This window comes from Ammospiza caudacuta, chromosome 10, assembly GCF_027887145.1.
Source record: "Ammospiza caudacuta isolate bAmmCau1 chromosome 10, bAmmCau1.pri, whole genome shotgun sequence".
Taxonomy (NCBI): domain Eukaryota; kingdom Metazoa; phylum Chordata; class Aves; order Passeriformes; family Passerellidae; genus Ammospiza; species Ammospiza caudacuta.
The window spans coordinates 19,940,708-20,084,886 of record NC_080602.1 but is presented as its reverse complement, the minus strand read 5'-3'; the positions used below and the strand labels follow the sequence as shown (position 1 = coordinate 20,084,886).

General features: G+C 41.3%; 1 protein-coding gene across 4 annotated transcripts; it reads left to right on the top strand.

Moving 5' to 3' along the window:
* The first annotated feature begins 45,530 nt into the window (after positions 1 to 45,530).
* Positions 45,531 to 140,610, top strand: ARNT2 (aryl hydrocarbon receptor nuclear translocator 2). Of its 4 annotated transcripts, none has more exons than XM_058811179.1 (20): positions 45,531 to 45,745; positions 70,140 to 70,251; positions 75,876 to 75,923; positions 78,914 to 78,958; positions 81,483 to 81,696; positions 83,522 to 83,735; positions 100,740 to 100,842; positions 102,789 to 102,854; positions 103,253 to 103,338; positions 110,375 to 110,451; positions 112,386 to 112,520; positions 113,344 to 113,418; positions 117,364 to 117,515; positions 123,280 to 123,352; positions 123,510 to 123,633; positions 127,130 to 127,229; positions 129,776 to 129,914; positions 132,359 to 132,524; positions 135,018 to 135,154; positions 137,464 to 140,610. In XM_058811179.1, exons 1-20 carry the CDS (start codon positions 45,715 to 45,717, stop codon positions 137,560 to 137,562), a joined length of 2,196 nt encoding a protein of 731 aa, XP_058667162.1. In that variant the 5' UTR covers positions 45,531 to 45,714; the 3' UTR covers positions 137,563 to 140,610. The 4 variants fall into 4 exon arrangements, with proteins under 4 accessions (XP_058667162.1, XP_058667164.1, XP_058667163.1 ...); XM_058811180.1 differs by lacking the exon at positions 45,531 to 45,745 and adding an exon at positions 64,044 to 64,215; XM_058811181.1 differs by lacking the exon at positions 78,914 to 78,958.
* Positions 140,611 to 144,179: the final 3,569 nt, after the last annotated feature.

The window sequence follows — 144,179 nt, the reverse complement described above, 5'->3', positions numbered from 1 at the left end:
GAGCATCCAGCCCATCATCCCTAAAAACTGTGCAGGGAGCATGACACGATGACACCAGCAGGGTTAAATACATTTTCCTACCTCATTTGGTGTACTTCTGTGTGAATATTTATCTTAAGACAGGAGCTAACAGGATTGCAGTGATGACTCAATACAGAACTAGATTTTTCTAAGGCAAATTTTTATATATGTGCAAATGCAAACCTGAAACAGTTTGGTTTTGATTTTTGGGTTTTTTTAACTAAGTATTCTTTGTTTCTCCTTGGACTGTTTTCCCTGCAAGGTCTTCTAGATGATTCTGGTGCTGAGCCTCATGGTAGGGAATGGCTCCAGATCTCCCACAGGCTCAATGTGCTGCAGCTGAGCCTGGAGCATCTGGAAGGGCAGGACACTGAGCTCAAAAGCAGCCCTTGCTTTTCAGCTGCTGGTGCTGTTCTATCAGGGCTGTGCTCAGAAGCTGCTCCTGTTCATGTGCCAGCAGCAGTCAGGGTTCTCAAGGCAGGGGTTTGATTGAGAAGGGGGGAGTGAAGTGGCAGAAGGAGATTTATAACTCCATCATGGTTCAGCATAAAAGGCAAACAAGAACAACTAGTTTTGCCCAGTTCTGCTCTGTTTCTGATTCACAGAAAAAAAGCCTCAGATCTTGTCCCACGTCACTGCAGATTAACACAAAGAGTTATCTGGATGCTGTGGCTGGGGGAAAATGGTTCCCTCTATACTAAAATGCACATTGTTTTTGGGTGAAGCCTCTGTGTAGGTACAGCCTGAGGTGTGTGAGATGTGATGCTCAGGGTTTGTGCAGAGCAGCTAACACAGTCACAGGGATCATCTATGGCAGGACAAGGCAAGGGACCATGTTTTGTTCTGTTTAGGGCAGGATTGTTCAAGCCACCTGTAACAGCAAAGCACAGACTTCAATTCTAGCTGAGTTTAGGAGTCAACACTTCCACAGGAAGGCAAATAAAATCTCATTACTTCTATTTTTTTGAATTACTGAAAGTAATGATTAGCTGAGAAGATGTTAAGCAAAGACACAAGGGAGCTCTTTTACCAGCAGAAACTTCCAACATTGCCCCCAGTCTGTAAGTCTGGGCTCTGTCTGCTCTGCAAAGTGAACTTTGCAAATGGAGACAGTGAAATGGAGATTTCCTCCAGCACCTCTGTCCATGTACTGACTGCCCCAGATGCACCCTCAGCTCTGAGGGGCAACAATGGGAATCAGCTGAGAGTGCTGTAAAATTCAGTTTCTGTGAATATGCCAAGCCTCAAGGAGGGAAGTCCTGCACAGGCTGGTGGGTGAGGTATTTGGGGCTGGGGATGCTCTGACACACAGCCTGGGGCATGTCCTGCCACCAAGGTCAGCAGCCCTGGAGTGACACAGGGGAAATAATGTGGCTGAGGGAACACTGCAACTGCAAACCCTTCAAAAGCACTGAGATATACAGCACTCAGCCAGGAAATAGCTCTTTGTGGGCATGGTAAAATAGGGCCTGCACATGGCTGGGTACCTCTCTTTGAATGACTTTCCCCTGGCACAGAAAAATGTCTGGCTTCTATTTACATGACTGAGAGCACCCTTGAACTAAATTAGTTTTGTAAATGTTGGACAGGCAGTGGGAGGGCTGATTTCTAGAGAAATTCTTTTAATAATAAAACGCCTCATAAAAACTGCATTGACTTCAGGCAGGCAGACCGTGGGCAGCTGGAAACTTCTGAGTGCTCCACTTTAACCCAGTGCTTTGGGGTTAAGCAAAGCACAAATGCCATCATGGTGGTGGAAAATGTCCCCCATGAGCAGGAAAATCAAGGGCAGCACATCTGGGGGGTTCAGGGCTGAGGACAGTGTGACAGTGAGTAAATTTGGCGCTGCCAAGACACCTCCATGCAGTCAGTGGGAGGTATGGGCTGGCAGCCTACACTTGGCATTGGTGACAAACACAAACTTTAGACTTCCTCCTCCTCCTCCTCCTCCTTTTTTATTCCATGCACTGACTCACTACTGACTTTGCAGTGAGAAGGATGGGGGTTTGTGCATTGCTGGGTTCATGAGGCTGAAGGCACCATCTCAGCATCTTCCAAAGCCTCCATAAAATCAGGTGTGAGAGCTAAACAGGCTCAGGAAACCCTGCTGAACTTTCTCTCTCAGGAAAGCCTCACTGCCAGAAAGATGGGAACACTGCATTCCCGAGCCAAATTGCCCTTGGAATCACTTCCCCCTCTCTGCCAGCTAATAAAACCCTAATTTTCTCAAAGGGAAGTTCAAGCAGAGTTTTGACTTTGAAAAATAAGTGCCAGCAATTATCTGCTCTTTGATATAGCCAGTTCTATTGATATGCAATATTTAATAGGAAGTGTTTAAATATTATAGTAGCAGCATAAAAAACCTGCACTTGACCACAAAGAACAGTGTCCAAATTATTCCTTTGGAATCTACTGAAGGTATAGGTTAAAGTAAGTCTTCCAGAAGTCTGACAGACTGTCTTGTCACAACTTAAAGCTTCTCCTATGAAGTGGTTTCCTGAATGCTGCCCTGGGGTGGGTTTTTGATTTTTTATTTATTTTTCTTGGTGACCTACTGCAGTGGACACCAATTAAAGCATTTGGCAGCTTTCTCATAAATATAACCTTGAAGCTGTGGAGCAATCTCCTGGTGAAATGTGGCCAGCCTATGCCTATCTGTCCATCAAATGACCCTGGTCAGGAAGGAAAGCAGATTTAAGAAATTGGGTGTATCCTCTCCACACCCCACCCTGGTAGGGCCCCATCAGTTTATACTGCAGGGACTCCTCTCCTCCCCCTTCTATTTATTTCAGGTCTTCTGACAAAGCTAATTATGGCAGCAAGTGACTTGCATCAATGACATTCAGGGAACACAAGCATTTGTGGGCTTGGGAGCTCTTGAGCTTTGCCCTGTCTGCAAATTTTTCTTCTTCCAGTGCAAGTGTAATGGTTTGCTATTTATATATGTTGAGGAAAACTCCTTTGCTATACATTCACCTTTTCTACTTTACCACCAGTCTTGGGTAATTAATAGCCTCAGAGACCTGCTCTGTCATAGGCAGGCACTCCAAAAACTATCTTCCCTTCTGTTATGGGTTTTTTTTTTTATTATTTTTTATTGCTTTTCTAACCCTAAACAGACAGCCTGGGAACTGGATCTGGGTTCTTTGCTACCTCATGAATCACCACCCAGGCAATGATTCCTCACTGGAACTTGGAGCAGCCTAATAAATCAGGAGCCAGCCCAGCTCCCACACACACCCTGGCCTTACATATGGCCTTGCTGCATTGCTCCTGGATATAAAAAGCCTCCAGGATCTGTCTCAGTCAGGAAGCAGCTGGGACTGGGCATGCAGATGAGAAGCAGACTTAATTCACTCAAGGAAAACGAGGCCAATAGAAAAGGAACATTATTTTCCTGTCTAAAATTGCATTTTAAGTGCATAATAAGTAGATGATGGTAACTATGTGCTAAAGGGCCCAACTGTTCTTAATTGATTAAAATAGCTTCTGAAGGCTGTTTTGTTGTGGATTTAGCTCAACGTGGTGTTATACCATTGCACCAGGAGGAGTTTGTGGTCAGCTTTGTGTCTCTTCTCTGGGTCAGAGGGTTCAGAGAGCATCACTGGGCACTGAGAGTCACTGCTCTGTCCCACTGACCTCAACAGAGGGGCAGCAGCAAAACCCTGCTGGCTCCCATGCAAGCTGGAAGAGTCTTTCCCAGGAGTTAATATAATGTTCAGCTTCTAGAAACAAGCAGAGATCTCTGTTTATTATGGTGGTCAGACATGCTGAGCTGGGGCATTGTGCCCTGGTGTTCTTCTCTTTATTTCTTTCCCTCTACCCCAATGGCAAATCTCTGATATCAAACTCTGTGGTGTTTCAGTTTGAATGTGTTGATAAAATTCTCACTCAATAACCCAGAGCAGGCCTGGGAGCAAGCACAGAAAACTGCAGGGAGGGGAGGAACAGAGGGTTTGGGATGGAAAAGTGCAAAAAATCATTTATTCCAGGCCAGCAGGGTGAGGGGACCATGGCTGGCTCTGTCCTGGTAAATATTGCACTGAGTTAAAAAACATGATGAGACAGGAACTGGTTTTCTCCTCAGTGGGACCCTCAGACCTGGGACTGCCCATGTTTCTGAGTTTTAGATTTCATATCTCAGAGATGAAGGGAAAAAGGGGAGTATTTTCCCTGTAAGATGAGGTAGGAAAAATCAAGAGTCCTTTTTCTTTGTGCAAGGAAGATACTAGGAAAAGTATTCTTCTGTAGGATCCTAGAATGAAAACATTATTTATTCAACCAAGGTTTTTGTTCTCCAGCCAGACAATGAGGAGTGCAAGTCTGAAGTGTCTTGAAGTTGGCTGCAGTACAGGTTGCTCAATATTAATTAAAAAAGAAATAACAACAGCATAATCATTATGGCCAGCCCAGTGTTTTATTCTACCTTCTTTAAATAGACTAAATAAATCACTGAGTTAATAAATGTTTTCCATGAAGTAGCATGGCACCTGCTCCAGTTCACTGGCAGGTGTGCAGGCAGCAGAGTCCTGGCAGAACGTGAGCACTCACATTTGAGAGGCAGCATCCCATCCCTGGGCATTGTCTTTAATTGCAGTGCCTTAAATCACACAGCCCAATCAGTCTTGCTCTAGGCTCTGTGTCTCATCTGTGTCTTATGTTAACCTGTTGTCCAAACAAATTTGATTTGCAAATATACAAGAGCTGGGTGATGCTTTAATTTTAGATCACTTATCTGAATGCAGTTTTCATGCAAGGGTTTAGGCACATGCCTGGCTTTAAATAGGTACTAAGGGCAGATTGAGAATAAAGCAGTGAGGACAAGATATATAATTGCATTTAGGTTACTAATTTCGTGTAGACTTGTTTAACACTTCAGATTCACAGATTGTTCTGAGCTGGAGGGTTATTGAGTTTGGCTCTTGAGTGAAGGGTCCACAACAGCCCTGGTGTTATCAGCACCCTGCTCAAACCAGCTGAGCTAAGATTTGAATGAGAAAAGGGGTTTTAGGAGGGATTCAAGAACCAATTTATTCCTCTGCCTTTGGCTTTTAACCGAAGTCCAGCCAATACTGTCAGATTTAAGGCATGTGCTTGGTTTGCTGGATGGCACCTGGAATTGCCTCTACATTGCAGTCTCTGTACTGGACATGGCATTTCTCCCAGTCTCCACCTTTATTATTGAATGTTGAGGCAGAAAATTGAAGCCTTGCTAATTAAAGTAGGAAGGAACCTTTCAACTTTAAAAATTAATGCATTTATTTGGAATTCTCCCTGGAATTCAGATGTTTCCCTCATATCTCAAGAAACAGTAACCATCTCTTTCCTCTAGGTTAATGTGTATGAATTAAATTTAATCCATCTGATAAGTGATATGAGGTTGAGCTGAAAAAAACCAAATCATAAATCTGTGCTGACCATGCACATTATTTTTAAAAAGGCCCAAAATAACTTGGTTAGTAAATGAATACAAAGCCTTTGACATCATGGGTGCTTCAGACTAACATCCACACAGCTGCTAAAATGAAGGTTTGTCATCCCAAGTATTAAACGGAAGGAAGGTCAGAAAAATTAATTAAACAAATATATAGGAAGCCTGACCCAGCAGTCATTAGAAACTGAAATCAATGGGTATTTGTCTTGCAGGACAAAACCATTACTGCTTACAGAAACATTAAAGAACCATGGACTAAGTAGATGGAAATCTATTTTGGAAGGCTTTTCTTCCTAGCACAGGACATTTTCAAGAGCATTTAATTGCACTTTTTCATTTTGGAGCTGAATGGTAAATCCTATACCACATTGACTGAGACCACAGCCTCATATAACCCCTGCAGCAGCATTTGCCCTAAACAACAGCAAATTTGTCAACGCCTGGCTTTATTAATGTGAAAGCAAGAGTTCCTGTAGCAAAAAGAGAGCTCCCTGTGACAAGTCTTTGTAACAAGTTTCATTTTAAGTTCCAAAGTGCAGTGATGTTAGCAAATGACAAAACCAGCCTTGGTTCCTGGGGTGTGCTGAAGTTCATGAGTGGCAGCTCTGTGACTGCCAGAACTCTGGGAAACATCCCCTGGGTACCTGGAATTCTGCATTCTTACCTGGGAGACATGCAGGAAATAACACATACTCATTTTTAGCCTTATTTTGTATCTTGGCGAGAGGTTTCTGCCAGTTCCAGTCATGTTGGGATCATGCCTGCAGTGTCTCTGAACCCTTTCCAGGCTGCTAGAAGGGCTGAGCATCTCACAGCATTGCTCACTGGACCACAGGCTGCTCTTAGAAATCCTCTGGAGGATTTCTCTCTTTGCATCTCACAGGACACAACACTGGTAACTGCAGTTAGATATTTCAAGTGCTAATCTTTTAAGAAGAAAAACTTTATTTAGCTTTCAGATTTATTTGCTTATGGCCTACACGTTGCCAGACTCTAATTGTAGATAAAGTTCACCAAATGCTGGATTTGGTGACAATAATATAATCAGGGAAGGTTTCACTGGAAGCTCTGAGCAGTGACTGGGAATAAAACTTCCCCCTGGTTGATGTGGTTCAGCTGTAGATAAATAAGCTCTGTGTGCTTTGGTATATTCCCTGCTTCAGTGGTTCACTTCCTCTTCTTTTGATTTATTTTTCTTTTTCCGGCATAAACTTAACATAAGACAGAGCTGTGCAAACTTGATAACCTTAAGGAATTATTTGGGACACAGTGATCTGGGCATAATTCTCTCCTCCTTTATCCCCATAAACAATGAAGGCCATAAATCACCTTCCATCTGCTTTGGCACTCAGGAAATGCTATGCAGAGCTCTCCATCATGCAAATCTAGGCTGGGACCCTGTGGCCAGTGAAGTCTTACTTCCAAATAGCAAGTAAAGAAAACCATAAGACTAAATCTTGATTCCTCAATTCCTCATTCCTTTCCTGTTTTGTTTTTTTTTTTTTTTCTTTTTGTTTATTTGGTTGTTTTTTTTTTTTTTTTTTTTTTTTGTTGCTTTTTTTTTTTTGGGGGGGGGCGAGGCAGGGCTTGGGGGTTTTTTTTTGGGTTTTTTTTTTTAATTTGTTTGTTTGTTTGTTTTAGTTTTTTGGTGGTTTTTTGGATGGGGTTTTTTTTGGTTTGTTGGAGTGTTTTTGTGTATAGAAAAGAAACAATCAAACCAAATTACACAAATCACACATGCACATGCTACAGCACCTATCTATTGGGCTGCCTTTACCTTAAGAACATCCTTTTCCCAATTTGACAACCTCTGAATTTGGTGAATTTTATGAAACTTTATTTTATGAAATTTTATTTTATAAACTATAGGAGAATCAAACTGTGTATAATGCCAGCTTTCTTTTGAGGGGGGATGGTTTTTAAGAGGAAAGCTTCTTTTAAGGATTTGACTCCAGATACCTAAAGTGATTCTCCACTCTGTCTGAAAATGCGCACTCAGAAACTTCAACTACAAACTCCAATATTCAGTTGTTAAGGCGGCAAATTATGTGAGCAGGGTGTTTTACTGCTGTGATTTGAACACCTTGGAAATGCTGAGGCATATTAAAATATTTTGAAGGCATTTAATGAATAATAAATGTATTTATTATTGCTGTGCCACTCAAGCAGGGAAAACAAGATCAGCTTGCATGAAAATATGTCGGCAACTGCTCTGCAGCACACAGAAATTGATTATACACAAATCTTTCCTGTGGCTGGGGTAGAAGTGTTTTCTTGAATGCCTTTTACACATCATTCCTTCCTTTTTGCAAAGGAGAATTGTGGTTTTCCCTCTTTGCATGCACTTGCACTTCCTCGCCTTTTTTAGCTCCAGCAACTGGAAACTATTTCTTCCTTCTGCTTTTTTGTAACCTGGTGAAAAAGTGCCTTTATTCCTTCACAAATTCCTTTTCTAAACAGCAGCCAGCGAGGACTTTACGGGGCAGTGATTTTCACAGCACCCTTTCAGCGTCCCCAGAGCTGTACTGCTGCACCAGCAGATGCAGAGCATTTTTGAGAAGGATTGAAAGAAAATTACTTCAGATTTCCTGCTCTGTATTCATACCAGTGTTTTAAGCACAGTTTCTCAGAAAGTTATGGAGATCTAAAAAAATATCTAAAAGAAAGAGGTATATAGAATAATCTTTTCTCTTTTGATATGATTATTATTCATTCAAACACATTCTTGCCTGCTAAATGTATTTTTACAAGAGCTTTAGTAGTTATTTAACACCCTGCATGTTAATTTGTTTATGGGCCAAATAAGCAACATGTTAATGCAAGTTTGTATTAGCAAGAGCTGTGTGGGAAAAAAAAAGAAAGTGCTAATACAATGAGAAGAAACTGTAAGAACAGAAATCAGAAAATTTTGCTGATCAAATCTGCTTAGAAATAGAATTCATCCTTTCAAACAAAGAGGGAAGAAACTTTTAAAGATAACCTTACAAAGAGATCAAATGGGGAAAAAAATGCAGTAGTTAGCCCATGTTATGTGGTAAAAGTAAAATATTGTAGAAACTTGATTGTTCTTCTCCCTTTTACTCTGACTTAAATTGCAGTTACAGCATTTACTGATTTTAATTAATGATAACACAAATACGGGAAAGAATATAGTAAGTACTGGACCAGATCCCACTTTCCTCACCTCACATGTTTGATCTTCTAATTTTATTGCTTATTTTAAAATTCCCTTTGATTTCAAGGGGAGGAATATTCTTGACAGCAGCAGTGACATGGCACAGCAGCAGGACTGGCACAGCCATCTGAACCTTTTTGGAGCTGCTTCTGCTTTCTCCTCCCTCTTAGCATTTTGCAAAAATCCATTCTTTTAGAGAGTAATGCTTTCATAATGGAGGAAAAGCAGAGGTTTAAAATAGATTGTTGTTTGCTGCTATGAAGTAAGATGGGAGATTAAATAATAGATCATGTACAAGAAAGGTTGAAAATTAGTCTAATCACTCAAAAATTCTGAAGGAACAGCTATTCTTATTTTCCCCTGCTGGTTACTACTCTGTTTTATGGTTTAAACTGCTTTAAGAAATGCTGACTTTCTCTATGTCACAGAACTTCAAAATATTTCAGGGAAGTGCCATTGGACAGTTGTGTAATAAAATTACTGTCTTCTTGCAATCATACATTCTGCTGCTGTCCAGAGATCATCTCCTCTCAGGACACCCACAGAATTTAATAGAGCTGGGGGAGAAATTTTTCTTTCCCTGATCAAACTTATCACATTTCCCAGACAGTCAAGGGGTGAGACACTTTGTTGGATCATGTGGTGAAGAGGGGGAAAAGCAAGGAAATGTCCCAACCAAAGAGGTTTGTTTGATAGTTTGATGCTGGCTTGGTGCTTTAGAATTACTCCTTCCACAAGCCCCTTGCTCCCTGCAGAACTGAGCATCTTGGTGGTGCTGCTGTGGCTCTGGGTGAGGCAGTCCTGGTTTTCTTGCAGAAAACAGGTTTGCAGTACTGTATCTGCTGTGCTGGTTATGGAGCATGATCCTTTCTCAGAGAAACAGTGATGGCAACGCTCCTTGAGATGTTCCAGAGCTCCTTGTGCCTTTGAGATGTTCCAGAGCTCCTCTCTCTTTGAGATGTTCCAGAGCTCCTCTGCCTTTGAGATGTTCCAGAGCTCCTTGTGCCTTTGAGAGGTTCCAGAGCTCCTTGTGCCTTTGAGAGGTTCCAGAGCTCCTCTGCCTCCTCTCCCCCATCCCTGAGCAGGGTGACCTGGAATCCCCTCCTGGGTGGGTTTTTGGAAGGGTTTGGTAACACCACACACCTTGCACTTGGAGAAGAGGCTTTAGGCTGGTGCTGAGCCACTTTGAGGAGCTCTGTGTGCCCCCAGACAAGGTCACAGGGCCATCTCTTGCCCCTTGGCTCCCCTGGATGTGTTCAGACTCTCAGTGAGAGACATTCAGCTCCTGTGCTAGCTACTGATTAAAATACATTATTATCTCCTTAGAACAGACCTAACCATAGTGCAAACCATTCTGCTTGTCATGACCTTTGATGTAACTTGAAAATTTAGAAGAAAGATGCTGTTGCAGGAAACTGTTTGTTTTTGTTTGTTTTTTTTTTTAAGAGTTAATAAAAACTAGGTGAGGCAGCACAGATTCCTGATGTTCACTGTTTTTCTCTCCTTGTGGGGTGACTTGTTCCATTGCCTCCTGTTATGTTTACTAATGTGTAGCTTAAATTCTCAGTTAAGCCACCTCTCAATTTAGCCAAAGATTTTAATGGAGGAACATAATTGTCAGGAGAAAAGAAAGCTAAAGACAACGGTTCTGATCCCTAAGCAAATAAGGAAGCAAGATTTTCTTTACACAGAATATCCCATTCTTACCAAATCCAACAGAAAAAAATTCTGCTAGACAGTGTTATTTCCAGTGTTATTTCCTTCTGTGCTATTAATTTTAAAAATGCTGCAAGGCATGAATGTTTTGCAGATACTTGCTTTAAGATACAAATAGTTGTCCAAATGCAAATAGGAAAACAAAATGTTTTTTTTTTTTTCCTGGGAGGTGGAAAATCACTTGGAAAATTCTTCTGCACTGTGTCCAAAATATCAGCAAAGCATTTGTGCACTTCAGTGTCCCAAGGCAATGTTCTGAGAATGGTGCCAACCATCATTGATTTCCATTTCGGATAGATTCCTTTAAACAAGTGTTTTGGTTTGAACAACCAAAAGCAGGCATAAATTATTTATTTTCTCAACGTTCTCATGCTCATTCTGTGATAACTATCAACATAAGAAGCTTTATCTTTGGTGGGAGGGGGTAGTAGGGAATGCAGAAAATCACAGGTTAGTACAAACAGGGTGGGGTGTTTATTCTGCCTGTTGTGTTTTCTGACAGTGTCTAGCACTCCCCTGCCCACCCAGGCTGTCACTTCAGCATCCCTTCAGCCCCACACCTGGGAAGGGTGGGCTTCAGGACCATGACAAATTCAGCTGGCTCAGAGTTAGACCTGGGATTACCCCTTTGTGACATTAAAATGTCAATAATGTATGCACCAACCTTGCCAAATCTCTCTCTGTCCTCTGCTTAGAAAGCGTTGACTCCACAAAACCTCCTCTTAGGTGCCAAATTCATTTATTTCAATTCCTGTGCTGGAGTCAGCTTCCAAACAGGCTCCAGAGCCCTTTGCTACAGCTCCTGCTTCCAGCTGGCCAAGCTTTGGAGTGCACTGGAAAGGCTCATATGTTCCTGGAGATGAAAAGTTTCTCTTTACTCCATTCACCTGAAGAAATGGCTTTCAAAGCTGTGCTGGAGCTATTTCCAGCAAGGTTCATGTTGATGTGTTTCTGTTATTACTGTGGCAGAGCACATAACATGGCCATAACTGCAGATGGGGTAGGGAACTTTTTATTAAAGTATTATTTCCAATGTGGTAGAGATATCATTATGTTTCCAAGGCAGCAAGAAACTAAGGTCATGCATCTTTAGAAGTTACTTCTTGTCAGCCAAGACAGAGTAATACACTGCCTATGAGCTCTAGACCATCTCAGAAAACCAAATAAATTTAAATCACTAAATCAGAGTTCATAAAAAACCTCAGCCTAGCTTGGTTGCTCCTGTGGTTCCCTTACACAGCCCCTTTCAGTGTTAAACTATAACTCCTGTGAATTTAAACTGAGAAGAATTCAATGTGGCCCTCTGCTGCCAAACTGCCCAGTGAAGTCACTGGAGCACATAGAATTGGTTTGGAGGGCAGCAGGTTTGCAAACACATTTAAACTTTGAATATATGGGGCCAAGTTGCTATGACAGCAATGGTAACTGCAGGGTGAAGTGTGAGACTGATCCCTTGTGTTTGCAGTGAGTAGGCTGAGCAGTTTCACCTACCACACATGCAGCATGTCCAGGCATTTGAAACCCAGGCAAGCATCACAGAAGAATTTGTTCCACAATCAGTAGAAGGACACTTAAATGCTAAACACCAGGGGGAAAAAGCCTAGCAGTCATCTGAGGTGTTTTCTTATGGATGGTGAGTGATGAAATACCACCTGAAAGCATAACATGACTTTTATGCCATGACCCCAGGTGCAGGGAACCAGAAATCTGTTCTGAAGAGTCAGGCAGCACATTTAGCTCCATCTCTGCTGTGTTTAATCTGTGCCCAGGGGCAGGGATAGGGAGCAGAGCTTGTAAGGTGCCATTCCTTCAGCTCTACAGGCTCAGGGAAGGAAACTCAAAGTGCTAAAAACAAAAGAGAGGCATAGAAAAGCTCTGGGCTTCTTTTGTTTCATGAATAACTTAGTATGGTGTCTTCATAATGTAGACAAATGGTACAAAAACCTTGTGTTTGTGGGCTCCAGTGGCTCCCAAGTCCTTCTTTTGTGGTGGAAACCCCAAAATGAGCCCTCAGGTTTGCATCTGTGTGTACTTGTACACAATTATAAATTAAATATCCTCTCTGTATTTTCCTCCTACTCAACCACTTCCTCATTCAGACAGGGATGGTTTCTGTGCAGACAGTGCTTCCTAACAGCCCAATAGTGTCCTTTAAAGTCAATCTCAGTGTCACAGGGTAGTTTTGGAGACAAATACTCATGTCAGCAACCCTGACAGGTTGCTGTACAAGTCTGAGCTTGAAATGAAGCAGCACATGAACATAGCCCTTCCCTGGCTGCTTGCTGAAACACTCAGCTGCTTCGTCAAGAGAGACAGGTGGATCCAGCTGGGACCTGCTGCTTTTGCTCTCACATTAAACAGAAAATGCCTTAGCACTAAATATTGCTCAAGGAAACTTACTGTGGAATATATGCTGCCTGCATTTCATTTCCATATCTCGATTTACTTGGTGTTTTTTTGGGTTTTGCTTCTTCCAGAGAATCTGCTTCATTTGTATGCACTTATTGCTCACCAAAATCTTGGTTTTACAAGGATTATGTGAAGGAAACGCTTTAAATATAAAAAAAGGAGACACATTCCCTTGCTGGTTTTCTCCACATTTTGAGATCTAAGTGTGTCCAAAAGGCTTTTAAAATCAAATCCCAAGCTATGGAGCATTATACAAAACACCCTCCCCAGGTGCAGTATTTCTTCATAAGAAAAGTTCTCCATCTACCTAATTCTCTCTGTAACCAAATTTTATTTGTGCCTGTATTATCCTTTCATTCCTTTTCTAAAATATTATTTCCTTTGCTCTGCACATAATTTAAATCAAGACAATATTAGAAAACAAGAGGAAGGAACAAAATCTCACTGTCTTTAACAGGCCAGCTATAAATGTTTAATGCATGTGGGACTTGGGCAAATAAAGGCCCTGAGGGGAGCTGGGTGTTTGCCCAGGAGGGGCTGCTCACCATGGCCAGGGTTTGCAAGGTCATGAGCTCCTGAACTTCTTCTTTTCTGCATCATAAACATCACCAAAAGAACTCCCAATGTACTTCCCATAGAATTCTTTTGGGTTCTGCTGCAGAGTCAGTGGGAGTCTCCTCACTGCCTTCCATGGATGTGGGATCCACACCCAAAGCAGAAGGCAGCTGGGGAAAACCTCCTTCACAGATGCAATTCTGAGTTTGTTTTGGTTTGTTGTTTTTTTTTTTTTTTTTTTTCCTTGCTATTACCAACCTGTTCCCATTCTCCAGGCAATTCTTAAAAGAGCTCATTACTGAGATGTGGCAGAAGGAAAATGATAAGAAGGGAAAGCAGGTGTTTCCAAATCTGCTTCTTCCCACAAAATACCCACAGTGAGCATGGAGATGAGAGCTGTCAGTGCAGCAATGGTGTGACAGGGTCTGAATGGGAGAGAATACAATGCAAGCCAACTTCAGTGTGCTGAGCAAATATAGCACATGAAAAGAGTAAGGAGAGATATTTCTGAATACTTCTGCAGCTGAACAAGAATTGGATCAGCTTTACTTGGGTATTTTCTTTCTGACTGCCTTTTGCTTGCAACTTGCAAAACTGCGGTGATGATACAGTGAACTCAGAGGCAGAATATAATCCAGAAAACATCATTTTCTGGTGGTTTGCTGATGCAGATGGTAGAAAATCTCTCAATTTCTTTTCCTGGGAAACATTTCTGCTGGCTGTAAGACACAAAGATGGTCATGTAATGTTGTAAAAAGTGAAAACAAACCAGAAGCAAGTAATGTTTTGTAAAGTTGTGGTTCTCAATATAGGGATTATCTAAATTTTAACCTTGTGTGATTTTCATATGAGGAGATGCTTTTGAAGCTCTGCTGAGGTTACTGTGCAAGGATATAAAAGTCTTTATTCTAAAATGCTCTCATATCCTTAAAGATGAAAGCTTTGAAGTATAAATCCTTAAGAACACCCCAAAATGAAAGACAAAATGAATGCAATGTTTATTTTTTCAGAGTTCAGTCTTTGTGGTTTGGTTACTTTGAGTTTCTTGATTTTGAGCAATTATGACTTATCATTATTTGGACTTCTAACAATGGGAGACATTTTCCTGACAAGATCTTACTGACAAAAATTGGCTCTCTCTGTGTTGGTAGCTGAGGTTTCCTCTTCTTTTCATTCCTACTATTTTTCATTATATCTGATGTGGCTTTTGGCTCATGGCTCTCACCAAGCTTTTTCAAAATCACTTCCCTGGAGGTGTTCTAGGAGAGGCTGGTGGATCTCTGAGCATCCTGGTCTAGTGAAGATTCCTTGCCCATGGCAGGGAGCTGGAATGGGATGAGCTTTAAGGCCCCTTCCAACCCAAACCCCTCTGCGATTCTAGAATTGATCTCCTCCCAGATGAATTATGCTCAGACTGAGGGCTGAATTCTAAACTAAACTGGTGAAAACCAAAACAATTCTGCAGCACATGGTGTGATATGGTTATTTGGTAAGAAGTCATAGATATATTGGTCAGGCTGACAGAGAGAATGGGAGCTTGAGTGTGAATGTGGAAACAAAATTGGACAGGTGACATCAGCGGCCTTGGACTGGTTTATAAGAAAAAATAAATGTGTGAAGCAGCAAATTCAGCAGTAATCATGAAATCAATCAGATGGGGCAGGGAGAGAAATGGAGGCTTTTCCACCAGATAGTTTAGATTTGCTTGGGCATGTGATTCTTCACAGCCATCAGCACTGATTGAAAGTCTAAAGCAAAGCCTTGAAGCAAAACCTGTGATTTATGATAAAAAGAAATAAATCATTCCCTGTTTCTAGCAGAAGAAATGTGAGCATCTGTGTTTTCAGCCACCTTCTGTCTCATTTCCTCATCTTTCCCTCTGAACAAAGTCCTGACTGACCCTGGGGGATACAATGCTCCTCCTGTCTAGGAATCTCTCTGCCTGATACTGTGAATTCTGAGTATCATGAATAGGATCCCCAGAGGCTTGGTCTCCCCAGGGCTGGATGAAATAGATTTGAAACACAAATGCTAAAATAATGCTGAGAAGAGGTATGTGTCTCTGCAGCCATCATTCAAACAAACCCTTGTTTAGTTCACCCTGTTTCCTTTGCATTTCTGTCCAAGAGGAAAGAAAAGATCATTAAAGGTGCCATGAACTCATGAAGGTTCAGAGCACGTGGCATTTGGAGTTTCTTCCAGATGTTTCAGTGAAAATCAGCTGCTGATTTGCAGTTTGTTGCTCGTGGCTAAGTTTGTTAGAATATAGACTTCCACAGCCTCCTTTTAAAGTTCAATGTCCTGAATTATCCTCCAAAAAGCCAGATGCCAGAATTCTTGCCTAAAGCTTTAAGGAATAGATGCAGAAGGTGACAGAATTGTGGGCCAGCTCTTCTGCACTTTCTGAAGGTCACCCTGCCTTGCCAGGTGCACTTTGAAGATACTTTGCCAAACATAGCGTGTGATCCTTCTAATTCTGCATGGGTTTTGTGTGCGTATCTACACCTTTTGGATAGCACTTGGGAGTGGCAGGAACATCACTTTTGCTCCTGTTTTAAATGACAGCTCAGGCTGCAGGCTTTAGGAAGTACTCAATCTTAGTCCTTTAATCCTCCTTGAATGCTACTGCACTGCTGCTTTACTCACAGTAGGTTCTGGGGTTTGTGTGGGTGTGGAAAGTGAGGAGAGTCACTGTGGCAAATGAAGTATCCTAAATTGTAGTTATTACAGAGTATTAAGTAATTGCCCTTGGGAAGAAGTGATAGTAGAAAATAATAGCATATTCATTTTGTTGTTGAAAATGGACTGTCTAAGCATATATCTGAAAATCCCAGTTAAATTCAATCTTGATGCTCGCAGCAGATAAGTATAATGAAGATTCTAAGAGATTTTCTTTCATACATATGAATAAAATAATTACTATGCAGCATATCTAAGTAGTTGACGCCATCAGAAAGCCTACCCTTGAAAAACAAAAAAAGCAAGAAAATGTCCTTTCTTTTGTAACCACAAAGAAACTATTGACTATGTATGTGGCACATTTTGGATGTCACTAGCTGTAAGATGTATTTCTTTACAAACATGACAGTTCTACTAAGCATGGTACAAAAAATTCCCCACTTTTGTACAAACAGAGCTAACTTATCTCTTTTAGAACTGAATGTCGTGTCTGTTAACGTGACACCGTCTGCGCCATTGCTTCCTGGTGCAACAATGACACACACTTCCACTGGCCTCTGGAATTATGCAGCATGTTTATCCACCCACTGTATATTCTTTTATCCAGTTTTGTACTGGAATTTTTGCCTCTGGTACTTAAATGGCAGTGGTATTTCTCACTCTCTTGTAAATCTGTCCGTGCCTCTACACGTCAAAAGCTGCTAGAGATACAGTGATGCAAATTAAAGTAGTTCTGGTGACTACAAATGTTGAGCAGCTACTCTTCATTAATTAAATTGACCTGCAGCTCATTACTGGCAATATAGGACAAAATTAATAAACTTCCCTTTGCGTGTTTGTGTCTCAGGTTGCAATGCAATAAAGTGAACTTGACTTCTGAGGCAAGGCTCCTGCCAGGGTTACTTACAGACAAGGTGAGGTGAAAACATAATGTTTACTAATATGCTTATTCTAGGCTGAGAAATTAGATTTTATACCCAATGTTCTCCATTTTACATTTGACATGAACAATAATATTTGGCAAATAATTCTGAGGTTCCAGTTCAGGAAACACATTTTGATTAAAGACTCAGAATTGCGTGAAAGCATAAAACCAAACATAATCTTCCTTTTTGTCTTGTAATTCTCATTATGAATCCAGTGACTTTCCAACATCCAACTCTTTCTTTGCATTTATTTCCCTCCTCTGCTTTGTACCTCAGAGGAAATAATTCGAAAACAATAGCTTGTTAAATTACTGGAGTTAGTTTACCTGAAAATATCTGATGATAATATCATCAAAACTGCGTGTTCTCAGCACGTTTTAGTTACAGGTAAAATCCCTGCTCTTTCCTCATGACAGATATACCAACACCAGCTTTGTAATGCTCAGTCAGAGATATCTTATAATAAATTCTCATATCTTCCAAGTTTGCTGCTGGCTTTGCTGGAAATCTAGATGGAGAAAATGGGCAGATGAGGCAGACACGGATTGTGAACCAGTGACTGGAAAAATTGCACTGATTCTTAGGTTCAGGTCCTTAAATGAGAGTAACTACAGCACCTATCAAAGGCTCATAAAAAGAAGGGGAGAAGTAGGGGTTGGAGAGAAAAGGAGGGGGGAGCAGATTAGATTCAGATGTGATCCACCCTCCTTGTAGATTTGTTCATCTTCAAGTTGTACAGCTAATGAAGAATAATTAGGACTTATTAATTTTGCATTATCTTAGCAATTGCAACTCAATAACAGCATATGTCATAAAGCTTCTCTGAGATGAAAAGGAGAAAATTCTTTTGACTGCAGTGTCAGAGGAAATATCTCTTTTCAGCACCTGAGCATTAATCTCACAGAAAAAACTCCAAGACATGCATGTTGCACGGGAGTGAAAAGGTGCCAGAACTTCCAGGGTATTTTTTGGTCTGATCAGCTGTGCCTGGGACTAAACATTACACCCATCTTCAGCAGCATCTCTGCAAAATCTCTTTTAGAAGAAGCTGAACTTTATTTGTCTAATTTTTGAGAATTATCCCTTCAAATTCCTGATGCTACAAATTTTGTTTAAAACTAAAATGACATATATCAGAGGAATATTTCTTTCTTCATTATTTTACAAGAACTAAATAAACCCCAACTTACAAACAAATATTGAGTGGGAAAACCAAGGAATGGTTTCATCAGTGCTCCTCTACAGGAGAGCAGTGACTATTTTTTACTGACATTTGACTGAGCAGTAAAAAGAGAATCCCTGAGTTTTGGCAGTTGCTCTCTTACAAAAATTTCGCAAACATTGCCTTAAAGAGTTAAACGTGCCTGAAGCCCAAAATGGCAGAGAGGCTGAAGGCAGGCAGTTATCCTAAAGCCAGAGCTCATAAGTCACTGAGGAAGCTGTACCAAGAAACCAGAGGAATGCAGCTTGGTATTAGTTTCTAAGTAACAGAAGAAAAACTGTATGGTTAAATTTCCTTTAAATGCTGCACAAATCTTTCCAAAGGCCTGCAATTAATGCCCAAATGCTGAATTTTGCAAACACTTTCAAACTATGTAAAAATCCTTCATCATATAAAGCAAACTTTAACTCATGCTTTCCCTCTCCCACTCAGTACAAACAGAAAGCTGCTGCTGCAGAGTACAGTAACAGAACATCAGAATCTGAAGAAAGCCACAGCTCTGCTAGGATAAAGTACTGCTTACAAACATTTATCTACCAAAAGAGCAATTCCAGAGCACAGTGCAGAATTTACCACAAACTAGGAATTAGCCATACCTGCTGAAGTGAAATAAAAGTATTACCCACCATCAGGGCACTCACTCACATAGTTTCAATCTACAATTCATCATCACCCAATGGCACAGCCCCTGTAAACCCAGCACCAGACTACCTAGTACTAGTACAGAGAATAGTTTGCACCCGTGCTGCGTGATGAAGGAGAACACAAATGCCTGCTGACATGAAGTTATTGAGCACAAGCAGAGGAATCCCCCCCAAAGCCAGCAGCCCTAGTTCAGCACAGGACATAGAGCAAGCACAGGACATAGAGCAAGCACTGCCCTGCAACACCCACACAGGCACACAAAGCAAACAAACCCCACAGCCCCCGGCACTGCAAACCCACTCCATCCCTCCACTTGGCTTAGAAACAACCACAGAAATCCGCCCCTGCCCCTGCTCCGGGCTGGATGGAGGCTGTGTCTCTCGCAGCAGAAGCTGCAAAGCCCGGGCAGCGCTGCCTGCTGCAATAGCCCAGCACTTACTGCATTGCTTTTCAGCGGAGCTGCTCCTGCCGGGCACACATGGCTCGCTCAGCCCCAGCCGGGGCTCTCTGCTCAGCACAATTCAGCTCCGAAGTCTCTGCATGTGCGGGGAATCGCCCGCGCTCGGCGCTGGGGGTTTCTGGCTGCAGTGCCTGCTCACCCTACCCATTGCCTCTGGGGTATGCTAAGTAAGCAATCCCCTGGGTCTTCATCGGGGAAGGATGAAGAGTCACAGCTTTGGAGAGCAGATAAAGTGTTCTGCCGAGAGCCTCGGTGCTTCCATGGCATTTTAAAGGCAAAGGGGCTGGGGATGCTTCATCTTGCTTTACGGTTCTGGAGCGTGCAAGTTGTCATTCTGCAACTTACAGTGGAATTCTCAGCCAAACACTAATTTATATGTTTCAGGAGAGAGCTCGAGTTAACAATAGAAATTCAAGCCAATGAATTTTTAAATGTTGAGGAATGCACTCTGTCAATTGAAGTAAATCTTCTGGTTTTCAGAAGTACAAGTGAAGGGGAGGGGTTTCCCAGCTCTGATATGCACTGTACCAGCCCTGCTGGATACAGTCAAAAAGTAAAGCCTAAAACTTCATGGATTAACATCTCAGATTTAACAGGCTCCAGGCATTGCTCTAGTCTTGAAGGAGGGATTGTCACCCTTGTCCTTTGCAGTGTCACTTATGGGGGCTCCTGCATGCAGATGGGGCAGAATTAATGAGCAGTAATAATAAAAAGGCAGAATGACCAAGAGCCACAGTGCCACTAATTCCTCTTTAGGGACCCTAATTTTTTCTGTGCTGTACGGACATGTTTGACTCAGTGCCTTTGGGAAGCCGTGGGGGAATTGCAATGGCTCTCCCCATAAGCAGCTGGAGTGAGTGGGTTTGTGACGCTGAGCCCCTGCCTGCTCCAACCTGACCTTCAAAGGGGCTCTCAGGAGAAAAGCCCCATTTTGGGGCTGTGCTTACCTGTTACCCAGGCCTCCTGCAAATGCTAATTGTGCCTAACCATGTGTGGCAAATCCAGGAAAACAAATGCATTGCAGTCCTGCGGGCAAAAATGGGGATGTTTTTTCCACATAGTCACCCCCAACAGATAACACAGCAATCATTAATAAACATTTCCCAAGACCAGGTGCTCTGTAAGGTGTTGATTCACAGATTTTCTCTGCCACTGATGGGGGCATTAAGATATCAGGAGAAGAGCAGCAGCTCTTTGTTGGTGAGGGAAGGTTTTGACCCCCTTAGCAAAGGCTTTGAGCATCCCCAGGGGCTGATTATCCTTTCAGATAGCACTGGGAAATCCCAGCAACCAAAACAGTGTGGCTAATAAATTTTTCAGGATTATTAATTGGATTCTTTAGAAAAAGGGCAGTCAAGGACAGGCATCTAGAAAGAGCCCATTTCCCCTTTGAAAAGTGTTTTACTAGCTGGACTTGAGTTTCTTCTTATAGGAATTCCTATATAAATGCAGCTTTCTATGGTACCTGTCAGCATCATTGGTCCTGTACCTATTGTTTTCTGTGCTATAATTTCTGTCTGTGAAAATGCCAAAAATACTCAGTCTTCCTGGCTGACAGATGTTGCTGGGAAGGTGCTGCTTTGCACTTTCACAAAAATAACACCTAGGAGGAGAGGGGAAACCAGCACATAACAGTGTCAGCACCAGTGGATTCCTATGAAATGAGAACATAATTCTATAGTAGCAAAACTGACTTTTTTTTCTCACTCTTGTTCTCACAACTGTGTTCAGCACCTCAAGGTAACAAATTTGTTGAGTCATAGAAAGGAAAACCCAGCAAAGCTGCCTTGAATGTTAAGTTTGTTTTGTATAGTAATTATGCATTATGTGAGCATCTTTACTTTTAAAATGCAGACAAGGCACAGTTCCTGTCCCTGGGAATATCCAGTCAAGTCAGACAAAATGATGCAGATGTAACAGCCAGGATTGCCAGGTGACAGCCTTGTAAACAAAGCAGGAAAACCTGGATGGATCTGGGAGCTGCAGTATTGGTAGCAGAAACAATTAACCCACACTGAAAGTTCTCAGCTTTTATAGGACCCTGCAGAAAGGTGCTCCAATTTCCCTCTTTATTCCTGCCTCGCCCTTTTGGAGTATATTGATCCTTCCAGTAAGTTCATTTACTTTCCTTGGTTGGGGATAAGCTGTGATAGATTTCTTTAAAGTATGAGTTGGACAAAAATAATCAAGTCAGCCCTGTAATTAGGTGTGGACCTTCTCAACATTCCAGGAAACACCAGCCCTGGCCGTGGGCAGATAAGCAGTTATTCTAATAAGCATAATAATCTCATGTTCTGGAGCTGTGGTGGGGGAAGGAATATAGATTCCAGTGGATCATTTCCCTTTGGTTTTCTGCCTCAGTTCAGTAATGCAGGAACTCTGCTAGGCTAACACATCACTTCACTTTCTGTTGGTAACAGTATTTTAAACCCTGATAACAAAGAACCAGGCAGATGATTTACTGGGTAGAGGCACAAAGCATGACAGCACGGACTCAAAGCCTCCAGAAGAAATTGAAAACCTAAAAACACCATTGTGCCCTCACACAGAAACCCCTCAAAACAAAAAAGAAACACAAAACTATCTTTGCAGTCCACTTTTTTCAATAAAAAAAGCAAATATGCTGTAAAATAACTCTCCCATTTAAGGATAGACCAATAAATAGCCTGGAAGTGTGGGGCTGTCAGGTTGTTGTTGTGTAGGGAGGTACCAGTGACTAAGAAGCAGTGTTGCACAAGATGATTTAACTGAGGAGCTTCTGCAAGCCAGCTGGAGAGTATATTGTATTTGCAAGCTGCAATAAAGGAGAATTGAATTTTAACCTTGCTGCTAGAGAAATATAAAGGTTTATAATTGATTCTGGACATGTAATATTGAAGAGAGCCATATAGTGCAGAGTGCTTGTCCGTGAGAAAAATATGTTCAGGTACAAATTTATGTTGGTTGTAAATCTATTTATTTATTTATTTGTCATAAACATAGAAATATTTGCATAGTACCAGTATAGCTGTGTCAAGAACAGGCTCTGTACACTTAAAAAATTTGGGAGCAGTCTGGATTAGTGTTACAGGATAATCGTGGGTGCATGGAATAGCCCAAGGAATATCCTGGGATAACTTGTGGTAGTTGCTGTACAGCAGGGTGAAGAGCATGGCCTGCAGACAGGGAAGCTGAGCTGTAGACCAAAGTCTGCAGGAATATCACCCTGCCACTCTTCTTGCTGCTGGGCAAGAGAAAAATAGGGAAAAGACACTGAGCAAAGGCTGGTCAAGTCACTTGAGCCTTCAGAGGACTCAGAGAGCAAAACTTCAGGTTACAAAAAACCAAGGGTGTTCTGTGCCTCCTTCCAAAGTTAGGCAAAACATCATCCTTTTTTCTCAGATATTTAAATGAACTGTAACTCACATTTGAGTTATTCTCTTGCTTCATCATCTTTCAGCTGGCTCCATGGTCAGCTGCTCATTGCAACCTATAGAAATAAAGGACTAGACTAAGGATTTCTTACTGCACATCTCATGACAGTAATCAGAGGGAAGTCTGCTTGATATTGTGTCCTAGAAGAAAAATAGTAACAAAAAATAGACATTTGCACATTAGGGGTTAGGAAAATATTAATTTCTTTTATGTGTGAAACCAGATTTGCATCCACACTGAATTAACTTGTCACAGTTAAATTGTGTTTAATGTGTGAGAAGGACACCATTTCCTACCTTTAGTGCTGATGATCTGTATTTTATTATTGCAGAATAATTTAACCTAAGATGAATGACAAACAACTTAATTTTCAACATAGGCATAGAGCTACAAACAAATAATTTAGGAATCTACTTATTTCAGATGAATTGTCCTGAATATGTCTACATAGTCAGACCCTGAAAAAGTGAATGCAGGTGATTTATGTTTGCCTCCTCTAGCAGGACGTTCCCAAGTCTTTCTTAAAATTATTTCATTGTATTCCATTTGAGATATTACAGTTCTTAAAGATGAGGAGAAAAAGGAACTGAGTGTTTAGCCAGCAAAGCATCTCATTTGAATTAGAGACATGCTTTCTAATTTAATGGGACACTTAACTGTGGGCATCAATATCTTAATTAGCTTATATTTTTCTCTTAAATTAGCAGATTCCATACTCTTCTATAATCTGTTTCAGCTTTTCTTCTTTAGTTTCTCTGGGTGCTTGTACTCCTACTGTACAAATAAAAGGTATTATTTAATTCAGAACTTTTCATCCCTAATGTTTTTCAGTTAAACCCATGAATTCAACTTTACTCTCCTTACACTTTCTATACAATTGTTCTCTCTGAGGCCAAAAATTAGGAGAAATCTTCCTGGCAGACAAATCCAGGTATGTCTCCTATAAAACTGAAAGTGGGATCATGGAATCTGAACCTGATCTAATGGAATATTTAAGGTCTATTTACATAAATTTTAGTCTCTGGGCCCAAAATTGCAATAGATCCCTCACAGTTGATGAGAGGGAAAAAACCCTTCGGTTTGGTGAAGATATGTGCTCTGAGAGGATGTGCTCTGGAGCCATGGGAAGCTGTGGTTTTGTATTTCAGGACGAGAGGGAAAAGAGCAGAATGTTACTGAGCACAGCAGATGACGTGAGCAGAGAGTTATGCAGACTGCCCATGAGATCAGAGAATGTCCTTTCTCCAAACACATTCTGCATTTGCAATTCTTGGGGAGCTGCCTCTGGAGGCTCATGTGCTCATTCTGGAGGTGGTTTTGACTGGAAAAGAGACAGTGACAGGCTGAAGGGGGGCATGTGGTGCAGGCTGGATTTTGCCACCATGGGGAGGAGAACTTGAGGCACTTGAGGCAAGAGATTGGAGCTACCGAGAGCCCTGAAGAGCAGCTGAGGAGAGGGCAGGGGGTGTGGAAGAGGATAGTTCAGCCCTTGGATATGCTGAAATAAAAAGCAAAGTCAGACCTGGAGTGTGTGAACAAACCCCAGCTAGCCCAGACTATGGCAGGACAGAGGCTGGAAATTCACAACTCTGATTCAGGTCATGGGATGGAGCCAGGACAGACCACTGGCCTCTTCCTGCTCTTCTGTGATAGTTATTCACTGCACAGCAGGGAGAGAAAATGAAGATTCTTTCCCATTTCAACAGTATTAATTCTACCTATCAAGCTTCCTTTGGTGTTGAATATTCTGAGGAATAAAATTATTTTATGTAGCCAGTTCCCAAGAGCCTCCAAGAGAATAAAAATTGAATGGGATCATGGGGAAAATATTTTTTTTCTCTTTCTCCTGTGTCATTAGGGAAATGTATGATCTGATGAGCTCCTTATCTGTGCATCTTCATTCTTATTCTCCTCAGAGCTGAAGTCAAACATTCAAAAGCCTGGGTCAAAAGAATTGCAATAGCAGAGAAAGCAATCTGGCTGAAAATGAAGGACTTAGGACTTAGCAAAATGGGGTTTTTATGCAGCCAGCCTCTAAAAAGAGAAAGGCAAGTGCAGTGCCTGTGCTGCCCCATTAATGTTCAGCTGACTTCATTTAGTCAGGATCTGGGATGAGAGAGGAGTTCAGGTCTGAGGGTCCATAATGCTCTCTGAAGCTGATGGTTGATGGCTGATGGTTGTCTTGTGCCAGTAATGCTTTGGAGAATCTACTAAGAAATATTTCTATATGTGTATATTATATAAACACACCTATAATTACAATATTATAATTTTTATATATATGATATGTGAGTTACATAAATGGCCAGCGTTGATCCAGGGCAGGACTGCTCCTGTTTTTACAGTCTGTGTGATGGGGCTGGGAGCTCTGAGCAGAGAGTTAATGAGCCCTCCTGAAAGCAGAGAGCTCCTGCTGCTTTGCAAAAAAATGTGCTCAGTCTCTCAGTGGAACAGCCCAAATGAGTGTGGTTCCTGCTCTGGGAGGTTGGTGGCCTGGACTTGATGTTACAGTGATGGGAAAGACTCATCTGTCATCTCAGATGGTGTCTGTGGGCAGACACTGGCTATTAGAGTTTGTTTCAACACAAGAATTTTAGCTTATTAGCTAATGTCTGAATGCATAAAGTAGTTAATGGTTGGGTGTGAATCTGTTTTTAATGCTTTGTATTAAGCAACAACTTAAAACTTGTGAATTAAGATGCCTAGGGAGCAAAACTAAATCAAAAAATAATTACAGCAAGTTAGACCTTCTTAGGAGATGGGAAGAATCTCAAACCAAAACTAGGTTATTAAAGGATGGATCATAGGACTGAGGGTAATGGGCTCATACATTATGTGTCTTCCTTCAAGAGTTTGCCATTGTCCATGGCACATATCCCTTGGAACAGCATGCAGGTAAAAAATGCATCATATCTGGAATGTGTAAGTCATAGATGAGGAATAACAGCTATGAACAACCTCATTCAGCTGGGCATAATTTTCAGATTATGTTGTTGTTACTCAGCATCACAAGACATTTATGACCAGGAGAATCAAAATGAAAATATGGACTTGGAACACAAAACAGTTCATCATGACAAATGCAAGCTGTTTGGTTTTTGGATTTTTTTTCTGGACAGCAAATTCCTGCCATGGATGCTTTGGGGTTTCTGTGCAGGAAGCAGGCATCTCGATGCAGTTCAGAGAACTGCAGGGAAAATATCTTCAAACAGAAACCTTCCAGTATATCCTTTGTCAAAGAGAATACCTAAAAACCTAGGATCCAAATGAAGAAACCTTAAAACTGACTGGTTGTTCTGGAATGCCCTTCAGTGGATGGGATACTCCTCTGGAAGTGGAATGAGTCCAGGAACTGGCCCTGAGTTAGTGGGCTTTGGGTGGGACATGTCTCTGCTTTGCTGTCACAGTCCTGTTTCTTCTGCAAAGCATTTTTTTGTCCTCTAAAAGGCTGCACTTAATGCTCCCAGCTTTTTTTCATTAGACAAAATAGTTTTCCAGGCTCATCCTCTGCGATTTCCAAGGGGTGCAGTAAAACAGAATGCCAAGCCCAATTTAGATAAGAACTATTATCTCTGAGGTTTTCTAGCTGATGTGCTTGGTAAGATACTTAAATTGCACCTGTGGGCTTATTATCCAGCCACACCACAAACCCCACTGTGGGCCTGAGATGAAGCTGCATGAATAGGATTTATATTTCACTCCTGTACCCATTATGTGTTAGTCAGTGCTTGATTTGGCACAAATAATCAGCTCTGATTAGAGCTGCAGAAGGAAGAGCAAAGTTACATCTGTATCTTGATTTACCTACTCCCTGTATCTCCTTATAAAACATCACAGCCCTAAAAATTACCAGGCAGTGCAGGGGAAAGCTGCATGAAGGTAATGAGGAGTTTTCTGAGAAATGCAGCTCACTCATTACAACTTCGTTCATTGCACTGTCATAGCAAAAGTTGCAGGAAAAGTTTCAGTTATTAGTTCAAATAAACTCAGCTCAGCTTGGGAACAAAATAAATCAACCTCAGGCCTCAGGCATATGACAAACAACAATTCCAGTTGAGACCTCCATTTCTTTCTGACGAGACTGTCAAACATTATTAAAAAATCATGAACACAATTTTTTTCTGTAAACAAAGAACACTTCCTTATAATATCTGCCAGCTGATCTTCTATGCCAGCATATATCAGCAATGAAAATTAAACGCCTTCCCTTGAAAAATGAAACAGAAAATAAAATTACTGAATGTAGGGTTTTTTACTTACTTAGAAAGTCCTGGTTATATTGCCTGTATATTTATTTTGTTGCAACCATCTTTTTTAATCAAAATAAATCTCCATCTCTCTTTTTTGCTTTAGCAAAAAGCTCTACTCCAGTAAAACTGAGTCAAATTATAACAGTTCATTACAGCAAACAAAAAACTCAGTTCCCCAGAGAAAAATAACATTAAGGATGACGAGTTGTTTGCTGTTTTATGACCAAGTGTCTGTGAATGGCTCAGTACTGAACAAATTTCTTTTAATTTTTGCTTACATTGGAATTATCTGTCCTTTACTAAAATAGCTTTTAGATCTCTGCCTCAAGTTGAAAGACCAGAAAGCAAACCTAGATCTCAGCCTTGTTATTGTAACACAATTTTTTTAGGCTTTTGAACTTTTAGTTTTTTAGTGATCTGCTACTTTTTTCCACATTTGGAAATATAAGTGATGTTTGTTACCTATTTAATGTTGCTAAATATTTCAGTATAATGAAAAGACAAAGTCCAGAAAATCTGAGTCCTATCTCAGTTAGTGTGAGCCTGTCTGACCATAGTAGACATTCCAATGTGATTGATGGAAATCTTCATGGGAATCCCTCCACAGACTTTCCCATTCACTATTCAGCTAAAAAGGGAATCAGAGCTTGTTCTGACCTTTCTGGAGGAGCCTTTCCCATTGATAATAACAACTTTTCTTTCTGCTACAATGAGTAGCATCCACACTGATGGATTTTTTTCATCATCTGCCAGGGAAAAGAGAATTAATTTCTGTCAATGAGTCCTATTGTCTAGGACAATCTGAAGACATAGCACTGATTTAAAGGCATCCCAAAACCCGTTTCCACATCCTATCCCAAATGTTTTCCAAGAGAAAGCCTTCAAAGGCTGGAAGAGGACTTTCCCCTGCCACAGCATCCGTGCACAGAAATGGTCCTGAAGCTCTGTAAGTGCTGCAGTTCTCATCCATCTCTTTTGTACCATGACAGCCCAGTTCATCAAACACCTGAGGCTTCCAGCTGTATCAGAGCCAGGGGTCACTGCTGCACCTCCTGGGGGCCAGAGGATGAGCAAGCCCTGGCAGCTGTGTGGGAGCCAAACTCCATCCCTTCTCCAACAGGAGAGTCAGGCTCCATCCCTCCAAAGGCTGCTGTGCTCACACATCCACACCTCACACTCACCCACTCGCTCCCCAGTGGATTAACACTGCCATTCCTCTTGGAAACAACGTGTTCTCCAGGAGTTCATGACTGGGATGAGTGGCTGGTTACAAATACTAGCACGCTGAGTGCTTTTCCTGCATTGCAAAGGAACATTTCCTAGCCCTGAAATGGGATGCTGCATTTTGTCTCGCAGTGGGATGCTTTGTCTGGGTGGATTTTGTAGTGGCTCCAAAAGTTTCTTACAAAGTGCCAAAAACTCCTGCTGTTGCAATTCCACCTCAGTGCTAAATTTGGAGAAAAGTGTTACCCTTGCACCAAGAATGAAGAGAGCCCCAGGCATTAGTGGAAGCAGGCTCCAGATGGATCCAGGCTGCTCAAGGAAGGTTTTCTCCCAGTGTCACCCTGTTAGCAGTGGCTGGGGACACAGACAGAGCCAGGGTTTCCAAAAAACAAAAAAAAATTTAATTCAGTGTTGTGTGGACCTGGACAGGTGGAATCAAAGACAGTTGGTGCAGCCTTATCTCCTCTTTCATTCACTCTGCAGCTTTCTGTAGCATCATGTCAGAGGTGTTCACCATACAGGCTGGCTGATAAATACAATATTCACACTGATAGAAGCTAAACTTTTTCCAGAAAATTGGAAATAGATTTGTAAATTAATTTTCTTCTTCCAGCAATTTATGCTCATTTCCTTAGGTTTTAGGTCTTAATTGTAACTAGCAGCAATGGGGAATTAGGCAAACAAATAAGATGCAGTGTTTTCTGTTTTCGGTGCATTGCTCTATCCACAAACAGTTATTTTAGGAAGTCTTGAAAAATAGTTTCCATTTTCTCTCAGGAGTTCCCATCAGTTTTTAAAAGGAATACAAACAGATTAAGAAACCTCAGGCTATATTGCAAAAAACAGTCTTTGTATAAAATGGTTTATAAAAAGAAGTGGTATGAAAATATGAGTTAGAGGGGAGGAGAAAAAAAAGATAAGGAAACAGATGTGTTGAAAAACTAGAAAATATTAAACAAAGGGACAATTTTAGCAAGTGAATGTACAAAGCATGAAAGATGTGGTTGCTAGGAATTTTTGGAAGGGAGATACTTGTTCATACAATACCTCAGGTGGCAACTCACCTACTCCCTCACCCTATTCATGTGAATAGCTGAGAAAACCTACAAAGGAGAGCAAATTCAGCAGTCAGAGACTGCAGCACAGAAACATTTTCCACTGCTGACCTAACCTGGGAATTGTTAGGATAACGTTCTAGATAGCTAATCCTAACTCCTGTGGTTTGGAGAACCAGGGGAATTAAGTGTACTGCTTTCATGAGGAGTTTATGTGCTTCAGTCTGTGCATGTGAAGATTATTTATGGAGTTAAGTCCAATAAAGCTGTTTAGTCTGGGAGAAGATGGAAACCTATTGGCAACGAAACAGTGATCAAGACATGATACCTGGGGTAAACAACTTCAAGGGAGTTAAAATAACAATAATTCAGCAATCAGTTGGGAAAATGCTGTTTTCCAGGCCCCAGGCCCCAGTTACACAGCTGGCTTGCCAAGTCTGAGAGCCTGGAGATCAAAAAGAATATGAATCTCAAAAGGATTTTGTTGGAACAAGGAAGGGAGGAGTGAGCATCTGCCTGGGGATGAGAGGAAGAGTCTGGAAAAGGAAGGGAATGCAGCTGAACCCAAAGATGCAGATAACTGAATAGACAGGGAAAATGTGGGCTGAAACCTCACTCCTGCAGAGAGCTTATCTCAGCTGCAGGTGGAAGTAAGTCCTAGCACACCTGGGCACACAGTGACCAGAAATACCTGATTACCATGGGGATTTGCACTGATAACCTGGGGTTTGATGGAGTTTGGTTTTTAGTGGAAGAGGGAAAAGTAAAACTGGAGCTGAAATTCCATTGTAGTTTGGAATTCACTCTTTTGTGCTAATATTTCACTGAGCACGCAAGACTGTTCTTTCCACATGGTGGGGAAATTTCTTGTCTACTGAAAAGGATCTATAGAGTGCTCATATCTTTGTTCATCAAGGAATGCTCATCAACCACCATGTGTTAGCTGAGGTGCAGTAATAACTGGTGTTTCTATCTATTATTGGACAAACAAATATCTTCAAGATATGCTTAAATTAAGTAAGTAAAATAATACATTTCATTGAAACTGTCTAGGAAGTGAATGCCTTTGAGCTGAACTTCTCTGGATAACACATTTTGTTTGAACATGATTGTGACACTCTTTGTTTTCTCCTTCCTTTTCCTCTTTTCCCTTCTTTCCTTCCTCTAACAATGCTCCTGTGCCATACAGGGCAAGACAGGGCACACTCAGCCCTTTGGTAAATTGTGATCATCCACGTGCTGCACTTCTCTGAAGTCAGTGTCACATCTCCAAATTCATCTCCTGGCAATTATATTTAGAAGCAATAAGGTTTTCTACTGAAAACAAAAGCTTGTCGAGACAACAGCATGTAAGTACAAGCACTGTCTGTGTGGGATGAGAGTTTATGTTTGGAATGACTCTTTTATCTTTGAAGCCTTGAAAACCTTAATAAATATTTTGGAAGCTGTTTCCCTGACTGGGGTTTGTTTGGGATGTTTTTTGAAATCCCATCGTGCCTGCCTCCCACCTCATCCCACAGAATTTGTGTTGTCTGTCTGCTCTGGATTGTCAGCCAAGCTCCAGGCTCCATGGATTGTCATTATCTTCATGTTTCAATGAGCTGCCCACCACATGCTACAAAAATATTTGCTATAAAACAATAATAACAGCTCATCCAAGTGGTATTCACTTAAGTATTGAGTTATTGCTTTTGAATTTGGAATTTCTTGTTCAGATCTTCAGGAATTTTCTGAGAGGAAATTCCTCTGCAGTAAACAGCCATAGCCCACAGCAGAATGGGAGCTACCAGATAGTGACTTCCATGTTATGCTGCTAAACTGTCTCAAATGATCAGCATTTTCTATTGAATAGTTGATAAATATTGGAATAAAATTTGTAGTTTTATGGGTGCTTCAAATTCTGCCAGTGGATTCAAATTCTCCACTATGCCAGTGGCTATTCTTGCCAACAGCCCAGTTCGCTGTGCAGCTGCCCACTGGCCCTTATGGTGTAGCTGAGCCAATTCCCCTCTCTTCTGTGGAATTCATGTTGTGTTAGAGCCAACACCTGCCCCAGTTTGTGCCACTATGGGCTCCATGTCCATGGATTTATGTCAGCATGGAATATTGAGCAGGGCAGGAGCTTGGGTTTTCCCATCTCTGTAGTGAGCTAGCTTAGTTTTTCCACTGGAGGTAAAACGATGCAGTGGTGCAGCAGGGGATTAGGAAGTCTATCAGAAATCCTGTGCCACTGAGCTTTCAATGCACTATCCTTGCTCATCTGCCTCCTCAGAATTAACATCCACCTGAGCAAGTCTCTGCACCCTGGCTAAGGGCCAAGCGTGTTCTCAGCCCAAGGCAGGGAAAGGAAGGCTCAGAGGCTGTTCTCAATAAACTGCCATCACAGTGGAGGCACTGACAGCCTCCTGAAACCCATGGGAAGGCCAGGCTTAAATCATCACAGATTTACTGCTTTGACTCCTTACTCAACAGGATCTTGGCTGGAAGAAACATGGGCTTGGAAAAAGTGAGCCTTGAGGTGTGACTGAAAAAAGGAGATGGTACTAATGGTTGTGGTTCTGCAAAGGACCCAGAGACAGCTTTCTCTGACAGTGCCCAGTGTGTGCAGGGAGTGGTTTGGGCTGTGAACTCACCTGTGGCTTTGGTACCTTAATTCTCAAATGTCCTGAAGCAGCCTGGAGGCTCAGGGACCCACGAGGACAGACCTTTGTGCAGGGAATGCAAACAGGGGAATGTCCTCTGCAGCACCTGTGGGTGCCAGCCCAAGGGTGTGGGAGCTGGGAGCAGCACATCTGGTTTCAGGGCAACTCATTGGGTTCTATCCACAGTGATTTTCAGGATTTCTGCTGCAATTTTGCTTTGGCTCCAGCTCTTGACCCTTCCCTATGAATTCTCTTGCTTTTTTCCAACTCTGATTCTCCATAACAGGACCAAGCATTGTGTTTCATTTTCAAATGCAATGAATTGCTCAAACTCACCACCTTCTTCCTTCGTAAAAAAGGAATTACAAATAAATAATGAAACATTCTTAATCAACAAAAAATGCTCAGCATCTCTGACTGATGACATTAGGAATCTTCCCATTGACACTGGTATCATTTATAGCTGGATAAAGGACAGAAAATTATGCATTATGGTTAAATATATATTTTTTTTCATCTGTGCTTTGTTGAAAAGTGACATAGAATATGTGAGACATAAATAAAGGTTAAATAATTATCTGTATAGATAAAATAATGGTAATTTGCCTAAATAGGTAGGATGAGTTATCAGAAACTTCAAAACAGCTTGCTGAAGATATTTAAGACTCTCATTCCACTCAAAAAATTAATTTTAGATTTTGGCAAAAGGAACAATATTTTGTCCAGGAGATAGCCAGGACAGTCCACCTTTATGTTTTCTTCCCTCACTAAACACAGAACCTTGATAGGTATGAAACAAAAATTTCATTTTGATCTCTAATTTTACTGCAGGACAGAAGGAAGGCTGTCCTATGTAAGGATCTCCCGTGAAATTCTGAAATATCTTTTCACACAGTAATCTAATAATACAGTCACTGAATATCAAGGTAAAACTCTATTTGCTCTGTCTCCTGACAGTCATTCTCAAAGAAGGTACTCACAGAAAGCAATTGCTTTCATCCACTTACACTATTTTGACAATCTGGCTCCTTGTTCTATCCCCAAATTGTTCTAACATGATCCACAGGATGGAAACACAATGTCTCTGTATCTGTCCCTGCCTTTTCCTCTCCCAGCACATATTTCAGTAATCTTGTGTGATAAGTAAATAAAACCAACAATGTATATTATTAGTTCTTGCTGTTCTGTGTCCACTAGCCAACATTACTTCATAACCCACTGAGTTTATTAGGAGATTTTTAGGAGGAATTTCTGGAAATGCTGGTCGGATGTAATTCCACTGGACTGAAAAAAATTTTTTTTTGTCTTTTTGCAGTTGTGTGTCAAAGCCAAATTCACATCTGAGTAGACATTTTTTCTTTCTTCTTCCAGATAAGACAGTGATAAAACAATACCACTGTCCGTGCATTCCTCATATTTAGGGATCACTGGTTCAGCAAGCTCTTACTCACAGGCTGATATTTGTCTCCAAGAAGCATATGAGAGGTGACATAACCCATGCCAGAATTTACTTTTGTGGATCCAAAACTCTTTCATTGCAAATATGAATTAGTGATCAGTGACAAATCTTGGCACTGGGACTGTATTTACCTTTGCATCTTAGGTCTTTTATTTGCCTTGTGTCCATCCTTGGTACCAAGGGTACAAAAATTGATGTAATGTTATCTTTGTGTAATTTGGTTTTCTCAGAACTCCTGGAGCTCCAAAGGAGCTGATCCTGCCTCACTTGTTCACACCAGTGAGGGGCTTGGAGTCTGTCCAGTGCTCCCGTGAACTCCAATTCCATCCTGCTGCTGCCCACAGGTGAGTGTCAGCTTTGGGAGAGCCCCACCCCAGCCTGGCACAGTCCAGCTTGGCATTTCATCCTTACAGTTTATTTTAATGAAAGCATTTCATGGCATGGGATCCTGCAGGCACTCGTGCTAACCTGCTTTACAACTGGTCTTTGAAATCTTCTTAGTTAGCCCTTTAAAATGACCAATCTAGGCAATTTTCTGGGACCTGATTCTTTGCTTAAGCATTTACACCTTGTGTTCAGAGTAAGCCCCATTCCAGTGCTCATGGACTAACACACAGCCTAGCCTGCACAATGAAAGCAGTATCTGGCCATTCATTTACATCTGTATGCACTTGTATAATGTAAATAACCTCCCATGACCCTTGTGGGAATGCTAGAGTTTATGTAATTACCAACAAAAATTATCTTGCCCATAAAGCGAGTGAACTGTGTATAAATCCTTGATGTCAGGGATAGCATTCTGAAATGTAAGTTATATATAGAAGGAATATAACATGCAGAAGAAATTACTCTTGCCAGAAAAAAAGATTGATTCACTGAGTTCTATTTAGCTTTTAATTTATAACAAACTAGCCTAATCTCAGTTTCTTTAGCTTCTGTTAAAATATTAAATAACATTATTATATCAAATACATCCCCTGTGACATTAAAGGAAATGGAAAGCTTAGGCACACATTAATTGCATTCCAAAATGTGGCATAAACCTTAATAAACCTAATTTAAAGAACCTGAGAACAATGACATTTATGCTTTAATTAGAGCAAAGGAAAGCTGTGCTGCACACTTTTACATAAACAATTTTCCTTGTGGCACTCGACCTTCCTGGCAAGGTGCACATTTCCCTGCAGTGTGCCACGTGTCAGACTTCTTCCAGAGGCAAACCTTGCCTCCTGGAGATGGACACTGCCACAGCAAACACAGCAAGAACAAGCACAATGAGAGCCAAGCAGGCAGCATAGGCAACCTTGAAGCAAGGGTTTTTCAAAGCCAGACTGGACTATCCCTGGAAAATGAATTCATTTCTCTTTAAGGAGAACCCATTAAAATGGCCAGATATGCACCAAACCCAACAAAAACAGTTTAAGATGATAAATGTTTTTTTAATGATCCCTATCACTCTGGTATTCTTATCACAGCACATACGTTTAAAATGGAAAACATCCAAATCTGCAAAAAAAAACCCATTTGACATGAGATTTAAAAAAAATCCAAAATCAGATAGATTAATAGATCTAATTTACTTTAGAGGTATTCACAAACTGTTACAAAACCCAGATTGGTCATAGGACTCTAAGTTGTTACCATATGCATCTCACAGGCTCTGTGTTATGTTCCTTATGCTGGCAAACTGACTAATGAGTTCAAGGCTGTTCCCAGACAAGAACATGACAATTTGTGTGCTGTGCATTACAGCACTTTGTGCTCTGCAGCAGAATGAAACATAAATTTTGTGGAAGAATTTAGATGTTCTTCCACAATCTGCTCTGGTAAAAAGGAAATTGTGCAGTAGCTTAATATATATTTAAAACTGAGAATCTCACTGAATGCAGATGAATGATGTAATACATATACTGCACTTGTATTTACTTTCTTTTTACTTTTTTAATCTTTTACTGCCATTGCCACAGTCTCAGCATCTCATTACTGTTCAGGTCTTCATATTGTTAATTTCTGTGGATCCTTTGTCTTTTGTCTCAGGAATGTCTGCTGTTTCTCTGCAATTAGAGTTTGGAGGCGCTTGGGACCACTGGACAAGCAGAGCAGCCAGGTAAACTTGTTGAAAATAACAGCAATTTAATTGTTTACTCTGAAACCTAATGGCACTAATTAAAAATGTCAATACTGTCAACAACTCAATAATGCTATCAATTCCAAATACAGGCATTTGGAAAGACAGCCAAATTATTATTTTCAAAAAGCTGATCATAAAATAAAATTGCAGTTCCTTAGGACTCCAGTTCCAGGACTTTCCTTGGTATCAATTTAAAACCCCTAACTTTTAGGTGGGGAGCTGGTTTGGCAATAATGCATTCAAGTCCAGAAATCTTCATAGACTTCATTTAACAGGGTGGATGCTGACTTTTGAAATTAATGATTTTGATAGGACTGAAGTAAAATTTGTGAGTCAAAAATGCTTCCATCTTTTTGCAAAAACCTTTTTTTTGGGGGGGCAGGAAAAAAAAAAAAAAAGGCAGAGTGTTCCAAAGGAATACTGTGATGAAACTGCAGATTCTGGAAAAAGCTGCTGCATTGAAGGAATGTCATCAACCTCTATCTTGGGGCTCATTCAGGTAATTTAATGAATACAAAAGCTAGCACTTGTAATCAAGAAGGACTAGTGATACATTTTTAAAGGGAAATTAATTTTGGAAAACACTAGAACTCTATCACTGTAGGACTTCTGTGGCATCACGCCAAGTACTTGATATTAGCTGTTAATTGGCACTCAAATTCTCATTCTTTATGTGGGCATGCAAGCCTGAAAAGTGATGAACCCAGGGAAGCTCTTTGCAGGACTGGATGCTAAAGGAGTCCCTTAAATCCATTCCTATAAATGGTCACACCTGGCTAGCAAGAGGCACATGTGTAACATCCAAATCCTGGTAGAACAGAAGCTCAGAGTTCATTAATCTTAGGCTGTACCAGCCCCAAGCATTAGCAGAAAGCCCAGGTGGGTAGGGAACATGTTCCTGCACTCCTGGGGATGAAAATGATGATGCTGATGAGCTTGGCAATGGATGTCAGGTGATTTGGGAGCAAAGCTCCAACCCCATGTGATCCCGTGGTGAGGGAAAGACAGGAATTTTCTGAGTATTATTGCTGCTGCCTGGCAGTGAAGACAGGAATAAATGAGCAGTTACTAATGAGTTCTCCTCTATTTAAATCCTGTGACATGACCCACAGCATCACACTTAATAATTTAAAAACACTGAATCATGCCTTTAAATTGTGGATACCAATTTCATTTGACTGTGGCAGAGTTTTGTTTCTGAAGATATAATACAGAAAAACAGAAAATTTAAAGTTAATCTATAAATAAAAATGTGGGGTACATATAGTGTGAGTGCCAGAACAATCATTGGTATTTAAAGAAATTTTTTTTTTCAGTGTTACCTCTGTGGTGTTGTAGCACAACTCAGCAGAGCTGGCTTTGCATTTGCAACAAGTGATGCTTACATGATTAGTAACACAACTTGACCTTGAATTCCATCACCCACAGACTGGAAATCACACAGCTTATTTCTATTTTGCTATTGCTTTGGGCAGGAGAAAATAGAAGGATTTGCCTTCTTTGAGAATACCTTAACAGCAGGGCTAATCTGATTCCATATGGTAGTAATAGAAGTTCATTCCTTTTTTTTTAATATTTGAAAAAATGTCTGAGAACAGCACTTGATATTAGTCATGGTAGTATGAAAACATTGTGTCAATATTTTTTCCATGGGAAGTACTGTAAGAAAAGATGCATTTTGCAGATTCTGGTCTTCAGGACACATTCCTGCTATTCAGTCACTTCTGCTCAGGGGTAAGGCAGTGAGAGGTACAAGAAATATCTCTAACACATACTGAAGAATGTGTTCATTGGGAATGAGACACAGAGTATTCAGTCCTATTTTTAATGGCTGTCTTTCATCTCAGGAGGAGATTCTCAAAGATCTGATTTGCCCAGACCTTTTGAAGAACATAAATTCAGTAAGGTGTTGGAGGATCAATGGGGGGAAAGAATTTACCCAATCCACATTTTGGCCTTGGAAAATGCCTAAACCAACTTTCTCATTCCCAGACCTTGACCATTCCAGAGGTGACTGTAGCCATGTGCCTCCGTACATTCAGCAGCTTTCAGGCAGTCAGATAATGAGTGGGAAGTCTCACTGTTCTCTGTGGAAATAATCTGTTTCAGGCAACATGAGGAACAGAAGGAAACATTAGACTGATGCTGAGCATGATTAAAGGTGAATTTAGACTAGGACCAGCACCATTCCAGCTGGAAGCACTGGGGAATTATATTGTTGTGATCCCATATCATTGCTTATGCCCCGAATAACCACATTTCACAGCTCCCCCTGCACCTGCCCAGGGCTCTGCTCTGTCTCCATCATACACAGTCACTGCCATGGACTCTGCCCATGTAATTGGAACAAGGGGGGAAACCTGTGGCAGACAGACAGACAGACAACATCCTCCCTCCTGGGGGCTGGGAATTTGCATAATCTCTGTGCTCCTCTGCAGCTCCAATGCACCAAGGGCATTTCTGGAAAATCCTGTTCTCTGATTTTGCCTCCCGCCACTGTTCAATATTCTAATTGATAGATGGGAACTTTGAGATGAAGCACAACGTGCTTAGAATGGGAACTCCCTGGCAAAACCTGGAAACCTCACATTACAAAAGGGTAGCTCAGGCTCTGAGGAATCAGGCCCCAGCCCACCATTCTTCTGGTCTTTTTGGCTTTGTATTTCTGCTTCACACCAATGAAAAAACAGTGTCCTGCTTACCCCTTTAAAGCTATGTCCTTTCCAATTTAGCTGTGAACCCTGCAGTGAAATCCATGTGCACTCAGGGAAAAATGTTGCTCTGGAGCAGCAGTAAGTGGCTCTTCCAGAAGTGTGAATTGTCCCACGAGCCAAACAGGACAAGCCCAACATAATACCCCAACCCTCATCACATTCCATTTTGAAATATGGAGACAACTGTGAAAGAGCTTACCACTTTTTATTCTTGTTCTCTTAGACCAGGATAAGTAGGAAAAGAAGATGCTGATTTTCCAGCTTCCAAACACCCAAAATTCATTTGACTAATATTGTCTGGGAGCCTTATCCTCAAAATAAGGCTTATTGCATTGTGCCTGTGAACACTGACACTGTGAATTCAGATGAGATGAGCACAGTAAAAATGCATTTCAACCTCTGGATACCCAGGATATTTATTGACAATTTTTTCACTCTTTTGTCCAATTCAAAGCATACACCTCAGGCATTGCTGTTCCACAGTCTTTTCTTTATAAGCATTCATCTCAGTTGCCTTGCAGTGCTATTTGCACTGTAGTATTACTTCCTACCCCAAAAGATGCAGCTACCAAACAGGAATCTGTGTGCCAACTCTATCACTCCACTGTTTAAAATCCTGACACTCAGCCTCCTGTTTGAGGGGAATCAATACATGATCTGGCCTGGATGGATAGAAATTAATCGATGTGACATTTCTCAATAAATTCAGAGCACTGGGCTAATGCTCAGAGTGCATTTATTTTGCAAATGAAACCCCCTACTGCATGAATTCTTGTAGTTGCAGTTTGCTGGAAGTTCCAAGAGTACAGCAGAGGGAAGTATAGCTCAGAATTTGCCTTGTCTCTGCCTTCTTTCCTCAATTGTTGCAGAGTTAGTGGACATTGCCAGAAACAAAATGCTCAACCAGCTGTATCTTTGGTCTGATTAGTTTTTATATCTTGGCAACTGGTTTTAACATAAGCATATACTGACACAATGTTATTTATATATGTTAGCAGATATGGTAGAAGAATTTTATTATATTTAAGGTGATCTGGAAGAATAGACAGGAAAGAAAAATTATCTATGGCTGTATATCCAGTTGTTCCTTCTTGTTAATGCAACTGCAAGAACCATAAAGCATATGGTAAGGGATGCTCCATCACTTTTAAAGAACCCTTCAGCTAATGCAGAAATTAATTATGCTGCATTCCATAATTCAGGGATTAGATTTTTGAACATAATTAAGTGTGTACTGCCTGGTCTTTGAGATACAGGTACATGTGCTCAGTTTTTCTGTTTCAGAAATAAAATCAAGTAGCAAGCTCCCAAAAATATTTTGTGCAAGCTCTTTAAATAAAAGGGTCTGCTGAAAATTTGCATAATATCTTACTTGTGAAATGTAAAAACCATCATAAATCGTAATTCAATTTATAAGACAATTAAATGCATGTGTTTCTGTTCTCTTTTATGGTTCTTGGAAATCATTATCTTGTGTAGCTGGAGAAAAAGGGGCTAAAGAAAACCAAGAAGAATTAGAATAGAATTAGCATTAGGACAGGGGGAAAATACCAGACAGTCACTTCCTTCACATATTTGTTTTTTCTAGCTGCCCTGAGCTCAACTGAAATAGCACAGCATGCTCCACATTCCTCAGAATTTCTTATTTTCCTTAGGACAGAGGTTGCTTTCTATGTCTCATGGGACTCAGATGGTTTTGCTGCAATTAGCTGTGAGAGATTTTCTGCCATTGTAGTCTCTTTGCAGCTTATGATACTCATTAAATCTCTCTGATGACAAAAAGAAAACCCTGTAAAGATGATAGAATGTTATTTCTAAAACTTACTGAAACACTCTTCATAAATTCTCATTTCAAACAAGGCAAAGGTGTCCCATAATTTAGCAGCAGTATTTTTCTAATGTACCATGTTCTTAAAGTATGTTTTTCAAACAGCTTTGTCATAAATGTAAATATGTCCTGTTATTCTACCAGTGGTTTTATTGTATGTCAGAACATATCAATCTTTTTTTGGTTACAAATAGGTCGAGTCTAGAACTACTAAAAAACTAGAAATCACAAACCAAGAGATGAAAAAATGAGAAACTTTTTTCAAGACGTGTAGTGTGGATGTTGCATTACTTGAATCTTTAAACTTTACAACATTTGCAGACTTTGCAATAGAGCAGATAGGGCAGCAGGAATCTGGGAAAAAGGCAATTTGGTCCCACACTGAGCAGTGAGAGAAAAAGGCCCTTTTCCCTGCAAAAGCCCAGCTCTGGTTTTATTGCTTGCTTTTACTAAACTGACTGATCTTTCACTCCAGCTGGTACTATAGCACTAGTGAGTAAGTGATGTCACACAAAATTGTTGAAGAAAAAGCCTTCACCTTATTGGAGCTACTAGTGATGTGCATGTTTTTGTTTCTGCAGAATTTCATTTCTTATTTCTGAAGGTCAAAAGAGATAAAGATGTTCAAGACTCTCTACTGATGTCGAACTCCATTTCTGTGTCCCCAACAGGTCTCCATGCTTTAAATCATTATATCCTGATTAAAGTATACCAGCAACACATCCCTTCAGAAGGAAAAGCTTTTAGTTCTCCATGAGATATATGGCATTTGGGGAAAAAAAGGCTTGACTTGCTTAGTTCTGATTTTGTTGCTGATTCAGTGCTGTTCCTGGGATATATCTTTTTGCTCATGTCTTGGGTTTAGGTAAGTAGACCAGTATTCTCTAAACCATTTTGGTTTTTTACCCATTTGCTTTACAGAATGGTTTCAGGGATATAATTAGGTAAGCAGCGTGAAAAGTGTATTCCCAGATGCTTTTTGGTCAGTTCTGCCTGAGGTAACCACCAACAGCCTCTCTCAGCTTAATGATGCCTACTGTTAGCAGTGCTGCTGCCAGAGAGTGAGGTTAATGTCAGGAAATAAAATAAAATCTGCTTAGTAAACACTGCAAAGAAAACAGGTTATGTGTTAATGTGCTTGCACCACCTTTTCCTCTCTGAGGCTTCATTTTCAAGTTTTGTTGTTTAAATTTTGGTTGTTCATACATGGTTAAATTTATACAAACTTTGAAGAAGCTCAAAATGATAGAGATGAAATTAAGAGATAAAAGATGTCTATCAGGTGTTTGGCTCCTGGTCCATACTTCCACTAGCATAGGGACACTTGTCTGATCTCAGTTGAATTTCTTAGGTAAGAGACATCTGCCACACACATTTCACTTTTAGAAGGCTTTCTCTAATACTCAATGTAATTTTCCCTAAAGGAAAACCACTGCAGAATTTAACAGCAATAGCTGTAGAGAACATCATAGAAATTACATTTCTATACCTGCAGGACTGAATAGAGATTAATATAACTTACACATTCCTATTGAGGTATTTTATTGCATTTTATAGGAAGAATACAATTTTCTCTTAAATTATATGGGATAGTTTAAAGAACAAGGTTGTAATTTCCTTAAATGCTTTTAAGACCTTCCTATGATAGTTCATGTTTTAAATTTCACCATTGTCTCTATAGCTTATTTAGGCAAGTGTGGCCACCCATACGTGACAAAACAAATTAAAAAGGGCACATAATGTTCCAGTTTCAAGTACTTGGGTGGATGAGGTTGCTTTAATATACATATATCATACTCTTCCAAGCTATCAAAGACCTTTGGATGAATTGGGTGCAATATATTAACTCAATTACAATGGAAACACAGATCAAAGAATGTAGCTGGGAGGTCTTATTAAAGTATGAGACTTCATTAAAATGTCACTGGTTTTGATTATGCTGGATTAAAGTGTCTGAAATTTCACTTAACTTCTTCATGTGCTCAGAAAAGAAAATTCTGCGGGGTAACTGTAAGTTCACAGTTTCAGAACCTGTTTGGCAGTGTTGTTATAAAAGTGGACTTTTCAAAAATTAGTAAAAAACACCAAAGATCTTTTTCATTAATTTCTGACACCAAATGTAAAATGTCTTTTGCTTCAATTGATATCCTTTTTCATTTGTGATTTTTGTCTTTTACTTATTCACATCCATCTTGGAAAGACTTCAGTTTTTCAAAGGAAATAATAATAAAAGACCTAACTTTTCCTCTATTTAAAAGAAATAAAACCATTTAGAAATTACTACTTTACATCATGGGATGAACACATAGAAAGGTAAGAAGTCCAGTTTTTCCCAACTGGCAGAACAGCGCTGAGCTTCCCAAGGAAAGGAGTTAATGTGGAGCAGTTTCTGTGTGCTGCAGTGCTCAGCTGATCTATTTCTGCCTCTCCAGCCAAGAAACAGAATAGACGTGAATGCTGAGCACTGCTATCAGTGGTAATAGCCCTTTAAATTGGAAACAATCACTGTAAAGACACCTAACCGACATTCTCTGGTACATAATAACAAGACTGAGATAAAAATCACTTTTCTTAATTCATTTATTTTCCTGTTGCTACACATGATGTCAACACTTGTTTGTAATTTTATTAAAATGGTGACGCACCCCCTGTTGCGACGCAGGAACAGTGAAAAGTTTGCATTTTGCTATCTTGCACATCCATCATATTTTGTGCTTGATATTGATACAGCCCTGCTTAATCTCTCTACAAGTGCCAGGGTAGAGTCCAGCTCTGTCTCTTCTTTAGTTGTGAGGAGCCCCATTCCACAGGATTTAGGCTTTCAAGGTACATAGCTCAGCATGGACTTAGCAAAACATGAATTCATTCTGTAACTAAATTGATTTCTTGCTTTGCTGTGTACGTGTTCCTTAAATTACAGTGCAAGTAAAACACAGAGCGTGCACTTCCACCACAAGCAGAACACAATTTTATGAGCAGCAGTTGCCAGTGTTATGGATCTCCCCACAGATCTGGAAAGGCTCAGGACGAGATAGCAAGGAAGGAGTGTATTACAGATAAACAGAATAATTCCATTCATTTATGGATTGTTTCAGGGATTCTGAAAGACTCTGCTAATACTGGCTATTAAGATAGAGAAGATGGGGAGGAGAGAAAATCAATTCATTTCTCAATCTATTTAAGTGAACAAAGAATTGCGTGTGAAACTGAGCAGAGCGTGTCAACAAAGCTCACACCAAATAAAAAAAGAAAAGCAGCTTTATTTTGCATAATTGTGTCTGAATCACTGAAGATTTGACAGAACCTGTTCCATTCTAAGCCCCAAGGTCTTATTTAGGCAGAGCACAATATCAAATAACCTGTAATGTGTTTTTTCTGGGCTAATCTAACATCTCCCAGGATATCACGCAAGGGGACAGCACAGGCAGTTGAGTGGTTTGCTTGGTTTATATTCAGTCTTTGTAGGATTTATTCCATCTGTCTGTTGAAAGCTACGACAGTGCTCTGTCAGATCTCTCCCATTTTTTAGGGAGGCTTCCTTATCTCTAAAATAGGAACGAAATAAGAAATATTAGTGCATTTCTGATAAGAGAGAGATAAGGTTTAACCTCTGATTACTTGTAAAGGTCTTCAGAGGACACTTCAGAAGTGCCTAATGCTATAAATTCTGGCTTTATAAGGTTTTTTACTATCATTAGACTATTAGGAACTCGACCTTTTAACCTTTATGCACATATGTAACCTGACATAAAGGAGGCTCACGGAAAAGCTTTCATGACCAGCATTACCTGTGCAATCTGAACACCAGACTTTGCAGAAACCTGAAGGAATTGAGCTATGACTCTGCAGCAGGGTAAAGTCACTCCAAATTTTGCCTTCCTCATAAAAGGTAAGGGTCTAGAAAAACTGTGACCAAGACTACCTCAAATCACAATGTTTTATCTGAACAGAAATAAGTTGCATTTTCAAAATTGCTGATATTAAGAGTCTAGTATTAGCAGGGTAAATGCCTTGAGATAAGAATTAAGATTGCCTGCTGAGCATCCAAAACCCTACAGCATCAGCAGGCACTAAAGCAGTAAGATGCTTGGGAAAATGGCTCCACATCTGATAGGGAAAAGCACAATAAATCAAAGATAGAGCAAACTTTCTAGATAACCAGGAGCATTTAGTGCCGTTCTGATTAAACTCCTCTACAGGAAATGAGTCAACACAGCCTCCATGCTTTCCCTGCCTTTCTGCCAATTTACATCTTAATGGATAAACTGGTTCAGTTTACTCATTTGGCAAAGCAAGGGATTGATTTGCAACTTTTCATCTTGACTGCTCCCATCAACTTGTGCAGGGCTGTTCAGGGCAACTGAGCACAGCCATGGGCAGGCATTTAAAGATTAACAGGCTTTTGCAGCATTCCACGGGGATGACAAAGCCATCAAAATTCATTATTTTTTTCCCCCAGTATTTCACACACATTACACGTGACTGCTGCAGTTATTACACCCAGTGGCTTTTCAGAAATCTTGCAATTTAATTCTGGGATAGTGGGGGTTGTTCCCCTTGAAGACCCGATTTATGAGATTATGAGAAGAATCTCCAATTTCATTGAACGTATATTTTTTGTCCTTGTGTTTGCAATGCAAAGCCTTGAAATGTGAGCTGAGTTACAAAGGATCTGTTGTTCAGTTATCACTACTTAGCATGAAAGCAAGTGCAGTGCGACCCAAAGCAAGGGTTTTAGAGGAATAGGGTACCATTCATACACTCCACCCGGAGGCAGACAGAACGTCTGAATTCCTGCATACTTTTGTACACTTGATGAGTGTGAACTCATGGGGCTCTGTCGGCCTTCCATCTTCCAGAGAACCTTGTCACCTCAGGGGAAAAGGGATGTCATTATCTGGGGACAACACCGATGGCAGTAATGTCATTCTACGGCATCTGCTCATGGGTGGCGGTGACCTGCACTTCGATCTTCCCCTTAAGTTTAGGAAGGCATGGATGGCACCCCAACCTCCTCCTTCAATTTAAGGGTGACACAGAGCACCCCGACCTTCCTGCTCAGTGCTGGAGGTCATGGATAGCACCCCAACCTCCGCCTTCAACTTAAGAGTGACACACAGCACCCCAACCTCCTCCCTCAATTGAAGGGTGACACAGAGCACCCCAACCTTCCCGCTTAATGCCAGAGGTCATGGACAGCACCCCAACCTCCTCCCTCAATTTAAAGGTGACACAGAGCACCCCAGCCTCCCCCTCAGAGCCGGAGGTCAGCGCCCACTCCCCGCTGGTTTTGGGGCCGTTGGGCCGCACCCACGCCCGGCCCCGCGCCCCCTCTGCCCGCGGGCTGCGCTGGCTGCCCCCGGCTCAGGGAAGTTCGCGCCCTGGGGCCGCGGGTTCGAGCCCCGAGGGGGGCGGCCGGTCCTGGGCCGTGTCGGGGGCGGCTCCCGCCGGTTCTTGCGGGGGGTCCCGGCCAAGCAGCGGCGACCGCGGGCCCAGCGCACATGTGCGGCCGCCCGGCACATGCTCACTGAGCGCGGCGCATGAGCAGAGGCGGCGCGGGGCCATCGGACATCTTGGGCCGCCCCGCACGGAGCGGGCAGCGCCGCCGGTCCCGGGGCGGGAGCAGCCGCCGCCCCCGCGCCGCCCGGCCCGCCCGCCCTGGCGCCGGCTGCCTGCCCCTCCCGCGCTTCCCCCGGGCTGCTCTGAGCATCCCTCCGCCCCTCTTGCATTTGTCTTAATTCTTCTCAGAGACAAGATGGCAACGCCGGCGGCGGTAAACCCTCCCGGTGAGTAGCTGCCGTCTCGCCCCAAGTGGCCCCGCCGCACAACACGCCCCCGCCGCCGGCTCCCCCCCGCCCGGCCCGGCGCGGTGCCCGCAGCCCCGGGGCGGTCCCGCCGCTCCTCCCGCGGGGCCCCGGGCCGGGCAGAGCCGGGCCAGCGGAGCCGGGAGCCCGTGGGGGTTCCTCGGGACACGGCTGCCGGGCTCGGTGCAGCGGTGCAGACACGAACAGTGGTGCATAAGCATTCCGGGCATAGAGCAGCGGGGACGGGCAGTGCGGAGCCGTGCCTGCCCTGGGCACGAGTAAGAACATTGGCTTTCCCTGCCTCTGGTTTGGCAGCTTCATTGTCGGCTCCTGGAGCCGGAACGGTGCTGAAACTGACCAAGGGCACCTCGGCATGTGCCCTGTGTTTGTTTCCTTTCCGAAGGATGCAGTAAATATTTGCTGTTAGTACTAGAGTTATTGACTAAAGAAACTTACAAGCATTTTCCCATTCAGTTTTTTCGTGAGGGAAGGCATTCCCCGACGTTTTGTTATGTGTCTGTGAGATGTAACATCTGTTTTGTTCAGTGCGTGGTGGAATAAAGTGAGTTTGGATGAAAGGCCAGGGTAGTATTTTGGAGATGGACTTGGGTCAACTTGGTGTGGATCAACAAGTATCTGACACTGAAAATAATTGGGATGATGAATCTTGCACTGGGCTCAGTACCAAGGAAGAATATTGCTATTAAAGGTCAATTTCAGTATTACTTGTTTTAATTTGTGCTTGCATTGTGTCAATTTTTGTAGAGTCAGATTGAGTTCTGACAATTAAAGGCTTGCATGAGTAAATGCCAACTAATGTTTAAAATTTGTTCATTAGATTAAATCCTGCTGTAGTTGGTAGTGCAGTTGTCATTCTGAAAGTAAATATTATGATATAAACAATGAATTTGGTTCAATAAGTGCCAGTAGAGTAAGCAGAAACTGATATTTGTCAGTCAGAGTAGGTTTTAATTTAATATCAGAATTCTGCATATTAAATGAAAATTAACAATTAAGGGAAGGTTATGAAATTAATACCATTTAACTTTCAGGGTACCATGTTGTGCATCATAACAGAGAGTTTCACTGAGTGCACTCAGTGCAATCAGTTTTGCAGACAGAGGAGGATACAAACAGCATTTTTTGCCTTGGGTTTGGTTTGCCATTCTCCTGTCTGCTTTCCAAGCTACACACTGAAGGAACAGCCCTGTCCGCTTAGAGGCCAGTGCTGAAACTGCTGAGTTACAGCAGAGCCCCTTTGGCACCAGCCTTTCCCACTCTCTGTACCACCTGCCTGAGGCTGAACCCACAAAAGGATGTGGTTGCAGGAGGTTCAGCATGCATGGACTGCTCCTGACTCTGAGCGGGGCTTTCACCATCGTTCTCCTGTGACCGCTTGATGAATTGAGAGATTGTAATGGGATTATTGAGGAAACATAAAGGAAAGAGGAAGGAAGGGCCAAGTGTGTTGCCTGTGTGCACCTCTGTGCATGTGACACGGTGAAAGTTGACCTGCAGTGTGGTCCTCAAACCCTCTGAAGCACAGATTGCTGGTCCATGGGAAGGTTACGGAAAGGTGTTGGTTTCCTGAAGGGAACCAAGATCACCTTCTGCAAGGCTGAGGTTACAGAGCATCCTTCTGCTCCTGTCTGGGTGGCTGGAGCGGGTCTGAGCTGAAAGACAAATTCATTAATGATCCTCCCATGTTTTCTGAGCATGAGAAGTGTTGTTGTCAGACACTGGGGCGAAGTCAAAGTGGGGAGCTGTGAGGAAAGGAGATCCTAAATCTGTAGCACAGTGCTGACTTTGCTCTACCACGGACAGCAGAAGAAAGAGCTGTGGGAAATACCTCCACTTGTAAAAAAATGTTTAAAATCATAATTTGTCACTGTTCTTTTTTTTTTTTTTAATAACTGCAAAGCAATGCAGAGAACCAGTCAAAATATGTAGCAAAATGATTTTAATCCTGTTGTTTTCCCTTGGGGACAGATCCTCAGCTGGAGTAAGATGAAAGTAGCCCTATTAGTATTAGTGAAGCTGTGCCACCTTGTGCCCGTTGACTTTCTGATCTGCAATGTTAGGGGAGCACAATAGAGGATTAACTTGTTAAGCATCTTTAATGATGATTAGAAATTACAATATGATTAAATTTTTATTAAGCAATTGTCTGGGGTTCTAATAACAGTTGGTAATTTAGGCAGGACATTAACTTGCAGCTACCACAATACAAATACATGTGGTTTTAGTCATATTGTAGATAGTGGAATGGGGATTAGCAGAGAGAGAAGAGCTGGGTGTTCTCTAACTGTGTGAAAGTGTTTCAGTTTGTGATCTCCTGCTGCAGACCCATGTAGTGCTGTAGTAGCATCATCTCTCTTGTGTGAGGTGCAGATTTATCCTTTTTCCCACAGATCTTTTTAAAGGAGAGTTTCAGTTAGGGAAGTTCATAGAAGCGGGAGCAGTTTGCATCCTTTCCCACCTGAGGCTCACGGGAACTGCAGTGTCAGGGACCAAATTTGTGGTGGCTCAGATTTGGGAGCTCCGTGGGCTCCCTGGGCTGTGTGAGATGTTCACTGATGGCTCTTTTTGGTGAGGGTGCATATCTGCAGCTGGGCATCACCCTGGCACAGCTGAGGGGCTGTGTGGGACAGACTGCTTCCTCTTGCTCAGCCTTGGAACGGCTGGGAGTGCTGGGTTGGTTTCTCGTACTCTGGGTGACAAACTGAAGTGTGAAACAATACAGGTGTGTGGGAAGCTCATCTGCATTGGCACAAAGCATCACAGTTAATTTATTTCCTCCTGAAATAAGATTGGCATATTAAAAGGGATTTAAGAACAAAAAAGCTGCGGAGGTGTTACAAGCATTTTGTATATTACTGCTTGCAGCACAGTAACTCAGTGCCATGTCTGTTTGAAATGTGTTATTTTTGGAATGCAAACTTTGTAACTGTTGCTGCTTTGGGTCCAGATTTTACTTAACTTGAAGTGGTGATTCTTGTATTAGCCAGGGTGGGATGAAAACATAAAACTCTTCATGAGTTTAGGATTTTTTTTTTCCTGAGACATCAGCTGGTTTTGGGGTGCTGAGTTCCAGTCTGGCTCAGTCTGATGGGTGAGCAGCAACTTTCTGCTGTGGTCTGGTGATGAGAAATGAACTGAAAGGCATCCTCTCAGTTCTTCCCACTGAGGTACCCCTGAATGGAAGGTAGTACACACAGATGTATTGCCAAAATGCCACGAATTCAAAAGTCAAGACAAGAGAAATCATGAAATTTTGCAGTTTAGAGTTACTTTAGAGGGAAGATCCCACAGGATGCATTTTTGGTGATGTTTTACAATTTTATAAATCCTTAGGGTTGTATTTTTATATTTAATTGGGGAAAAAAAAAGTAACTGAGTTGTTCATGTGATCCTTAGAGCTCCTTTTAGTGATTTCTTTTTAAGCTGAGAGCCCCAAATACAAAGGTATGGAGAACATGTCCTCCAAAGGGCATCTGCTAGAAATGTGTAGAGAGATGTTGTGGTATGAGAGAGAGGAGTTGCTGGGGCTTAGGACATTACTGCTGCCACCACAGCAGCTCATGAGGGGTCCTTTCAGCCCATGGCTAATCCGAAATATAAAAAAATGGCATTTTAACTTAAAGAAATACTATTAAATGAGCTCTCTTTGCTTTCAGACTAATGAGTTAACAGCAAATTTTCTGTCATATTCATGAAGACTTGTAAGCCTTGCATCTGGGCTCTTGGTTTAGGTCAGTGCATTGGGTTTTGGGAGGTGCTTTTGGGGTTTATGTGTTTTTTTGACTTGGGAGTTAAGTGGACAGAAATCAGTCTACTATTTGAACTAGATATTCTGAGAACTAAATAATTTGTTACCCAGTCCTACATTTGGGCTGAAGTTACTAAGATATGGAGTGCTGTGGAAGAATTCTTTTGATGCTGCCCAGCTCATATTCCCAAAAGGAACTGACTTTCTGACAATCCGGCCATTCTTTTCTTTAGATTTCAAATAGCTTTGAAATTGATGATTAAAAAAAAAGAATCTACTTCAGTGTTTTAGATTTCAAAAACATTCAACTCCAAGCCCAAAATTTGTGTTTTATTGCTGCTGCTCAGCCCTTCATTACAAGACTATCCAGCAAACTAAAAAATCAATTTAACAGCATCCTGGGGAGTAAATGGAGTGTTGTAGTGATGGAGGTTATAATGAGCTCTGATGCTTCTGGTATGCAAAAAAGTAGTCATCATTCTAGGATAAAGTTTAAAAAAAGGGTTTCAAAATTAGAATACTCATTAGCTAATGGGAGGTTTACATTGCAGATCTTTTTCTTCTTGTGTTTTCATAGCTCTGGTACTGGAGAATTGGTCCTTAATTCAGTCAAACTGTGGTATGAGATGCCAATGCCTCTTGAATTGTTTTGTGATAATGTTTTGTCCTTCAGTACTGTGAACTGTACTATAACTGGCATTGAAGAAATGCCATTTTATTTTTATATTTCTGAGATATAGGTATAGGTCATACAAAAGATTTAATCTCTTCTATCACAAAATAGTTATTTGAAATTTGCATATGTAGCTTGTGGTTAGTTCCAAATATTTTTTTTCAATAGAATAATGTTTTCCCATTCCTCTAATAAAAATGCAAAACAAAAGAGATATTGCTGATTTCTGTAATACCATATGGTGTTGCTGATATTTCTTAGCAGTAAGGAAAATTGCAATAGAGATTAGGTAGAAAAGAAAAAAAAAATAGCCTTTTCAAAATAGTCAAGGCAAAATAACCCTGTTGATGTAGTGATTATTGTTATTAAGAGGACAGAAATGGGGCTGTCATTATGAAGATGTATTCAGAGATTATGCTTAAATGGTTGTGAAGATCAGATATGTGTGTCGCTCAGAGTAATTTTGGGGGGCTTACTGCTTCAGAACTGACAAGCAGAAATGGAAAATGTGTTAATTCAGTGCTACCTGAAGAAATTACAATGTTATTAAAATTTGCAGTAGGAAAGAGAAAGAGGGGTCTCGAGTTTAAGAGATGGGGATTTAGATCGCGGCTCTTGGTGGAGATCTCTGGCAGATTTTCCAGTCTAGCAAAGTGTCTTTGGCTGGCCAGCAGTGTTTGGGGATGGATGAATCAGCTCAGGATGAGCTGTTCTGTCTGGCCAGCTCTGGGCAGAGCAGGGATGTGTGCAGATACCAACCCCAGCTGCCTCTGGCTGGAGGGCTGTGCTCAATAAAGGTGATGTGGGAAATAAATCAGCAAATTCAGAGCTGCTCCTTCACCATTCTGCGACTTATTTCATGCAAAACATTGCATTTGCTGGACAACACAGGCAAAAATGTGACATTCCAGAGATTGTGGGTGGGTGCTTGCTCTAGAAACCATTGGTACAGTTTACTTCTTGCTAACAGTGTTTTCTTTGTTCAGCTCTAAAGCATTTCCTGTCACCCCATCTGTATCAATCATTCTGTCAAGGAGGAAAAGGAAAATTTTATGAGGCTGCATTTGTACATTTTATTTGCCTTCTGATTATAACTCAAGTAAGATTGATGCAAAGTAAGAACTTGAGAAAAATAATCCTTCAACATCTTCCATTGTTTCAAATAAAAATCCACATGAAAATGAATAGATGGAATAAACCCCCATGGACTGTGCACTTTCTGTCTGTTCTGAGAAGAACTACTTTGTCACAAAATGTTACAGGATTTTGGCAAGATCTGGCCTTTAATGTGCAGAAATTACGTGGTTTGAAAATGCAGGATGAAACGGAGAATGACAGTTTTTTAGCAAGAGCTGATTCAGAGTTTATTTTGGATAGTGAAAATTTCAAATGGATCTCAGTTTTATTGTTGGCTTGGATTAGTGGCCGTAGTCATGCGATGTGTGATGAATTAGAAGCTGTTTTCAAGATAGATGTAATTTCCTTTTTTTTGTACCCAAAGCACGCTGGTCTTCCTTGAGCAGAGCCATCTGCGCAGGGAGAAAGAGAAATCCTTTCTTTTGGATACTCTACATATTGATGAATGCTTCTAAACTTTCTGCTTCCTTTTTCTTTCTAGTGACCGTTTGTTTCCATTTTGCTTATCTTTGCTATTTCTGTCCTGTGGTTTCCATCCTGCTTTTCACACTTAGGTGTCTCTACCTTTCTCACAACTCCTGTAACTCCTGTATTTTCTCTGTGCTCAGCTTTGTATTGACTTCTCAGTGTTGTTGAAATGTAAATGAATCCTGGCATTGTGCTGGTGCTACTCCCAAGTCTTTCAACAGCTTATGAATTCAGATTTGTTCTGTGGGGAGCATCTCAAGTCCCCCTTAGAGAAAAGTGGTACTTTTTCTGTGCTGCCTCCCTGCAGCCCAGCAGGTACTGGGAGGTGTAATCAGCTGTGACAAATTAGGAGCCTCTATTAGCCTGCATCTGCCCTGGATGGGTGTTGTTGTTTTGTTCAAGGACAGCTCATAGTATTAATTTCAAATGCTTAGATCTGGGCTGCTGCAGGTTTTTCTCATCTAAATGTCAACTGCATGTGACAAGTAGAATAATATAAAATAATTGTAATTTTTTTCTCTAATCAAGCAAAAGGGGTGTTGAATTGTTTAATTACTGGCTTTGCCAGCATGCAGATGGAAAGGCTTTTCAGGTAAGTTGCTCATACAAAATGCCTAAAATGGATAGTAATTAACAACTGGCTCTTCATTGGTATGTTAATTATGCTGCCATTTGTCCTGGTGCCTGTCGTTCTTTAAATGTTCAGTTACACTGAAGTGAAGCGTTCACTTCCTGGCAAACACAGAATGTATCAGAACAGTTTGACTCTCAGATATATGCAAATATTTTATGGGAAGAGGCATGCCAGTAAATCACTGAGCTGCAAAGAACAAAAACTCTGCATATTTGTATTCCTCAGAGGTAAAAGCAAAGAACCTGCAGGCCTGATTTTGAAAAATTATCCCTAATACTTTCCCAGTACTAACCCAGAGCACAATTCCATGCAAGTAGATAGTTTTAGGAACTTGTTTACTGCTGGCTGTTTCTATTAGTGAAGCTAGGTGGACATCTGGGTGCTGTTAAATGCCCTTGAAATGCATATATTTTAAAACTGTATTGCTTGTAATATCTGGATGGAAAATTTGAACTGAACTGGAAGTGCTTTTAGAACTTGGGATAGAACTAATTATTTTGAATGCAAGAAGAGTTAAAATAGCTTGTGCAGTACTCTCAGATTTTATTCAATTTACTGTTAAATTCTTTTGAGAACAGAGATTGTCTCCTCCTTTCTGGACTGTGCTTTGCAGAGTGCATCCCCAACCTCCACATCCTATTGCAATAAGTAAAACCAGGCTGTGTCTGGTATGTCTGCAGCTCATCCAGTAGTGTCCTGAGGAGGGCCAGGCTGCTGAAGTTACATGGCAAGTTTGCTGTGCCCAGCCTGTGAGTATGAGGCTGGTATTTTCATTTGCTGAGCTTCTGCCACATGGGAAGTGGTGACTCAGCCCAGCACAGGGTGACCCTCACATGTGGCAGCAGTCAGCCCCTGAAATGAGGTGCCAATTGTAACAGTAGCTGTGGGAAGTGGATTATAGCCATAAAATTAGCTACTAAAAGGCACTAGCTACTGTGTGTCACTGCCCTCTGCATCATGTTCCATCCCTTCATGGACAAAAAAATGTATTGCTGTTAGTACTGCCTGGCCATGGCTGAGCTGGATTTCCATTGTGTTGTGTCCAGTGAAGTTGCTAGCAAAGTTCCTAGCTCAATTTTGAGCCCAGCTTTAAACACTTAAAGTAGTGATAGCTAGAAAATCTTGGTTTGAAATTATAAATTCTGTTGTTCCCAGTCACTGGGAGGTGGCTCATTGTCCATGGAGGTTGATCTCTGGTCAGTCTGTTGGCTACTCCTGTGAGTCATATTTCTATCACAGTATATGGCACATCAGTGTCTTCCTTGGATTTAATTTATTTTAAAGCATCTTTAAGAGATACCCTGGCCCCCCGCATCTAGATGTCCCACCCTGAAAATGGTTTGCATTTTCTGTAAGTAAGTAGTGGTTTGACCAATAGAAAAAAGGCTGTATAATTAAAGCTTCCTTTTGTTGTAATGAGATTTTCAGTGTAGGAATATAATGGCAAATTATTGGTACTGTGTTCAGTGTTTCAGAGATAAGGGTTCCTCTGCTATGCTTTTTATGTTTTCATCTAAAATATTTCTGGTTTAAGAGGAAAAAAGAAAAAGTAAATTTATTTGTTATGCAATAAGTTTTGTGGGAACAGCAGTTGCTGTGTATTTTTGCTTACTAGTGAAGGTTTGAAATATGCATTTTCATTGTTGAAATTGAAGTAAATGAACGATCACTATGAAAAGCATAGTAGCCTTTTCAAGCCCTCTTATGAGGACTGGAAAATTGTCCTAAGTTTCTAGCTGCATCTCCAGCAAAGGGACAGTGGACTGCTGGAATTAAGAATGTCTTAAGTGAACATAGCAATCTTCCCCAAATGCCAAGTATTGAGGCCTACAGGATCCAAATTTCCCAGTTTTACAAAACGAGTTCTTAAAAATGTGTAATGTCTCTGTGGGTTCTCTGCCATCTGTGAGTTAGGGTTGGTCCAAGTGAAGCTGTTTCTCTGGAACTGGATTCTCACTAACAACAAAATGTTCTAGATCAGACTACATGGAACCCCTACCAAAAATAGCCCATTAGAGACACTATAAAATTAAGTATAAAATTTCCATTATGGATACTTACAGAATAAGACAGCAATAGGGAATTTTCTTCCTTCTTTGTTGTTGATGATCTCTGTGAAGTACTTGGGTGTATATGAGTCTTTGGGCTCCTTGTAGTTTATTCATACTTGAGACTTGGTTCTTGAATGATCACAGATGTTGGGTTGTTTTTCTTCTAAGTAAAACCTGAGTGTTCCTGGACTTTCTGTACTCTCTGAGCTGTTTCTGATACACTCAATGAACATGTGCCTTTCTGAGATGTATTAGTCTTTTGCTTAAATATATCTTGGTACTCTTTCACTTTTCAGACGAGCTAACATTATACATTTCCTAAGTGTTTCCTGACTCAAAACTTAATCATATTTTGTTTTAGTGGTGTTCTCCTTCTGCTTCAGAGCTCTTTGGTTCTGAACTGTAAATGGGACTGAGGTGAGGATTATAATGGTCTTTAATGTTTTAGGGGAAGCTGCCAGTCTCAATATCTTTGCTCTCCAAAGTGTTCCTTTTTGTCACCTGTGTTTCTTTCTCCAGGTTCCATGCATATTTTAAAAAAAGGAGGCACATAAATATGTAAATAATGTTTGAGGTTAGGCAGCTGTGGGATGGAATGAAATCTTAGTGCTGGTGTACAGTAGCTGAATTAAAAGGTGTGTGGTTTTACTTGTTGGCATTTTGGTTGAGTACTATCAGCTGGAGATGTGTGAGTGGGTGGAAAGAACAGTAACGTGGAGTTCATGCTGAATTATGTTTTGCTGGAGGAAAGGCATTCATTAGTCTCATAGCTGGCACATGCCTCTTTATTCCTCCTCTAAAGCAGTATCTGACGACTTTGATGAAAAGGTTGATATGACATTAAGGAATTGGTTCTGCCTCATCTACTGATGTGCAAAAGCCTTCCTGCCCCTGGCAGAGCTGAGTGAGACACGGGCAGCATGCCAATCCTCACTTTGCTCTAGGAAGGGCACGCACGTGGTACATGGTGCAGGGTTTGAGGAGCCTTGGCTCCATCTCTGAGTGTTCAATGTGGAGTTAATGATGGTGGATCCAAGCTCAGCTCTGAGTTCATGGTGTCTCCACCCACGCCCCTCTCTGGGTTTTTCAGGATGGTCCTAAGGACAAAATACTCTTTTCGTCATTGCTAAATTTAAAATGAATGTGGTAATTAGGAATAAGAATTTCAGAGACCAGTAAATTGTCTCTGTGCAGGAAGATTCCTGGCTGCTTCACCTTGGCTGCACATTTCTCATGAATCACTGACTGCCCCATGTCTGAGAATTGACCAGGGCAAGAAGGCAGGCTCGTGGTACAGCCCTGGACAGGGTTCAAGTTCACTACAGGCTTTCTAGTGAATCACTGACAAATAACATTCACATGCCACAATTAAGTCATCTGACTTTTGTTTTCGTTTATCTTACCACCGGTTTGCAAGTCCTGTTTGTAAGACTGCATAATTTGAGATGCTTTTTTCATATATATCAGTTGTAAAAATGACATATTTGTAAGATGTCTATGCTGGGACAAGCAGAGAATGCGTTTCATTGTGATGTACTAATTGATAATGTTTTATTAATAGATTTTTATTTCAACCACTTTTATGTTGGATTAGCAAAAAATTTTCCTCCCTTTGGGAAGAAACAGAGAGAGAAAAAGGAAAATATACAGCTTCTTTCTCTCTGGAAACAGCAGTTATTATTTATGCCACGCACATGAATAATCATTAATTTGTATTTTCTTTACAAAGTAGGTAGGATATTTGGATAATGTGCTTTTTAAGTGTATTGGCAGAATATACATATGATAGATTGTTATTTCAGTGCTGAACTAGCAACAATCCACTGGCTTTAAAGTATTAATATAGGTTTTACAGCTTGCATTGTGTTGTCTTATGGTTGCTTTTGACACTTAAATTTGCATTTGAAAATGCATTAGTTTATTCTTATCCTGTTACAGTTTGTATTAAGGTTGAGAGCAAAATGTACATTGCTTCATAGACCAAAGAGATGATCAAACTATATGAAAAACACAGTTGCACTGAGTGAGAATTATGAGATAGTTTTCAAGTGTTCGTTGTGCATTTGCAAGTTAAATTTAAAAGCAGGAAAATGTATTATATGAGGGTATTTGGTTAGTGGGTTAACTCAAACTGCTCTTTAAATCAAATCAGTGAGCTGTCCCTGGAAGTAAATACATTCTCAAAAATGAAATCATGATTCTTCCTAATGTTGAAATGTAAGATAAAGTATTTGCAGTGATTTCCTGGTCAATGCATGTGGCTGCCACTGGTTGTTTGCTTTGTTGCGTGGGGTCCCTGTAGTAGCTGGAACCTGATTGCCAGGTTTGGAATTCAGAATAATCTTGTGTGTCCTGTGTACTTGCCTGTGCTGCTCTTCAGTCAGCAAATAGCAAAGCTAAAACCTTACTTTGGTCAATATTTGCAGACAAACAATCAGCTTGTTTTTTGACAAACATCCAGTTTGTTTACAGTGAGGGTTTTTTCAGTATCATTCCTCACTTCTGCATTTGATGTATGCACAGAACTGTCTGTATGCTTTTGGGAACAAGTGGCTTGTAATGGATGTCAAATCATGTTTAATGTGAATATGGGGACATAGAAAAATAATGCTTTGTTGTTATATGCTTTTTTTTTTATTGTTTAGTGGTTCACTGGTAGAATATCCAGCAAATCTTGTATTCTGTAATTCTGAAAAAGCAAGCAAGAGCATGGCTGTTACTGCTGATCACTTCAGAAAGTCTAGCACAGCCTACCTGGAAACAGCATTTCTCTTATGTTAAAACTGGTGATTTTAAAAAGAAAGCATGGGATTCAGTTTTATGAAATATGTTCAGGAAGTAGCTCTGGGAAGAAGTTAAGCAGAAAAAAAGTGTTCCAAAATTCATAAGAAATTATTGGGAGTGTAGGAAACTTAAAGTAACACTAAGGAATATTTTACAGCAGGTCTTTGTAGTATTTAGTATTTTCTACATCCCTATGAAGGTTTCCCTTATGCCATAACATTGGGGTGTGCCATTTGGAATACATGTAAGAATGAAAAATTCTAGAAAGCAACAACAACAGCAAATGCCATTGTGAGCACCCAAAAGCTTGTGAACTTCTATTTTTTTTTTTTATTTGCAGATACTAAAGATATAATACATGAAATTACCTAAAAGGAGGAATATTCTAAAAACATTTAGAGAAGTGAAGGTGCAGTGAAAAGTAAAAAAATCACTAAAATCTTTATTTGACATAATGTGGGTTTTTTGCTTGCAGAAAAATTCAGGGTTTGGGAAACCCATCTGCAAGAAGGAGGGTGACTGCTGATGTGGGTTGTTGTATCAGATAAGGTAAGACATCAGATGTGAAGGTTGTCCTTGTTAGGAAGTTAAACTGAACACATCCAGATTGGTGCCAGGTGAACATTGTGGGATCACTGGTGCACTCTTTTTCTGGTTGGTTTTCGAGATTCAGTTCAGTTTGAATCTGGAATTTTCTTAGCCATAGCCCTTTTCCATGGTCTGAAGGCTGGACTACAGTATTTTGTAAACTGAGCAAGGGGAAACAATGAGAAACAATGGCTGTTCACTTGTACTCCCTGTTTGAGTCATGTTTTTTCATCCTACTTGCTCCTATGGGGAAGTAAGGTTTGCTGTTTTCTTCAGTCTTTGGAGAAAAAAAAATTAATCATAAAATCTCCTTTGACTTAGAGGCATTTCAGACAGGCATAAAATGAACTGAGTATTTATAATGCTCAGGCTGGGTTTTTTAAAGGAGTTAAATGTGGGGTTTTCCCCCTGCAGTTTTGAGGCAGAGAATATTGTATTAGAAATCGTGAGAAAAGAAAAAAGTACTGAACCACACCCTATTTTTAGAATGTGTTTTCTATATACTGATATTCTTTTGAGGTGTTTCACATAAAAATTCTTATTCTTAGTAATGAATTGGGGTGTGAAAACACCTGAAAGGCTAATTAATTATCATAACATCAAATAAGCATCATTTGCTTGTTGATCAGGCAGAACTGAAGTCATTAGTGCTATCAATAGGATGCTGTTTAATGAAAACAATAGCATTCTGATTACCCAACAGTGCCCAAGGACACTGTAAATTTACTGATAATTAAGTATTTGGTAACCCAAGTTGCTGTTCTGAATGAAATTTAAAATTAACAGACCCTTCTGAGGCACACTTAAAAATCTCTGTAATAAATAATAAAGGCATTTGAAGGATACGAGTCAGTAATTTTCGGTGGATAATTTGAATCAGAGCGATCCACATTTTACACCTTTATCGCTGGGCTCTGTTTCTCCCAAGCTTTGTGCAGCAGATGAAGAGTGGATGTCTCAGTCTGGTGTGGTGGGAGCAGCACAAAGATCTCAAAGGTCTGTGGCCACAGTGGGGCTTGCAGGGCAGATCCTGGGCCACCCTGTGCTGGGTTTGGTGGGATGGCACCAGTTCCTCAGAAGGAGGATGCACAAAGCCTTCGTGGTCTTCCTCACCATCCCTGCGTGACTGCAGAGATTCCTGCTGGGGATTGCTCTGTTGTAGGCAGGGACAACACTTCTGTTTTGGTCTGGCTCCAAGCATTTTCAAATTTCAGCATTTAGGATGAATTATATAACTGCTTGCACCTGTGAACTTAGTGCTCAGTGAAAATGAGTTATAAGAATATTTTTATTAAATAATTATAAGAGGAGAGCATGAATTTATTAATTCACTTGAACGTTTCTGCTCATTATTTAAGAAATATGTTGTCGAATTTCTTTGAATTTGAACCAAAAGTTATAGTCATAAATACTGCCTCTTATGCTCATGAAATCTGATAGCTGATTTCTTCTGTAATTAACAGAAAATACAGACAAGTGATGTTGGCAGTGACTTTCGTGTGAATTCTGTGCATTTCTGGTTAGAGGAAAAAATTAAATAGTTAAGAGAAGACATTGGATTCCTGGGGAAGCTAGGCTACCCTTGATCTGCATCTAGTTAAAACCCATTTTGGTGAATAAATCTGGACAGATTTATTAGCAATTAGCTTTATTTCTTTGCATTTATACAGCTATTGACTACATTTTATTTAGTTGATAGAAGTTTAGAGTGCTGTCATCTTGTTATGTTGTAAACTCTGGAGAGCCACGGTATTGATCTCAGTTTTATTTCTTATGTATATCATTGCAAGTATTTTAATAGAAGCTTCAAAATAATTTCCACAATTTGGCAGTTGAACCTGTACATGAACAAAATAGATTTGTGATCAAGCACTGAAAATGCTTGAAATCTAAACCAGCTTCTCTTGCTGGAAAATAATTGCTAGATAGATAGTAAGGATCCAGACTACTTGATAGAAGATTGTGGAAATATTATTTTTAAATAAATAGTTTGAAGCTGAATGAACAAAAATGAAGCCTCAAATGATGACATAGTGCGGATAAACTATTGAGCAGTTACTGCTGTTATTATTTATCATAAACCAGTTACATAGGAATTTATAAAAAGAAATTTGCTTGCGAGTATTTTTTTGATGATTATAGAAGAAGGAAAAGGAGATGATGTGTGTAGGAAAGAACAAATAGCAGCCGTGGTAATAAAACTAATAATCAGTGATCCAGAGCAAGGGCATACAATGGAAAATGCTTGGTTTTATTGTTAGTGAAATAAAGTAATAGCAGTAATTTCCTATCTTTTGTACCTTTGTAGAAGAAACTCACTTAAGAAATGCTACTTCTGCTGCGCCTGATGTGAAAATATGCTGTCTTGTCCTGAAAGTAAAATTTTTAAGTCCAGCATGTCTTTTCTAGCACTGACCAAAAGCAGGTGCTTGAAGGAGTATAAAATCAGAGTAAGCATGTGTGGTGCTTCCCCTGGCTGCCATCCCACCTTCCAGCCAGTGATGTTTATTTATTTTCCACAGTTTTAGCTAGGCACTACATAAATCCTATGGAGTATTTTTTTGGCATCCACAGCTGCCCATTGTAGGGAGTTTGGGGCATCCAGAGATAGTTGTGATTGGTCAGGAAAGCTTGGCACAAACAGTAAGGGTGAGGGAAGGTAAGAAGTATGAGAAGGGGGAAGTTGTGGGATGGTGTGAGAGTGGCTGAAATGCTTTGACATTGCCTTTGAGGAGTGCACTGGCTTGGGGTGATAACCAACGGGGGGCAGGCAATGCAGTGGCAGAAGGAATCCAGGCTTAACTCTTCTGGTGTTTATATATTTATATTTATATTTACATATGTATGTATACACATGTATATATGCATGTACATACATCTATATCTCTGTGTGTGTGTATATATATATGTATGTAAGTATATATATGTGGTCATGAGAGTGGCCAGCAAAAATGGGCTGCTGTGCAAGGCAGGAGATGAGGAGTGGTTGGATGAGAGGGCTTTTCTTTCTGTGTAGACAGAAGTCCAATCTCAAGAAAACTTAAAAATATAGAGGCAGATATGACAAAACACATCCATAACTGAAATTACAGTGAAACTGATAGTATGGCCGTGTGGGTTATTATTTTTTTTAACTTGAATTTGCCGAGTGGGTAACTCTCAAATTGTTCTCTTTGCATATTTATTAAGCAACAAATTTTACCAGGCCCTTTTAACAATTAGTGATAATCCTGTGGACAGGGCTGTATGCAGGTGTTTTGCCTAATTCCGGATTGTTGTGCCTTTAGCTGGTCTTGCAGCTTCCACTTTACTTCCTGATGTTTTACTGGATGAAATACAGCAAGTGTTCTATTTTAAAAATGGAAAAAATTGTCCTGTACATGAATTTCTAATTGAGTGCCAACCAAAACAAGATAAATGAAACAGACTTGTTAAATGAAGAATTAATGGACTGAGCATGATCTGTGTCTGAGAAACTTGAAAGAAAGTCCTTGGAGTTTATTATTTTTTTCCTCATGTTTGTTTGCCCAGGCTGGGTATGTGCTTGCACAGTTTGAGTTCATTAATGGGTCAGCTGTGGGCAGTTTTTCATAACAGAACAGCCGTATATGCTATTTGCTAGGTCTGATGCTCAGTACAAAGTATGGAAAATAACACTGAATGTTACCTTCTGTTTCTTGCTCATAACTTATAATTATGCAGTTACTTTTGGCAAATACGAAATGTCAGAGAAGCAGGGAGCATCACCATTCATTTCAAATGGAAATGATGCATAGTTTGGGGAGCCTTGTTTTTTGGTGATTTGCTTGGCACTTTTGCCACATGTCAGTAAGATCAGCCAAAATAACATCAATAAAACCAGGGCACATTAATGCAGAGACAATTAAGTGTGGAATTATGTTGTATGATTGCATGATCACATCTGTAGCTGCTGAAGACCAGGTAGGGTCACATTAAAACACCTTAAATGGTCCTGCTGCTCTTATCAGCTGTTTTACTGTGACCCTTTGTGTAAACTAAGCACCTGCCTCTCTCCTTTTAATGATGTTTACATCAATCCTGGAGCAGCCTTTCCAAGTCAGATTTTCATCCTCCCTGTAAACTGGTCTTTTAGTAGCTGCCCTACTTCCCTGCCCGATTTGCATGTGCACTTTCCCACTTGTAACTATTTATATCTGAGACATTTGCCAAGTGTTGGAGGCTCAGGTTGTGTTATCAATGTGAGTCTACCTCAGGTCCTTGGGTTTGTTTCTGGTTCACTCCTTCATGCACTTCCAGACTCTGGATTTAAGAAGCCCTTTTCTTCTAATGTGTCAGTCCATCATAATCATGGTGGAGACCTGGGTGTCTTTCTGCTTGAGTTAGAGTTCCACCTCTGCAAGGGGCAGGATTATCACATTTTAGAGGCAGGCCAAGTGCTTAGGTTCAGGCCAGTTTTCACCTTCATTCTGCAGTGCAGATCCAAGCCTTGTTTTAATTCTGAGAGGGTTTCTTGTTTTTCCAAGACTAGAGACATGCTTTCAGAAGAGGAGCCATTAAGGCTTCTTTTTTAACCTTTGCTCCCTGTTCTGAATTTCAGCAACCTCTTTTGAGGTAAATGGTCATAGTTTGGCAGGACTTGTCAGCAGTTGGATGCATTGGCTTATTAAAGAGAGTACAAGGAATAGTTCACCTCAGTCAGGGGCTGAATAGGTCAAGAAGAGATAACACAGAATTATTAATAAGAAGTGGAAAAATAGCCAGGGGAAAATGCAGGGGCATAAGGTGCAATGTCATTTGTCAGGAAGATAGGAGGAATGAAGAAGCAGCTACCTTTTCCCTTCTTCCCAGCCTAACTTTAAGTTGGCAAGTGCATCTTCTCTCTGTTGCTTCAAGTTCAATTTTAGTCTATAACATCCTCTGCAGTGGATGCAGGGGTGTGACTCCTGGCTTCTGCTGGATTGTGCTAATTGATTCTGAGTTTATTCAGTTATATGGGTTGTGTTGGTCATTTAGGCAGTGAATATGAATGTGGTCCACATCCTCTCCTTACTCCACAATGTCTTTGTAACTTTCTGTGCCTTGACCACAGGGTAGATATGGATGAATGGAATTACCAACATGACTGGACTGAATAAGGTGATTAACATGAAAATTGGAAATTAAATAAGAAGTGCTGTCAAAATAACATTCTAAATCAGTTGCTAATGTATGAAATATTTTTTGGTTTTACAGATGATAAGATTGATATTTCCACAGTGGGGTTTTTGGGTACTCTGGTTTCTGCAAGGCATATCTAATTTTGGATGCTTCAGAGGATCCTGGTTTTGAGTGTTTGCTGCTCATCCTACAGTGATTGGTCTCACATTGTCCCTCAAGCTGAGCACTTGCAGCAAGAATTCCCCTAAAGTAGACCAAAAGTCTCTTTTGTCACAGCTTACTTCCAATTCTTAGTCTGCATCCCACCTTCTTTTGCACATCCAGGTGGTGTGGGGCACACAAAAGGGTGTGGATTGCAGTGAGATCCCAGGACATCCCACATGGATGGTTTGTGTGAACGCAGCGGTCAAGTGTGGAGGTACCAAAGAGGGTTTCACCTCTCTGACTTCAGAACTTGCTCTTCCAGTCTACTGGTGGGGCATATGGTACCAGTCTGCTGGGGCATATGGTACCAGTCTTTGGCTTCAAAACTTGCTCTTCCAGTCTATTTAGGTGTGTCACTGACCCTGCATCTCGTGCAGAGTCACAGCAGGGAGTGAGGTAACTGGTTTTGGCCTCTGGAACACGTTAGGCCACTCTCTAAAATGCTTGGTCCCAGTGTCTGCTGAGCAGACAGTGCCCCTTCAACTGAGCAGCTCCATCTCATCATCTCCCCCCTGTGAGTGTGCTTAACATTCACCTGTGATGCAGGCAGAGGATACAGCTCTGATCTTCATTTTGAAAAAGAGAACGTTTCTCTAGCAACTGCTCACCATATGCCCTAATTTATCTTCAAGATTAGGGGTGGGCCCCCCTCTCACCCCAAAGCACAAGGGCATTGTGGTGGAGGGGAAAGTTTTTAGTTAATTAGGATTTTTATGTTATTCCTGTCTCAGTAACTCTTTCCAGAACCTAAATGGTTAAAGTAGAAAATGTTAGTAATTTTGCTGCAAATAAATTGATCAGTATGCAAGACGGTTGTCACCGGCTGAATCATGGTCCACAGTTAAGGTAAACAGATCTGTGATGACATTTTCTGAGCAGAATACCAATGCTGCTACATTTCTTCCCAGAGGTTTCTGACTCTTCTTATATGCGGATAAAATTTCTCTCCAAGAGGGTTTTGTTCACAGGAAAGAAATAGCATCTTTGTAAGAGTCTTCCTGAAAGGTGGGATTCTTGTATTTTGTGATTTATTTGTAATCGTAATTCTGTCGAGAGCATGGCAAGGAATGTTTTTGCTTTTCTGCATATCCTCTCTGTACAGTAGATGTTTTTGATGTGGAGTCTATTTAAAGTATCTGGCAATGGAATGCAAGTAAAACAGCATTAACAGAGTTATCAGGAACAATGAAAATGGGGTTTCTTTTTTATATTCTTTGAGAGTGAGCTCTGTTTTATAATCTCTGTAGTTAATACATAAAAGCAATGACTAAATATACAGCTAGATTTTTAGCATTAGTGTTTCTGTGAAATATTTTTGACTACATGATAGCTTCGTATTTTTGTTGGCATATTCTAAAGTAAGAGCTATGATATAGTTTATTCTTAAATGTCTCTGTGCTAGGCAGAAAATCCCCCTTGCAATTGACTGCAATCAAAACCATTTAGCTGAGATGCATCTCACTCCCGTATGACTTCAGGGGGATGAAAAATACAGTTTCTAAAGAAGTTTTTGAAATCTGCTTTCTGAGAATATTTAAAAGAATATTTTGAAATCACTGTGTATGATGCTGTTGAAGGGATTGGGAGCATTCATAATTCTGTGTTTAGCCTTAGATCCACATTTACTTGGAGTGATTGACATCTCAGCCATTCTGTGGATTAGTGGCTGGAAATCTGTCGCATTTGTATTGATAAGAGTAGAATTTCCTCTCGTTTAGTCAGATGTTGGTACCTCACTTTAGTTGTGTTTTTACAGTAGATGCTGAAGGATAAAGGAGCCCTGTGGAGAGCATGCTCAGTGGTCCCTGGCACGGAATAGCAAACCTGGAGCTGGTCCTCACAGCTAATGACAGGGATTCAAAGTCTCTGGGAGTCAGCAGAACCATTTCTCCACTAGACTTTGAGTTTAAACCTGGCCCTGTCCATGTCTGCTGTGTTTAGGCAAGGGAGTATAGCTGAAAATTGTGTAATTAACAGGACCTTTTGTAGTATACACTTAGGAAGTCTCGTCATGCACAGCATTTCAAAGCTGCCCAGCAGGATGCGTGGCTGTGGCTTGTGGAGAGGAGCAGAGCAGGAGCACCATCTCCAGAGCTGTGTGATGCTCCCTGTGGGGACACCTGGCCAAGAGCTGCCCTGCCCTGGGAGACACCTCAGCAGGTCACAAATCTGTGTCAGAGACAAGACAGAGCTGCATTTCAGGCAGTGGATCTGGGGTGGGGCTCAAGATTTAAAGTTTGGGCTTGAGAGCTGTGGTTTAATAATTCCCTAGCAAAAAAGGGAAGTCCAGTTTATCCTGACATGCTGGACTTTTCAGTAATTCTTGCTCTGATTGAGGTTCTCATGCACTTTCATGGTATCCTTGTGCAGCATTTAGCTTGCTCTTTGTGCTTTGCTTTGTGAAGTGCACAGCAGCTATTTCTTTTTCAGATCTACAGCTTGACACAAACATGGATTTTTGGGGGAATAAATCCCTGTATTTTATCCCAGTATTTTAATGTGCGTTTTCAGGTTATCTTTTATTTCAGAAACATCCGTGAATATTTTGGGGTCGACCTAAATGTGGCATTGAAGTAAAGTGTAATGCCCAAACTTTGAATGTCCAGCAGTGGAATTAAGTCTGGACAGAAATGGAGGGACTAATTCTGCTTTTACATCATTCCTGGATTAATGTGGCTCCTCAGGGGTCCCCAAGATGAACATAAATATTAGTGGCAGGATCTGGCCTGCTCCCAGACCTGACAGTGATAAGACAAGAGCTGCTAAGTGTTGTTCAGCTGGAGGAATGTTCACTAAAGATTGCCAGTGTTGTGCTGGGTATTGTTCTAATAACATTTCTGTGTTCTTTGGCAGATCTCTATGAACTCTCTAACCTCCAAATGAAATACTCCATGCATTTTTTCAGCAAAAAAATTATTTCTATTTGACACTAAGAAACGCCTTTTAAAGATTATGAAGCAATTTGTTCAGAACTCTGCCTTGATAATTACAGATGATTCTCATGAATGTTCAGCTTGACCTTGTTTCACTTCCTGAGAATTATGTTTGTGCTTTAATTTTGAGTAAAGTAAGCAACACTTGTTTTATTTCCATTGACAGAAGGGAAGTCCACTCTTTGAAAATTCAGTCTCAGAAAGAGAACACCTTGTTTCCCAACACTTGTTGCTGATGAAACACTTCTGTGAGCATCAGTGTTAATGTGTATCTGGACATGGGTTTAGATAAGCCTGAGAACATGATCTTTATGATTGTTGACTCAGCATAGCTTTTTTGTTGTTTTTGTTTGTTTGTTTTATATATCTGTAACCAACTTGATGCTGCAGGTCTGGGCTTCCATACTAATTTATGCTCCAACAAAGTGACTGAGACTGCCCTAAATTTATGTGACTCTAAAGAATTGTGAGCTACTCTTAAGACTTTCTTATGATATTTTTTCTTTTGGTCTGTGTCTGATGTGTGCTCCTTTTTTTTGTTTTGTTTATGCTAATAGGCTTCTTGGAATGCTTCTCTACCACAGTATTTCTGTCTTGAGACTCCAGTTTATGAGTGCCATTTTTTCTTCTCTCTCTTGTTTTCTTCCCAGAGCATACATAGACAGGTAACTTCACAGATGTTTAGTCAGAGAAGCAGCTGATGGTTCCATCAGATTTTGCTTTTGGCTCTGCCTTCCCAGGTTGGCTCTTGTTTTTGAGATAAGATGTCAACGTTTTTACTTTTCTCACCAGCCATATTTTATAAATGTAAAAATATCATCAAGATCTGCTTCGTTTTTTATATTCTCATGAATGAGTAGAGCTGAAAGTAATTTGGGAAGCAGTTCAGATCCATTCCTTCTTCTATCCATATGTTCTTTCAGCCTTCAGCTCTTGTGAGTTAAGTTCTTCCAGCCACGATCTGTTGTTTACATTTCTGCACAGCCATCCAGCTTAGAGTTCCTGACACGCAGCTGAGCACTGAGATCACTTTGTCATCTGTGTCCCTGGAGTCCTGTGGTGTCACTGCTGGAACACCAGGGTAGTGTGTGAGGAGCTCCACTGCTGCCCTGGTGTGCCAGATTCAGGGTGTTCCCTGCTCCATGGTGCCATTCCCTTGGAGTTGCTTTCTTTGCTATGTGGCTTAACAGAGACCAAAGCCTCTTGGCTTCTCCATCAGCACAACTCTTCATTCTCTTGTATCAGGAGAGAGAGCCTGGAAAGCTGACTGCTTTTCTCAGCAGTGTATGTGCACCTCGAGCACCTCCTGAGAGCTGCAGTAGCTCTCACCGTGGGTGATGTCTCTGACATGGGAGGCTCTGAAAAGGAAGGGTAAATTGGGTGTCTTACACACTGCTACATGTGCAGATCTGTCACATCTTCAGTACAGTGCTGCAGAATGGAAAGTCCTGTGATTTGAAGGGCTTGAGCCTTTCCTCCCTCTTAGCTGAGCTTTCATGCGGATGAGTGCCAATGATGAATTTTTTTTTCTTCTTGTGCTCATATCTTGGAAATGGAAACTTTTTAAGACCTCTTTCTAGGGCACAGTCAACTTGGTTTCATTCTCCCAGACTGTGAAGACATATCTGAAGGCTGATTTATCTAAGAAGTTATTTTCTTTGATGTGCAGTTCTCTAGAATAAAGATAACTACACAGTAATTCTTCAGCTTATAGGAAGATAGACACAGGATCTGTTTGTTCTTTTACGTGTTTTTCTCTGTTGTTTCTTTCACGTGTTTTTGGACACTGGCATAACTGAACCCCTGATTTGGCCATTCCTTTTACCTTTTTTCCCCTCTTTAAAAGAAGTACACCGTTCAGTTTGTCCTTTGTACTTGAATCTTGATAGCTGCCCTTGCCCTCTTATATTTTCATACATGTATGGCTGAAAATAAGTGCAGAAAAACAACTCATTCTGCCTATCTACAACTACATAAATTGGACAATGATCAAAACTGTCTGTCTAGGTCTCCCTGACTTGTCAGGGGTGAGAGCAAGGGCTCTACAGAGAGAGATTTGCTCAGCCTGTTTTGGATGCACCTCTAAGCATGGAATGCATAAAGGAGAGCAAGGGGCCTTTGTTTCCTTTTTGTGGTGAGCTATAAAGTTACCTTAAACAATTAGTTTGGGCTTTTGGATGCAACCCTTGGTGTGTTTTTTCATCATCTTTGGTTTAGATTGAGGAAAATGAGGTTTCTCATCACAGTACAGTATTGTTCTTACTCTTAAAATATTGCTAAGAAATTGTCTTACAGTTACTACTTGAAGAAAATCTGATCTCCTTGATGATCTATACTGAAATGTGTTTCTGAGTGACAGGGACACTTTGCAGGTAGATTTATTGTGGTTTTTACCATCTGCTTTAATAAATGAGTGAGCACAGCATGTCAGAATGCCCTTCGGTTCTACCCATGAGAGATGAGTTAGAATGTTCTGAGTGAATTATGGGCATTAGGCAGCTAAGGGTACTTATTCTGGAAATAGTGATTTACCAGTTGTTTGCATGCTGATGCTTTTATTTGTCTGCAGATATGCTAATGTGCATAAATGTTGTGTTTCCACATAGCTGCAGCTTTAGCCATTGTGGAACTTTGTGGTGTGGGGGCATAGGCAGCAGTTTCAGTGTTTGGCCTTGCAGACTTTGTTAAAAAATATTGGATTGCTCTGTTGCTTTTTAGTTGAAAAGGAGTTAATAAAACTAAATGTACTAGAAGAAATCCATGAAATCAGTGAACAGATAAAATGTTATTATTTGAAATGCATGGTGTTGTATAATGGATGTGTATAAAGTGTGGCAGAGATGGAAGTGCTCTCCAGACATAATGAAAGAACATGGATTCCTGTTTCCATAATTGAAGTTATTTCATACTTATCTGTTGGGGAAAAAATAGCAGGATTTTTTAAACAGATTTGCTTTCCATTAGTAATTATATTTAGCTGTAGCTCCAGATACCTTGCCAAGTTGTTTTTTTTTTTTAAGTTGGAAGGAAGATGCATTTTCTTTCAAGATAATTAAATGTTTTGACTGTAGATTTTTCCTCCAGAGTGAATAAAGTATATGTGCATTAGAAAAAAGTTTTAATTGCTCATATAGTTTATAAGAGTTATAAAGAGGAAAAACATTCTTAATCCCATGCTTAATATGGGATAGAAGAAAAGGGTATAAATACGTTATATTCCACTTTTCTTTTTTGAAGTGTAATGAACTATTATTAATAGACTTTGGAAGTACTTGCCATTAGAAGTCTGAATACTATTGCATAAGGTGAGCTTTTGCAGTTTCTCACATCAGAGTTTTGAGGTTTGATTAAACTTGTGGCTGTACCTCGAGCCCTGGCAGAGGGATGAATATCAGCCTGGATTTTGGGCTCAATTCTGCTCTGCAAGACACACACAGAAATGCAGGAAGCCTTTGAACTCTTCCAAGTTCAGTCTGGCCCTCTGAATGCCTCCAGAATATAAATAATAAAAACCAGTATCACCTGATAATTCTTTGCTCTCAGCTCTTGGCCTCTCTGGCAAACTGAGTTTTTGAATTTTTATTTTTTTTGGTACCCTGGCACTATAATCCACAGCATCATTTCCCTTGGGGATTCAGCTCTGCATTTCTGTGCAAGGCTTTAACTATTGTAGAAGGTTGTTGCCCTTCATCTGACAGCCTCTTAGAGACTTAAAATGAGAACCATCAGGTCAGTGGAATTACAGAGATACCTACCTGCAATTCTCTCTGTCTCCCAGGCACTATAATGTCTGTTGACCTAGCTGGGCTTTTCGTAAAGGATCTGTGAATCTGCCGGGCATTAGTAGGAGAGCTTTACTTTTCCTTAGAAATGAAAAGGAAAGCTTTCTCTGTTTGTTTTGGGAAGGGCCTGTCTGTAATGTTATCAGCAGAGGTTTCTCTGAAGGTAATGCATTAAGGGATTTCCCCCACCTCTTCCCCTACCTGTGCCTTGCAGAAATGGCCTCAGATATTCCTGGCTCGGTGGCCTTGCCAGTGGCTCCCATGGCGAGTGGACAAGTGAGGATGGCAGGATCCATGCCTTCCAGAGGAGGAAAGCGTCGCTCTGGGTAAGCCATAAGCCATCTCCTTTTTTTCAGGTCTGAAATGGGAAATTACCTGCATTAGAAAACTCAAAATGCACCTGAATACATGTGTGTGTTTATTATGTAATGTTATATTTATGTAAGATGCATTATGACATTAGCCACTGATGTTTTGTTTTTCTCTTCAATGCATCTGTTCTTCCTGCAAGATCAAACTTGCTGATAAGCATATGGCTTGTTGTTTGGCTTGTTTCAGAAGATTTTCAGGTTTGGCAAAGCATCCAGAAAGGAATTTGGATCCTGTGGCTGTTGTAGATATAATGAATGCATATTGCCTATACCTGTTTAATCTCACAGTGATTTATCAAGTGAAAAAAGGTAGCAAGATTGCACATGAAGACTTCCTCAACTTCATCTGAAGGTTACACTTGGAAGCTCTTAAAGACAGGCCTGTTAAAGATATTTTCTTTATAGTTCGAGGTACAGAGATAGCATGAGAGCTCACTCTTCAGAGATTGTGGACAGCAATATTCTAGGTCTTGCTGGAAGCAGCCCAGTCTTCTTCTGGGGGAAGGGCCTGTATCAAATTCAGCCCTTACACAAGCTTCAGGGCTCTGCTAAAGAAGATTTGTTTTATCTAGCATCAGAGGCTGATGTGGTGTAGGGGTAGTTGCCCACATCAAATTGTAATAGAAATTCTCTGTGTTAGGAGAAAAGTGTAGCAAGAGCTTGAGAACAGAAAACTACTCTCTAGTATTAATAACTCCCTCCTGTTTTTATCAAAGGTTGGTCACAAATAGTAATGGTTTTTGGATGATGCTTTCTCAGAGATAACTGATCTGAGAGTCTCTTCAAAAGAGATTGATTAGTTTTATGTTTAGTCCTAAATCAGACAGTGGTGGGGCTTAGCAGGATCAACAGTGAGTGAAATCTTCCCTGGTGAGCACCTAAGGAGGACATTATTCCTTGCAAGAGCTGCTCTAGGGATTGTTCACCAAGGTATGTTGCCAGCTCTGTGTGTCTGCTCCAGCAACAGTGCTGGAGTCCCAGTCTTGGAGTGAATTAACAAGGGGGAAGGTTGACCTTGCCTCGAATGCAGAGTGAGGTTGGTGTGATGGAACACTCTGGATGGTTGTTCTGAGGGATGTTCCTTTGGGCAGAAGAGTTTGAATATCTCCCCCCACTGAGTGCCCTTTTTATGCTGAGCTAACTGTATGAAACTGGTTTGAGAAACTCCTAAAATCTCTTTGACAGGTATCACATTTTTATTTTCAAGCTGCTGAATGAGAAAACCTTTTTAAACTTGCACTCAAAAGAAAAGACAAAGCATTAACATCTTTTCATTGCTACCTAACATAGATAAGGTTTTGTACTTGAGTTGCAGGATATTTGATCTCTTCTTTGATCATAAACCATGTCAGCTCTGAATATCGGTTTGCAATTTACTGTTGCAAGGTTTGATGCTGCTGACTGTGAAATATTCTGATATTAAATACTGACTTGATATTAATTGAAATGCTTTATCTGTTGCATTTTAAGTATTGTCATCTATTTGTGAGAAGGTGAAGTGAGGGGAGGGTGGGAGGAACATAAAATCAAATTATTTTAAATGTCTTTAACATGTTAATTCACTGAGTAAATTAGTATAGATTCACTTTTTTACCTGGATCATGTTATTTCATCTGTGCACCATAGCTCTGAACTAATTGCCTTTCTCTAAGCCTGAGCTGAGAGTGCTTTTTTTTTTTATTTTTTTTGTAATATTTTTTTACTGTTCCCTCCTGTGTTTATTCAGCCCTTGAGGGAAAGGATGCCTGCTGTGTCTAATTCCTCTGAGCTTCTTTTTGAACAAAGTTGCAACTAACACTTGTTCCTTTGGCTGCTGTTCTGGTGATACATCTTGGTACACCCCAGTCCTTGGGCATTGTAGGAGTGTTCTGTGTCAAACATAAAGGAGTGGAGCAAGCATACGCAGCCAGCTTTCCCAGTTTTGGTTATCTCTGAAAATTGTTTCTTTTTTCATAATTGCTGAGGCAAGCTGGCAGAATAATTGCTGTGTGGACTTGAATGTAGATCAGTTTAAACTCATTGGCTGTCCAGAAAGTGTTTCTGCCGTGTCGGCATTTGGCTTCATTGACAGCTTGGAAAAATATTTTTCCTTTCTATAAATTATACCAGCTACTTCACAGAAAAAAGTGACAGCATAAGATAATGCACTGCAGTGGTCAGTGACTATCTTATACTAATGCACCCTCAGTTCTTTATTTAATGTGGTTTTAATTGAGGCTTCGCTGTATTAGAGGATAAGGGGCTCTTTCACCTTCCTGGGCTGTCTGTACTTGGACAGGGAGGGTTGGGGTTTTTTGGATGAGCTGGTTTCAGTTGCATTGGTTTTGTTTTGGTTCATGGTGTAGTCTTGCCTTTTCTCTGAACCAAAACTATTAAAATCTGGGGAAAAGAGACCTCACTCCACCATTCTACCCCTCAATTTTGTGCAGAATAAAAGGCTGTAATACAGATCCCCATCTGCTTCTCAGCTGCATTTGCTCCTGACCATTCCTGCCTGCCTTCTCCATGCACTGTGTAATCATGGCAAGCATCTTTTGACATTTCTTGGGAATTTTACATAGTAATTGTGTTGCAGTGTTGCAATCCTCTTGCAAGTCAATTTTTTTAACCTGCACAGGTCGACCTTGTTGGAGGCATTTTGGTTTGTAGGGTGTTTTTTATGAAAATGTTTCTAATTGAGAATAATTAATTTTTTAAAGTATTTTTATTGCTCTATTTATGGTAGCCACACATCTTCTAAGGAAAATACATTTTAATAAGTACTTCATGCATCAGGCCTTTTCACGATTGATGTGAACAGTATGAAAGAGGAAAACAAGATTTATGCTGTCTCTTCAAAACAAAAGAGCATAGTGCAGCTCTTTTTTAAAGCCTCTTTTTAATGGGAATTTTAAATGAAGATAAAAGATAGTCTTTCTGAATCTTCTGAAATGATGTCATTTGTCTTCTGGGAGGCTGCTTCTACTGTTTTGCTAATGTGCAGTATATTCTATCTAAACAGAAGTTCTTATCTGTCAGGGTATGAGGAGGCTGATGGAATATTATTTTTACGTGTTCTGCTGTGTTCTGCTAAAGGTTACAACTGATTCACTGCCTTTCCTTCTGCCTTGCTGTAAAGCACAGTGGATCAGACAGGACACTGGAATCAATGACTTTATATCTGAGGGGTTTTTTAATGTTTCAAAGAGTTTTTTTCACTTTGCACAGTGAAATTAGGAAATGTGTTATTAACCAAGCTGGAACAGAGATACATTTGCTGTTGCATTTTTTAAAGTGTTGATATTTTATGTGAAATTTATGTTCAATTTTTTTATGAAATAAAGGGTTTGGGTAGTTTAACAAAGCAAAGTCATTATTTAAAGACTTAGTCTGGTGCAGACTGGTGTTATACCTCATGCATTCAGATTCTGCTGTGATGAGCCCACTATAAATGTGGGAGGTGTTACCTGAGGATATTAACCCCTCAAGAATCTCCTAAAGGGAGAAGCTGATATCCAACCATCTAAATAAATAGGTGTGTTAGTGGCCCTCACTGCCTCAGAGGTGGTGATACAGTGCAGGTAGCAGGATCAAGCCTTAAGCTGTTATCATCATCTCTAATTCCCTGCATTGTATTCCAGTAATAATAAACTAGATTAAATGCAGTACAGCTAATATTTGATTTTGGGGAAAACTCATCCCTTAGCACTCAGCTGGAGTATTTGGCTGGAAGCTAAATAAATCATAGAATCATATCCACCAAGGCATGTGATCTCAGTGTACTGGAGAGGAAGGAAAAGAGTAACAAAATTAATCTGTCCCAGATTAAAGCAGTGTCTCATAAAATCCCTGAAGAAAAGGCTTTCCCCCACAGGTGTATAATTTTTTCCTGCAGTCCTTTTCCCCCAGTTTGAAACTGGGTGTTTCTCTCAGATGTGTTTCAGCTGCCAGTGAAACCCAGGTAAGGGTGTGATGCTTTTGTGAGAGCCATCCCAGTGCTGCCCTCCCCTTGTAAACAAGCAGCTCTCCTTAACATTGACCTCTGCATTTTCAGCGCAGGTAGAAACATTCCAATTCCTATAAATGGGAAGGTTTTTCTGGAATGTCACATTATTGCATGTGGGGAGGAAGCAGGTAGGTGAGAGGAGACCCTGGGCTATACCACATGTGTAAATGTTAAATTTCTGGGAGTGCTGCAAGGGAATCAAGGGGGATTCAGGCTGCTGGTGCCACATTTGGGGTGCCAGCAGCAGCTGGGTCCTGGCTTAGCTGCAGCCCTGTGGCAGAGCTGAGGCCACTGGGGGTCAGTGCTGTTCTGCATGAGGCAGCTGAGGGATCATCACGGACCTTGGAACCGGATTTGGTGCTAATTAGGTGAGCAAAGATGTAATTTATAGTGAAAACGGCGATTGCATCAAAGCTAAGCAAGTTAAATACACAGCTTTTCTTAAAGCTCTTTGGGGAAAATGGTTTTCTCTTTGCTTCCTCCAGAAATGAATAATCACTGTTACCATCTGGAAAATATTATTGTAGCTTTTCTAGTGCCATGTCCAATTCCTGTGCTGACTTGCTGCCCTCATTCCATTTGTACAGAGGTTGCTGTGACTCAGACACATCTTTTATGGGCCAGAGTCTCTTGGTTGTCAGAATTTAAGAAGGAAGAATTCAGAAGAATTTAAGAGGGTAGTGCCTGACTGGCACTTCTCTATGCTAATGTTTTAGACTGTTTTTGCATCTTTGTTCCCACACTCTGGACATACAAATCTCAATTTGTCATTGGTAGAAATCATTTTAATACTGAGATAAATATCATTGTCACTTTGAAGTGTTTTTGCCCTTAATAGGACTTATACCTGTTAATATGAACAGTATTAGAGACATGGAATCTCTAGTTGTATGAAGTTTTACTACACTGAAAGGATGGAAAGCTTAGAGAGTTAAAGAAATCTGAAAAAATGTTTGCAAAACAAAACTATAATTTCCTGTCTACACAAATTAAGAGTGATTGATCAACGTCTGTATATTATACTAATGTACTTTTTATTAAAATAAATAAACTAATATCATTGTATATTATAGTTTTATATCAACTGGACTGTCTAATGGCAGAGTTAAGTCTTTATATTTGGGGATATAAATATTTATCCACCTTTTTTTAGAGGTATAGAAATGTCTAAAATGCTTTGTAAATTATATTATTGTATAACTGTAGTGATAATGTCTATGATACACTCACTCTGCCTAATACAGGAATCTTATTTAGATGTCTAAATCAGGAAGATAATCTTCCTAGTCTGTTTGTGTAAGAAGTGAAGAAACAGGTTTCTGCTTTTTGTGGTTCCTTGGAGGAGCCAAACTGGCAGGCTGGGATTTGGCCCAAGGAAGAACTCAGCTCTTCCACAGCCTTGAGAATTTCTGGAACACAAATCAGCTGATGAGCTGCTTCTAGGTCCTGGAGGGGATGAGCAAGACTGGAATCCTCAGCCCTCAACACCTCCAGGCAAAACACAAATCTAACAACACTGAGAACACCTGGCTTGAATGTTCTTGCCACCATTGCCAACGCCTTGATTGCTGATTTGGAAATCTTGCTTTTACAGAATGGACTTCGATGATGAAGATGGGGAAGGGCCCAGCAAATTTTCAAGGTGAGCATTTACAAAAGAGTTGACCAAATCACTGATTTCTTTCAGTGGGGAAAGACAGCTGTCTCATTACTGATGTTTGAAAATCAATATAAACACAGGTGAAGAACTTGCCAACAGCTCAACCCAAATATTAGTTACTCTTTTTATCAGCTTCCTCTGAAAATCAGGCATTTTGGCAGAAACCTGCCTGATGTAGTTATTGGCTTATAAAGCTGACAGCCTGTGTGTCACAATTTCACTCTGGAGCTATATCAAATGAGAAAACTTGTGATTTTTAGCGTATTATTTCAACTGCTGTAGATGGACTTTGGTTATTTGACATTGCTGAAGTTGTCTTTTGGCCACTGAAAAGGAAATTTCATTTCTAATTTATTTCAGATGTTAATTGCTTATTAAGATGATTTGACAGATCGTAGAGGTGGATTGTTTTTTAAAGTTAGTGAACTTTACATTATGTACCTGAATTAGGTGTAACTGAATAGTAAAAATTGACAAAAAAATGTTAATTCACATGGAATATTCAAAGCTAGAAATAAACAGTAAAGCCTCATTGCCATTTTTTCACTTTTCCTTTTTTTTCCTGGTCACACTGTTTGCATTTTTTTATTAGAAACCAAGCAGCTGCACTGAGGGGTGTAGATACTTTGAGGCCTGTGGGTAACTGCTGATTATCCAAATTGTAATTGCAGCTCTGTAGCAGCAGCCATGTTGCAGCACAGCTGTCACTGTAGGGTTTAACAGGGTCATTCCAGTCTGAAAGAGAAGTGTGCTGAACATCCACTGTGACACCATATCATCATTTACTGGACAAGACCAGCAGTGCTTTTGTTTGGTTGATGTCATTTATAGAACCAGTCCCTGTGTTAAAACTGGTGATTTGAGGGCTTGGTCCTAATATTTGGTAGAAGACACGTGTTAAGGGAGCAACATTTGTGAGGAATGGGAGCTGATTTGTGCCTGCACAAGCATCAGGGTTTCTGGGCACATTGATACCCATGTGTTGGTCCTTCCCCATTCTGGTTTTGGCCTTTCAAAATTTGGTGGTGGGTTGAGCCAATAATTCCATTGCTTTTAATGGAGAGGTATGCTGTGCTGTGCTTAGACTCAGTTGGTTTTTGATGTCAGATCAAAATCTAAGTCTTAAATTCTGCGTAGACCCCAGATTGTTCTGTTTTTAGAGTACAGAAGAAGCATGCAGAGACACCCAGGGCTACATTCAGACATCCTCTTCAAGTTGTTCCCTTCTCCAGATTGCTCACATGACCTAGCTTGTTTCAGTCAAAATTATTTAGTTGTCAAAGAGCTGCTGTTTAAATGTTGAGGCTAACCCAGCTGGCTTTGACTGAAGTGCCTGAAGGAGCACTTGTGCAGAGGTCAGCTGGGAGGCTGGAAGGGAAAACCAGTAGTTGGAGGCAAAAACATGCTCAGTTATTGCAGAGCAGGATGAGTGGCCAAGGGCCAGGCTGGTGGGAGCACAGGAGCAGTGCTGTCAGCACAGTGCCCCATGGCAGCTGGCACACACTGCTGCTGCTCAGGGCTTCCAGCTCAGCTCAGGTATCCCTGCATGACACCCCACCTCACACAGAGCCTGTGCATGTGCTTCCCCTGTAATGTGCCCATTCCTCATTCAATTGGGCTTTTTGCTGAAAATTTCTTGGCCTCAGTCTGTTCTCCAGGCAGAGTCAAGGGGAATAGAGTGGTGCTGTCACTTGAATGTTCTGAGGGTGCTGGTGTTGAACACAGCATAAAGAAATACAGCTCAAGATTTGCTTAAGCTTTGTCTTCACTGTTTGAGTGAGGAACTGGCATAGGTGGATTCCCTAAAATTAGTTTTAATTCATTTCAGACAGAAAAAAAGTAAAATTTTATTATTGATTTGTTAGAAGAGGAAAGCATGCTTATTTAGGCTGTATTACTTTTTTAGCTAATACATAGGACCTTCATAGGCTGTCTGTTGTAACAAATTACATAATTTTGGAGAGGTGTAATGTTAATAAAATTCTCATTGAACTGTTCTTGAACAGTTATAGTCTTCACTTCTAGAAAAGCCATTACCTTATTTTTGTGTTTTCCAAAACATACATTTTGTGTTTTGGAAATCACAGTTTCATTTCAAACAAATGAGTCTTTCCATAACTATGCTAGCAAAATTCAATTTCAAATGATTAGTGCATTTTTAGCAAAGAGAAAGAAGAGCAGCATGTTGTTTTTTACTGAAATGTCACATTGCTGCCTCTTTGGGACAATGCTTCAGAAACAGTGAAGCTTTAGTCCCACAGGACAAAAGTCCCATTGGTCTGGGTTTCCTCCATAAAGGTGCTACTCAAACACCACACATACCTGCCTGGGCATCCAACTTCTCTTGATTTGAGTAGGAGTGAGGTACCTGTTTACTTCTAGGGAATTAAGCCAGTTTAAATTTCACTTCTGTTTACCCAGCAGTTTCACCTGCCTGCCTGCCTGTTGCCAGCCTCCAGGACAGTCAGTGCAGTGTCTGTACCTACAGAAGTTTTTCCCTTATATAAGGCATCACCCTTGAGCCGTGTCTCTGCCCTCCTGTGTTATCTGTGGACCATCAGTGCCCTCTGCTGAATGGAGGGAGCTGTGGTTGCAAGCTGGAACAGATACAGCCCCTTCACTTCCAGCACAGCAATGAATATTTCATGGCCTGCTGTGGATAAAAGCTCACTGGTGTTTTCTGTACTGGTGCTGCTTGTTAAGTTTCCCAAGAAATCAGTGTATGTCAAAGTGTTTGCTTAAATCCACTGAAAATGTGTCTTCTATGTTTTTAAATATACAAATGAAGTTTCTGGATTGGCATGGCTTGGATCAGGCTCTGTGTTTTCTTTGCTGTATCATTCTCATTCCCTTGTTTTTCTTGCTGTTACTTGTAATGGTTTGCAGTTGTGAATTTTTTTGCTTTCTGCTGTATGTTGGCTATCACACAATGCATAACCCCTGCTGATTGATGTACTATCTTTTGTTTCTAGGTATGATGGTGATCAAATCACTGGTGATAAGGAAAAGTTTGCAAGGTAGGCGTGTCCTATAGAGCTCTTCTGCTGAGAGAAAAGAGGGGGATGTTCGTGTCCAAAAAATCTCAGTACGTGTGCCTTAGCTTAGAGAGATGGTTACTCTGTTTTAGGTGGGATGATGATCAAAGTAGTGCTAAACCAGAAGGGAAAGGTAGGAAAAAGAGAAGTCAAATATGGTTTTCCCCCATTTTTCTTTTATATGATGCTGTTCATACTGATCTTCTGGCTGTTCCAAAACTGCTTGAATACAAACCCATAGTGGTTTTGGATCAGCTCCCCTGTATCACAAAATTTAATGTCCCTTCATAATTTCTGTATAAAAACAAAGTTAGAAATGGCAGAATTAGGACATCATTCTGTATAAGTTTGTAAATGCCAGGACTCTTAGGACACACACACTTTGGAAGAGAAGCACAGCCCCTCTTTTTCTTTTAAGGCTTTAAATTTGAACTTGTTTCAGGAAACTTTTGGGGTATTGTCTGCTTGAACATTTCCACAGCCAGTAGATTAACTTGCTATTACTTTCTAGCTTTTAAGATCATAAATGAAGTGGACTATTGGGATACTCCTTTTCTCTCAGGAAGTTTTAGAGTCTCTTCGTTTAGTCTCTATAATGGTTGTTTTCAGTGTCCAGAAGTACTAAAATACTTGAGTGGTAGACAATGTATTATGTACCTATAAGTGTGAAATGTATGTTGAATCTGTCTGTTCTTTGTCTCTCTCTCTTTTTTTTCTTAACCGCCGCTTCTGTGAAAATGCTGAACATAGAGCAAGCTTTCATCATGTAAAAATGCTTTTATCTTCCCTGTGTCCATATTTATCTGCATGTACCAGCTGGCATGTACACACGTGTGCTCTGTGTACATGTGCAGTGTCACACCAGCTGTGTGTGACCCAGCTCCCCCTGTTCCCTCCTACACCTGTGCAGACCCACACAGGGACTGTTCCTCAGCCAGGTGAAATGAAAGGTTCACTATTACAGTGTCCTGGACAGTGAGACCTCAGGCAAGGCTTGGCTGTAATTTACTGAGCATAGCTGGATTTTCTGCGTATCACACAGTAAGCATAGGAATAATAATTGTGCATGTAGCCCTAACAAGTGTTGTTTCTGCAGACTGTGCCTCATGCATGTAACACCTGTATGTGCAGGGGCAGGATACCCAAAGCAGGGCAAGCACTTGCGTTCCTCTATTTCAGGAAGCAGCATACAATTCTTTCCTGCGTTTTAAGAAAAGGCTTAATTCCAGAGAGTATCCAAAAAGTGTGCCAGGCCTAGCTTCTGCTTTCATGTCAGCCTTCACAACAGTCAGCTCCAAAGATTGTTGCAGTTTCTTTTAATGTTGTGTTATCACATCAGTCAATGCTGGTGGACTCTCCAAGTGATCACCTGTCACATCTTGTTGGATCAGCCAGCGATCCCACAAGACAATGCCATGCACAGCTCATTGAAATCAGTGGAAGATGCTGCTTTGACAACTGAAGCATCATCTACCTGTCGTGTACTTGTATTTAGCTGCCACCTGACAGGTACAGTATGAGAATAAAGAGTGCTGGGCACTGAAGTATTCTAGGTCCATTTGGACCATTTCAGATGTATATATTGGTGTGATTCCTTAATGCTGATCAAGCAGTGGTGATTTCCAGAATGGGAAAACTGAACTCTGAGATGTTTATTTCTGAAAGATTCTGGTGGGTGTCCATTTGGGGATTTCTCAAATTTGACTCACCACCTCAGCCATATGATTGCTCTAAAGGATGAGAACATTGCAGCCTAGCCCAACTTGGGGCAGCATCAAGTACTGTCATTGTTGCTTCACTGCTGTGCTAAATTGTTCCTGAACATAAATTCTGGTCTATGTCTGACAAGCCAGATGTTTACTTGCTGTCTTTCGTACTTATTTTATTTATTTATTGGGATTTTTTTTTTTTTTTTGGTATGTACTGTTATCCCATATATGGTCCCAGTGCTGCAGTCTGATCCTGCAGGCATGTAGTGACTCCCTGCAGGGATGTGGGGTGTTCCAAACAGCATTGTTTGGCACCTGTGTTGTCACTGAGTGGGCTTTTTTCATAAGTCAGTGCTGACATTTCCTGCTGACCTGATCCAGTTGTTAGTGAGAGGTTTCCTCTAAAGGACACCTTTTATGAGAAGCTGAGAGATGCACCACAGCAAATCTGGGAGTTTGACTGAAGTTGGCAGATGTTAGCTCCTCACATATTTCAACTTCATTTTTGTCCTTAAACCAAAGGAGATTAAACTGGTTAAGAGATTAAGGCCACAAGCCAATAAATAGAAATACAGGTTCTTTTCACAGCTATGGGCAAATCATATTTATCTGTCTGTGGCCTGGATTTTCTGTCTGTAAATGGAGGGATAACAGGGTTGGCTTTGTAAAACACTTTGCTCTCCCAGGGTGCAAACAGCAAAACAAGTGTGAAGCACTATGATTCATTACCTCCAGTTGAGATTCTTACACTGCTCACGTCTCTTTCCTGTTGCTTTGGTGTTTCTTTAAATGCTCAGGGAGAATCACAGTGAGATTGAGAGGCGCAGGAGGAACAAGATGACCCAGTACATCACGGAGCTGTCGGACATGGTGCCCACGTGCAGCGCCCTGGCTCGCAAGCCCGACAAGCTGACCATCCTTCGCATGGCTGTTTCCCACATGAAATCCATGAGGGGCACTGGAAACAAATCTACTGATGGAGCTTACAAGCCTTCCTTTCTTACAGAACAGGTAGAATTTACAAAAGTGTTGGTTTTCCCTGGTTTTTTTGGTGTTAAAAGGTGTAGAGCCTTGATCCTTCATTGTAGTGTAGCTGCTGGTACCAGTTACGTATCCAAGGTGTGAATACAGACAGGTTTTTGTGACTGTTTGGACTTGATCTTAACACTATGACAGATCTTTCTTTTTGGAGAAGCAAATTGGCATTCTTACCATTGAGATATGTCCATCTGAAAAACAAGTACTCACTGCTTCACAGAAAGGAATTTTCACCTTCAGATCTGTCTTCTTCCCATCCAAACAGAGATTCTCTAAAATAAGTAAAAATTAGTCTGGAAAGACCTGCCTCTCTCTCTGGGGATTAGAGGAAGGTTGAAAACATAATTTAGTTTTAATGTTGGAGTTCCCAGCAGCTGAACTGGACAGAGATGAATCCCATCTCTACTGGCTGAGGTACTTCTTGGTTGCGTTTTTGATAGAAGAAGGAAGATGCACCCAGTGCTTGAAGGAAAACTTTGTTTATTGAGCACATTGAAAATTCCTACCACCTCCATTGTTTGCGAAGTCCTATGGGTGTAGTGTTCATTTTTGTGGTCTGAAGTGATTTAAGCACTTACACATGGAAGTGATGGCTGGAGGCAATACTTATTTCTCTTAGATAAACAGCAGCTGCTGCTGACCCCTCAGTGCTCACGACTGCTTATTCCAGCTCTCCTGGAGTGTGTTTCTGAAGGGACTGTGCCATTCTGCTGGTGGCACACTCTAGTCACTTCTCATTGCAATTTTTTTTTAAATCTTGCAGAATTACAAAATTTGCTTTCATCTTTTTTAATAATGTGCAAAGCTGATTATACTATCTTCAGTATAGTGTGGCCAGGTGTGCTATGAGGTTTTTTGTTCAGTCAGTAGTTCAGGATCAATGTGCTTTCTCTATAACAAAGCAGCAGAAGTTGATAATCTGTTGAGTGTTTCTTGAGATGAGTTATCCATTTCTTAATAGTTAGCCAGATTTTTATCCTCACCTTAATTAGCTAATACCTACCACTGGCACACCAACCCTGCTGAGCTGTCCCACCTGCAATGAGACTCGGTGTTTGAGTTCCAGGTGCAGGATCTTAGCAAGCTCTGGTGGTTACTGTAGCCACCAAGGGCTGTTCCAGCTTCTTTTGCAGGAATTGGAGTGGTAGTTGTCATCCTTTGCCATGAGAGGGTTTCAAGCTCTGTTAAGGAAAGGGAGTATTTCTGGGTGATGCTGAGGCTTCACACTCACAGCTGGAAAACCTCCAGAACCTTCTTGTGTAGTGGCTCAGGGCCCTTAATGGAAGAAGAGGCTGGGGATTCTTTCCTCATTCCCATTACACTTTCTGCCTTTTATCTCGTGACTGTTTAATTTACAAACAGAGCTCATCCTGAGCAGGGCCGGGGAGAACCAAAGTCTTATTGCTTTCCTTCCAACTAAATTATTCAGAACTTTTAATTAAGGGATGAATTTGCCAAGAGTTAGAGCTGTTCATTTCCTCTGTTTGTACTCTGAAATACCTTTTTATTTTTTAATGTTAGATGCCTGTCACAGATTATGCAGTGAGTATTAGTTGTTTATTTTCCTTAAGTGCATGGAGATCACCAGAGGAAAGGCAATAACAGAAAATAAAACGTTGTTTGTTATTGAGATGGGCAATTTATGCCTTGCTTCAAGTTTGGTTGTATTGTGAAAATTTTTGTCTTGGTTTTGATCAGCTCGTAAGATCACAAGAAAACAATATTTTCTGACAGTGACAGATGTTATATTTAATTCCCTTTCCTCGCTGGCATTCTAATCAAATCCTTTCTTTGGAAGGAACTGAAGCACCTTATCCTGGAGGCTGCAGATGGGTTCCTGTTTGTGGTTGCAGCTGAGACGGGCAGAGTGATCTACGTGTCGGACTCGGTGACTCCCGTGCTGAACCAGCCGCAGTCGGAGTGGTTTGGCAGCACTTTGTACGAGCAGGTTCACCCAGATGATGTGGAAAAGCTGCGAGAGCAACTGTGTACATCTGAAAACTCCATGACAGGTCAGAAGTGGCTGATGTGTGCTTCTGGGTGTTCAGGATCCCTGGAGAGCTTTTCCTGACAGTCAGAGTGCCAGGTGTAAAAATCTGGTTGAAGTGAAACTTGGCTACATTAAATTGTGTTTTCTTGCAGGCAGTACAGTAGTGCAAATCTTCTTTTGAGTGATTGCATTTTGCTTCCTATTCATTGACTTCAGTCAAACCACCTTCATGTAGCTCTGCTTTCAAACTCTGGTTTGGAATCTGGATTGTTCTTAGGCTTGGTCTGGAAATCAAGATTGTTTTCATTTCATCCTCAATGAACTTGTGAGTTCTTGACAAGTATGTGTTTCTTTGGGGCAGTGTTTAACTTGAAGTCAAAAATCATACTTCAGACTTTTCTGTTTTCATACAAGTTCCGTGTGGTTTGCTAATTGGAATCTTGAAGGGAGAAAATCCAGTGTTTGGCAACTAAAAATATACTGGATTTTAATCATGGGGCTCCTGTGCAGCAGTGTAAGTTACCTGAAAGTTGATTACCTATCATGTTGCATGTAAAACTAAACCATACTCATATCTACAACTCTGACTTTTACAGTTATTCATGCTCAAAGCTGCCAATAGGAACCTACCTTGTCTTTAATAGGATATGTGTATGGTAGAGCTGTGAGAATTATCTAAATCGTGTTGTAACTCAAACTTGGAAAGGAGGGAACTTCTCTTTTTATTCTTCACGTATTATGTTTATAGCTGAAGGAAAAAAGGTAGGGGATAATATTCAAAAAACCCCTGATCCTTGCAGAAGTCGTAATTTCGCTTTGCTTTAGTCGTTAAGATTTCTGACCTGGTTTGCTGGAAGTTTTGTTGGGTTTCATAACTCAAAGGACAGCAATCCAGTTTTGAGTGAACCTGCACACTGTTTACAGCTTCCATGTCAAAACAGTGCCAAATTCATGATTTCCTGTGGTTTGAATGTGATGTGGTTTTGGCAGAGCTTTCGTGTATTCAAATGGGAAGCTCAAAGCAAAATTCTGTGGTAAAACTCCAGATGGAAAGAAACCAAGTGAGCAGTTAGGGGAACCTGTGCAGGGCAAAACAGCTGAGTTTCATGCCACGAGACTTGCAAAAGAGCACAACCTCTGTTTTTATTATGTAGCCTGTAGTACATTTTAACATTCATACCATCTTGTCCAAGAAGCAATTACTCCAGTGACTCAGTGAACAGTCATGTTTTGACTTCCAAAAGTGCTCAGTTATGGGACTTAACCTGCTCAAACCAGAGCTGGACTAGACAAATGCAGAGTACTTCTGAAAACCCAACTCTGTACTTTTTCCAGCCTTAGCTATGGGCTTTTCTTCTGCACTGGATTGATCTGTTGCCAGTGGAAAGAGAAGTTCAATAGTATTTATAGAGCTAAATCTTTTCCCTGCCTGAATCTTTTGGCGTTGTCAGATTGACACAGAAGGCCTGTAAATCTGGTGTACATGGACAGCTGAACATTTGCCCAGCATGAGCAAAGCAGGGTTGCCTGCTCAGCTTTTTAAATACTTTTGTTTTAAAGGTGTGGCTGGTGAAGTACAGTAATTTTGTTTACAAGTAGTTCTGTCAGTTTGTGGAGCATACAAATCGCCAGAAAGTTCTAGATTTGTTAAACTTGTATTTCTTCCACTCCACAAGATACTGTAAAACAAGAGAAGCAGTCTTCTATAAGGACTGTCAGTGCAGCCTCAATTTGTTTATAAACATCAGGCACCATCATTCTTGCTCCTTTGAGATACCTTTCTAGGAGAAAGGTGATTCTAGAGTCCATTCAGCCAGTTACACTTCCCTTGCTGTAGCACAGGCCATATGGACAGCAGCAGCTTTGTTACAAGTACTGAATGAAATCTTGCAGTGACCTGAAATAATATGTGCCTTAGTGACATTTTAAAAGATGTCAAGGAGGCAAATGCATTTCCTCTAATTTGGTGTTTATTAAACCAAGTTTTCCTTGGCTTTCCAAAGGCATGTTTCGTGCAGAACAAAGGGCAATGTAGAGCTTGAAAGTGATGGAAACCACAAGCTGCATCTAGTGTTTTTTGCTCAGACTGAAGTTCACTTCAGGCAGTAAGAACATCCTCATCTCATAGTGACGTCTGGCTGTTGAGCACAGGATCTGCTTAGGGAAAAGATTTTCAAATGAAAGTTCTGATTTTTAATTTTGCTCTCTTCCTCATTTTCTCAGGGTCCATTTTCTCAATGCTCTAACCTCCCCCTTCAGCCCTTGAGCTGGGAAAGCAGTGACAGCATTTTGACTCAGGAGAAACTTCACTTGCCCTGCAGCAGATCCGAGCAGTGTCCTTTGGTTGTAATTGTCTTGTTACAAGTGCTGATCATTAGTGTGGTGTTGCTGGGAGTTTCCCAGCACCTCTTAGCAGTCCTGCTACCCAGAGATGCTGTTCCAGACCCTGAGAACTTGGGAGGCTGCCACTGCCAGTGGGGAGGGACAGAGAACAAGCCAGTGGAGGAAGCAGGCTCCTGCTCACATTTCTGCCCCCAGGAATAAGGCTGGGACTGGGGCTGTGCTCACATGAGCATTTCTTTGGCAGTCACACAGCTTATGCAATCCTCACCTCATTTCACCCTCTCCTCCTTTGGCATTTCTGTGGTACTTACATATGAGTCACATCAAGGGGTTGACCTGCTGAAAGCTAAACTCAGCTAAAACCCCTTAGTTTTGGTAGAGACAACTCTTTGGCCCACCTGATCATGGGGTTTCTCAAACTCTTCTGAGTGCTAACACCAAGGAGAAGCAGAAAGTGAATAGTTAGAAGACAGGACTTCAGGAGCTGTAAAATATGTGTTAAATTGTAGTGTCTGTTAACCATGACCTCAACCACGTGGTGTGTTTGGGGAGTTAATTGCTTGCTCTTCCTTGAAATTTTAGGATATGGGAAAGGATGGATAGTTTGTATTTAATTTTGTGTCCTTGGAGACTTTATTCCCTGGAAATAGAACAATTGTCTGCTTGTTTATTGTGCATTAATTGCTAACACATTGTAGCAACAGGAAAGCTGAACTGTGCAGTGTATGAACAGTTAGAAATTATCTAGAAAAGAGCAGCTGAGCCGTGATGATGGCAAAAAATTGAGCTCCCAATTTTTTTATGTGCGTCATGTGCGTGATTAATCAGAATGGGGCAGATATTCAGAGTGATAATTCATTTTCCCTCTTTGTTCTTGAAAATCTGCAGATGTCAAAATAAATCACTTCAAATATGATGAAGATCAGATCCCACGGGAGGATCCATTAGCAAAGAGCTCTTTGTGGTCAGGGTGCACTGGTGGAGCTTGGGGCATGTTGGGTTCAGGTGCAGGCTCAGTCCCAGTGCAAGTGAGACCCTCTCAGCTGCAGACAGCAAATATCTAATGGTACAAGGAACAGACAGAGCTTAGAATTAAGTGTAGAGCAAAGCCACTTTTGAAGAATTCCTCTGCTACATTAGCTTTCCAAAAAATGACTGAGCGAGTACTGTAGTAGACTGTCCTTCTGTTAAAATGCAGTGCTCCAGAGCACTTTGCAAGACTGATTTCTACAAATCTAATTCTCCATAAGTAGTTCATGAAAGAAGAGAGTGATGAGCACAGACAACTCTGTATGGTTGCCTGGAAATATTCCCAGTGATTCCATGATGTGTCTGAGATGTAAGATCCCCGTTCCTGCACCCAGCATCTCCAGTGGTGCAAATGGGAAACACCCAGGTTTGTTACCTTCAATCCTGGGCTGCAGGCAGCACAGCACATAGAAATTAGCTATAACATCTCCCTTCAGCCCCAGCCTCTGTGCCTGGAGAGGCAGGGAGCAGCATTTGCCATCCCACCCATGACACAAAGGCTCCCCAGGACAGCTGGGTTCCCCAGGAGTCCTTGCTGAACTGTTATGGGGTGCTGAAAGTGCAGAGCAGTGAAAATTATGAGAACCAGAACTTCTACAGCTTTCATTTTCAAGTGATTTAAAAATGACTAAGTCACTTCACTTGCTAGCTGACAAAGATTAGTTGAGGTTACTTCTGGACAGAACTTGTATGCCAAGTTTAGTCTTGGCAAGATCTTTTATTGCCATATTTTTTAAGTGCGACAAAGTAGAACTTGATGATGGAAATGGTGACTGACCAAGCAAAAGTCGAGCTGATAGGCATCTCTTGAGAAGAAAAAAGCATCGTGTGACAATTTTCTGTGGTTTGTGTATATTGTGGAAGCATCACTCCATGCTATACAAGCACAGATTTGGTCTGGGGAGCCTGACTCACAGAACCTTCTGATAGCATGTTGTCTTGCAGTGATGATTTCAGCTTAGGCAGTTTTCTGTCCAGCTGCAAACCCTTGTTACCAAGCAGTTTGTAGTCACAGCCACAAAATCCAGATGTTGCAAATAGAGTAAAATTGTAAAAATGAGAAAACTGTTCAGTTTGAAAGAGGGAAGGGCCAGAGACCAGGGGCTCACCAGTGGAGAGGCAGAGTAAGGCATTCTTCAGCACTGAACAGATGATAAATAACCATGTGAAAGAGAAAATTTGGGATAACTTTTCTCCTCAGCACATAATCTGACTGAAAATCAGTGCAGGATTTTTTGTGCTGTGAGCTGCCTTATGCTGCCATGTCTGTTTTCCAGCTCTGATTTCTGCATGATCTTTCTTAGAAGGAAGAGGATGGTTCTCATATTGACAGCCAGCCAAGTGAATGCAAATGTGTTTTGAACTCTGACTGTCCCTGAATTATTTAGAACTCCAGCTGATACAGAGAAGAGCTGAATGAGACTCCCACTTGGCTTCACATATAAAATTCTCCAGAGAAATTCAAAGACTGAGTTGAGCCATGACAAGAAACACAGTCCTGGCAAATGCAATCCAGTTCTGCCTTAAACGTCATCATCAGTAATAGTAAAACTCATATTTAATGGAAAAGTAATATATTATCAAAACAATGTATGGGTTGAGTTCTGCACTCTGTTGGCAAACCACTGTATTAGTTTCTCCACATCCACTTTAAAATTGGATCAGCCTATTTATTTTAAAAAAATGGGGTAAAAATGTCTATTGCAGGTATTTGTGCCAAAAGTTCTATACCAAAAATATATTGTCAGAAGGTCTGTCTTTTGTAGACATTAAGATACTTTTCAAAGATTGATACTTTTCTACTCAGAGACTCAGAGCTCTTAATACTCTCTGGGAAAAAAAAATGAAAAGAAATAAAAAATCTTTTTTTTCGGGGAAGCATATTTTTGCTGAGACAGTTGACTAAACAAGAAGCTGTCGTAGAGCTCCCTTGGGACTTTGTTCTGTAGTCTTTGGTTCTGAAGAGCACATTTGTCAGAGGTTTATGCATCAGAAAGGTACTCTGCGTGTGAAGGGCTGTTTCAACTGACAGCACTTGATTTCTTTATTTATTTTTTTTTTTACTTCTGTCTGTGAGCTCTTTTAAGTACATGAACCCTAAAGAGCCATCTGTCTGTGAAACGTGCCCAGCCCAGCAGATTGGAAAGTCAGAGAACAGAGAATTAAAACCAGATCCCTGCATTTTTGATTTTAACATCTTAGTACAGGGTGACTGACCGAGTAAGACTGTTGCCTCTGGGCAGGTAGGGGAATGAGTTGTATAATATTTTGTTTATAGAGATTTAATAGCTACTTGTGCTTTTTATCCCAGGATACAAGAGAGGTTTTCACTGAATGTCCATGAAGCATCACAACAAGCAGGCACCCAGTAAACAACACGCCAGAGCTGGTGGGATGGGGAGGAAAGTTTCCATAGACATGATATGTCCTGAATTCTTTTATGTCTCTGCAGAACTGTCCAAGACTTGACTCAGTTTTTTATGGGATTTTCCACCCACCCACACATACCCACACAGCCCCCACTTTATTCCTTGGAGGGTTGGAGGCTGGAGACAGCTGTGTCAGGATTATTGTACCTGCAGTGGAAGGTAACAGAGATTTCTGAAAATAGATGCTTCAACACTGTGGTGGCCCTGAAAAAGAAGGAGCAATTCTTGAAACATACTGCCATGTATAGAATGTATATGAGTGGTTGATGTGGACAGCATATTTCGGGTTCCAGTCTGTTTTCACTGTAGAAAAAGCCCATTTTGGCAAGGCATCTTTTTGTCTTTTAAGTGTGAAATCTGGAAAGAGATTCGCCTTGTTGTTGACAACTACCAAATCATCATGTGATACCTGTTTTTCAGTGGAGTTATGTGGTCCCACTGGCATTGCTGAGAGTGAAGAGGATGTTTCAGATGTGAGACTTTCCATCCACAGCGGCCCACTGCTGTGCTGTTGTTCCAGAGAAAAAGACCTGCCCATATTTTTGTAGACTGCTTGTTCTCATGGCAGGAAGGTCACAGTGCCAGCCAGTGATGGCCTTAGAACTTGGGCAGTGCCAAGCATAGGAATTTGTGGATTTTCAGCTTCAGTCTGTTTAGCCTGCAGGATTTTTACATGCAGGATGGAGGAAATTAATGTCCTGCTTCTTCCATCCCCATTCTGTTTGCAAGTAAATGATTTAGGGCAGGAAAAGAGGAAGTTGTGACTGTAGGGCATCCTAGAGTGCCATTCCTGCCCTTTGGCACACTTGAGAGTAACACAGAAATAAGAGGAAACAGTCTGCTCTCAAAAAAATGGTACTTTCAAATGATCATATTTTAAATGTATGGTACATTTAATCTCTCAAACATTCCAAGATAATTTTGTTTCCCTTTGGTCTTTAGGACTGTTTCTGGGGGGGAAAGGAAAAATCCCAGATGCTGGGAGAAGCCAACTATGTATAAAGCAGTTCAAAAGCAGCTCTTACACAAACACAGTGACCCAGTGGTCTCCCTGCTGCTGACACATTCCATTTGGGTGGATAGTACTGGAAGAAAAAACAGTGATAATAAATTGCATTTTTTAAAAATTACTTTGGTAATCATAATGGTGGTTTAAAGATGTCAGTACATGTTTTTACCAAAACAAGGAAACAACTTTAGCCTAGTACTCCTGAGACAAACTTGCTATACCTGATTAGCATTAGGGAATGCTTTTAGGGTGAATTTTCAGGTGTTTGGACATGCACGTGCAAGTGGGTTTTGTGGCTGCTGTTTCTATTCAGTCTTCACCTTGAATTTCCCATTTGGAAACTGCTGCATTCTTGGGTCTGTTATCACAGATGTTGGACTGGATCACTTTCACTTGCTGGGTTTCAAGGGTGGTGGGTACTTCTTTAATGTTCAATATTTGTTCAACCTCCTCTGTTTTGTTAAACACGATGAGATATATGGAGTTAGTGGGGGTTTCCCCCCTTTCAAAAATACTGGAGTTTTACAAATACCTGAACAACTTCCTTGGTTAACACATTGGCAGTAAAACAGTCCAAGTGTGCCTGGAGGGTTTTGGCACTGGCAAACCTTCAACCCTCTCAGGTTCTTCAGTGCTTTGATGGCAGCAGCTGCTGGGAGAATGCAGCTTTAACATCTGCCTTGTGGAACAGGAGCTTTCACCGTTGTGTTGTCTCAGTGAAGTCAATACAAGGCACTGAAGTATTTTATTGTTGGTGATGAGCTGTAGCAGCAGCAGCCTAGGGAGGTGTGGGGAGGAGGGATGCCTTGTGTGTAGGAATATTCCACCCATAAAATTGGTTTATCCCGTGCTGCTGTCATCTCTCCATCCTTAGCTGAGGCTCAGCTCTGTGGCAGCAAAGACAGCACTTCTTGGTCTTTGGTCCTGCCCTGGCATCCCAGAGCTTGCTGAAACCACAGCTCCCTCTGGCTCCTCTCTGGTGCCCTGCTTGGAGCTGTGTGGAGGGAAAAGCCTCCCATGTGGCAGCTCACAACCAGTGGGAACATGGTCCATGGGCAGAGTTCTTTAGTTTGATCTGTTTTATTGCAGTCCCTGGGATGTGAACTTATGTCTCCAAATATTCTTCCTTCTATTTTTTTAGCGTGGAGACTTTTGCATGTGATTTTTTTGTATGTCTGGAGTCTTCAAAAAAAAAGAATTAAAACCTATAGTGGATGTTTTGCCACACACACTTTATTTTAATTGAACTAAAGAAGTAGACTGTAAAAAAAACCAGACAGCATCTTTGAGCCTTTTTCTCCTCCCTCTCTTTCCCTTCTCATGTGTTTAAATTTAATTCTGTCCACAGCAATGGATCTTACAAGGTCATCTTGTGGTCATTGTTTCCTCAAATAGTGTGTCACCACAGCCAGATTTCAGACAATACTAGAATTTACTAACAAAGCATAAATCCCAGTTCCTTGAGTTTGGTAATGAAGTACAAATAATATAGAATGCCAGGAGCTGAAGCTTTTTTGGCAAAAGGGCTGTTCAGTAAAGCTTCTTGTTGAGCATCCAAGTGAAGCAAATAGATTAGTTTAGAAGCTACTTACAACGTTTGTGTATTGATTTATTATGCAGCTGTGAATGGTAAAAGAATAAATCACGTATTTCAGTGTTGTTTTGGATAGCTGTTCTGCCCTAGGAGTATCTGCTGATGGTGCTTTGGAGTTTGTGGGGTTTCCATCCCTTTTTCTAGAAAGTCCAGCTCTCTTTTGAGGAGCTGTTTGTACAGGTGTTACTGTGATAGTTTTCTCAGTCTTTCCTTCAGGTACATCTGATATTTGTCACAGAAGGGCTACCCCAAGTGCCCAAATCATGGAGCCATGAACTTTGCCATAGGTACTTGTTTTGGGAATGAAAACACCTGCAGAGATCACAGGTAGATGCTGTGTATTTATGTCTACAGATCTGTATGGGCCTCAGTAAGCTATTTTACTTAATATTCTGAATGTGCCCCATACTTTCAGTAACCATTCTTGAGAGGTCAAAATACATTTGGTTAAAGTGTTTTATGGGTTGGTTTTTTGAGGGTTTTTTTTTGTGTGTTATAACTTAACTTTCAACATATGCTTTGAATTATTTGCTCCAGTTTCAAGTCCAGTTTTTCCAGGTCCATCAGCAAAGAGACTTGCATGTGATCTGTAACACTATCCCTTCCCTTCAGATAGTCCCTGAAAATTAACTGAATAGCAAGGCTCCAAAAGCCCACATAGTTTCTTTTTTAATTTAATTAAAATGATGCATATTTGCCCAACACTGTGGAGAATGACATGATGCAGACTGGTTAGTCAAACATGAAGGCAGGCACAGCAGGGACCTTTCAGCCTTGTGAGCTTTTGTAATAACAAGTTGTATTAAGCAAACAACTGTGTAGCATGAGGGGTTTCTTATTGAAAAACATGAGGGGGTGAGAAAGCTTTTCAATTTCCCCCTTGTGGGTCAGTGTCTCCAGTTGGTAAGTAGGGACCAGACAGATATTTAAAAATAGGTGCATTTCAATTGCATTACTTATTTTTTATTTTTTTTTAACTTTGCTGTTGATTGGTTCAACTCTTCATTCTATTGTAGGAATGTCATAACTTGACTCTAATGCTTATACAACGCCTTTTGCAATTAGATGATGTAAACCTTAACATATTTAGAGAGGTTCAAGTAATCCCCCTGAGAAGCTAGGCCAGTGAGGAGAGCGAGCTTTGATGGTTTATATTTATAACCATGGAATGGTTTTGCTTGGAAAGGACCTTGGAGTCTCATTCCATGCTCCCCCCCTGCCATGGGCTGGGTCACCTTCCACGAGACCAAGTTTCTCAGAGCTCCATCCAACATTTCCAGGGAAGGAGCATCCACAGCTTCTCTGGGCAACCTGTGCCAGGGCCTTGCCACATTCAGAGGGAAGAGTTTCTTCCTCATGTCTAATCTAAACCTGCCCTTCTTCAGCCTAAGGCCATTTATCATTGTCCTTTTATTCCATGCTCTTGTAGAAAATCTCTCTCCATCTGTCTTGGAGGCTCCCTTCAGACACTGGAAGGGGCTCTAAGGTCACCCCAGAGCCTCCTTGTTTGCAGGATGGACAATTCACTCTCCCAGCCTCTCTTCATAGCAAAGGTGCTCCTGCCCTCTGAGCATCTTCGTGGCCTTTGGGCTAATTTGTTTTATACTAATATATCCTGAGGCTACTACTGCATGTAAGTAGGACATTCAGCCTGTAGTCTTCTCTTGGAAGCATAAATTTCAGCTGATTGTGCCCTGTTAAGCATATAGGTGTCATGAGATTTATATGGATTTACTGAGAATACTGTGCATTATATTGTTGAGTATTTTTATCTACAGCCACAGCATTTTGAGAACTCTTGTCAGTCATGTGAGCTTGGACCCTGTTCCTCTGCTTCTGACTGACTGCAGGCAGGAGAAATCATTCATTTGGGTTCACTGTCCTCACCTTTAAAATAACAGTAAAGGTGTCAAAGTCCTCTGGAAGCTGCTGGGATGTCTGCTAACAGCAAATCCATGCTCCAAGCCAGTTATTTATTTTCTATGTCAGTACATTTATTTATCAGTGTATTGCACTGTAGTGGTGTATGCAGTGGGGTAGGGCTATGGGGCTGCTTCCTGCTGCAGGATAAAACAAACACATGAGGCCAGGGAAGCCCCAGCCTGGGGGATCTAAAGCAGTCTCATAACATTTGGGTGGAAGGCAGTGCCAGCTTTGGAACAGGAGCCAAAGAGCAATAGCAACTGCATTTTATCCCTGCCATCCCACAAATTTCTTGGTTGGTATGTGTGCAGCATGATCACAGCTGGGAAGTCCTGTGTGGTCCCTGGTGCAGTTCCAGGCTGTGTGAGCTGACTGATTTTACACTTCTGCTGTGTTCTCAAGGGATATTTGTACAGCAGTGTCCCCTTGGCTTCATTCTTGTGGAGAATTTACCAAGCACAAAATCCCGTGTGGCAGAGGAGAGGTGTAGGTGGTGTGCTGCTGTACAGCAGGCTGGTAGGGTGCAATCCCATGTCGGCAGGTCCCATCCTCTGCACAGTCAGGCCAGCTGGGAAGCAAGAGTGGGAAGTATATGTGCAGGGACCTTATTTCCACCTGCAGTGCTTCTTGGTCCTTGAAGCTTCTGAAAGGACCATAATTTTAATATCATAGAAGATTTAGGTTGCATCAAGCGCCTCCACATGACAGGAGCATGTCCATTTCTGTCATTGTCCCCCCAGCTCACCCCTGCCACGTCCTCAGTTTGCTGTAAGCCAGGGATGGAGTGGTGGCTCTGGTCCGTAAAGGCTGTGGTACCTGTAAGAGGTGACCTGTGCTACCAGACACCTTCCAGGCAGAGCCGGGGGCTCCTGCACCACAGGGGAGGCAGTCTGAGAACAGACCATTCACCCTCTGACAGATGGGAAGCAGGAATGTTACAGTAAAGAGCAGCTTAGTGAGTATTGCCTTGGGAGCTGCACTGTGACCTTGATGTGAGCAAGAGAGGCAGGCTCTAAAAATCAGCACAGGTTCTGGGTGCACTGGGTAATGATGCCAGTCTGGTGCTTCTGCCCTTAGTTTGTAATTTTAAGTCGGGATGGTGTTAATTTCACCTGTGTTTTAAATATTGACGCTGTTCCTGTTGCTCATGGGTTTGCTTTCCTCTCAGTGAAGGGGCAGAGGGATGCACTTTTTGTCAGTACAGTTTTATTAGGATTGCACTGATTGGTGAGTACTCTGATATGGGTATCTGCATGGTAGGTCTTTGCTTTTATGAACCTTGCCTTTATGTAAATAATAAAACCCAAAATGCAAAAAAAAGGCTGTCCATGTTTTGGGTTTTTTTTTTTTAAATTTGTATATCGCAAACTTCTTCTGGTTTATGTAAATGTGAGTTCCTGGAAGGAGAGTCTTCAAATGCTGTGCTTGCAAAGCAGTTGTGATTCTTAATGTGTTCTGTAATTTTTTTAATATTGAAATCCACAGGGTGGATGTGTATTTATTACACTTAATAGAGCTTAAAGCACTTGCTGAGCTGCACTAAACAAGAGATAAAATTGTATCCCTTACCGTTGTGAGGCGTACATTGTAAATATTTTTTTTTAATTGTTGAATTAATGCAGAAGAATTGCTCTGGCATAAGCTTATCAAGAATAATTTAATATAAATTGATCAAATTTAGGCTATTTAGCCTTATTGGAGACATTTTGTTTATGCATTTGTAATGGATCTGTTTTTTTGAAGAAGAGCTCTGTCAGCTGAGCACCTCAGTTGTGTAAAGCTGAATGCTCAGCTGTAGTCTGTGCATATGTGTAAACTGATAAATGGCAGGTTCAAGAAGAGTTTCACCCTGTCTTCTTTAAACTTGGCTGTTTATGCCAGACAGTGACCTGGATCTTGATTCCCTACAAACTCTAGAGCAGTCAAAGATTTTTAAGCAGATCTTTTCTGCTAATTTCTAAGGACTTAATGCACTAATACAAAACATCACCACAGAAATCCTTTGTTTTCTGACCCTTCAGTTTGAGGGTGAGCTTACATTTGGAGCTGTGTTCAGCAGCAACAGTACCTTGACCATCACTTTGTTTTTATTTTTAATTATTTCCTCCATCCTGGTCTTGCTTTTTCCGCTTTTATAGTAAAATAAAGATGGTTTTAGTTTTTATAAGGATTTTTGGGTGCAGTATTCCTGTGTTCTGTTTGTCTTCCTTGAGAAGCCTGTGGAGTATTTTTGATGAACACAAAGTCATCTTTTGTTATCTTGTCCAAACTAAACTTAGTTTATCCTTTATTTTACTTTTCCTGGAAAGAAATATGTGGAAAATCGGTGGCTGAGAATAATTATGAAATATCTAACTACTTCTTTGTAAGACAAGACATTATCATCTAAAACATGAAACTTGCTGGGTTGCTGAAGGTATTGAGGTCAAGGTGAGAGTCCATATATTAATTCAGACTGTTTCCCAATCAGGTTCTGTGCAAGACAGGAGTCCATCTACTGATGAGTTTGAGGGAAATGGAGAATTATATCATGTGCTTTGCCAGCAGTATTTCTGTACACGTCAGGCCAAACCAAATTTCTTCTGAGATCCATGAGCTGGGTTTTTCCATGCTGCAGACTGGATATGGGCACTGTAGGGTTGTTTTAGACCAAACCATTTCAACTCGCACTGAAATCTCAGCAGAAGAATGTGCTTATGTAACAACCCTTCTTTCTAGTGACAGACTGCAGCATTCTTAGGAACTGGGAATCCAGCAGAGAAAAAAGCATCTGTGGTAGAATTAGATGTTGAAGTTTATGGAGGTTTGAATTAAAAAAAAAAAAAAAAAAAAGACAAAAAACCAAAAACCCAACCAAACCTGAAAAATGTAAAAAGAACAGACTGTGTTTGATTACCAGGCTATAAACCTTAGCATACAGCGCAAAAACATGGAGGAAAAATTTCTAACAGGCTGGTGCTATTGTGTGAAATTTGAGCCAAATTCCCAGATTTGAAACCCCATGAACTTCAGTAGGCTCAGGCCAATCCTTGGCTTAGGTTCATCTCAAAACATTGCAAGCACAGAACACAAGTTTGAACATTTTCAGTAGGAATTGGAGCCCCAAAAGGAGAAGGTTTGTGAATAATCCAGGCACTGTTTGCACACGCAAGGGACACATCAGTGCCAACCGTGAGCATTTGCCCCTTGATCATCATGAGAATGTTTTTAGAGCATCTTTGAAAAACACCCTGCAGGAAATGTTTCTGGCATGTGTCCTCAGTACTTGAATATGTTATCTCTTTGCTGGTAAGAGCTTTATGTGGCTTCTCTGATTCTACCCAAATAATGAGCTTGCCCATTGTCCTCAGCTCCGTGTGCCAGCCCTTTCCTGTCACAGCAGCTGACATCAGGTTCCTGGATCACACTGTGGTTTCCTGCTTGGAGAACAACTGGCTTATTGCAAGTTGAAGCAATACTGCCTTCTGGATGGGGACTGTAGTGGGGAGATATCAACAAATTATCAACTATACCCAGACCAGCCAAAGAGATTTATGCGCCCATTTTAATCAGCATTGTGCTCATTTGTTTGCTTTCTCCTTCTCAGCAGAGCAAACTATGGTTTCCTCTGGGTTGTGCAGCTGCTGTAAAGGGCAATAAGGCAGCAGTGTCAGTCACAGCAGTGCTCCTGCACTTGCTGCATCCCAGGGTTGTGTCTGGAGCTGGAGAGGGGAAAAGTTTAACACCAAAATGAGCTACATGCAATTAACAGTTTATGGGGAAGCTCGTAAAGGATCCAGCTGGTGGTGGCACTGGGCTGTTAAATGGCTCTTCTGAAGAAACCAGAATGAGAAATTAAAAAAAAATTACACACATGCACTGTTCAGTTAGCAGAAGTTGTCAGAGCATCCTGGAATATTTCTTATTAATAAGAATGTAATTTCCAAGTTCAACATCACGTGTGCTTTGTGTTTGTCCCATGGAGAAACCTAAATGAGCATTTACCACAAAGGATGCTGGAGAGAGCACAGGAATACTTTATGATTCTGTGACAGAGCTATCACCAGGACATGCCAGCTGAGCTGCCAGTGTGATTAAGGTGCAATTTATGTCAGTTGGCTTGATTTAGTCTATTAATCTATAATTAATTATATATCGACATTTAGCTATGATTAATTTATAATTCTTCCTCTTTTAAATATAATTTGATCATAAGATTCTAATGGCAGATGAGACACAAACTGCTTGTTTTATTTCAGAATCTGTAGTGTATTGTTCGAGCTCTGCAAGGTTGACATATGCATCCTGGACTATTGAAACAAGCTGCAGAGAGAGCTTTGTCATAATATCAGTACAGCAAACATTTCTCTTACTCACATACCCCCTGCAGTGATTTTGTAAGTCAGGGCAAAATTTAGAACTCTATTTGTTATCTGGTACATATTTCAAAGACAGTGCCAAACAAAAAGCTAAATTTAAAATCTCTGGCTTTTGTTGTTGGGGGTTCCAGACATGCCAAAGGAACATGTGTCAGCAATTTTAGGCTTAGTGGCCACGTAATTGTGAAATATCTTTTTTTTTTTTTTTTTTTGCTATAGATGCTCTTGGATGACAAAACCAGAGAAATTTCTATTAGCTGTTTGAGTTACATTCACTGTCAGTGCTTTTTGATTAATATTGGTGTCTCTTCAAGAATTTGTATTGGAATGAAAAAAGAAAGTTCACAGAAGACAACTTTTCTTTTGTTTGCATGTATGACAAAGTTATTTTGCCCTAAGAGAATGTTGCTTTTAGGGATTTGATTTGACTGGCCTGTTGACATGGACAGCCATTGGATCCTGCACATCTATTCTGTCTTTATGTGCTTTATTGTATATTGCCTTCATTTGTGAATGAGTTTCCCTCCTGCCTGATGGTATTTTATTTCTCTAAACTGTCTGATTAGTTGGTGGCATGGGGAAACAGACTGTGACTTTGGCTATAGAAAATGTGACAGACTGTCCAGTGCAGGGGAGGGAGGTGTGTTAAAATTTCAGCATCCTGCATCATGGGGTCAGCACAGCTGAGCTGGGAAATGTGCTGTGATTTCTTCCCAGCTCACACATGGATCACAGACCAGGATTAATGCATAGCCCAGTGCTTTAAACTGAGGCACCTTTAGGAGTTGTTCCCCAGGCTTGCTGACTTCTTAACCATCTGAGGTATACCTTGGAGATAACACCAAGTGAGGTCTGACCTTCTGTTGGCAGGGTGACTTTCCTCCAGAAGGAGTTTCCTGGAGAATACCTTAATGCTGAAACACTGCTGCCTAGTTCCTTATCTTAAAAATGTTATGTAATGGTGTTGTTCCTAATCATGGATGGAAGTAAATATTTAGAGGTAGAGTAATTCTGAACTTAGTCTTTGGCAGTAAGTTTATTTCAGAACTTCATTTTTGGACAGAGACTTTTAGGTCTGTCTGGTGGAGGAGACTTTGACTGTGTTCTGCATGTTTTCTTCAATTCAGTACAGACAGAGTAGATGCCTTACATTGTGTAAACCTGGCTATTTGCACCCCAGTGAAGGCTTAGGCTTGTATAGTTTCAGTTACTGAAGGATACCCACCTTAAGCACGTGGATTTGCTCATGGCCATGTGTTGTCAGCACTGGTGGCTGTCATCTAATGCCTGGCAGCTGTTCCTCTGCATTTCTCTGGCCCACTGTCACTTCTGTGGCTGCATCCAGCCCTTGAGCCTTGTGGAACTGGTCCCGTGATTAATTTCTAGTCTGTGCTAGGTTTTGTAGTCATTTCTTAGCACTTGAGCTGTAGATGTGAAAATCCATTCTGTGAGTTCTTTGGAGATTAGCAGAAGGATTCTGCCTGATACTCAAATCCCTGATCTGAACCTGTCTATAGTAATCAATCTTCTGTTTTAAATGAAAAAATTAATGTTACCTCCTTCATACCTTTGCATGCATTCCCTCCCTCCTGTCCTCACTTGAGTTGATTTGGTGGCTGTCATCCCTTTGCCAGGCTGTGCCTCTGGTGTGTGATTCTGGGATTGTAGGGAGCAGGGTCTGGCCCTGGACCTTGCACAGCCTTGTGTTGCTGTGTGGTAAATCAGATCATCTCACTGATCTGTCTGAAAAGAAACTTTAGAAATGCTCTTGACATGTCGGTTTTTAATAATTTTAAAAGGGCTCTAGCACAAAGGCTGTTGTGACAAATCCTGTATCTCATCATCAAGGAGAAAAGTTTGGTCTTTTGTGCATCGCACCACCCTGACAGCTGTGACTGAGGTGGTGCTGTGGTGAGAGTGTTCTGGATAGGCACAAGCACAGGGAAAGAGCAGCAGCTGTCAGGGGACTGATAAATGTTGCTTTATCCACAGTTCTGGTAAAGAGTGGAGCAAGCAGAACAAGTCAAAAGCTGTGCCTGCTGTCATTGCCTTGTTTGCCTCCAGGCACTTGACTCTGCCCTGGAAGTTGGTCTTGGGCCAGCTGAGAAAAGAGCCATCACTCCTGTGGCTCAGAGTCAGCTTTGCTGAAATATTTAGTTAAACCAGCACATAACTGATCCTCCCCTCTGAGACCAGGATCAAGATTTTTTTGTTGTTGGTATTTTTTTCCCCCTAAATGGGCTAATGGCATTCAGCTCATGATTTTCCTGTTATCTTAGTCTCTAATAAATGGAATTCAGTTTATGTACTGAACACCAGTTGCTCTTCCTGGCCTTTCTAGGACGAATCCTGGACTTGAAGACAGGGACAGTAAAGAAGGAAGGCCAGCAGTCCTCCATGAGAATGTGCATGGGATCCAGGCGCTCCTTCATTTGCAGGATGAGGTATGTGTTTACCCTGTGCTCCATCAGGGTTCCAGTCCTGTCTCAGCTTAGAAAAACATTTTGTTGCACTAATCTGGCCTTGATTACAAACTAAAGCTGTAATGACATGCTGCCATGAAGTATTTCTAGAATACTTGCTTTAGGAACTGGAGTGAAACTGAAACTAGTCTTCCTTATGGACAAAACAGCAAAACAGCACCTCATTTCTGTTGTAGTTATTCTTATGAGTGTGGAGTGTAAGTTCCTTTTTCCAGAGAACAGCTTCACCCCTGGAATTTCAGCCATTCTTTTCTAGTAAAGTTACTCAAATCGATACCTTGGGAACGAAGCTTTCGCAAGTGTTATGAGCACCCAGCTCTGTGTATTTTTTCAGCAAACCAAGAATATTAAAAGAATCTTAAAGATAAACAAGAATTCAGTTGCAAACCTGCCAGCTATGTAGGAATTAGCCTAAGCCTGGTATGAATTAACCAGATGTCAGCTGGCTGATGTTAGATAAATGAGTAATTGTTAGAGGGTTTTTTGATTTGCAGTTTTCCAGCTTCTCCTGCATTGTTTGGACTTCTTTAAAGAGATTTGTCTGTCCAGTGTTTTTTTGGGGGGAGCTTGTGAGCGCTTCTCTTGTTTTAGTGCTAACAGGCTAAAATGCCTTTTGCCATTGCAATAAATCCGTTCTGTGGTTAGGAGGGGAAAGTACATAATTGTATCTGTAGGCTATGTCCAGTATAAATGGTGATAACAGCACTGCAAAATTCATTACAGAATGAAACACACAAAGCACATTAAAATACAGGTACCTGTACTTTGGTAATGTGGTGGATTTTTTCCAGTCCTGTGAGGGTGCTGAATGTATGGCTCTTGGGTGCTTTTGTAGGGTGTTTATGGACTTTATACCTGCGAAATCAGGCTTCAGAGCTGTAGAACCTTTTGCAGCCATAACTGGGTGAGAAATAGAGACCAGCAGAGCAGCACTGAGAACACTGATTTTTCTTCCTCCCAAGATGCACATCATCTTGTTTGTGCAAAGAAAACCAGGCCTAGTGTCCTGTTTGCAGTTATTCCCCAGCTTTCAAAACAGTTCAGATTGCAGTCATTTCCTAGCACCCTGATTCTATAAACTCCAGTGCATGAGAGTGATTTTACTCATTTCCCTAACCCCACTGTTTTTGTATTTCTAAATCTTATTTTAGTTGTTCACTTCTTCTCCTTGGCAGTGACTGATAAGAAAAAAAAATTAAAGGAATAAAAAGAAAATCTTCTGGGAAGAATGGACCTCAGATAATGTGAACCTTCCTTGTGGTTTCTTCTTTCATTGTTGTTATTATTTTTCCATTAAAAATGAACTGCTTTTACCCTTCAAACTATTTACTCAGCTTCAGATGGATTGTTGAAATTTTACAGTTAGGCATACTTATAAATATCACAAAATACACATGAACAAGTGTTAAACAAAGTTAGTTGACAGTGTAAATAGTTTGATCTTGCAAACATTATCTTAATGTCCACAGACATTGTAGCTGGTGTATGGCAGTGGAATTTTTCTGTCCAGGGCAGTCTTAGGAACACTGAGATTGGTTTGTGTGGATATTTGAGGCCTGACATATTTTTCTCTAGTTTTCACCCCTGTTTCATGGCATTTTGAAGTGTGTCTATTCTTTAGCCACCCTTGAGATATCAGTTTCAAATAGTCTTTATCCTGGGGGAGTGTGGAAGGGAGTCTTTTTCTAGTCTCTTTCATTTTGCTAAAATAAAGAAGATTTTTATAGCACATCTAAAAAGCTCAGCCTACATAAGCAGCATGTCCTACATAAACATGAATATGCAACTTTTTGCCAGGAACATCTATTATTGTCTTCTTATATATGTAGTAAGGATCTCAAAATGTCTTTTTATCGTGTGTATTTATATTCATTTTTGAGCTCTTTAAAATATCAATTTACTTTTAGGTGTGGAAATGCTCCTCTGGATCATTTACCTCTGAACAGAATAACCACCATGAGAAAAAGATACAGGTACTATTACTGAATTTACCACAAAGCAGCTGTAGTTGCCCTAAGCCCTCTCATTTGCACTGAATTAATGCCCACTCCAGGAGTGTTACCTGCACACACTGGATCCTTTTGCAAACAAAATCTCTTGCATGTGTCACTCAGATTCTTTGCCTAACACCAGCTCCAGCTCTGAATCAATCTTCTCCGAGAAATTTCTCAATTTCTCAGAGAAATATTACAGAAAACAGGTACAGCTTGAATAGCAGCATAACAGAGCTGGCAGTACAGAACCCTAGGTTGATTCTTGGGTGTTTCCAGCATAACTTACAAATACTGGTAAATAATTAGTAGCCATAGTTTGAAAGCATAAAGCTGTTCTGCATGTCAATGTGATGTTTTTGTGTTTCTTGCTCATTCAGGAATGGCCTGGGCCCAGTGAAAGAAGGTGAAGCACAATATGCTGTTGTCCATTGCACTGGCTATATCAAGGCTTGGCCACCAGCAGGTTTGTATCCCTTGTGGAGGACTGTGTGCACCACACTGTCCCTAGGAGAGCTGAAAACCTGGCTCAGGGTTCCTTGCTGCTAGAAAAACAGGGAGAGTTTTAGTGGGGTGGCTGATTAAAGCTCACCTTGAGCAGCTTTCAATAAGAATAAATCAGGTGTTGTACTCACTCAGGGCATCCCTGTTTTCCCTGTGACACCCTTCTCAATTTTGTTGTCACAGAGGACCTGTAGGAATTGCCAGTAATGCAGGATTCCACAAACCGGAGCCAAAAGTTTTCAACTTATGTTGATAAACCAATATAAAAATGGTCTCATTTTAAGAAGGTGGATGCACAGGATTGTGTACCTCTAGAAAACAGCAGTTACTGCTTTTATACTTAAGTACTGAATTGCCAGCACCTTCGTATGAAAATGTGTAATTTCACCTCAGACACATGGAAGTTCTCAGTAATGGTGTTACTTGGGAATGTTCAGTATTTGTGATAAATTCTGTTTTGAGGCTGTTTTTCTGGGAATCAAGTCTTGGCATACCGCTTTGATCTACGGAGAAAAACATTTACCTGCTGAAACTCAGTATTACCTATGGGAATATTTACCTTTGAAAAATTCCAAGAGGAGACAGTGGAGCTCATCCAGACCTCACGATGAGTGGGGTTACCTGACCTTGGCATTTGCAGGAGTTGAAGAGGTTGTTTGTGATGTGACAGCGCCTGCTGGCATGAGTCAGAGAATCAAACCAGGAGCTGTCCTGCCCTTTTGTGGCTGTACACCATGGCCATAAATCACATTGATCCGGGGATTATGAGTCCTAAGAGGTGGTTTGTACCAAATGTGTGCAGACAGCCGCGTGCAGATGTGAACTTCTTGTTGTTTTTTGCTGAAATGTGGTTTCGGAAGCAGAGGAAAACTTCCCCTCTTGTTGCTAATAGGACTTAATAGGAGTCAATTTTGCTTCTCTCTCAAAAGTATGAGAGCACAGTGTCTGTAGAGTGCTCTGAAAATTGATGGTTTTTTCTGTTTTGTTTTCTTCTACAAAAAGATTTAGTTTTCTATTGGTAATTCTAAATGCAGTTGAATTCAACCTTGATATACGGGGTGTCTACTCAAGAAGATGTAGGTCAAATACGATTTTGTTTAGCCTGAATGAGAATCTTGCCTCATGTTATGGGATGTTTAAAGAGATCTGACTCTTCAGGGGTGTATGTTGCTAATACAGAACTACAGATGCATGAACTCATGTCAGCACTAGGTCCTGATGTTGGCAGTGTGTGCCCTTCAGCCACCAGTTCTGCAGGACAGCAGCTTGGGATTAAAAGGATCTTCATACCAATGGCCAGGTATCAATCATATTGCAAATCCCAGTTGGCAGTAGTGAGGTCTTTTTCCCATCTCGACTCTTCCAAAACTGTGCTGCTTATTGCTTCATGAGAAGTTTTTATTTCACTAGAGGTCAAATGGGAGTTTTCATGCCCAGTGCCTCTGTGTCTCTCCAGTGTTCTGGTCTGTTTCCAGAAGGAGGCTATATCCTGGCAGCCTAGACTTTGCAAAGACAATCCAGGCCACCTCTGCTTTCCATTCTCAGAATGCATTCTCTTTACCCTTGTGGCTTTTCTCTGCAGTTGTTCATATTTTCACTTCACTTCTCAAAATGTAGGTCACTGGCACTACACATTCTTATTTCAGATGAGATTGTATCCATCACTAGATGGATAACACAAACAATATTTCCTGTCTTGCCTGGCAGTGTAGGACTCAGCATCCTTCTCTTTTGTGTGGTGCATCCTGCAGGCATCCTAAGACATCTGATACAAATTTTTATGTCTTCCAGGTTGCCTTTTTCTCACTTGTCAACTTCAAACCTTGCTTTGAATTGTGTGATATTTCAATTAGTAATATCAAGTTCCATCCTATTTCTGTTGGTTTAGCTTATGACTCTTACTGTTCCCCAAGTGCATGCTTATGCATTTAGTAATGTTGGATTTCATCCCATTTCTATTACTCCACTCCACAAAATCACATGGTGCTTCTTATGATATCCCAGTGCTCCTCCATAATGTTAATGCCTCCTAACTAATCCTTAGGGATGTTTTTGATTTTGACAGCCTTATGTGGAATTTCATTGGTCTTTTATGTTACCATCCAAATTGTTACTTCTATTAGTCATGTCTGGGTGCCTTTTCCAGGGAACACAGAATTGAATCAGGGCCTTTTTCATGAGTGTTTATTTGCCTTCCTGTTCTTCCCCACTTTGTGTTGGTGATTGTCATGTATCCATTGACTTTCAAAGTTGATGGGAAGATCCATAGGCTGAATTGTTCGCCTGTATGTTTGAGTAAATAAGTGACAACAACACTGCATTTGTTCTCATTTCCAGTGGTAATCCCACCATAATCTGCAAAGCAAATGAGATAACTACAGCAGTAATGGAGTTTGCCAAGGCTTCTCTACCCTGTAATAAAATTACTTTGTTGAAATCAGCAAGCCCTGCATGGTCTCTGGATTCTTGGGAATAAATGGGCTTGTGCTAAATCACAACTGTTTAAACATTCAGTGATCAAAAAGATAATTTTCATTTATTTTTCCGTTGCCAAGTGGACACTGGTATAAACTCCAGTTCTTTTTCTTTCAAAGCATACAGTGTGGCTTATATATATATGCCACACTGCATATACAGTAATATAAGCTAATATACAGTACAAAGATAATATTTCACAATATTATCAAATACCTTTCATCTGTACTTAGTCTCATTTGTTTAGCACTTGGTATTTTCTCTTTCTGGGTTGAATTGCATTGTCTGTGGCCAATGTTCAGTTTTTTTGGTCCCACACTGAATAAATCAGTGTTGATACAGAAGTATCAGGAGAAGAACTGCTTTGTGGTCATTATTGGTGGGATAGACTATTTGACAGTGCTGCTGCAGGGAGGAGTCTGCAAATCTGGAGTAATCTGAGTACTTCAAACAGGTGAAAATGAATAAGCTACAGACAGCTGGTGGTGTAATTCAAGGGCTGGGTTTGTTGTGTTATGGCTCAGGTCTGTGTTCAACATGACAGCACTGGCACATCCAGCCTGCCTTTGTGGTTTTTCTCATTTGTGTGGAGCAGCAAGGCTCATGTACTGGCAGACTGTCTTCAGCCCCTTCTTCACTGAGAAAGGGGAGACAAAACGGCCTCAGTTCAGGCTGTGTGTTAAGGGTCTGTTCATTTTTCTCCACCTGAAAGACAGGTAAAATTAAGATCAAGTTTAAAACCAGGCATGTGATACCTACACACTTGTATCCCCATATGCTGGCCTCAAGCAATGAGGTGTAAACTTGGTGTGGAAGTCAAAGGAAAAAGCAGTCAGATGTCTCAGATGGAGGTTCCAGCCAGTCATGGTGTATGTTTGGTTAAATAATGAGAGTGTGGGTTGGGTTATTTGGAATGAGGTAAAAGGACCCCTGGTTTGAGGCTGGCTGAGCAGCAATCCCAGCCTTTGTCCCTCTGTTCCCAGCAAAGCTGCTCAGATGGAACTTGTGATCCTCAGCCTAGACAGTGCTTCAAGTTCATAACCAGTCATAAAACTGAGAAGTGCTGACCTTCTCCTGGTTTTTTTTTCCTGTTTTCAACTTAAGCAATATTTAATTTTCTATTTTTTTCCCCTCTATATACCTCATTCCTGGAAGGAAATGAGTCTTCTCTGGTCCATATGATATTTTCCTAATAGGTTTGTTTTGCTTTCTTTTTGTGGCATAAGATTTGGTAGAGAGAGAAGATAAAGTCTGTCAGGAATTTGGTAGTTTTCTGGAAATCAAAGCCAGCATCTTGCACAAAAGCACATAATGAAGCAAAGAGAAAGATACATATTTTGAAACTTCAAATAAAGAGTCACAGAATAATGTTAAATTCAGATAATGTTGAAATCTTTTTTTTTCTCTTTAGTTAAAAAAGAAACATTTTAGTCTTCCAAGTCAGACTTACGGTAACATCTTAACCACAGCATGCCAAAGCTGTTAGGTTATTTTAAAGTTTTGGCCAGAATCTGAACATTTGTGCAAAGTACTCCCTCTTCCAATACAAAACAAAATAGTTGCTTGAATATTCCTTGCAGTGCTGTCATTTTTTAAGGCTTTATTTATTTTTCTAAAGAGTGGTTAATTTATTTTTTATTGGGACTTTTCACGAGATTTTTATCCTTAGTATGCTATCCACAGCCTTTTTTGTGAAAGCCTTTTTCCATTGTTTTCTGTGAGAGATAAAGTCACACAGTGTAGTTCCTTCCCTGGCAAGTAACTATCAAAAGTAATCTAATGGAGACACACATTATCAGGGGATTGCTAGCGACCACTGGACACTTAAATTCCATCTTTTTAAAGAATTATAAATAAGTTCTTTTTTAGTGTAATGAAATAAAACCATAAACGCACCAACGCTGTTCTGTGTCTCACAGAAGATGTGGGGCAGAAGGGTAGAGAAAGAGAGCAGAAAATGAATATGCAGAAGAAAGCAGAATATGCTTTTCTGTTTTTAGAGCCAACTGGAAGCTCATTGGGGAAACTAAAAAGTTCTTTCTGTCCACACCAACACACAGTGTTGTGCTGTGGGAAACTGTTTGCTAGTATAAAGAGCACTTGGAAATTAAATATAACATCTGATTGCATTCTATTTGTGATGCTCACTTGCAGCCTAGCTGTGCCAGTTGTTGATGTGAACTCAGGCAAGCACAGCACTGTATTTATTATTTTAGAGGGGTGTATATTTGGTGTTGAGAAATAAACCCTCTCCCAGGATTACACATAAAGAATGTGAATAATTGAAGGATGTTTATTTTGTTGATGCCCCCTAAAGGTCAGTTTCGTGGCTGCTTTCCTCCAAGCTCTTACAACATTTTTTAGAGATAATGATGGTACTTGGTGCTGCTAAGGAGCAATATTGCATTGGGTTAAGAGCTGGCAAAGTGGTAGAAAGTGCAGTGCACATCTTCATTTACCTGTCCATAATGGAGTGTGTTCAATAGGAAATGTGCTAAAGCAAAAGTAAATCTCATCTACAAATAAAGACACCCAGAGCCGAATCTTTGAAAATATCAACTGAAGAATAAAGAAAATAATTTCTCTCTGTGGAATGCTGCCAGTAATAGCACCTGTATTGCAGAGAAGCTGAAAATCTTTTTATCATATTTTTTCTCTAGGCACTTTGGGAAGGGGTTGATAATCCACTGGGTCATGTATTGATTAATTCCAGGCAGATTGATTTTTATTCATAGAGGGTCTTGTGGCATAACCCAATTAAGACATTTTCCATTTTGCTATACAGACCAAATATAATCCATCTTGGGCAAAAGGGGAAAAAAAAAAGATGAAAATTAGAACAACAGCCTCCCTTTGTCAACAGGGTGACATCAGAAATAATGTTTCTTAGCTAGGTTTAATTTTGGAGGTTGTTGATGTTACTTTGATTTTATTTGAGCAGTAGCAAGTATGGACCAAGTTCCTAAAATGGTAATCACTGTTGAAAGCTACAGAGAAAAAAAAGATTATGCAAAGTGGAAGCTGTCCAGCTGTATCTTTGCTGTCCTTTACAATACTCTCTGCCACTAAGGAAATGATTGGAAAAAGCTTTTGAGGTCAAGGGAATATATTTTAAATGTGTCCTTCTCAAATGAAAAACACAATTTGAAAGGGATCTTTTGGTTAAGGTTATCCAACTGGAATGCTTAGAGTTATGTCCTTAAAACAGCACTTGTTAGATGAGATAATAATGCTGCTCTTTTTTAAAGCTCCCTTTGATAAAATTCTAGTTATCAGTAGGGGGCTGCAAATAATGTTGTGCACCCCAGATTGTGAAATCATTGCAGAACAAGTTTCAGTACATTATACAAAAGTATGGGGCTATTTTCCTTCATACTTGGTGTATTTTATTTTATTGTATAGTTCAGTGAAGACCAAAAAATACCTGTAAAATGCTGTTTGGATACTGATTGTCAGATAAGATTCAACTGTTTGGATACAAGATAACATCCTCAGAGATTACTCCAGTTCACTTAGCAGCATTTTTAGTCCTTTTTCAGAGGTGTCATTTACGAAAGTGGTGTGCTGTCATCATCTGGACTGTCCAAAGATTGGCTTACACTGGGGATTATACATTTCCAAAATAAAGTTGTTTCTGAAATGGTAGCTGCTTTGCAATTAATTTTGTTAATGCTTTGAAGTGCCTCTTAAATGATTCACTGCCTGTTATGACTGAATTCCTTGAAAATCCTTGTGAAAGAGTTTACAGATCACTTAAAATAGGTCAGTGGTGTCACTCCTGGAAGACGTTTTTCAAGAGTTTTATACGAACTTGGTATCTCAGTGCTGGAGTTGGGAAATAGCCTTAGCTCAAGGCTTAGCCAGCAAGCAAGTAAACAGTGCTAATCTAAATGTTCCTATTTGTGTAACACTCAGATGGAAAATAGTACACATGTATGTTTGGAAGCTGTTCCTGTGTTTATAGTAGTTACTCCTGTTACAGAGCAGTGTTAGCAAAGCATCCGCATTTTTTTCAGTCTTTCAACGTAACCACGCAGGTTTAGTCCATTATAGAAAAAAGTAAAACCAGCTGTTCAGTATGAGCACAGAATTAGTGATTAATTTAGACTGTGCCTTGTTTTTAAGGCTCATTATAAAATATTATTCACAAAGAAAACTGAACATAGTGTGCCTTCACCGACCATGTTAAGTGACGCCGTGGTTCCATAACGTGCTAGTGGAGCAGCACTCATGGAAATGTTACTGTCCATCTTGATGTATAATGGAATTTTAGTATCTGCTTTGTCTTCAGCAGCCAAAATTGCTGCTGTGGGTTCTGTGTATACATGTGAGGTATGTAGCATTGAGAACAACTGAGAAGCATTGTCTGATCTGAACCCAGAAATAGTGACTGAATCATAGAGAAGAAAATGAGGTTATTTTGTAAGATTTAGAGCATCTACGAAAGTACAGAGCCAGGACAGCAGCATCTCTGTTTATCCCAATTTCCTAATTATAACAGTATTTGTCATTGTTTACTCCAGGAATGACTATACCAGAAGAAGATGCTGATGTGGGACAAGGTAGTAAATACTGCCTCGTGGCAATAGGAAGGCTTCAGGTAATGCCAGTCTTTCTATATACAAACTATTTCTGAAACCATCCATGATCATTGTTCTGATGTGGTTATGAAGTGTTTTCCTACTAGATTGTAACTTTTAACATGCCTCCAGTTTATAAAGTGTCTTGATGTCTGTGCAGTCAGTGACTTCTACCAGCAGGGCAAAATGAAACTGATTTTGGGGCTGGATATGTGTACTTAGTCCAGTAACAGCAGCAGAGATGCTCCTGAAGATGAGTGTGCACAGACCTGCCACTCTTCAGTGTGTGTAGGGCTGGGGTGCTGGAGGTGGTGAGAAATGTGGCAGTGCAGGTGCTGCAGGTGCTGGGTTAAAGTGACCCCAGAGCCAGTGATATGCTCCCTGCCATTTTTCCAGTCATTCACTCTCTGACTAATCAACTGCTTGAAAAACTGTGATTGCAGGAGCTATCCTGAAAATGGTGAAGATAAAGCAGTCAAGAGGCACTCCAGAAATCATAGCTTTATTCTCAGCGTGTATTGTGTTATGCATTCAGATGAGATGTGAGCTGAAGGAACTGGGAAAATAAAATTTTCCTTCCTTTTTGTGCAGGTGGTTGCAATTGTTGTAGTGCATTTCTGAGCAGAGTTCAGAGCTCTGAGCTAAAGCAACCATGGTGAATCTCTTTCCCCACAGCAGGGAGGACAGTTTTTATCTTCCTGGTCTGGGAATCCTGCCATGGGTGATCATATCTGAGCCTCTTGCATGATCCCCTGCACTCACTGCCATCTGCTAGGAGGGGATCACTCCTCCTGACAAGGTGGAATGACCTTTTCACAGGGGCCAGACCCATCTTACCTGAGGTGAACAGCCTGCAGATGTTAGCACATCTGCAGAGTGGCTCTCCATGGCCATGGCAGAGCTACACAAGTACTGCAGCATGGGTTTCAGGTTTATAATGCTTTCATAATTAAGAGTAATATATTCCACTAATGGAAAGAAGAACGTTATGGGGATTCATGTGTTACAACTTCCAAAGAGAAATTATTTCCAAGTAATGTCAGGATGTCTGTTACGTTAGAGGAGCCATTGTGGTATGTGAGGGCAGGCAGGAGGAAGCTCTGTGGTGGGTTAAGTCAGAAAAGAGTCAGGGTGCACAAATTAAAAACTCTTGTTCTCTAGCAGCAAGTTGAAATCTTGCATATGGTGAGCTGGCTAATCAGCTCTGAGTTAGCAAAAAAAAAGGAGATTTTGCTCATTTTGCATTGTTGGCAGAGATGGCTCTGGAAGATGTAAAAAAATCAGTGGTCTCCTTTACACCTTCAGTGGGAAAGAATGGATATGAAGTGGCCTGATAGCACAGATTTCAGATTGAAAAATTGAATGGATATGAAGTGGCCTGATAGCACAGATTTCAGGCAGAGAGCTGAAAACACACAGTTCCCTCTGGTGAGATTTGAGAAGTATTCAGAGAACTGTGTTTTTCATTATGAGCAGCCACTTCCTGGTCTAATATCCCCTACCTCAGCCTCTGGAGAACTTGGTTCAGATTCTGTAGGTGTTTCAGGTGAGATTCATGTCACCTGAAAGGTTAGGTAATGGGTTGGTTTCCTATCCTAAGATAAGTGGACTGCACTGTCCTCTGCAAGTCATTCATTCTTGGTTGACAGAGATAGGATCCACGATGCCTGATGTGCTGCAAAGTGAGATGAGTCCAGCTGGACTTTCATCCTCAGTATATCCCCCTTCCTGGGAACCTCTAGTGTGTTTGTTCCTCTGCTGTGCTGTTAATCCTCAGTAGATGCCATGGGGTGAGATATTTGCCCTGCAAACCGGAATAAAGCTGTTCTGCCGTTTATCAGCGCTGTTGTTTTATTTTACTTCCTTCAGCTGCTAGCAGTGTGCCAGCACATTCTGTCCTTTAGCTGTGTGTCAGACATGGCTCTGGGTGACTGGTGTGGCTCTCTTGCCCTAGGTGACCAGCTCTCCTGTGTGCATGGACATGAACGGCATGTCGGTCCCCACGGAGTTCCTGTCCCGGCACAACTCCGATGGAGTCATCACCTTTGTGGACCCAAGGTGCATCAGTGTCATTGGCTACCAGCCCCAGGTCTGTGGCCGCTGGGATTGTGGAGAATGGGTGGAGCTAATGCAGAAAATGCCATGTGAAAACATGAAGTATTTGTAGCTGGTAATTCATACATCGGGCACTGAACGCTGTTTGTTTTCCTTTGCTGTCCATCCCTCTGCGTGGGGTATCTGTTTATACCTTTAGATCTGATTAAAATTCTAACAGCAGAGTGCTCTGAACCTTGCACAGCTTTCCAATGAAGACATTTCTGTGACAGAAAGTTAACAGTGCTTGGAGAGAGTTTTAGTCCTGTAGACCTTTGATTCTGCCAGTCTCTTGAACAGTAAGCAAACATAATTTACAGCATCTATTTTCCTTCAGGCTACATCTGCTCCTCTGAACAGGAGGCTAGTACAGAACTGAGTAGAATAGTAACTGAACCACAGCTCTTCCTCAGATAACTCCCAGCAGTTGCAATTCAGAGGCAAAAGTAGTTCCTTGTTCATTTGCTTATTCATATTTTTTTATTTTAAATTGCTTTATAAGAAGTGTTTTTACAAAAATTAATGCCATAAAATGAGCTGTAGTAGCAGATGTCAGTCTTTTCAAGACACCATTTCACAGGTATTAGAAAATAACTTCAACTTTTGTGTAAAAACATGGGGCATTATGCCTACAAACCTTGTTTATATGGTTCATTCCTGATTAACTGAGTAATCTCGTTCAATGTGATAGATCTTGTGTTTGCAAAAATGACTTGTAGGTCTACATGTGGATTTCTGTTGTATTTTGGGTTTTTTTATAGGTCTCTTCCAGTCTTGAACTTCTGTGTGATTTTACATAACTTTATGTTTTATTCTAGGATCTTCTGGGGAAAGATATTTTAGAATTCTGCCATCCTGAAGACCAAAGCCATTTGCGAGAGAGCTTCCAACAGGTACTGTGTCCTGCTCCTTTTGTTCCACACTTTATTATTTTGTCCACAGAAGTAGTTTTTATCTTATTTTATTTTTATGCAGGAGAATAAGTGGCAAGATACAAAACAATTTGTTGGTCAGTTATCAATTGGTTAAGCTGCATAATAAATGGAAGGAGGGGTTGACAGTATTTTCAGAAATAAATCTTCTAGTTATATATTTGGTTTTTTGCTGCACAGAGTGAAGTGTTTTGGAGATGCCTGTGTTGATTTCCCTATGTTAAGTGGTAACCAAAATTATTTACCTTCCAAGATGGGCTGTTGATTTGGAAGTAGTTACATCCCTCTGTGGTGCTGGATTGTTTGTAACTGAGTTCTCTGCTAGCATAGATGATTTGCTTTTTCATGTACCTAAATGGAGTTACAGCACTTTAGATCAACATGTAATTTGGCCCTTTTTCTCTGTTAGAAATTGAAATGTACAGGGAAGTAACAAAAGAAATACAACATACAGGAGGAGTTACTGGTTTGGATTCATTTTTACCATGGGCCACATTTACATCAGCTGAATCAGTGACATTTATTCCATTGCAGAGCTTGCTGTTTCAGCTTGGTCTGGGCCATGCATTAGTAGGGCTTTCCCCAAGCTGTCTCCTTATTGCTGGCTTTTCAGTGCCTTTCCTGCTGCACCAGAACACCCAGCACAGGATGTTTAACCTATTGCTGAGGCTCAGTTGATCTAAGTGGCTCCAGATTTTCCAGCAACAGCCAATAGCTCAACCAAGTTGTGTTGATCCATCTTGCATTGGATGCTGAGATGTATTTTCAGCTGTGAAATGTGGATATGAAGGGACTTCTAAGTAATTTGTATAGCCAACTGTTTGTTCAGGCATGGCATGCACAGACAGAGCCTCTGGGGGAAAAACAATGAAATGCTGTGTCCCTAGAACAGATTGTGAAACTGAGGTTATGGTCTCTGCAGAAGTGTTGGAGATGGTGTCAGATATTCGTCCTCCTGAGCTGTTTCTCACCATCCCCCCTTCAACAGGGACTATCACAGCCCCATGGCCAAGTGTGGCTCCAGTTCCTTGCACAGACTGAGTGCAAACAGCAGCCTTTTTAAATTCAAGGTGTTGATTTACAGGCTGTGAGAGTTCAATGCTTTAAACAGGTCACCACATCCAGAACATCTCCTGTGCCCCTGCTTGGCTGGGGATGTGATGCTGCAGCTGCATCCTCCTGGCAGGGTCTGTCACCAGGAGCCAGCTCTTCTCTCCTGCCTGCCCTCCTCCCCACCTTCCTGCTGCCTTGGTGCTGGCATTGCTGGGAGGGCTGAGGCCCTGATTCCTTTTGCACAGGACTCCAGCTTTGGGCTGGTTCAGCTCCCTGCACTGCTGCCTGATGGCATCAGCGGCGCAGGAGCAGTGAAAACACATATGGTGTTTGTCAGCGGTGCCCAAATGATTGATTCCACTCATCTGTCCAAGGGACAGTGACAGAGAGCTGCTGGATAATGGGCTGTCAGACATCCTCTGCAGGGAATCCCTGCAGTGGTTGCCTGGCTCTCAGCAGGGCTGGCTAATAACCATTGCAGTTAATGACCTGGTCCTGCCCGTGTTCACTGCGAGGGAGATCAGGCTGTCTCTGTGTCCCTGAACTCGGCTGCTGGGGACTCCACTGTCACCACTCACTGCTGGGCATGTGCAGAGAGTGATTTGCTGGATCAGGGACCTGCATGGCTTGCTTAAGGTCATATAGAAAGACAGCAGGAAAAAATGCAGTTAGAAATTAAAGTTCCTGCTCACTCAGTCTCTGTCCAATCTATGAAAATAGTGTGTTGTTTCCTTAGCAGGCAATGCCTTCTTGCATGTATTTTTGTTCAGTACAGTAGCAGTGTGATTGGGGCTGTTATTCCCATCATGCAATAAAAGACTGAAGTAAACAGTTAAGCTTTGCACCAGGTGGTTTTTATTTCCGAAGAATATAAGAAAGTAAAGTTCAATCATTAGCTTTGAAATTTTTTGTGCTGGTTTGTTTGTGTGCTCTGTATTAAGACAGTTCAGGATTTTCCCACCAGCAATCTCTCTGCTTTATATATTATTACAAAATTACTGTTTGCTTAATCAGGGTTTCAGGGTAATAGATCACTGCCATTTGTTTTACTATTGTTAGTTTGGACTTAGAAATCTCTTAATTAAAAAGGTAACTGTGATTCCAAATAAACTCTTTTTTTGTTTTCTTAAAACCTGAAAGCTTGACACTTCTTTTTTGCTGACAGTATCAGAACCAGGCTGGTGCATAACAGAAGAGGGAGGGAGGGAGGGTGGGTTTTGCAATTTTTGGTCAATTGCCAGTATCTATCTCAGAGCTTTATTTCCTTGGGAAGATAAATTCATTCATCAGGGTGGGAAAAATCAGGCCAGAATAAGACAGTCTCAAGGCTAAGACAAACAAATACAGGTTAATATCAAAGGGTCCAGTATACAGCTGTTGGATACCCAGTAGAATGCTATTCAGATTGCACACTCTACACCAGCTCTGTGGTTTCTGCCCTGGGTGTGGTAGTAGAAAGCTGCTGATAAAAGAATGTTGTCCAGTGAGCTCAGAAAAACCCTGTTAAAGCATTAAAAACCCCCAACAAAACCAACCAAAAGTCATTTATTTCAATATGTTTTTGAGCTTTCCGGGGCTTTGCTAAAGGTTTTGTCTTCTATTTGCATTCTTTCCATTTAGTCCCATATCCAGTTGATTAATTTGAAGTGCAAACCTCTGAAAAAAGCAGGATTGGAACATTTTTCTTAATCTAATTGCTTGTCAATGAAGACAGAGGGTAAATAGTGGGACTTCTACTTTTAGAGAATACAGGCTGCAGATAGCTAATAAAAAGTAAATTCCAGATGTTAATGATTAAGAATCCACAAGATGTGGCATTTATTTGCCGTAGACCTTCCCTTTCCTTCCTTGAGGCAACCCTGAGGTAGCCTGGTGGAAAAGCTGTAAAATATAAACAGAGATAGGCCAGGTAAGTGCCAGCTGAATGACTTGAAACCATGGAAGTTTTCTTCTGGCTTAACCCCAGATTGTTGGATAACACATGAAATGCAGTTGCAGGGCCAGTGTGAGAAGATTGGTTTGAATGTCCTTTAGTTGGCTGCTTCTTAATCCTCACCTGGTGCGCAACTGTTGACTTGAGCAAAACTTCAGTTACCAAACTTAGATATTTGAATTTTTAGTTACAAACGCATAACCTGTGCAGGCAAGGAGTTTATACTGTTAAAATGGGCAGTGGCTTATCAGTGTTCTCTCCATTCAAACACTGGCTCACTCTTTTAAGCCAGAAGCAAGTGATTCTTGTTAGCAATTTGCCATCCTAGAGAATCTTTTAATATGTTTGGGGTAGGGGGGAACCAATGCCCGGTTGTTTCTAGAAAAACAAAAAATAAACACCACTGTATTTAAGCATTGTCCTAAATTTTGCTGCTGATTTTTCACATATATTAATTGTATAGCTGGGTATCCAAGCAGTAAAGCAGTCAACCTCAAAATGGCTTTTCTTGTAGGCTTTTGTTTAGCTGCAGTGATTGGCTTATGGTTTACAGATAAACATTTAAAAGATCCTCAGCTTGGTTTCTGTCAATCTCTCGATAAGTGTTGCACATAAAAGATTTTTAAAGTTTCTGTGTTGGGATAACAGCACAACCTGATGATTGTCCTGAGTCTGTATCCTTTTTCTAAGCAGGCTGGAAATTGGCATTTTATGTGACAAAGCATGAGGATTTCATCCTGAAGGAGATAGCTGTAAACATGGATAGGATTTTGCATATTCTCTCCAAATTAAAAATTCCTCTGCTGTCCCCATAGCTTTCTGGAATTCAAGTTTAAAATGCACCAGTTGCTGCTGTTGACTGTTCATTTGCACAGCAGATAGCAATCTCCTGTTACTAACCTTTCCAAATGGCTTTGCAGGTGGTGAAGCTGAAGGGTCAGGTCCTGTCTGTGATGTATCGGTTCCGCACCAAGAACCGGGAGTGGATGCTGATCAGAACCAGCAGCTTCACGTTTCAGAACCCTTACTCTGACGAGATTGAATACATCATCTGCACCAACACTAATGTCAAGTATGTGCCTTTCTGGGTGCTCCCCTCCGTGGGTTTGAAGGAACTGTAACCATTCTTTTTCCCTGTAAAGCACATCCCAGTTTTTTAACGGATACTTTTTGTTTCTCTCTACCAGCGCAGGCTGTAACAGGGTTTTGCTGCATCAGGAGATCTCCCAGTGTAGCTATTTCTCTGTGTCATTATCCTGTGGTGCTTCCAGGGCCTGGCTGCACTGGGGGGAAATGTCACTTATCTGTTATGTCATTAGACAAGGCCATTGATCTCAGTCCAGGCTGCCTTGAACTAATGCAGAGCTTCCAGCAGCACAACAGCTGTCCTGGTACTGGAGGAAGGTTAGCCTGACTCCTGAGCCAAGAGAAAATTCCATGTCCATGTTCATGCCATTCTGTAGTCTGGGCTCTTCTGCTTCAGCTGTGTCTATTTTATGACCTAATGAACCTGGCAGAATTATTTCCTAGTAGGTTTGATTGGGAAGGGTTCCTGATAGTTTAGCTTTGATAGAATATCCCCAAGTATGGGGGTGATCCAACTCCTTATCTTAAGAGGAAAATGAAATCATCCTGCCTTGGAATTAACATTTTCAAAAATCTTTCATTTCATTTCCTCTTGGGAGGAAGTCACACTCAGAGTATGGTGGAGGTTGATCTCTGTGGACTGAGCAGAGATGCTTTTGGAGCCTGCTGAGTTCTCAGCCAGTAACTGCAGAACCTAATCTGGCCTTGATTGCTTTATACTGTGAGGTTTTTTTTTAATAAATGTTTCTTCTTTCCAATATAAACTTGATCTATTCTTAAAACTAAATCTGCTTCTGGTCTGACCAGAGATTTTCTTTTTGCCAAGTCTTTAGCTGGGAGGAAATTACTGAGTTTGAGATCTCACCCTTAGACCATATATCAGAAATGCTGCACGAGCAGTCTGCTGCTGGAGGTGCCTGCTGAGAGCTCCACTGCAGAACCAAACCCCTGGGGCTTTGGCACTGGAGTTTGCAAGTGCCTCTGAGCATTCCTTGTCTTGCTTCTTTGGCCTTGGCTCATACCTGGACTGGAAGAGCTGTGCATTCGCTTCTATGAAACCCAGCATCACAATTGTTTTCCTCTTTTTGTTTTTCTGCATACCCAAAAAGTTGGGTTTAAACTGAATAGTTAAGCTCATTGAAAACAGGCAAATGTGTCTTGAGATCAGACAGCTTGTCTGCACTGTGCATCAAAATAGCTATTTCCACATTTCTGCTGTCCCATAATACTTTTTCAAATAATTTGTATATGCAAAAACAGGCCTGCAAAGTAAAAAACATCATCTGAGGTTTGTCCCAGGCTGGCTTAATTGTGCTTTGTTCCCAGGAGGCCACGGATGAAAAAGTGGGGCTGGAGGCTTATGTTGTGTTGACTCTGGGAATGCTTTTTGTGAGCCTGCCCTGTACAGTTGAGCTTGGCACCACAGCCCTCCCTGTGATGAATAGCACTGTGCCAGCTCCTGGCTCTGCTTCCATCTCTCTTGCTAGCTTTGAATAACAACCCAGAAATGCTGACCTAATATGGAAGCTGCCTGCTGCTACTTTGACAGAGGATGTTCCCTCTTTCCTGTCATGTTGAAAATGTTCTGAAATGGGCAAGATACAGCCCATTATACTCCTGCTTTTGAATAGTAGAAAGAATGCATTATTAGACTGGTTTTGGTTTTCCCCTTATTCCCTCCCAGCTCTCAGATTTCCAAAGAGGACTTACTGTAAAGTACAGCAGTTCCTGCCTGTTTCTGGCTATTTTTTCCCCCCTACATTTGGGGTCATGTTTTGATTTCTGATTTCCTAGCTGCCCTGAAGAGTTGTACGTCATGGTGTAGCTGTGATTTCCAGCTGCTCATTAAGCTGCTGCTGGGACTGGTGGTCCCTGCTGTGTGTGGCCATCCTTACATGGACCTGGAAGGTGCTCTGTGTCCTGGAAGGTGCTTCCCATGGAGACCAGGCAGGCATGCCTTGCTCTGCCCAGCTGAGGCCGCAGAGACAGATCTGATATGCCTATCACTGTGGTAACCTAGGCAGCCCCATAAAGAACAGGCTTGAAGTGGTTAAAAATTCAGCATGAAATCATAAGGACAATGTAGCCAAAAAAAGGGGGTTTAAGTCAGTTTTTAACTGATCTGTGTGTTGTTAATGGAATAGCTTAAGCTGGTCAGTGAACAGCATTTTCCCAAAAGACTGTAGAGGGCAGTGATGATTCCAGTTGTGCAGGGATTCATTGATTTTTAGTGGTATTTGTTGGCTTAGTTTGGTTGTTCTGTTTCTTTTTTCTTTCTTTCTTTCTTTTTTTTTCCCTTTTTTAAAATAAAGATACTCCTTTGGCGCTTCACACAGTGAAATGTCCGAACTTGCTTTTTGTACAGAAGGATAAGGAAATAATTAGGTTCAAATGGTCACTTAGTTCTTTGCAAAAAAAAAAAAAAAAAGAAAAGAAAACTTCTCTCAGTTTCACTTGGGTGTAGTCATCCAAGAGAAACTTCCTGGAGAAATGAAGCATTTAACGTTTCACATTTGTGCTGTGCTGGGCTGTGAAGAAGAGTCCCCTGTTTGACCACGTCTTCCTGTGTAGTTGGGACTGTTTGATTTCCAAAGAGAAAAAATAATTGTTATCAGTATTTATTTATTATACAGACAGAGCAGTGTTTGAATCAAATAATGTTGTGGTGACAGGTTATATAAAGGTCTTATATGTATATATATGTATATATATATATATATATAGATAGATAGATATAGATATAGATATGTATATACATCAAAATAAAGAAGAGATGTATTTTTGTGGGCTGTGTGGAATATCTGATGTTTCATTTTTGGAAGCCACAAGTCCTGTGCTGCACTGTGTGAGTTTATGAGTCCTGTGGTTGCCGTGAGTCTCGGGATTTGTTGTGTTGGAGTGAGCTGGCCCAGGTCACTGCTGGATGAATCAGCCTGTGGGAGAGATGCTTTCTGCTCTGGCTTCTCCTGGGCCAAAACACTAAGGAGATCAGCAATGCTGATAAAATTGCAGTTGGTGGTGGTGGTAAAGACTTTCTCGTGCTCTGGTGTCATCTGTGGTCTGTCTGACACTGCTGTTAGAGCCTTTCCAGGGCTGAGTTGAAGCTCTAGGCTAGAAGAGGGACATACTGGGAGTTTCTGAAAGAAGATTTTACAACCACAGCCCCAAGGCTTTTACTACTCTGCTTTTGTCCAAACCAGATGCAGGAAACACATGTGCCTGTATTACATAAAAATAGCTTGGTAAAGATGCAGGATTGTTGTTTCACTCCCACCAAAGAGCCTGTTAATTTTAAAGTTCAAATCATTTTTATTTCCTCTGATGCCTGGAAAGGGAACCAGTGACTTCAGTTTTCATAGAGAGACCTTAACATCCTCTCGAATGTCAGGAGATCTTCCACGCTGTCTTCCTTTTTCCTCCATGTGTATTTACTAAAGTAGATTTGAAGTAACTGTCAAAGCCTTCAGATTTGCTGAACCATTCTTATCCAAGCCAAGGGTTTTCCCAGTTTCATACTGAACCTGTGGGTCAGTACAGACAGAATCCACTGCTGACCCAATTAGTGCCTCACTTGCTGTCTTGGGTAAACTGTAGAGCCAAGAAATTCTTCATTTACTGCTTGGACCCCTGAAACTGAAAGTGAAACCAAGGACAAATTTTGGGTTCACAGTTAAAGGGCAACTTTGAGTTTTGCCCAAAGTGATGATAATCCCTTGTTGTGTTTCATTTTTACAGTCCAGCAGTTGGGTGGCTGAAGGGACCATCCAACCTGTGTTGGCTGTCAGAAGGGCTGGTAGGATGGCAGGGTCTGAAGCAGCCCCTGAAGCAGCACTGAGCTCTCCCTGGTTGATTGCTCCATGAATTGCTGCACATTTTCTTAAAGCTTCAAGCACCATTTAAACTATTTATGCAGTAGCAGCCAACAACAACAGAAGATGCTACCCTGGCTTTGCATTTCAGTCTTAATTAAGTGCAGTGTAGCTTGCACAGGGTTTGGTAAAGATACACCCAACTATTTGGTTTTTATAGGAAATGGATTTTGGGTGGTTGTTCCGAAAGTTCAGTGCTGTTAGCACAGTGTGGTGTTTATATTGTAGTGCAGCTTAATGAGTATTAGAGATGAAAGATAGAGAGGGGAGAAGGAGCGCTAAGTTAGAGAAGTGCCTACAAAACAAATAACGAGTGAGTGTGTGCTGTTTGGTTTGGCTCATTTGTATGTATATGGCTGAATCAAGAAAACATTCTTTATAAGGAACAGAGGAGAGCCTAATGTGCTGTTTATTGACACATGCACCAAGTTGGTGGTAATAAAAACAAATGAAAGAGTGTAATTAGCTTTCACGTTAACGACGGGGTTTAATGGGTGTTTATTGTCCACGGGGTGGGTTTTAGAAACTTCCCCATGGATTCCCCACGATTCAATTGCCTCCTGTAGTTCTGTTGGAAAAGTTTGCATTTTCTGCTTGTGAACAAAGAATGCCTTTGCATTCCAGAGGTAATTTTTAGGAATTTTCTGTTTGCTAAAATAATAGGGAAAATCCTCTAATGGTTTGGGGGACTGCCTTTTTTTGCATGTTACTGCTAGGACAATCATTCCCTGTATTATGTGTTCTCACACTGTAAGGCTTGCAGAAGGCTTCTGGCCACTTACTCTGACCTGCTGTTTGTTGCAGGACTCAGATTTTTGCCATGGAGCATAAAAACTGACCAAAGTGTCTCCTGGAAAAGCTTCAAGGGATAGTAAAATGTGTTACTTACTTCAGTGGCTTGTTTGAGTGATTCCTCAAGTTTCCACGAGTTTGTGTCTAATTTGTCATTTGACTTTGCAAGTTTGTCTCTCAGTCCCTTGGCATTTGAATCTATTTCAAAATTTAAAAGAAGATTTGGATGAAAATCTAAAATTTTAACCTGTGGCTAAAAATACATTGTAATTTTCTAGAATTTCAATTCCATGATCTTGCTGTTTTGCCAAATCTCATCTATTCCTGCCTGCCCAAGCATCATCTCTCTGGGGAAAGGCACGCATGGTGTGTAATTCCTTTTTGGGTTTTGGTAGTTTTTTCCTTCAGAAGGAAGCCAGAAACATACACAAACTGTGAGCACTGTCAAGGATCATTTACAAGTGTCACATCCGAGTATTTTGTGAGTTTAAGTCCAATCCTGTTGTAATCTCTGAGCTCTAGCATAATTTTGGGTTTTGTATCTTTGCTAACTGAGCCAAGAGCCTCACAAAGATGTGTTCAACCTGTGCATCTCCAGGCCAGAAGTTTTCTTGTTTGTTGTGACCAAGCAACAGAAAGCAACTGTTAATCAGAGGTGCAGAACATCTGGATAACTTCCCAGCTGCTGAGGTGTTCTGTCATTAAGCATCTTCCTGGAGAGCAAGCTTAATGTTTCCTTCAGTAGAATCAGAGAGGGGGTCTGCTGTGTTCATCATTAACATGAGGAAGACAAGGAATTAAGAATAGTGAATTTTTAAATCCTTTAGAAGGAGATTGTGTTCCATCCTCCATTACTCACCCACCTCCACTTCAGTGCTATCACAGCAAAACTTTTCCTGTGCCATGTTGCATTCCTGTGGTGCAGGATTTCTCAATGAGAAAGCTGTAAAAACAGATGGATCTCACAGGAAAGGATTTAGTAAATCACCTGAGACACGTTTCACTGGGAGTGTAAAATAGGAGACCATGACTATTCCTTTTTGTATCTTAATTGGTTTTTGTAAGAAAGTCATTTTGTCTCCCTTGCAGACAACTTCAGCAACAGCAAGCAGAACTCGAAGTGCATCAAAGAGATGGGCTGTCATCCTATGACTTATCTCAGGTGAAATTGCTCAGATTTTTCTTTTTGTGCCTCTGATCATTTAAGATGTAAAACAGCAGCACATTTCAGCAGAACTAAAAGTACATTGTGACTGTCCCTGAATTGCTTTTTGTCAAATACAGCAGAGGGAATCACCTTCCTCTCTGTATCTCAACAGGTGCCTGTTCCAAGTATACCAGCTAATGTTCATGAGGGTGGAAAGTCTGTGGAAAAGCCTGATGCTATCTTCTCCCAAGAGAGAGATCCTAGATTTGCTGAGATGTTTGCTGGAATAACTGCTTGTAAGTGAATGTCCCTGATGTTTAATTTATAATACTGTGTGATAAGCTTGGTTACATGGTGTAGAGCACAGCTTCAAAAGAATAAAGAGAAACTGCTGCATGGCAGAGAATTTTCTGAGCAGCATCAGTCTTTGGGGCCTTTCCTAGCAATTGTCATTAGTTGCTGTTTTCCCTAAAGATGAGGGAGTAAATTCAAAGAGGGAAGGATGGCTTTACTGTCACCAGAGCTGCCTGGTTTTGATTCTCTTTTCATTTCACAGGGACACCTTAGGCAGTGCTCCTAGATGTTAAATATAGGAGCAGAACATTTCATTTCTGTGTTTATTTTCTTTCCTAAACAGCATATGTAAATTTATTTCTCTAAATTAGGACATATTTCTCTAAAAAGGGACAAGAAAGTTACCATATAGTCTTAAGACAGGCTGCAGTTCTTTATCAAATCACCAGCTTTTCTATCAATGTTTTCAGAGTCACGCTGCCAGCAATATAATTGTTCTCTGGTTAGTTGAGGCATCTCCAACCATGCTACCTGGTTGTGAGGAGTCCTTCCTCTTTTTCCCACAACTTTTAAAATTTTCAGCAAGGTCTTTTAAGATTGCTAGGAGTCTCAGGAACAATTTGTTGTTCTATATTTCTTGGAAATTACTGTGAGGACAGAGTCCTTACTGGTTCCCTCAGCAAAGGATTTTCCAGCTGGTTGTAAGAGGTAACAGTCAAATTGTCAGTCAGACAGATGGAGCTGTCCCAAAGCAGCCCCAGCCTGTGCTGCCTGGTGCCCTAACAGACAGAAACCACTAAGACTGGCAGCTGAAGGCATCATCTGAAATATATCTGCTGGAAACCAGCCAATGCCATGGCTTCTGGAAGAGCTCATTGATTGTTTATTGTACTTAACTGTCCTCACTGAAAAAGAGGAATTTTTACATTTGTTTTAAATAAATCAATGTGCAAGTGTCATGCAGTGCAGGGAGGAAACAGCCCACAGGGTTTGACTGCAGGGGTGTTGGAAGGTGACCTCGCTGTTGGTTTCTTATGTCTGGATTGGCTTTTTCAGTTGGAGAAGACATTGTAATTGCAATATATACTTGATACTCTGTCCTCCTGTTGCTAGGACTGCTCTGCTGTTCCTGTTCATCCTTCTCTGTTTGCTTGAACAGCGGAGTCAACAGCTGGGGCCATAAAAGGGGTCCATTAGAAGGTAGCAAGACTCCAACCCTAAACACCAGAATATGTTTTTCCAAGCAAGAACATCTTGCTTTTTGGCTGCCTTACTGGCTCCTCTTCAGGCAGCTCTCAGCTGTTTGTGGGGAGGGGTTAGGGTTAAGGGTGTCACAAGCTGTGAGGTAGCTGGGAGGTTATGTTCTTGGAAATGCCATTTCTCCTTTCATTCTTATCAATTTACAGGCTGTGCTTTTTTTGGGACATTCTGCCTCTCTGAATTTCTCATGGGAGCTGTGATCAAGGTCTCCTCTGAATGATAAAGGATGGTTCCCAGTCCAAAACCAATATTGACAAGCCTGTGTGCTGCCTGCCAGACATTTGCCTTATGTTGATAGCTGATCTTGTCCTGTAAGAACATGGGCTGCCACGGGGAGAGTGCTGCTATTAAAATTTCATTAAAAACCCAAAGGTTGGGAGAGGAAGCCTGGCTTCACCAATTCATGCAAGTGTTTTGAAGCATGGGATGATGCAGTTCTTAGAGAGGGATTCGGTTAAGAGGCAGAAATGTTGGAGATACTGGTCCTGCTGGAGGAAGGGACATCATTGACCAGTGGAGTTTAGAGAGAAACAGGTAAAATTCACCAAAAAAAACAACCAAAAAAAGTCAATGCTGTAGCAAAGGTGAGAGCAGAGAATTGTGTGAAAAATCCTGGGTAGGAATACAGCTGGGAGAGATGTGGGCCAGATTCAGAGGATAAAGGGCATTCAGGGTAACTCAGGAAGGAGAATTAGCTGCTTGCTATTAGTTTAGCTGTTCCCTTTGTCTTGGCCTCATCCTGTGGCACAGACCCTGGTAGCTGCCATGGCAACTCTGCTCCACTTGAGGAATTCCAGTTCATTTGGGGCACTCTCAATTTTTCTGGTGGGTTGTTCTCGAATATCTAAAGCACCCACAGGATTTTGGCTCAGTCTCTTCCAGCCCTGAGAGTTTGGTTTCCCTGCAAAGGGTGGCCTTAGAAAATGGGGCATCTCTCTCATGCAAGAATGACATTACTGCAGAAAAAGAAAAACTCATCTGTCCTTCTTATCAGAGATATATCAATCCATTCTCAATTCTTCCTGCTATATGCGCAACCTCCTCCACATCTTGTCCCCATTTCTCCCTGTTGTTGTTTTTAAATATGAGAGCACAGTTTTGCAGCCCAGCCTTGGTTTCTGTGCTGGGCAGTAGGTAGCCAGGGAGGAATTTCTAGAGATTTCTACATGACAAAGACAAGCAATGCTAGCCTGCATCAGTGGCATCCACACTCCAAGGCTCCTGTGAGGGAATTTGAGGTGACTTTTTTCTTTTGAGAGGCAAGCTTAGGTTCTTGTTAGGAACATAATGTAAGAACAACTTAGGTAACAGGGAAGAGCTGCTGTGTGTTGGAGGCCTTTGGTGAGTCACACTCAGGAGGTCTCTAAAAGCTGGGGAAAGCCAAAAAAAATTTAAACACCTAAAAAATACTTCTGTTACTTGTGAGTTGAGTGGGCCTTTTGTCCAAGAAAGCATCTTGTGAAATGAGTGGGAATCTGAAAAGAGCAAAGGGGAAAATGAGGGGGCAGACTTGATTTCTAGGCCTGTCAAGTACCTGGCAGCGTATGGGTGCAAAACCATCAGTGAGTTGCACTTGGAGGGGAGATGGAGAAGGTGAATAAAGGGTGGTGTAGCAGACCTGTAAATTATTTTAAGGGAAGCAGTAGTGAGATTTTCCTGAGCTTTGGACTTATCCAGTACCAGAAAATTAAATTAAGGGACCAAATGGTGCTGTTCACCCAATCTTGTTTCATTCAGTTAGAGATTGATCTCCAGTTGCCACTTTAAGGGTAAACTGTAAAAGTTAATGGCATCTCTTTGTGCAATTTATTCACTACACTCATTTGTCTTCCACCCCTCTGGGGTACTTCTATCCCACTTCATGGTTCCCCATCCTATTTCATGGTTCCTCATTCTATTTCATGACTCCCCATCCTATTTCATGGTTCCCCCTAGCCACATGAGGACAGCAGATTCCACAACAGACCTGTGTTTTGCCTTGCCTCAGCTCAGGTGTGCAGGTCTTGTGACACTCAGGAGCAAAGTGTCACCTGGGATGCAGGTGGGGCTGCAGGTTGTCACCCCAACATCAGCAGGCAATGCCACCAGGCATTGAAGCTAATGTGTTCCACAGGGCTTCTTCATGAAGCTTGAAGAAGGGAAGAAAGCATACATTGCAATTGTCTTTAAATATTTTTTCTTTCATTTATCTCACCCCCTAAATTAATTATTTTTCTGTGATGTGTTTTTCTCTTGCAGCAGATAAAAAAATGATGGCCTCTGCATCCACAGCAGGGAACCAGCAGCTTTACTCCCAGGGAAGCCCATTTCAGCCAGGACACTCGGGAAAGACTTTCAGGTATTTGGTGCAGGTCTTAAATGTGTCAGTCCCTGTCTGAGAGGGGGGACTGTCCCCTGCAGTCCCCCTGTGGAAACAAAACCAGCCCAAGGTGCAAGAGCTTCCTTTACATGAATGAATTTTACTCTGTGTACACTTCACTGCTGGTGGTCTTTCACCATTTTGGCTGGGCTTACAAGCTGAGATGATTTGGGTATCTCTCTTAAAAATATTGGCTGGTAAGTAGGTGCTTTTTGCTGTGATATTGTAATTTGAAAAAAGCTAAGGAGCAGCAACAAATTTTGAAGGGAAATAACTCTGACAGGTGACAGGACAGGGTCAGAGATCTGAGGAGCATTCAACCAAGCTGGGAGGGTGCAAAGATTTGTTTTGCACTTCAGCTGTCACTGCTTCTGCTGAAGGACATTGATGTGGGTACTAAAGGGAACAGAAGGATGCTGCATCCATAGTCCCAGGTGAGGACTGGGACAGGGGCATCAATACTTTTCTAAGGCAGCTTCCAAATAAATGTAAGGTGGTGGTCTGGAATGTTCCAAGGCATTTTTGAGTTCTTCTAAGTGTGTGTCATTGCCTACCAGCTGGCAATACAGGTTCCAGTTGCTTTTGGAGAGTGTGGTAACAGCAATCATGTTGACCTTAGTGCCTTGTGATATCACCACTGTCTTACTGGAGTTCCATTCTCCTGTTCAAGCCAGCCAAGGCTGTGAAACTGAAGGAGCAGCCACTCAGAACCTGCCAGTTCCTCGAACTGGAAAACATTGGCAAACACTGATTTTATTTAAATCAATGTGCTCCTAAAGTCATAATTGCTAATAATCTCAGTGAAGAGAAGTAAGATCCCTGTTGAGTGCGTTTTGTCAAATTAAAATCAAGTATAACCTGGAGAGATATGAGAGTAAATTAAAATGTCTTTTAATTGGATATTGTGTATTACTGGGTGACTGACTTGCCATCTGGGGGTTTGGCTTGTGTTCTGTTCATTTCCTTTGCTAATTCCTGATGTTTAACTGTAGCCTTTCTCCTACTGCTATTCTGTTACACCAAGTAGTGGCTTGCATTTCTGCCAGCACTTCCACCCTCAGTGCACTGTCCTCTGTATAATCTCCAGCCTGGCACATTCAGTCACTGAGCCTGAGCAGCCTCTAGGCACTGCTCTGCAGAAATCTGCTTTCAAAGTGCAGTTCCAGATACAGCCCAAGCTCCTTAGGTGATGGGGCTTGCCAGTCCAGCTGAGAGGTGTTGGCAGTAGGGCCAGCCCTCCCCAGCAGCTGCTGTGTGCTCCAGCCAGATTTAGATGAACTTTCTGGTCTACATTTCCCTCTTTGGAGACTCTGTGATAGTACAACATAAAAATAAAACAGATTTTTTTTAGAAATTAGAAAACTCTACAAAGAATTTCTGAACATACACTTTGCTTTTAGGCAGTAAGAAATTCAGAATAACAACTCCCATATTCACATGCCTGCCACGTTCTGCTTGCACTCTGGGAGGGATTCTGTCAGCCTTTTCCAAGGATTCAGATCCCTGCTTTTCTCTCTGCTCAGCCTTGTTTACTTCTTTTCCCAATCTGCGTTCTTCTCTCTCTGTAAGATTGTGAAAATAAACAATAGGGATGGGATTGGAGAAAAGAACAAGCTGTTTCAGTGGATCCACAAAAGTGGTTTTGTGTGCTGTCTTCATTTCTATTCATTTATATATGACATGTAAAAAATGTGGTTTTATATATAAAAGTACAGTCGCAATGTGTAGTTGTGTAGATTCCATTGCTCAAGACTTCCATGAAAATAAAATGGGGAAGTGGAGCACTTGCTTCATATAATTTTTCTTATAATTAATTTCTGGTATTTCTTTGTAGTGAAATTCAGTAAGTAGGAAACAGCTAACATATAAAAAAGTTCCTTAAAAATACTTTTTTATTATTATTAGTGTTCCAGATTTACTAAATGAGTTTAACTTCCTGTCTTGATTATTGTTTTGCTTGGGTATATAACTGCCTGTTCTTCTTTAGCATCAGTTGGTGAAAAATGGAATTAAAAGCCCTTATTTTTAATATGTAGCACATAATTCTTCATTTCCTAGGCAGGAAACAAATAAGGAAGTGCCTTATAAGTATCATCTTTTGTGCCCATCTTCATTTAGAATGGCATTTAAGGAAATGCTTAAATACTGTTGACTTTCAGCCCAAATTTGTGATGAAGTACCTGCAGTACTCTCTGCAAGCCGGATTTTTAATGCATTAAATGTTAAACTGGTGTGAGGCTAAGTGTGTATGCACCATGTGTGGGACTGTATTTATTCTTAGAAGCCCTTTCCAAGAGATTACTGAAGTCTAATTCAAAATAATTTTGCCTGCTGTGTCTATTAGGACTGACATTTAGAATGCCAGTATGTTTCATAGTTTTGTGACGATTCTCACTCATTTTTCTTACCAAGACAGATTGAATAATTATCTTTAATGTATTGTCAGTATTTCTTTATCCGAGATGCAATCTGTGCATTGAGAACAGGCCCTACAAATGAGGCTCTGTGTGTGTTTGAACCCTTAGTTCATCTGTGGTGCATGTGCCTGGTGTCAACGACATCCAGTCCTCCTCCTCAACGGGGCAGAACCTGACTCAGATATCGCGGCAGCTCAACCAGGGCCAGGTGGCCTGGACGGGAAACCGCCCTCCATTTCCAGGACAGGTACTCATTCTAGTCCTTTATTTCCATGGGCATTGAAGATTTGCATCTCTGTGTTTTTTACAGAAGTGTTAGTAAACCCATTTATGGTTTCAGGGTCATTAATTTGTGGTTGGGGCGGAGGTGTGGCAGTGTGAGCCACACCTGTGTGCGTACCTGTGTTACCTGTGTGTAACTGCTCTTGGTTTGGGGTGGTGGTCACTGAGGTGGCAGGGGCTGCACTGACCCAAACCCCACGGGAAGTTCTTGTCCTGCATTTGTTTTATGCGTGCACTGGATGAAGGAAGAAGGACAGATCTTCTGCTGTAGTATTAAACCTGTGAATTTAATCTATTTGGGCCAGGACCTTGCACCCACTATTAACTAACACCTTGCAGTGTTACCCACCATTATCAGGGTGGGCAGAAGGGGCAGGTGCAAACCCAGGCATGGATTGGGAGCAGAGGCTGCTCAGCCTGGTGCCTCTCTGTTAGCACTGCCCAGTGTAGCTCACACTGCTGTGTGCTGGAGGAAACAGCACATACCTCCATCAGATGCACTGTGCTTTAGCCCAGAAATCACCTCTTGTTCTGTGTAACTGTTAAAAATGGTTCAAAACTCTATCAAAAGACAAATAATATTAGATTAATTTGATCTTAATAATGCTGCTCTTAATCCCTCTTGAGTTCTCATTGTTTGGCAGGCTGGAATGGCATGCTGGAGTGATCACTAAATGAATTTCCAATAAGTGAATTGTTTCCACATTAATCACTGATTATTCCCAGCCCCCAGAGTGTCATGGTTCTCTGTCACACCTGGTTAATGAAATCCAGTCACAACATTTCTTCAAATGATATGGATGGTGCTGAAAATGACTAAAGCAAATTACTCATCCCTCTTACTGTACAAATTCTGTCCAAGTGAACCGAGTTTGGATGTGAGTGTAAGGAAATTGGAATTAATTTTGCATCCTAAATAAAGTAAGAGGTAGCTAAGCCTTGCAAAAGTGACATGCTGAGCTCTCACTGCCATTGTGGAAACCTTCAGAAGTATACAATTTCTTAGCTTGGAACTGAACTGAAGACTTAATAGCATCTTCCACATGTTATATGCCTGTTGGGATCTCTTTTGCTCCCCCTGCTCCCCTGCATTTGCCCAAAAGTCATAGAATCATTAAGTTTGGAAAAGACCTTTATGGTCATCAAGTCCAGCCATTAACCCACTGCTCCCAATTTCACCACTAACCCACATCCCCAGGTGCTACATTTACACATCTTTTAAACCCCTCCAGGGATGGTGACTCTGTCTCTTCCTTGGGCAGCCTCTTCCTGTTCTTGACAGCCCTTTGGGTGAAGGATTTTTTCCTGCTGAGGAGTGATGGGAAGGGGCTCAGTGGGCACTTCTGCCAGCTTCCTCAGTGCCCTTGTGTGGATGCTGCCCAACCCATGGAGCTGTGTGTGTCTGAGGGGTGTAGCAGGTCACTGACCTTTCCCTCTGGGATTGTGGGGGCTTCATTCTGCTCCCTGTCCCTCTCTTCCAGGGAAGAGCAACTTCCTTTGCATGCATTGATTGCCAGTAACAGTGCTCATCATTACAGATACCCAGAGATGTAATCACCTTCAGTTTTTGTTTGTGGGCTTGGTTAGGCAGTGAGTTTTTCTTGGGACTGCTGGACTTACTTATCATGTGGAAAATGGTTTATAGTCAGATTCTGTCTGTGCCCCATGACTTTGGAGGGAACACTTCACTCCCTTTAGTCCCAGTGCACCAGTTGTACATGTCTCAAAGCAGCCTCTGCAGTGTTTAACCACTTGTGTCACATTCTGGGAGATCCAGTGACAGAACCATTATGTAGGTGAAATGACAGTAAGCTGGATTTTAGTCCTGAATTAACTTAGCTGCCCAATTAAAGCAGTGTTAGACTGTTTCTTCCCTTCTGCCAGGACTTGGTGATTCACCCTTTACAAGGCAAAGTAACCGCTGCCTGTATTTCATAGGCAGGGAGAGAAAGCAGCTCATTAGCTTTGAAACTTCTTTGGCCCTTTAGTCCCAAGCACTGGAGACTGTGGTCATCTGAGACCTGCATGTGTCCATGCAGATAACAGATTTCACTGTGACACTGCAAAATCAATACACCTGGAAAATAAAGATGAACTCTTCATACCTGTTGAGTTTGAGATTAATCCTCATAATAGCAGTAAAAGAAATCCTGGTTTTCCAAATAGCTGTGATACAGAGTACCTGTGAGCTAATCAGCAGGAGAGCTGTAGGTGTTGGTTTATAGTCTGTTGTATTCCTTCTGCAGCAGTAACCTGGCTTGGACAGAAGTGAAATACAGCTGAGACAGGGGAAACATTCCTGTTGATATCCACAGAGTTTATTTAGTCTTTGCTTTATGTTGTAAAAAGTGATTCTGCTGTGCTGTTCCCCAATAAAACTTTTTTCTTCTTTTACACTTTGTTCCTCAGCAAATTCCATCTCAGTCTGGCAAGGCTCAGTCATCTCCCTTTGGCATTGGAACAAGTCACACCTACCCAGCTGACCCATCATCCTACAGCCCCCTGTCCAGCCCAGCCACCTCTTCTCCAAGTGGGAATGCCTACTCCAGCTTAGCAAACCGAGGGGCAGGCTTTGGTGAGTTTTAAATGGTGTAACACAGAAACGCACGTAGAAATTAAACTCTTCAGCATTAACCATTAACTTCATTAATGGTTATCATCTTTTATTAATGGTTAATCATCTTCCAATATTTAATCAGTAAAAATTGTTTTTTATTGTTCTTTTGGTGGGTCAGTCAGGAAGCCCACGTTGTGAAAGGGTTTTTCTTTCTGCTGCCGAGTAGAGAGAGAGAGAACTGACATGTTCTCTCCATGCTCCATCTCCTCCACATCCAACACACTTCAGAATATTGTCATTTTATGGTAGGAGGGAACTTTTTTTTCCCCAGTAAACTTTGTCTTGAAAGATTCAAAATTTGTTTATATGACTAGTAACCATCCTCCTCAATTGTGGTCAACTGGTTCAATTTGCTTTTTTTTCATTTTTTATCTTCGTCATAGTGTTATCCCCTTGCACTGAGATTGCATGTTGTAGTTTGGCTGAAAATGGGATTTATTTTGTACCCCCAGTGCTACCAACCTAATCAGAGTAGGTGTCATGTTTTGAAATGGTTTTCTTTTCCCATTATGTGCTAATTTGGTGGCTTTCAGACCGTGACCCAGTAGGTAACCCCTTGATAAGTTTCTGCGCTCCACCAGAAGAATAATCAAGAGTAAAATATATCATGGATTCCATGAAAAATGTCTGAGGGTGATAATAATGTGCAATCCCAAAAGGCACAGGTGGCAGTGTGCTGATGTGTGTTGTGTCCTCCTGTCCCTGAGGAACGGACCTGGCACAGACCTGTGCCTAGAAAAAGGACATTGGGATGGAGCTCTTCCCACACAGCTTATTCCTCCCTCCATTTCCATTTCCACCAGGCATTGTACATTTGTTTATGAGACAGCCTTGTATTTCAGGCTTAAGCTACTTGGCAAGAACCCTTTCACTTAATGAGAAACATCTCCTGACCTACATCAGTTTGGGTGCTATTAATAACCCAGCCCTGACGGAGACGAGCGGCTTCGAGCGCCGGCTGGCAGGAGCTGCTCTGCTGAAAAGATGCATCATTTGCTTCACTCACTTAATTTCAATGTGTTGTTCTGAGGGGAAGTAAAACAAAACAAACTTGCAGCTTGCTTTTAAAGGGGAACTTAGATGAATTTTATTTTGGCACTTAAAATGTCTGCAGGGTTTTTGAGTCAGCTGAATTACTGGTTGTGGTAATGTCAGTGAGGGAAGAAGTGTAATCATCTACTTGGGATGTGATAGAAATGCATCACTGCAGCCTGTTTACTTTCCTGTAAAACCTTCCATTTATCTGTTTTGCATGGCTTAGCTGGTGGCCAAAGGGATTGGGTTAAATATGTGTGTCTGTATATTCTGAAGTCATAACTGTGAGTAGTGGCTGATTTGACATAACTGAGCCTGGCTATCAAAGTCTTGGCATAGCACAGGTGTGGAAGTTTGGCACAGGAAATCTGGCGCCCTTGGCAGAGGGTGCTGGTGATCAGGAAGAACCAGACATGCACAGCTTGATACTCTGCTGTAAGAGGGAAACAGGCAAAAATAGCTGGAGCACTTATAGAGAAGAACAAGAAAAAAGAGGAAGAACTATTTGGAGGAAAAGCATAAGCCTGGTGGCAAGCTTTCTAAAATGCTAGTTCTTAGAAGGAGATACTGTAACTAAGGAATGGAAAATGATGCAAAAATATTATAATTCAGTGGCAGTCTGTAGGAATGCAGGGTAAAATGAGTCCAGATTAAGTGTTACTGTACTCATGAAAAATGTATGTGTAATAGGTAACCAAATTAATGTGTGGCAAGATGCTTTTTTTCTGGTGGACCATTTAGAAGAAATTAATCTCCTTGAAATCATCATTTAAAGTGTATTTACAATGAAGCCTTACTATTCATGCTACTCTGTCAAATGTAAATAGCCTGAGACTTTTAGGAAAGTATCACCATATTGACAGGATAATAATTTGTTTTGAATTGCATATTAAGTAAATCACTTTGCAGATGTATCACTGGAGGACAGGACAGTCCAGCAATGCCTGTATTTAATCAGCAAGTCTGTTGTCTGTTGATCATACTGTTTCTACATCTGCTTAAAAAAATCCTGGATCTGCTTACATGCTTCTTAGATGAGTACCAAACTATGCAGCCACTGCTCCACAAGAATTCAGTGTTTTGAAGAGAAACAGCATTCAGATGGTGAAGTTTGGTTTTTAAGTTAAATGAAAAATACTCCTTATTATTGATTAAAAAATGATGGGGGATGCTTGAAAATTGTCTTGCAGTGCCTGGCTCACTGTGCATTTTGCCCTGGGCAGTTCTTGGCTGTGCAGCCATGGCCCTGAGCTTTGCTCTGGGGCTGAAACTCCCTCCAGCTTCCTCCTGGCAGGGCTGGTGCCACCCAGGGCCTTTCTCCAAGGCTCCTTTGCAAATCCAGCAGTGATGGATGCTGCCCCAGAGCAGGCAGGTGTTTTGGAGGAGCTGCTCCCTGACTTGTGCCTTTTCTTGCAGCTGAAGGCGGCCAGAGCAGCGGGCAGTTCCAGGGCAGACCGTCCGAGGTGTGGTCGCAGTGGCAGAGCCAGCACCACAACCAGCAGAGCAGCGACCAGCACTCCCACCCACAGCCCAACCAGACCGAGGTGTTCCAGGTGAGCAGTGAGGGTCCCTCTGATCACCCCTCAGTCTGAGTTAGAGCTGTGGCCCTTGAGGATCAGGTGCAGCAGGGCCTGCAGCCCTTCCCTGCTGCTCTGTGCTGCCACAGCCCTGCACTGCTCCCAGCTGTCCTTAGCTATTGGAGTGGTTTGTGTTTCTGCCACACAGCAGCATCTTTGCTGATGTAGAATGCTGCTTTCCCTTCTCTTTGCACCCTATACTTTGGGCTTCCATCTTTTGCAGTGAACCCATGAAGTATTCCCAAGTGTCTTTCTTATCCTGGTGCCTGCCTCTGACATCTCAAGTTCAATTAGATATCACTGTCATTCTCTTTGACAGTTCAAGCAGGAAAGGAGTCTGATAATGCACAGGAGATAGTGGACAATATTTTTTTAAGGTTAAACCCAGTCAGATATCAGACAGAGGGTAAACAATCATCTTCAGCTATCTAATTAACTATAATTCTGAGTCTTGACTACAGATAGCAAAGTCCTACTATAGAGTACATTGACTAATAACATATCTGTCCTTGTATAACTGGTTTTTAAATTAGATGAAGAAGACAGTTTACAAGAAAACAATGCAGATAAATGCAGGAAAGACAGTTCAAGCCCCAAGCAAGGTTTAGAAGTGGGGCACCTCCTTGTCTTTTGGAAAGTAAATCCACCTGCAAGACTGGGCTCGTGTGCAAGAACGCTGCAGAAGAGCTGTGAGAATATTCCTGTGTGGATGAACCATTGCTTTCACACAAGATCAAACAACAGCCCTTCATCTGGAATAACTGCCTGTCTGTGTGCTCTTAGCCCAGGGCCCAGGCAAGATTGGTCTGTGGCATTTCTTAGTGTTAGCAGAGGTTAATTGCTATCCAAGAGGATATTCAGGGTAATTCCAGTGGAGCTGATGGCAGCACGGTTTGATGGCCAGAAGAGACATGGGGCTCCAAGCAGTGTCTTGCTTGTTTCTTAACAAACTTCTCATGAAATTAGTGGAAAGGAAGACCATGGGATAAAAGGAGAGCTGGGCTCATCTGCAGAACTTTGGAGGTGACCATGTGTTTGGAGGACATTAGGAAAATAGCTGGATGGGATAAGAAACTTGGATGAGTTTAAAGGCCTCCAAGAAGTTGCCTGGCTTGTGCCCAAAGCCAGCCCTGGGTTAGCTGGGCTTAGGGAGAGAGGCAGACTCAAGAGGCGACCTTGCTGGATCTGGGCCTGAGGAGACTTGGCCACAGAGGCCCCAGCAGCAGAAATGCCTTCAGAGATGGAAATGGAGACAGGAGGGAGCAGCTACAGCTTCCCCTTGGCTGGGAGAGAGTGTGGGAAAACATCAAAAAGAGTCCAAGTTTTGGTCAGAAGACGAAGGCTGACCCTGGCAGCTCAGACACTGCTAGCTATGTTCAGAGTCTCTCTCACCACATTGGCAAGGATGCTATGAAGATTTTGGATGGATTTTAATCAGTTTTTATTTTGGAGGAACTTCCCAGTACGCAGCAGTTCTCAGTTCTTTCACAGAGCAGATCCCTTGAGCTTTCTTACTTGCTTTTTGGTTTTGTTTTATTGTGAGGATACTGAGCCATCCCTGGCAAGACTTGGCTTTGTGGTAAGAGTTTATTATTGTACAGACTGACAGGAAAAGCAAGTGTAAACTCTGGTTTTCCCAGCAAGGGATGTCTTCTCCCTGTGGCTGCAGTCTCCAGCTGAGAGGAAAGGTTGAGTGTTTTTTGAAGCCTCCTGCAGAGACCTCACTTGGCTCAAGACACGTGAGAGCAATTACCACGAAATCCCATTTCTCCTGAGAAGTTCCTGCCTCTGTACATTCATGAAAGCTGCTTGGGCACCTTGTTAGCTGGGGTGATGTTAGTCCTGAGTGTTCCAGAGAGCAGCGTTCACCTAGAGAGTGCTGGTGGGAAGTGAGACCTTGCCCAAACCCATCCTGACACAGCTGCAGCTCCAGTGTGTGAGATACTGCACACTCCCCATGCAGTGAAACCAGAGAGTTTGCTTCTCTCCATATGTAGCTCCCATTCCAAGAGGAGCTGTTTCAGTCTGGGAGGAAAATGTGTTTTATTTCAAAAGAGCAAAACTTCTGCCCTGCTTAAGTTCCACCTCTTGTTCAGAAACACTCCAGCAAACCATAAGTAGCACATAAACCTTAGCCCAGCCCTCTGCACGGGTCTGGTTTTCACCTTATTTATGTAAACTTGGCCTTTTCTGGTTTTACACTGGGAAGATGAACAGGAAACAGTTTGTGTCTGGATAATGTGTTGGCAAGTGAGGCCTCACTTTGATTTTTCCTTATCGTGCAGGACATGCTGCCGATGCCTGGGGATCCCACACAGGGTACTGGCAATTACAACATTGAAGATTTTGCTGACCTGGGCATGTTTCCACCATTTTCCGAGTAGCTTGCAAAGCAGAAATGGAAGTTCTTCTTCTCCAAGGCCATTTCAGTGTAATTTTGGCGCTGCTTTGTCTGTGTTGCATTTCTGTAGAAGCTACTAAACCAGAAGACACATTTCTCACATTTCAGATAGTGGTGTAGGGCTTGCTCTCTCCTCCTTGGGGTGCACCAGTGCCAACAGAGCAGCTCCAGCACTTGTTAGTGTTCATTGACAGCTCCATTTTTTTATTTTATTTTATTGTCATCTACCTCAGAGATAAAAATTTTGCTTGTTTTTAAAAAAAAAAAATCTCTGAGTCTCAAATATTTGAATGTGAATGATGCTTAATATTTCCTTTGAATGGTAATTTTTCAATAGATAACAAAGTAACAAAGACTAACAGAGAAAAGGTAAGGTCATGTCTCGTTACAGTGCCTACCGCTCAATTTCGATGCCTTGCTTTAAGCTTAAGTTTCTGGAAGCAGACACAATATTCTGTTTTCTTTGGTTCTTGTAGGTTTTAGGTCACTTTAAATGTTGAGATTAAGCAACATAATGTAGGCCTCTCTCTACCAGAAGATTCAGCTCTGCCTTTTCTAACTTAAACTTGAATGTGTGTACATTTTGGTACTTTATGTATATCTTGTGCTGTATGAAGTGATTTCCTGTACTGGTTTCTTTTGCCTTTACAAAGGGTCCGTTCTGGAGTGTACTGGAAAGGTTGATGATGTACGTGAAGGGTTTGAATATTGTGGGAGTCTCCATCACTTCACATAGGTGTTCTTGCTTTTAATTCAGGTGGTTCTCTATTCAGAACAAACATTTACATAAGCTATTAGTCTGGTTTTGCACTGAATTGAGGCCTATAACCTTGTACATTTCTCACTGGCTGCTTTAATTATTATTGTTCTTGCTTTCCCAAAAATATTGCCTCTTAAAAGATGACTGTAAACACATTGAGATTGCATTTTCTATATTAGCTGCATTTCCTTTCTGTGAAGTACTTTTTATACTGTGAAACCTCACATTTTAACCGTGGAAGGTGGTGGCCTGTTACTAGGAAATCGTTCAAGCTCATTTGCTGCAAGCAGTGAGATGGTTTTGTAGTGTATAATTTTTTTAAAGTGAGTTGGTAATAGATATTGATTGGACTATTGTCCACTGCATACACAGTGATAACTTGAATTTTTGCTTGGATTCCCAAGCAAATGCTTCTGTTAACCCTGTTCTGTTAAAAATGGGATTTTCAGCATACCAGGTTTGTTGAGGACTCTTGACTGCTCTGAATGCTGTATGCTTTTCCACAGAGGTAAGTTAATCACCTTCCTCTTGGGCGAGTCACCTGCCATATATCTTCATGGGACGTGTGGTAGGAATCTTTTTGTTCAGTATTTCATGTGCATGATGAGTTACAGAGGTTGGATTGTCAGGATTTTATCGTGATCATTTCTTCTGGAATGGGAGCACAAAGAATCACTCACAAAGCCCCAAGTTCCTGCATGCAGGTTGTTCATAACCTCTGAGGTTGGGTGCAGAGGAGGAAGGGGCAGCTTCCCTCAGCTTTTGGACATTCAGGGAAGAGCAGCCCCAGCCCCCATCCAGAAGATCTCAGTGTGTGCAGCCATTCTTAGACTTCACAGGATTGAGCTCTGCCTTCTCATAGCCCCTCTCAAACTGTGGGGTGTGTCTGAGTGGGGACAGGGTGCTCATCACCACAGTCCATATTTTGGGGTGAGGTCCTGGGGGGCAGGCAGGCCCTGCTCTGGCCAGGCAGGGTTCAGGTGAGCCTGGCCTGGGACAGGGCTGGCACTGCTGGGGCTGTCCCAGCCTTCTCCCAGATCAGCACGTCGTGTTCAGTAGCCAGGAAGAGTCCTCCTTTCTATTTCTGTCACTAAATCTGGGACCAATCTCTTACCCTATGTGCAAGTGGGGCTAGGGAGTCTTTTATTTTTAGGACAGTTTTGTATATCTCTAGATGAGGTACTGGAGAGGCCTCAGATCTCCTGGTCTGCACTTGCCTCACCAAATCACACTGAGAACAAACAAAAATCTTCCAATCTCTTCTCCCCCAGAGATCTGGAAATACCATCTTAGGTGAGCAAGCCATGTGCTTATGCACTTTGCTTTTAAATACATGGATGTTTATTCTCTTGGAGCCATCCCCCTTTCCCCTCATGCTGCTCATGGAATTGGAGAGGCAAAGGAAGTTCTGCTGTAAAGTTCACTGGTGTCTCTGAGAGGTGTCTGGGTGCTGCACCAGTAGTGAGGTGCTCATTGTCTGTGCAGGGTTTTGAAAGTGGCTGCCTGTGAGGGAGGGAGAAGTAGGTGAGCAGTTTGTGTCTCTCCACAGAAGATGCTTGACATGATAAATGTCAGTTCTTCTGAAATTTTTATAAATTTTTCCATAAAGTGAATAATGAATTCAGCTAAAAAGTGCTGTTCCTGTGTTTTATTTTACCCAGCAAACTGCTCTGAGTATATTTATAGTTTATTTTACTTCCTGAATTCAATTTAAAAATAAGGTTTTAAAAGTCATTTTCTTTCTCCTGACATCAGCAATGATAACTTCCTCAGTGTGCTGTGGGTTTTTTACTACTGAAGAAGGATTCCAGTGTACTGATTTTGGTTGTGCAGTTCAAAGTGCACTGTTAGAAGAAATTTAAGCACATCTCTCTTTTTCTTGTTGTTTTTTTGACGTCAGTACACCTGAGGGATCAGAGCATGGACTGCTCCTCACCTTGTGGGCTCCTTCCAGGTTGGGGAAGGTGATGGCTGCTCTGTCCAGGGCAGTGTGGGCAGTGCCAGCTTTGGGTTTTCCCTGTCAGCTGTTTCTGTTGTGCCATCCCAAGCCAGCTCTTTACTCTTGGCATTTCCACCCTTGCCCTGCTCCTCTGCCATTCCTGGCCCAGGTGGGAGGTGTTGGGCTGCCATTCCCAGCCACGAGGAGGGAGCAATCCTTGAGTTTGGCAGTTTGGTGCTTCTGAGGCAGAACTGCTGCAGGTGAGGCTTTGCTGCAAGAGAGGCTTTGCTCATGCTGCAGGTGAGGCTTTGCTGCAGGTGAGGCTTTACTCATGCTGCAGGTGAGGCTTTGCTCATGCTGCAGGTGAGGCTTTGCTGCAGGTGAGGCTTTGCTGCAAGAGAGGCTTTGCTCAGGCTGCAGGTGAGGCTTTGCTGCAGGTGAGGCTTTGCTCAGGCTGCAGGTGAGGCTTTGCTGCAGGTGAGGCTTTGCTCAGGCTGCAGGTGAGGCTCTGCCCTGCCCCTCTGTGTCCTGCCTGCTCCTCCCCAAGAGCCCCCAGGTGCTGTGGCTGACAGAGCTGTGTAGCCTTGGCTGTGCTGTATCTTGTGTTTCCTTACTTAGCTTACTCTGTAGCTGCAGTTACAAGGTGCATTGGGAATGCTGATGTTTTTATTACGTGCTCTCAGTGTAGCTTTGTTGGCACTTTGGCTTCCAATTTCCAGAATTTCATAGGTGATGGATTTCTCATTCCTTTTGTGGGGTTTTTTCTAAGCTGGAAATAAAGCTGTGATTTCTGATTGAACTGTTGCAAACACAATGTTTCTTGAAACTGAATTTTCTGGGTTTTAAACTCATGGAGCAGGAAACTGCAAATAGTGATGGTCTGGGTGAGTTATTTCAAGGAGCAGACATGTAGACTGAGACAGTTTTAGATACTAAAATATTTATATTCATTTATTCAGAACAATCCAAGACTCCATCACATTACTTGTACAAGTGCTACTGGCAGTACCTACCGTGATGCTTTAACCAGATAGTTCCATTTGTAGCTTTGTTGCCTTTTCTTTTCTTTTGAAGTACAGTATGAAACTGTAAATACTTCTTGCAGAACTGCCTTTTTAACTCTTAATTACTTTTGGCACAGTGTTAAATAGTGTTGGATTTACCCAATTGCTATGACATATATTTTTATACATAGGTGTACTCTTTTTTCAAGAATAATACAGCCATTTTGTCATTAATGCCTTATTGGTGTCATACTGCTGTTGCTCTTTGTTTGCAAGGTATCGAGTGGACTAATTTCTAGTTCAGATATTTTCACTTTTCCTGGCAGTGCTCAAGTTTGGCTTCAGGTGATTTTTGCCAGAGCCCCATTTTTCACAGTTGTTAACTGTGAGAAGAAGAGAATGTGGGCTTGGGCTTGTTGCTGATAATGGAGCAAAGAAAAGGTGATGGCATCTAATTGTCTTTAAAAGGTCAGACTTCTCCTACTCTAAACCAGAGTGCATTTCATGAAACTGATGACTGTGGCACTGATTGCTTTGTGTAGATTAATGGTCTTTTAAAAAGAAAGGGAAAGGAAAAAAAAAAAGGGAAACAACTCCAAAAATGGGCTTCTGTCATTGTTAGGCACTTGGTTACGTATCTGTTTAAACTCTTCATATTGATGTGAAATTGTGCTGTGGATAAAGTGTATTTTGTACTTCTGAATGTTCTATATTTATGACTAACAAGTACAGAATCAGTTGTGTGTATGTATAACTAATAACTGCCTTTTTAAATTTCATTAAAATAAAAATGTCATGAGTTGTTGTTAATTCCTGTCTTTCTGTAAATAAGTAAAATGTGCTTTTGGGAATTGTCAAGTAAGAAATAACCCTGAATTATAAGATCCATGCCAAAAATCAGAAGATGAGGCATTGATCTTTGTCTTTGAAATCTCCTCCAGTGCTGTGTGGTTGGGGACAGGATGTTCCTCTTTTATCTGCCTTGTAAAGGCTGTCCAGAGGGAGCAGGAGAGGAATGATAGTTTGAGAGCTCAACTTGTAAAAGTGTTCCAGAAAAACATTAATTAACAGCCTGTTCTACTGATGATGCTGAGGTGTGTGAATTGGTGGCTGTATTGTAGAGGATTTCATTAGAGCACAATTGGTTTGGAGCTAATTCATGGTCTGGGGCAGTATTTATTCACTCCCTGGGGTGGTATCGCAGTGGTTTCCTTGTCTACCTTTTGGTCTCATTGTTCAGAGTCAAAAAATACTTGTATCCTTGCCACAAACATTCTGGTGACCTTTTCAGATTGCCTATGTAAGGCACATTTGCCTTTCACTGTGGGTCCTCATTGCATTTATATTGTTATTTCTTTGTTTACTTGACGCTTTGTGAGCAGGACTCACCTTGCTCATGAACCCAGGAACCTGGTGACTGTGCCATGGCAGGAGCTGAGGACACTGTGCTCCAGGGCCTGCATTCCTGCCTTGGGGTAGGTGGTGTTTCCACAGCTCATACTCCATTTTTAGGGCTCTGCTGGGACCTGGCAGGGAACTGGGGCACTGGGATGGCATTAATCAGAGGCAGCCACCAGCCCCTCCTGCTCTGCTGGGCTCTGCTCACTGTGTTCATCCCAGAGACACAGGTTGCTCAGTGAAAATGGGCCATTTGTGCTGTTTGGCTGTGAAAATTGAGTTTTCAACAAAGTGATGTTCTCCTGGCATTTGCTCAGGTGCTGGTGGGCATCTCTGATGAGCAGGCATGTGCCAGACCTTGAGCCCCATTTGGAAGTGCAGCCGCTTTCATCCTGGCAGCTCTTTAAACTGCTTTTTGGTGCAGTTTAATAAGCCTGTAGTTGCTTTTGAAGAACATTATCCAAACAGAAAGGCACACACAGAATGGTGTTGCACCCATGCCAGGCAGGGTACAGTGAGGTTGGGCTGTTCTAAGATCCCTCCTAGCACTCCTTTCGTGTGGGTCATCCTTAGCTGTGCTCTCACGTGCTAAATCAAGTGTACTTCTGTGGTGACAGCTGGGTGTGGAGTGCTGGGAGGTGCTGATTCTGGTGTGGAATCTGGGCTTGGAGATGCTGGGTGTGGAATGGAGCCTCGTGCTTGGTGGCTGATGGTCACTGATGGTCTCAGCAGGACACCATGGCAGAAATCCATCCAGGCTGCATGCAGGGATAAAATGCAGCTAAAGCTCATTGTATTGCTACACTCACCATCTTTGCCTCTATCAGCTGACACTATTGAATCATTACAACATGTTGAGTCTTCATTATGGTGATAGAAATATATTTTTCTTTATTTTTCCATCAGAGCTATTTCTTAGCCTTATTTCTATCAAAATACCATCATAGTTCAGGAGGTATTACTCATTTAATTTTTCCTGTTTCTCTCCAAGTTGTATGTAACAGGGACAGATACAGGATGAATTCTTCCATCCTTTTTTACCAAGTTTCAGCATATTCCTGCTTGAAAATACTTGGCAGCATCTCTCTTCAAACTTTGTGGTCTGTCCCACATAAAATGAAATGGAATCACTTGAGCTGTATTAATGGACTTGGGATCATATCCAGGGGTTGCTAGGGCATCTTTTCATTAGCTCTGGAAAAAATTATCTTCTAATTATAGACTGGCACTAAATACTGATATACAAAATGTGCTATTTGGGACGCAGTTGAAAAAAATGTCACTGCTAGGCTCACCCTGGACAGTACAGAAGTGCAGAAATGCATTGCCATGGCTTTTGCAGACAGAAGTGTAAGGGCTGTACCCACACCATTGCAGTGACAGCTGTGCAGACAGAGCCTAGGGACAGAGGACAGCCCCATTGTGGATTTGGAGCTTTCCCCAGTCACACACCCCTTGTTAGAGATCCCCCAACATTTGGTGTCCTGCTGCTGCCTGTT

What these genes read in the sequence shown, in the direction of transcription:
- ARNT2 (XM_058811179.1), top strand. Translation starts at nt 45,715, where the DNA reads ATGGCAACGCCGGCGGCGGTAAACCCTCCCG. An exon ending in CAAGGCTTGGCCACCAGCAG is followed by an intron (nt 103,339 to 110,374) that starts GTTTGTATCCCT and finishes TGTTTACTCCAG; the next exon opens with GAATGACTATACCAGAAGAA. An exon ending in TGCACCAACACTAATGTCAA is followed by an intron (nt 117,516 to 123,279) that starts GTATGTGCCTTT and finishes TCTCCCTTGCAG; the next exon opens with ACAACTTCAGCAACAGCAAG.